The sequence below is a fragment of the Labeo rohita genome, chromosome 12 (assembly GCF_022985175.1).
Source record: "Labeo rohita strain BAU-BD-2019 chromosome 12, IGBB_LRoh.1.0, whole genome shotgun sequence".
In the NCBI taxonomy this organism is placed as follows: Eukaryota; Metazoa; Chordata; class Actinopteri; order Cypriniformes; family Cyprinidae; genus Labeo; species Labeo rohita.
In genome coordinates, this window is record NC_066880.1 from 19,962,666 (window position 1) to 20,106,844 (window position 144,179).

The 144,179-nt window shown below is 36.8% G+C and overlaps 6 protein-coding genes across 13 annotated transcripts in view; 2 read left to right on the plus strand and 4 right to left on the minus strand.

Moving 5' to 3' along the window:
- Positions 1-3,550: 3,550 nt before the first annotated feature.
- Positions 3,551-45,122, minus strand: svild (supervillin d). The gene is given in 29 exon segments (XM_051124210.1): positions 3,551-4,371; positions 4,639-4,794; positions 9,348-9,460; positions 10,069-10,212; positions 10,347-10,502; positions 12,511-12,644; positions 12,732-12,939; positions 13,042-13,299; positions 15,046-15,343; positions 15,443-15,472; positions 15,474-15,582; positions 16,270-16,445; positions 16,555-16,700; positions 16,837-16,984; positions 18,106-18,242; positions 18,363-18,518; positions 18,769-18,941; positions 19,180-19,363; positions 19,459-19,539; positions 19,640-19,723; positions 19,916-20,063; positions 25,806-25,941; positions 27,578-28,020; positions 28,666-28,810; positions 30,793-30,905; positions 34,224-34,285; positions 41,364-41,395; positions 44,426-44,913; positions 45,055-45,122. Coding segments are annotated over 28 exon segments (4,410 nt in total). The 5' UTR covers positions 44,779-44,913; positions 45,055-45,122; the 3' UTR covers positions 3,551-4,284.
- Positions 45,123-61,532: 16,410 nt separating this feature from the next.
- On the minus strand, positions 61,533-70,213 carry nmt1b (N-myristoyltransferase 1b). 2 transcript variants are annotated; one of them, XM_051124985.1, is made up of 12 exons: positions 70,075-70,213; positions 69,891-69,996; positions 69,653-69,797; positions 69,464-69,582; positions 67,195-67,286; positions 66,983-67,099; positions 65,944-66,114; positions 65,724-65,832; positions 63,439-63,609; positions 63,189-63,356; positions 61,830-61,967; positions 61,541-61,718 (listed from the first exon to the last, which is right to left on the minus strand). In XM_051124985.1, the coding sequence occupies exons 1-12, from the start codon at positions 70,140-70,142 to the stop codon at positions 61,698-61,700; spliced, it is 1,425 nt and encodes a 474-aa protein (XP_050980942.1). In that variant the 5' UTR covers positions 70,143-70,213; the 3' UTR covers positions 61,541-61,697. The 2 variants fall into 2 exon arrangements, with proteins under 2 accessions (XP_050980943.1, XP_050980942.1); XM_051124986.1 differs by having other exon boundaries at positions 61,533-61,718; positions 69,464-69,813.
- Positions 70,214-75,858: 5,645 nt separating this feature from the next.
- On the minus strand, positions 75,859-108,463 carry plcd3b (phospholipase C, delta 3b). 4 transcript variants are annotated; one of them, XM_051124736.1, is made up of 16 exons: positions 108,351-108,463; positions 107,398-107,573; positions 106,265-106,432; positions 96,068-96,296; positions 95,569-95,698; positions 95,113-95,338; positions 94,563-94,764; positions 94,251-94,392; positions 92,952-93,104; positions 89,868-89,990; positions 86,860-87,010; positions 84,843-84,959; positions 84,565-84,743; positions 82,967-83,102; positions 80,807-80,956; positions 75,859-80,725 (listed from the first exon to the last, which is right to left on the minus strand). In XM_051124736.1, the coding sequence occupies exons 2-16, from the start codon at positions 107,462-107,464 to the stop codon at positions 80,598-80,600; spliced, it is 2,301 nt and encodes a 766-aa protein (XP_050980693.1). In that variant the 5' UTR covers positions 107,465-107,573; positions 108,351-108,463; the 3' UTR covers positions 75,859-80,597. The 4 variants fall into 4 exon arrangements, with proteins under 4 accessions (XP_050980693.1, XP_050980695.1, XP_050980694.1 ...); XM_051124738.1 differs by having other exon boundaries at positions 107,398-107,486; positions 108,351-108,460; XM_051124737.1 differs by lacking the exon at positions 108,351-108,463 and adding an exon at positions 107,989-108,252 and having other exon boundaries at positions 107,398-107,486.
- A 511-nt stretch (positions 108,464-108,974) lies between these two features.
- Positions 108,975-117,035, plus strand: acbd4 (acyl-CoA binding domain containing 4). 3 transcript variants are annotated; one of them, XM_051124831.1, is made up of 11 exons: positions 108,976-109,184; positions 109,396-109,542; positions 109,768-109,888; positions 110,031-110,115; positions 110,278-110,398; positions 110,479-110,607; positions 110,921-111,009; positions 111,118-111,334; positions 115,876-116,090; positions 116,482-116,535; positions 116,671-117,035. In XM_051124831.1, exons 2-11 carry the CDS (start codon positions 109,455-109,457, stop codon positions 116,794-116,796), a joined length of 1,245 nt encoding a protein of 414 aa, XP_050980788.1. In that variant the 5' UTR covers positions 108,976-109,184; positions 109,396-109,454; the 3' UTR covers positions 116,797-117,035. The 3 variants fall into 3 exon arrangements, with proteins under 3 accessions (XP_050980789.1, XP_050980788.1, XP_050980790.1); XM_051124832.1 differs by lacking the exon at positions 109,396-109,542 and having other exon boundaries at positions 108,975-109,184; XM_051124833.1 differs by lacking the exon at positions 109,396-109,542 and having other exon boundaries at positions 109,824-109,888.
- A 2,020-nt stretch (positions 117,036-119,055) lies between these two features.
- On the plus strand, positions 119,056-120,922 carry hexim1 (HEXIM P-TEFb complex subunit 1). 2 transcript variants are annotated; one of them, XM_051123846.1, is made up of 2 exons: positions 119,056-119,216; positions 119,377-120,922. In XM_051123846.1, exon 2 carries the CDS (start codon positions 119,443-119,445, stop codon positions 120,406-120,408), a length of 966 nt encoding a protein of 321 aa, XP_050979803.1. In that variant the 5' UTR covers positions 119,056-119,216; positions 119,377-119,442; the 3' UTR covers positions 120,409-120,922. The 2 variants fall into 2 exon arrangements, with proteins under 2 accessions (XP_050979803.1, XP_050979802.1); XM_051123845.1 differs by having other exon boundaries at positions 119,060-119,216; positions 119,427-120,922.
- A 7,936-nt stretch (positions 120,923-128,858) lies between these two features.
- Positions 128,859-144,179, minus strand: part of arhgap23b (Rho GTPase activating protein 23b) — a 96,925-nt gene continuing 81,604 nt past the window's right edge. The window contains 6 exon segments of the mRNA XM_051123844.1: positions 128,859-130,232; positions 130,234-130,289; positions 130,292-131,026; positions 133,505-133,536; positions 139,321-139,414; positions 139,666-139,707. Coding sequence (XP_050979801.1) covers positions 130,154-130,232; positions 130,234-130,289; positions 130,292-131,026; positions 133,505-133,536; positions 139,321-139,414; positions 139,666-139,707 — 1,038 coding nt within the window. The 3' untranslated portion in view covers positions 128,859-130,153.

The window sequence follows — 144,179 nt, forward strand, 5'->3', positions numbered from 1 at the left end:
GTGAACTAAGGACTACAATGATGTCAACCCAAAATGGCCACCTTTGACCTCTGAAACAGCCAATAGTGAGCCTGCTAATGTGAAGTCACAGCAGCACAATGCCAGTCATTTGATGTAACTACAATAAAATCATTTAATTAAGACACTATCTAATATTTCAATGTTTTTTTGTGCAAAATGATCACAAATTATTATTGATGTTTTGAAATCATTTTCTATTGGTGTGTCTCTTCATTCACAGTTGGAGCAATGATATGAACATGAGTTCCATCAACAGCTCCAATAACTCCAAGAAAGCCCACAATCCTCATAAAAATGGCTTGTTTTTGCAGCATGGTTTGACAGTCAGTTGGAAAGTTAATGAACTGCCATATAGTAGTGGCCAAGAGAAATTTTGTAAGATTGACTGATTTTGACTGATTTTGTAAGCATATTTGCTTGAGGTCAATTGTTTTATTTCTGATAATAATGCAATGAAACATGCCAAATTGTGCAGTCATAATTTTTGGCCATGCTGTCATACAAATAAATTATTAACAGATGCAAAAACAAGAGAGGACCAACAAAATATTAATAACTGATTATGTTGTAGTCAATGTTGCCAAATTAGTGATGTGTTTAGTGACTCCCTCACCCCTTTTGAGAATTTATTCAAAAGCCTAGCAACAAAATCAATTTGTTGGTCAAACCTTATTTAGATTATAACACTCTCCCACTGATATATTTATATTTATATATATCAGTGAACTCGCCATTATGACCTCAACATTTAGTGATTGTTTTAACTACTTTCAACTGAAGCAGTTAGCAACACTGATCAGTGTTTTGTTTTGTTTTTTCTTTCATATTTTGATGTTTAAGTGAAATGTGAGGTCATTAAAACCCTCAACACATCACTTTTGGCCATTGTTGTGTTTGGTGGAGTTAGTGTCACAGTATTTAAGACCCAGCTTACTCTGTAATCACCGGTGACATCATTGCTGCATTTTTCCAATTTTACAGCGAAAAAATGTGATTACTACTTTTATTTCTGCAATTAGAGCATTGATTTGTAAAATGGAAAAAAGTTATTAAGTTTATTACTTGGTCAGTTACAAAAAAAAAAAAAAACGCTTAATAATCAAATTGGTATTGTTTTATCAACTCCATATCATCATACGTTTATTGGAAAGTGTGCGTCTCCTCCTCTTTGCTGCCATCTTGTCACTCCTAACTAGGTTAGAAGACCTCTCCAGCTAGGAGCTGAGTCTTAACATTTAGGAACCTTTATGAATCACTCTTAATCTTCAGTCTAGGAATAAGAGTAAAATTACATCATTCTTAGTATTTTGTCACACTTAAGACTAAAAATGTACTCTGTCATCTAAGTTACCTGTCAACTGTGTTACCCAGTAAAGGTAACATGGTGGACAGTAGCAAACATAGATGGCATTTTAAGGACATATTCCTACAGATCACCTTTATAGCACTTTATACAATATAGATTGTTTCAAAGCAGCTAAGTAAGGTCATGTTTGGGTTTTTGGGAAACAGGAAAACTTTTTTCTTCACTTTGTCTAATTTTAAAATGTACCCCTAATTATAGAATGAGCCCTAAGTAATCTTGCCTTGTTGAGAGACAGACTGGGGTTTGACCATCTGTGTGGTCAATTAACCCATGTGTGTTAATGTGTGAAAGGCCGAGAAGCCAATCGAAGTACTATGAAGTGTAAAAGCAGTGCTTTTTTACTTCATATGATACATGGTGCTGGCAATGCTGCTCTCTCATTCGCCACTTTTTACTGCTATAGCTACATGATTTAATGTTAATAAAATGTTACATTTGCACTGTTTTATAACATCTTAAAGGAATAGTTCATTCGTATTTTGTCATTTGGATTTTTACTGTCTAACCCCCGGTTTCACCGACAAGGCTTAAGCCTAGTCCTAGACTAAAATGGCTGAGCTGTTTCAACTGAAAAAAACTTGCACTGACTGATCTTAAAATATGCCTTTGTTTTGTCTCAAGATGCACACCAATAATGTTTTTCTAAGCATGTTTATAAAAATGACTTAAATGTCCTAATTAAACTATGGCCTAATCCTGCCTTAGTCTAATCCTATCTGTGAAACCGGGCCATATTCTTTCAGACCAACATAAGCAGATGTTTAGCAGAATGTTCAGCTTTGCCATCATATATTACATTTAAAAATAAAAAATAAATAATTTTTTAAAATATGTGGCTGTGCTTTGTCATGCACCAGGAGGAATCCAGGGCCCACTGCACCAGTGTAAGGTCTGAAGTGGCTCATCCCACTAACTAACAGTAAGAAGGGTTCTGCTGGCTTGCATTAAGAGGTCTGTGAGACCCACCGAAGATATTCCTCCCCTGACCCACCACCAAAACAGTCATGCTGGAGGATGTTGCAAGCAGCATAACGTTCCCTCCATCTGGCATCTCCAGACGCTTTCACATGTGCACAGGGTGAACTGCTCTTATCTGTAAAGAGAACGGGATGACAATAGTAGACCTGCCAATTCTGGTGTTCTCTGGAAAATGCCAATGAAGCTGCAGAACACAGGTCCCACTACAGGACATCGGGTCCTCATGCTACCCACAGTCTTACATGTTTCTGACAGTTTGGTCAGAAAAATGCACACCAGACTGCTGAAGGTAATTTTGTAGGACTCTGGCCCTGTCCTGCTCTCTTTGTGTAACAGCCCATCTCCCAGTATCTTCTCCATGCTTTTGAGACTGTACTTGGAGACACACCAGAACTCCTTGCGACGGCATGTATGAATGTGCCATCCTGGAGTAGCTGGACTACCTGTGCAACCTGATTGGGTTACAGGTACAGCCTCATGCTACAAATAGTGAAGAAGGACCATAACAAAACACAAAACTAGAGAAAAACCAGTCAGGAAGTATAAGGAAAGAACAATTGTCTGTGGCCACCACTTGAAAAACCATTCCCTTTTTTGGGAGCTGTCTTGCTGTTGCCTCTCTGCTGTCTGCTGCTGTCAATTTTTAAATGCACCAAAGCAGTTAAAACACATTCACAATCACTTAGGCTTTCTAGCTGAACAGATTGATATCCATGATGTTTAACTGACTGTGATGATTAATTGTTCCCTTTTTTTTAAACAGTGTATGGGCAACTGAAATGTCACAAAAGAAAGTCACATCATCACTCATCAGCTTGTAGGTACTTCCCACATTTTGTCAAAGTTCCAGTGGTAATCAGTTATTCACACCACTTCACTTGTTCCCCTCTCTCATTTCCTCCAACTCAGCAAAGCTGTGTGTTTGTGTAAAAAATAACACCCATATAACCTTAAGACACAATGACACATTTAAAGGGATTTTGTCAGTACAGATATTTAGGTTGTTTTAGAAATGTATATAAAATAAATAAATACTAAAAAGTGTATCAAATAAGAGTACTCATTTTGTATGATATCCTCAAGGTGGATAAAATGTTGGAGATACATACTGAAGTTAACTGGTAAGTAGTGCATTTTATCATCTGAGAATAGACAAAGGACCGTGACATCTAGTGATATGATGCTGAATAGCATTTATTATCAAGCAAAAGCTGCTACAGTATGTTTTGGTGGCACAATTCTGTTACAGCACAAACAATACATTCATACCTTAGAAAATCCACATACACACATACATATCAATTTGTTATTTGTAATGTTGACTGTATCACCACATTAAAAAGATCACATAATCACATAATACTGTATATCAGTCATACTCATTCCTGTGGCAGCAGTGCACTTAATATTTGCACACAATATGGCTTAAACAGCTATTCACTTTCCAATGTGAATTTTGCACAGAGCTCAATGACTGAGCGAAAGGCCTCTATTTGTTTTTGACTGATTACATGAATAGTCACCATTAGTGTTTAATGCATTTTAAGGTCACAGTATGTTAATAGCAACAAGGTTAAACAGGATAAAATAAAATGATAAAATATGATACATTTCTAAAATTCAAGCCTGTGCATAGCGAAGCAGATTTAAGTCCACATGCTTCACGCTATTCCCAAAACTGACATTTTTTGCATTAAATGCATACATATGTCAATACTTAAATTGTGTAAAAAAGTCTTATGACCAAAAGCTACTGATGTATGAAACTGCTACAGCTGTTGGTGGGTTCCTCTTTTTAAGACACGTAACTGTACATATTAGTAATGTACTTAAAAAAGCACAAAGAAAATTCACATAATTTCTTAGTAATTACTTAAAGTGAATATACAACAGATTGCAGACACAAAACCTTTTTTAATTTAAAAGAAACCTTTGCTCTTTTTCAGATTCAGCTGTTTCCAGTTTGGGAGGGCATTAAATTCATCCCGTGTCATCTCCAAAACACTCTGCAAAACAAATACAATCTGTCAACGTCATCTTTTTTAAATATCAACACAGATCTGTCCTAACATCATCAGTTTACAGAAAATTAGAGGTAAATTTGGCTGCAGACTATAACACTGGAAAACTGGTAAAACAAAGTAAGCCTTTGCTGATCTTTATTTACATATTTATTGACCATTTTAGACTGAACTATTGATGCTTAGGGTAGGTTTTATAATAATTTTGTTTAGAAAGGAGCATGTGTGTAAATCTTTAGGTGGGGTTGTTACCTGGAAGTCTTTATCTGACAGGTAACTCTCGAGGTGCAGAGGGTCCACTCCCTCTGGCAAAGGTTTGGAGGTGAGCTCCTCAATGGTGTACTGCTGTCTGCTGAGTTTGGACAGAGCATCTTTAACCAGGATCACTTTATTACGGGCTCCTTCAACCTGTGGAGACATTTAAACATAGAGGTTTACCATCCATAGGCTTCAATATTAAAAATTTGGGTTGTATTGAAATCGACCACCATATGAGAGAGTCCTTGTGGAAAAATGTGATGATTCGATCTGTAGTTTTAACAAAAGCCCTTGAGTTTTATTTGTCAGCCAAAGTCAGCTGGACGATGCAAAAATCATGTGTTGCATCTGTCGCTGACAAATAAATGGGGATATCTGGGTACAGGTAGCATGGAGAAGTAGTGCACATTGTTCAATTTCATAAATGATCAAAACTGTAACAATATGAAGCTGGTTGAATGTGCAAACCTATCCTCCAATAACCGCTTTTGAATAATGTCAGGACACGAGGTTCACTTTTACTAAATCTGGTATGCTGTAGAGCCTTGCAAGTAAAGTTACTGATTAAATCGAGCTAACATCAGCATTTCAGCATTTTTCTCCATATAATGGACTGCTACGGTGCCCCAGTTTTGAACTTACAAAATACAGTTTAAATGCAGGTTCAAATGATCCCAAAGGCGGTTGTAAACGACCCCAGCCGAGGAAGAAGGGTCTTATCTAGTGAAATGTTTTCATTAAAAAAAATACGATTTAAATACTTCTTAATCTCAAACGCTCCTCTTGCATGCTCTCCCTGAACTCTGTGTATTCTGCCTCAAGACAGTTGAGGGTATGTCGAAAATCTACAACCGTATTTTCTCCCTCAACTTCAAAAATCATTTCAAAATCATCCTACATCGCTGCAGAAGTACCGACCCAGTCTTTGCAAAGTGAACATGCAAAGAAGATCAAACAGCCTGAACAAAAAAGGTAAAACAGCGATATAAGACGATTCTGAAGTTGAGAGAGAACATGAGATGGGAGTTTTTCGACATAACCTAACTGTCATGAACCGGAAAAAAACAGTCCAGGCAGAGTAAGGCAACACAAGCGATTGACATTAAAAAGTATATAAATTGTATTATTTTTATGAAAATAACCAATCGTTACACTAGATAAGACCCTTCTTTCTCAGCTGGGATCGTTTACAATTGCATTTGGGATCGTTTGAAGCCGCATTTAAACAAAATTTTGGTAGTTCAATATCGGGGCACCATATCAGTCCATTATATGGAGAAAAATGCTGAAATATTTTCCTCAAAAAAAAAAAAAAAAAGTAAATTCTTTACGACTGAAGAAAGAAAGACATCTTGGATGACAGAAGAATGATCTGCATCAAGAATGATCTCATCTGAAGATGTTCAACGCAGCTTGCAGTGCATTTATGGAATATAATTACAGTACTTTACGGATTAAGCTTTAGTGTTTGTGCATTCACACTAAATGTATTTAAACTGTTTTTCATACAAATACCTACAAAATATGTAGTTTTATTTTACCATGGTAATGAGGTGCCATATATGTGAGGTTTTAACTGTGGTTAAATGTATGCTATTATGGAAGACTAAGGGTTAATATAAAAATAAGAGGTTGTTACAATTTTTACAGATATGTTTTTTTATAATGAACTTAAATCCGCAACCTAACTTAAGCTACTGTCAGATGTGAATTTCTAAGAGACAAAAAGATGTCATATTAAAATTGCACCCTGCACTGCAAACTGTGCTGAAGATAATCTACATGTCTTTAAAGTCAGGCAAACCTGTTTCATGTTATGAAACAATATCATTTATTAGAACATGCAGAAACTAGGAAATAACTCTATATATCTATATAAATCTATATATGTTTTATTTTGTTAAGGAAAATGACTGGAAAAGTGTAAAGAATTCAAAAGCATGTTTTCAAAAGTGTTTGTCATGTTCTGACAAAACAAAAAACAAAAACAAACAAACAAACAAACAAACAAAAAAAAAACACAACTAACAGTCTGGTATCTACAACTTTCACTTAGGAGCAAAGTCTGACTTTAATCTTAAAAGAAATAAAGATTTCAAATTTATTGTGATAATTACCGATATCGACTGATATGAAATCATTGTTTGGCCACATCGGCCAGCCTCAATTATGCGAATGTTGAAGTTGTTATTGTCATGGAAAGTGTGTTGGAATGTTTAACAGTTAATGTTAAACAGTTTGCAAAGTAGACAGAAAGATGGAATAATAAACTATACTTTATAAAAAGCTATAGAAAACAAAGAACTGTAGAACAATTCAAAACTTTAAAAACCAAGGTATTTTTTTATGATTCATGCTTTTTATTTACTTCAATGGGCAAACAATATATTCAATTTACAGATACAAACCATGGTATTTTGAACTCATGGAACCCCTGAAACTGGCTTGGCCATATGTGGTTGCTTGCAGCTATATTTTTTATTATTATTATTATTATTATTAGTATTAGTAGTATTATTAATAATAATAATAATAATAATAATAATAATAATAATAATAATATCTAGTGCCCTCGCATGATGGGCCATTAGTGTGATCGTGAGGCAGGAAAGAAAGAATGAGAGGAGAAAAAATAATGGGGGTTTTGATTATTTGTACTTTATTTACAACACAGTATAAACAAAATATACATAATTGAGCATACTGATGTAAACAGAGATGTGGACAGATTGTGTGTCAAGTGAACAAGTGAAACATGTTTAACCAGTGAAAAAAACATACCTGGTATTTCCCAAGAGTTTGCTGCTTCTTTCCATGGATTAAAAAAAAATAGCCCCATCATCAGCAGTCATGAAGCTTATTTTACCATATTTGTGTACAATATCAGTGTAGTTGAACATCTGATGTTGGTACAGTACAGAGAAAAACATTTGAGAGACTCAAGTGAAAGTCAGCAGGACTGGATTCATCTGTGGTGCAGGTATCTCTCACACACACACACACACACACACACACATACACACACAAACAAAAAAACATCTGTGAGCAAGTTGGTATCTAATATATATACATATATATATATATATATATATATATATACACACATGTTTTCGAATACACTGTTAATGCAAAACAATAATGCAACCAAGGCCAAATTATGAGAAACAGAAACGATTAATTTATTGTTTCAGGTTATGCAGTCTGTTAGATTCCCTCACATCGTCAAATCCCCATATGCAGTCTGTATCAGAAACAGGAATGATTAGCTCATCTCTCAAGTCTTCATGTTTGAGTCATTCATTCCCAGCCCCATAGGCAATAACGTTATACAGTCCTAGAAACAGAACGGAGTCTTCGGATTGAGTTCGTTCTTTTGTCATGTGCCCACTTCCCAGCTCAGTATCTTACATCCAATACAAACATTATATATTATTAACTGTATGCTATTATTATATGTAGGTATTTTTGCTTTATCAAAGTGATTTTCCTCGTCATATGGATAAAGTTTAAAGCCTCTTTCTTACCACATATATTTACAGAAATTCACAAATGTATAAATTGTGAGAAATCAAAAGCAACAATTTGAGACCAAAACTGCATCACTGTAAATGTGTTTGTAAGGAAGAATGGGAATTATTAACTCATTTCTGTATCCAATACTGCTGTCATGTCACATGACAAAAGAACGAACAACCTGAAGACTCAAGAGGTAAACTTATTATTTCTCCTTCCTGTACAGACTATATAGTCTATAGGGCTGTCATGGGATGAACGAACGACTCAAACCCAAACCTGAAGACTCGAGAGGTGAACTAATAATTTCTGTTTCCTGTAAAGAATCAACAGGATGTTGCACATGTGCGTTCAACACGAAATGAATGAATACTTTGCTGAGACGACTTCTTGTTCCCGAGTCATATTAAGGATAAGTTAAAATTGAATGAATCGTTCATGACAAACACATCACTAGTCACAATAATACGTTAACTGATGCAAATAAGAAACACTACTTACTCATCCGAATGATCTCATCCACTGGCTCAAGCCGTGCGTCGCATCATATTCACAGCAGCATCTTCTTCCAAAAACCAAAAGTATCTGAGAGAAACTTGATGAATCTTGCTGCTTTGTTTGTGGTGGTGATGTGGGCATTTACATGTTTGCGAATCTCATGTGGATGATTACCATATGATTAGTACGTTTTGTGTGGGCTTGATCACATTACAGATAGTGAGCTCAGATTTGAAAGACTGTACCTCGTGTTGGTTTCGTAAAGATTATTTTATCAGAGAATATTTGTTTTCAAAAAGACTTTAAAAGTAGACATTTTAAAAAAAGACATTAAAAAGTACTCACTTGTGGTTTTTTTTAAATTTTTTTTTTAAGTATTCACTGAGTTTTGGTTCATTTTTGTGACGAGTTTCAGAAAGAAGTTTGCAGAGACAGAGAGGACAGAAAGAACACCCTATTGTTTTCTTTATTTAACAAAGTACAAGGTTTTGTTGTTATTGTGAGTGTGCACAAATAAAAGTAGACACCCGACAGTTTCGAATGATGTATAACACTTCACTGTATTTTCACAGTCTTTCACACTGATAAAAAAGAAAGAAAGCAACCGTCGACCCCTGGGAGTTAATTTTAACACATTATTTTGCTGTACTCTTTACACAAAGTATTCTGAAACTATGGTTAAGGTACTGTACCTGCACTTTAATAGTTGGATCCTTCTCCCAATAAGGGAAGATGTTGGTAAAGGTGAGTGGTTCTGCACCAGCCAAGATCAGGTAGGCCTGAGGAGGCCGTCTGGAGTTCTTCTCTGTAAAACAAGCATAAAGTCATTATTACACAAAAAACTAATTAAATATGTACAAAAAGGTTTACATGTGACTTTATTTTCATGGAACATATAAGGATACGTCAGCAACAGTTACCATTCACTTTCACTGCATTTTTTTTCCAATTAATGAAAGTGAATAAAGACTGAGGCTGAGGGCTGAATAAGTCAAATGAACCCAAACAACGAAGGTGGGTAAACAAGACAATTTTCTTTTTCAGGTGAACTATCCTATTAAGCTGACAATGTATATGGTCATCACACCCACCTATTGTGACTCATTGTCACCTTGTACATGTGCACAGATTATGTAACAGTTGTGATGTAAAGACTATACTTACACCTGTATATACTTATAAAGCACATATTAATGCCTGAATGACCATATTCTAGATCCCTTAACCGTACCCAAATACCTAAACATAACTACTGTAACTACTGCCTTACTATCAATAAGCAGCAATCTAGGAGTTTATTAAGGGAAAACAATATAGTGAATGTGTTACTATTTTAAAGTGTCACCAAACCATCCTAGAGAGCAGCACCCCATTTCCTGACCTATGCCCTGAATGAAGATCCTTTCTCCTAACCTTGGCAGTACTGTAGTGTTGTCTCCATGGCACACTTCCTCTCATTGTCCCAGCGGATCTTAGCCGAGCCAGTACATTCTGTATCTTCTGGCTGCTGTCCTTGCCACAGGTACACTTCCATCCTGTTATCCACCAAGAACAGGGCTACAGAGAATAACAAAATAGAGAAAGAATATAAACTATTGTCACTGTACAATGTGCAACACATGATACAATATCATTGTTAATTCACATTATAAGAATCCATGATTACAGTCACATGCAATGACATTAGATACCAGGTTGAGGGGCTGAATACAAGTTCTCCTGCAGGAACGGCATGGCCATGACAGTTTCTATTGCTTGGGCGGGCCCAAATTGTTCCTCTGCCTGAAAAATCCCACCACTGGCACTCAGACGGAAAAGACGTGGTGTGAAATTATACTTCCCTGGATCTGCGAACACACAGAGACAATTAATTTAAGGCAATATAATAAGGCAATATTGCATGTACAGGCATGGCCAAAAATATCAGCACCCTTGCAATTCTGTTAGAAAATGCAACCCTTCTCTCAGAAAATGGTTGCAGTTGCAAATGTTTTGGTACTCATATGTTTGTTGTTTTTTGTTTGCATTGGAACAACACACAAAAAAAACAACAAAACAAAAAAAAAAAAACAGAGAAGTAAAGTCAAATCAGATACAATTGCACACAGAACCCAAAAAATGCACTGGACAAAATTACTGGCACCCTTAACTTAATATTTGGTAGCACCCCCTTTGGAAAAAATAACTGAAACCAATTGCTTCCTGTAACCATCAATGAGTTTCTTAAACCTCTCTACCGGAACTTTGGACCACTCTTCTTTTGCAAACTGCACCAGGTCAGATTTGAAGGATGCCTTCTCCCAACTGCTGTTTTAAGATCTCTCCACAGGTATTCTATGGGATGCAGATCTGGACTCATTGCTGGCCATTTCAGAACTCTTCAGCGCTTTGTTTGTAACCATTTCTGAGTCATTTTCAAAGTGTGTTTCGGATTATTGTCCTGCTGGAAGACCCATGACCTCTGGTGGAGATGCAGCTTTCTAATACTGGCCACAACGTTGTGGCCCAAAATTCTTTGGTAATCATCAGCTTTCATGATACCATTCACACAGTCAAGGCATCCAGTGCCAGAAGCAGCAAAGCAACCCCAAAACATCTTTGAACCTCCACCATGTTTGACCGACTGTTCTTTTCTTTGAAGGCCTCATTTCTTTTTCTGTAAACAGTGCCATGATGTCCTTTGCCAAAACGCTCTGCTTTTGTCTCATTTGTCCACAGTACATCCTCCCAGAATTATTGTGGTTTTGTCACATAAGTTTTGGCAAACTCCAGTCTTGCTTATGCCTTCGTGTCAGCAGTGGTGTCCTCCTGGGTCTCCTACCATAGCGTCCCTTTTCATTCAGATGGCGACAGATAGTGCGAGCTGACACTGTTGTACCTTGTGTCTTTGTTTGGAAGTTATCTGGGGTTCTTTATCCACCATTCAAAAATTTTGTTGTAAATTTTCATTAATTTTGCTCTTCCATCCACATCCAGGGAGGTTAGCTACAGTGCCATGGGCTGTAAACCTCTTGATGATATTGTGCACAGTGGACACAGGAACATTAATATCTCTGGAGATGGACTTGTAGCCTTGAGATTGTCCATGTTTTTCCACAATTTTTTCTCTCAAATCCACAGACAACTCTTTTTACTTCTTTCTTTTCTCCATGCTCCATACTAAAACATTTGCGATTGGAACAATTTTCTAAGAGAAGTGTTGCATTTTCTGACAGAATTGCAAGGGTGCCGATATTTTTGGCCATGACTGTACCTTTTGCAGAAATATACTATAATGTTTTGTGGGAAGCTCAGTGAAAAAATTCATCCAAGATGACAAAGTCTATTAGAAATATAAACGTAGTTGAATGTAATTAAAGTGGACTAATTTATGAAGTATTATGTGTACTACTTTATTTTAGACTATTGTAATAAACATATTTTTCAGATATGTTTTTGTAGTTGGTTGGTTTGGTTCTTTTTGCTTACATATTTTTAATCAAGACTTTTTAAAAATATCTAAAGGGAAAATATTTCCGGAATCAATGCCTCTGAAAAATGGGAGTGAGGATTGTGGCAATGTATTGAAATTAATAGTTATTCAAGCCTACCAATTAATATAAATTGTCTACTGTGCAATTACTGTAAAAATGCCATTTGTAAGATGCACAATGTTGCTGCCTACATGGAGTGTTCATAATTAGTCACTTCATTTCAGATGCTGCCTTCATTTGTCTGCAATAGACAGCTCACTAGATTTGGAACAGAGCCATGGCATCAAAAGGAAATATTATACATGTGCATGTTATAATAACATAATTTAACAACATCAAGAACAAAGAGATTGTTTAGACATAAACATTTCCTTTTTTTTACCTTGCAGCATGCAGTCGTAGGCCTTCTTGTCCTGCTTGCCAAGAGCATCCCAGAATTCCTTGGGCTCGGTTCCTTCTTCTATCTCATGCACTTTTAAACTGCTGTTACTGTTCAAACCCAGCTCACAAGGACAACTGTAATATGCATATACATACAAATCACCATATGGCTATCACATTCTTGTACAGAAAATGTGAGTCTATATGGACAAATCTGCTCACGTTTGAGTGAGGCGCTCTACAGTCCTCTTCCCCACTTTCCGGGCACCTGGATGCGACTTACAGCCATGCCACAGGTACAGCTGTCCCTTCTGTACCCCCAGCAACAGCAAACTAGCACGAGAGCGCAGACTGGCACAACAACACTCTACTTCAACCAGTGAGCCTTCCATCTCCATCTCTCCACGCACACAGAATAAACGCCAGTCTCCTGACAGGAAAAAACACATTGAAATCACATATACACATGCAATTATTGTAAATCATAAAAGAGGTCTATTAAATATCAGTCATTGTTATCTCTGAGTATTACCTATGTTTTCTGAGCTATCGTCCCTAGAGCCCCGGTGGATGACTAGCCCTCCCTGGAAGAGCTGGAGGAAACAGGGCGGTTCTTTCCCCTGTGTGACCAGCACTTGCGCCCCCCTGTGGTTACCCAGCTCTACTGTCATGAGGGCAGATGTGCCACGCCCACTGACACTAGAGTGACATCCCTGCCAAAAGAAGCATGCTGTGCGTTCCCTGCCTGGGCCAGCTGTACTCATTTCACCAGGCTTTTGTCTCTTACCCACTGCGAACACAAAGATTAAAATATTTAGCACCTTATTCAGCTTCTACTGAATTTTACATTTTTCACAGTTGATATATTTACTTGAGTCTGAACTGAATTTTCTTCTTGCTGATCTGTTTTCATCATAAATAATCAAAATGATATGCATAGGGAAAATAAAATAAAAATTACTGCAAAAAACAAAGCTGTATTGAAATTAAAACAAAAAATAAACAAAAGAAAAACACATCAAACTCTTAATGTATTTTTTTAAGTGTTGCAATTAAATATAGCTTGTTTTTTTTTTGCAGGCAGACACTACCCTTCCAAAATTTGAGGTCTGCAGGATTGTCAATGTTACTGAAAGAAATCTCTTATGTTCACCAAGGCTCCATTTACTTGATCAAAAATACAGTAAAACAGCAATACTGTGAAAAAATACAATTTAAAATAAATAATTTCTATTTTAATATATTTTAGAGAGTAACTCATTCCTGTGAAGGCAAAGCTAAATTTTCGACAGCCATTATTTCAGTGTGACAGGTCACATTGTGAAAACAGCTGTGCTGCTTAATATTTTCATGGAAACAATTTCAACATTTTTTAATAAACAGAAAGATCGAAAGTACAACATTTATTTGAATTAGTCAGATTACTAATGTCTTTAAGGTCACTTTTATCCCTGCTGAGTAAAAATATACATTTCTCAGTAAGAATAAAAAAAAGAAAGAAAAGGATAGATAGATAGATAGATAGATAGATAGATAGAAAGATAGATAGATATTCTAGTTATTTCATACAATAATAATAATAATAATAGCATGATGTTGTCGGAACAAAACAGCAACAGCAATGGAGGAAAAACAAATACATCCTGCCCCATTTTCAGTGAGGGCAAGTGTTTGGAAAAATATTATATTAGTTATTGATCTATTGTTAATATGGGAAGTAGGGATGTGCCCAAATAGTAAATCCATATTCGGAAAAGGCAAGGAAAACGAACAACGCATTCTACAGAGCCACTAGACAGACATGGCTAGCCGCTTGTTACATCAGAGTACATAATATATATATATATATATATATATATATATATATATATATATATGTAGGTAGGTCTACTGCCACTCTGTGTGAACCTGAATCTCGAAAGTGAAAGTACAACGCAAAACGCTTTCAAAAATGATTTCAATGCCCCGCATTTTAATAACGGCTCCCTGATGCCCGTAATTTATATACAGTATAATTACCCAATGATATAACTGCAAGAGAAAGCATTGAAATATATTTTTTCCTCCCATCTCCCATCGTACTTAGGGGTATCGTAGTACATTTAATTTCCTTTCTGCAGAAAGGAACATGTTCATGAACATGGTATGATTTGGACATCCCTAATGGGAAGTGTAAAATATTTTTGATTTATTAGGAAGTTAATAGTTAATAGAAAATACTGATTTCCGGAGTCAGGGTACTGACAATACTGGTGTGTTTTTGTATTAAAATACTGGTGCGTTTGATGTCCAGTGTGCACCAAAAAAAAAAAAAAAAAAAAAAAAGTAAATCATGATTGAAAATCAGAAAAAAAAAAAGATTTTTAATTGAATTGTGACCCCAAGAATCGATCTGAATCAAATCGTGAGGTACCGAAAAATTCCCACCCATAATAGATAGATAAATAGATAGATAGAGGAATATGTCACTTGAAACAATGTGTAACAAAGTGTAAAAGTAACATTACAGCTAAATTAGGTCTCATGCCTCACTCACCAACATTAGTGACAGAGTATTTCCAGCGGATGACATAGGTGTCCCCCTCGTGCAGTTGACTCACACTTTCTGGTGGTATCTCAAAGTCATCAAACTCACGGATGTGCCATGCGTCCACAGCTAAGGTGGCCAGTTTAGCCTGTCGCCCATCCTCAGAAAGGACCAATCCATGACCTCTCTGCACATCCACTCCCTCCAGCACCATCTTCACAGGGCCTGGCGCTCCCGCTAGCATCTCTGTGACATCACAGAGCTTCAGCTCTGAGTCAGTGGTGGGAAGGTTCTGATAGACTGGACTCTGGAAGAATAAGAGAAAATGCAGGTTGTCAGTATCTTTTAAGAGGAGAGAAGAAATGTCTTTTTTTTTTTTTTTTTTGAGTGTCTCACTGTCTGTTACCTTCACCTCCTCCATCACTGGTTCATCCTTGGGGGGGTTTTCTCTCTGCCCAGTCTAAAAACTTTTCTCTGAACAAAGCAGTTTCATTGTGTTCTGACAGCCGGCCAAACAGTGCCCAGCTAGGCCTGCCTTCTCCTTGTCTATTCACAAACACAGACACAAGTGACAAAGAAAAGGAGTAGGATTCCCATGAGATTTAATTCTAGTAAGGGTTCTTAAATGTCTGCATTTTTGGTTTAAATGTAATCAGAGAGAAACACTGAACATAATGAAACAATACAAAGACAAACAGATAACACATCTTTGTTGCATGGTCCTCTCTGGTTGCACACAAAAATGCAGATACAAAGCGACCAGTGTAGCCGTTTACCTTCGTCTTTTCCAACTTGAAATGAGAACTATTAATTACAGACTTTACATTCACACTCAGTATGTATTTGAAGAAATAAAAAAAATTTGGAAAAAAAAAAAAGGAATTAAAGGGAAGTACAACTGGAACTGTCTGTCCAGCAGTAAAAACATTTCCAAAACAAAAAAACAGCAACAACAAAACACTTTAATTCACCACTAATATGCTATAATAAGTTTAACCACTTGAGGGCAGTATCGTGGTTGCATATATCAGTCTGTTTTTGAAGAGGTTACATGTGTTTGGGTTTTGATGGCTGTTCAGCAGAGTAGTCTTTTCTAAGAGCTTAAAAACTGCTCTCTCAAAGCTCAAGACATCACCTACAAAAATATAATCTGCTAAAATAGGTCCTACAAGATTTATCACCAACAGAGAACATGAGTTACGAGCATGAATGATCAGTGGAGTGGTCACTCACTTAGGGGTGTCTTTATTAGCTGAGGGAGGGTCAAGTGGGTTGACCCTGCAAGTGCTGTAGTCATACGCTCCACTCCAGATCTGTTTTCCCAGCTGCACTGCCACCTTCCTGTCACTCAAAGAAACATCCTTTCCTGTCCAGACATACACCTCGCTACCGAAGTCAAACACCAGCGCCTGCCACATATACTCTGAGTTAAATTCAGTATATTGGGATCAAGTACAGTTTATGAAGACACAAAAACATGCACAGAACATTCACAACAAAAGGTTATAAATGTCTTACCTCCTTAGAGTTAAGCAGAGAGACACTGGGAATGGACGCGCAGGCCTCCTCATAAGGAACCAGCTTATCGTCCACCAGTCTGTAGACGCAGTTTGACTCCACTACAGCACTCTCATACAGTTCATCTTCCTCCGGCTCCCCTGCACCTGGTAAAACATACACGCACACACAAAAACACATGTAGAAAAATAGACAAATATATTGATTAGTGAGTGAAATATTGCCATGTAAACATCAGTGCTCCTTTTGCAGCACCTGGCAGGTTATGTGCCTGCCCTGTACCTCTGTAATCAGTCTTTCCTCCCAGCAGACTCCAGAACTCTTTGGCTGAACGGTTGTCCGTGTTGATTCCCTCCTCCAGAATAGTGACCTGGGGAGCTTTGCAGCCCAGATCTCTTTTCGTCTGGACATACTGAGCCATTTCTGAGCCCTGACAAACACATATAAACGTAGAATTTAAGCACAATTCGTAATTCAGCTTATTTTCGACAACATTTTTACTGATGTTTTTTATATACAGTGTTGTTAGTGTTAATTGAAAACAAGTAAAAATAATGTTCGGTGTTCTAAATAAAATAAAATCAACTATAAATATTAGATGAAAAACTAATAAAATTAAAACAAAAACAAACAAACAAACCAAAAAAATAAAAAATAAATAAAAAATAAAAATAAAAATAAATAACTAAAACAACTGCTTTCTACCTGGGGTTAAATCCCTGCCAGCGCTACTTTTGCAGTTTTAAGCCCACACTGTGGTGCCAAACCTCTACAATACAAAATGATGCATTGTGACTGCAAATACGCAAATAAGAATGTTAACTGGGGTTCAGGAATTTACAGTCTGAATAGTTATCTTAAGAATACCCATGATTAATTGATAAACCCAGGTAAAGTGTGAGCAGTGTGAAACAAAAAAGAAGATAGACCAGGATTTTGTTCACCCGTGGTTTAGAATTACACAGAATTAACTATGTCAAGTGTAAAAAACTGAAGTACTAAAACTACTGAAACTAAGAGTGAAACAAAAATAAAGCTAAATAAAATGTAAAAAAAAAAAAAAAAAAAAGAGAGAGAAAACACAAAATTATTGAAACTTAAACTAAAATAAAAAAAAAGAAAATGGAAATATTAAAATATTACAATTAAAATAAAAAGTAGTAACAACTAGCAGTACTGCCTGTGGCTCCCTTTAATCACCACCAGAGGGCACGGTCACCTGAGTTCTAATCATTTTGGACTCCATTTCCTATAACCCTTGGGAAGCCTTGTTTTGCAGTGGCTAACATTTCTGAGCTATCTTCCCTGTGTATGATCTTGGACTGTTTCACCTTGGTTGATTCCCTGCCATCTCACTCTGCCTGTTCGGATTATTCTATATCTTCCCTTGTTTACTGCCTGCTCTGACCATTTGTCTGTTCACTAATTATGCATTTGTCTTGCCTTCGATACCCCTGACGCTGTTGATTGAACATTGCCTGCTGTACTCTGGGTATGTATTATTAAAGCTGCACATGAAACCCAACTCAACTGACTCCTCGTTACAAGTACCTTGGCTTTTTCGATCACATTGGCAAATTCTCCACTCCAGAAAAAGCAGTGTTTGGGAGTGATGAGCAGATAGCAGTCACCACTGTTCAGAGAGCGTGCTGTGGGTTCAACCAGACGTACCTGAACATGCCTGCGCCCTGCGTGAATGTAAAAAAATAAAAAAATAAAACTAGAACATGCACATTATTTACATAAAATCTTGGTTGAACTGATATTTAGATTTTTTTTATATTTAGCATGAACCTTGACCACTTTACCTTTAATGTGAATAAGCATGAGCTTGTGGAAAGGCACAGCGCTGTTGTTGGTTACCACCTCTGTAGACTTCACGCTCCGCAGATTGACTTTCTTAAAGTTTTCTTTGCTGGCCAGACCTGCCAGAGCAGCGTCTGCCAAATTTGAGTGCTTGGCCACTAAAGACACAGAAGAGACATTTAAAATGAAATAACAGTGTGCATACTTGCTGCATCCATTTTAACTGCTACTTCAATATAACGAGAGAAGACAGGAATGTGCAGCAAATTAAGCAGCGCTAAGAGAGCATATGTTTTCAAAATTTACACGTTCACGTTCTGCAACACAGGACTTTATGCTTAAATATCAAATGCAAAAGTGGTGAAAACATTCCATGAATTCACCACAAAATGTAAATAACAAACTTACTCCGCTCCATTTGTATCCTTTTGGTCTCCACGGAGGCCACGTTGAGTCTCTGCTCAGTGTACGCCTGTTTGAGGTCGTCTCGTGCCGCCAGGGCACGGAGAGGGTTTCTTGAGCTCTTGGTTCTTCTGCAAGGTCGCACTGAACGCTTGTGTTCCTCAACTGCGGATGTTAGTCTGCAATTAATCAACAAAATACAGTCATGAGAGCAAGAACTAATACATTAATGAGAGCAAGAACTCGCATATATCTTTGTTTGTTTGTTTTTTAACTGTTAACAATTTTATAAACTTTATAAATGAACTTAATGACAAAAAGTCAGAATGACAAAATTTTAATATTTAGGTGAACCATCTTAATACCCACCCAACCATTTAATACCCCTCTAATACAGTAATAAAAACAGTATCTCACTTGGGTGTGTCTGACTGGATGATGCTGAAGTCTTCTTCCTCAATCAGCAGGACACTGGAGCTCAGAGCAGTGGGTGATAAGCAACTGTAGAACCGCCCAAACGTCTCCTCATCGTCCAGTGTCATCACCTCCTTCTCTTTCTCCTCCATCACCTCAATGGTGGAGTTCTTTGTGCCCGCAACTCCTGCACATTAAATGAGAAAGAGAAACAGATCCCTGCATACAAGTGTGTTATGCATTAAGGTGCAAGTTATTAATAGAGTAATTTAATTAATAAACCTTTATTGTGAAGTCTGTCCAAGAAGGACTCCAGTTTGTCCAGTCTTTTATCTCCTTCAGCATCAGGACGTGTGGAGATTTCTGTCAGGGCATTCAGACATGAGAGAAGGACACTTTGTAGAGACCTAATGATACATGAGAGTATTCAAACTGGGTCACAGAAGATGTCATAAACTTATACCTTCTAATGGTTTGACTGGTGTACTGTTGCTGGCCTTCTTGCTGAGGATGATGGGAACATCCTCTCTGTTAGGAGACACTAAGCCTGATGGGAAACAAATGTGTCAACATATAAACATTCTTATCACTGCTTGAACCACAGGAGGCAAACTACAACCTGATTTGCTATTTGCATGGATTATCAAATGTTTTCACTTGGTTGGTGCATTGAAAATGTTAGTTTTTGGCACAAGGCTTAATCTTCGGCTAGAATCCAGGCTAGTAGTTTTTTCCCCACCTTTCTTAGCCATTCGTCCAGCCACAGAGAACTGGGTAGAGTCATTAGAAGCTCCTTTGCCTTTAGCTTTCCATTGTTCCTCCTTCTCCTGCAAGATCTTCATCCGCTCAGCCAAAGACATCTTTGGTTCTATGTCTGCAGAAGACTTCTAAAGACAAGAAGACGTAAACAACATGCATCTGAAATCTCAATTGTGACACAGAGAACTCAGAACACAAGCTCAGACTGTGATTTATAAGTTTATGTCTTGCAAGAGACACCTTCTTATTGAGTTCATCTAAGAAACACACTGGAGATGTTTTGGAATAGAAAAATATCCAAATATGAACCACATGCTCATAGCAGGTGTAAGGGAGGCCGTTAGCACCAAAAAATTGTTCAATATCCTACAGCAAAAACTTCAACAATGAATGACCAGCACTCTCTTCAATTTAAATCTAGATGAAAGACCCATCTTTTTAACCTGGCTTACACATAACACACTAACACATTTCCAATATTTAAATCCGTTAAAGGATTTTTAGGCTGCATCAATTAGGTCAACCGAAACCAGGAACACTTGTCCAGATGATGGATCAACACCTAGAGATGACCACTACAGCCCTGAATGTCAGCAGAGACCATGTCAACTAGATGAGCCCCAAAGACAGATCCACTCCAAAGACCTTGTCACCTAGACGGCCATTGGGACAAGACCACGGGAAACAGATGAGTCCTTTGCACAGTCTGACTTTGTTGCAGCCTAGAATTAAACTGCTGGTTTCATCTTGCCAGAGGAGAACAGAACACTATTTCAAGACACTATTTCCCTATTTAATACTGTAAAGCTGCTTTGACACAATCTGCATTGTAAATGACTTGACTTGACTCTTCCACCCTCAGTACAATGACTGAGGTGCCCTTGAAGGCACTGGAGAAAATGGCTCCTCAAAGGATGTCAATGAAATTAATTTCCATGCATGTACAATTTAAAAATCTTTTCTGGCAGTAATAATAATTTGTATGGTGTGTTTTACTATGCTGGCTACATGGCCTGTGGTCCACTGGCAAATGGAGAAACCTTTCTCTGCCTTGCTTATGCGGTCCCAGTCAGTTGACTGTAAATTTTATGGTGCTGACATGCTATAACAAATATCTCAGAGGAATTTGTAAGGGCTTGAAATTGCTGGAGCCATTAAACAGAAAAATAGCCCAAATGGTTTATTCAATTTAACTGACATGATCTGGAGAGAATTTTAATTAGAGGGACCAGTGCCTGCATGTGGATAAATTACATGAGACCACAGAGATTTTAAATGTAGGGTTGAAGCAACTGAAGTGCAATATAAAGCTTCTCATCAACTCAAATATATTTAACTGCTTTCAAATGTCTTATTTACTTAATAAGATGAGAGAGGGTTTAGTTAGTTTGGAATTATTAGCTTTCCACTGAAAATAAATTTCCTCAGCTGCAAAGTCTGAAGTAATCAAAAATTTTGTGTCTTTTTCTGTTGACCCTAAAACCAGATATTTAATTTCTTAAGCACTTTTTGGATTTTTACTATCTTATCAACAAAACAGAAGTGAAATAGAGGAAATGAGGAAGAACATGAAAGATGTTGCAAGCCGGAATCAAACTTGATACACAAAGAACTGAGGCTCAATGTGTCAAAGGATTTAAAGTATGAAACAACAACTACAAACTACAACAATTTACTCTAAATCAGATCCTCCAGAAAAACAGTGCTACAAAGTGTCAGAATGAAATTATCCATCTGTCATCACCCAACAGCCACTCTCAGATCACGAATTAGACACTTCATAAATGAGCCCCATGTGGAGTGTAATAATAACAACAGGTAAACTAATACTGGAGTCTGTCACTCAGACTGTGACTGAGAAGGGGCCCTCAAGACTGAATGGGATGGAGACTGATTTACTAAACTGAAGGCTTGAAGGCCCATACTGCCTCGCCACATCTGGAACATATGGTCATCACAGGTGTCACTTTCTATGCCTGAGTGGGGAAAAAAGCCCTTGTAAATTCCAGAATTTAATGTTCAAAGCCCAGTGGATAAATAATATCTGATGTGTCCCCAGTCCTTTAACAGGAATTTGAACATGCACACATGTACACACTTGAGCACATACATATGTGCCAAAGCTGTAAAGCTTTTAAGCAAATCATTTAAGGGGAATTCCTGGTGTTGTGGGGCAGGAGGAGTTGGAATATTTGTCCCAAAGCCTCACAGGAAGACAACATTTTTCCACAAAACTCAGGAACCGGTGCTATGTTATATCTAAAGAGAGATACTGACCGTCTCTGAGAGCTGCCAGTTTAGACTGGATCAATAGTTATTTTAACAAACAAACAAACAAATAAACATTTAACTAAACGGAAGAGCAGACACACTGAATAGTTTGTCAGTACACTACAATCTTAAATTCTTTAAGAAGACTTTTCTTGTTTTCCAGTAAAAATATCTAAAAGTCATTGAAACAAGCTCAGTTTTATTTGATATAAAAAATAAACACTTGTTTTCAGGGTGCATCTTAAACAGCCCACAAGGGTATTTTGCCAGTGCCACAAGACATAATTTTCTACAGTGTAAATAGCAGGCATACATATAACTGAGACAAAGACTCAACACAATATCCATAATGCATAAAAAAATACCAAAAAACACTAGCACAGAACTTAATGTATAGCATTACTCACCTAGGAGTGGAGCACTACAAACTATGCTGAGGCAGATAGTGAAAACAGAGGAGATAGAGCAGGTGCCTGAGGTGAAAAAAGGAATGACACAGAAGGTAAAGACAGAGGTCAAAAGGTCTTTCTGAATACACTTGGGTGAATCTCACAAAAAATGTCAGGGTCCTAATTCAAATAGAATAATAATATTGTATAAAATAATATTATATAATATATGTAATATATTTTTGCATACATTATTTTTAATATCCAACATGTTTAGACAAGTATACAAGCATACTGATGGCCTAAAAACTAACAGACAGGAAAAAAACAAAAACTAAATTTTTTAATTGGGCAATCTCAATTGCCATTTCTTGACAGTTTTAGTGAGATTCCTCTGGTTAGAAGGTAAATCAAGGTAAAGGAGAAGAAATTAGAAAACACAACTAGGGCTCCAGCATGTCCAATCCAAAGACATCTCAAACAACTTAACGCTCAAATAAAAAAAAAAAACCTAAAGCCAAGAGCTCACCAGGCAAACTGTTCATCATGTGAGTCAATGACAGTCCAGAGCTCCAGAGGAGCGATTAGATGGTGTGACTGGATGTCAGACTCATGACTGAAGAGGTGCAAAGCTAGGAGCACCTCCAGGGGGGCTGAACAGAGAAAGAGAGATTGAAGAGTGTGAAAGAGAGAGACTAGGCTGAGCTTTCCCATAAAACGGAATTCCCATAAAATGTTTTCATTTGGCTCTGTTTTAGCTGAGCTCACACTTTTCAAACTGTTTCTAGTGAGCACTCAATAAGTGTGAGACAGAGAAAATAAAAGAGAGATGAAAAGAAAAATAGAGAAACTGACTCATATTTTTTTAAGAGGATTAGAAACTCAGCATCAAATCCTTTGGGTTCAGGGAGATTTTCTCCGTAATTTGATTTATCTGTAAAGAGGCAACACATTAATCCTCATCTGATGAGGAATCTCTAATTAAACATCCACCAAAGTGAGCAAATGATTTAGTTTTATTGACCATGCTGAGCAATGCTCAGTGGGAGACCAAAGATTTTGACACCAAGTTCTGTTTCATATAAAAGGAATTATTGGTAAAATTTGTACAGCAGAAAAATTGAAGCTGAACCAAATAAGGATGTCTGCCTGGTTCAAGTCTGTCATAGGCTACATGGCATCATGGTCGGTGGCTTAGTTTGACCTGCCTAAAAAAAAAGGAACAAGCTGTAAGTGGGTGCATGTTTCTGCAATGTGCACCCTTGACACTAAAGCTGCACTAATTTCATGTTTTTTTTCCCGCAGGGCAAAAAGAATGACAACATCTGCTCATTTTTATTTTTTCCTTTTGGCACAGATCTCATTATATGCCTTTTCACAATCACAGATGTTACCTTCTGCATTCAGGCTTGCTTCTAGTCACATTACATGATTTTATAACTGTATGTCTCATAGTGTCTTCTCATGTCTTTCCAAATCTGTTTGTTATCGGATCTCACATCTACACTCTGTGGTCAAATCACATTAGAGAGACTGTTTTTACAGGCTTTTCATTTAGCTATGACTGTCACATTTATAGAGCCACCAAATGACACTAGCCAGCAAATACCACAACAGAAACTTGAACATCATCTCTAAAACCCTGACAGAGCAATACAGACTTTGAGGAGACTTGTAGACTCCTTAACGATTCATTTTTACAATAATCACACACTGACTGCTTATTACCCAGCTATTTGCCAATTAAGTAAATAAACAGACATGACATATTGATTGAGTTGAAATGATGTGATAATGTGAGAAGAAAGAGAGCAATGGATGTAAAAAGAAATCTGAACCAGCACAATGCAAGGTCAACACATTTTGGCAATCAAACATATCTGACAGAGGATAAGTGATTTTCATCTATTTTCTAAGGCTGAGCAAAATGAATGAGTCAAGTTAGACTTAACCTCCCTGACAAAACTTACTGATCAGCTCTTCAGCCAGTCAGACAGCGAGTTCCCTAGAGTCAGCTTGAGGTTCAGACCAAAAGAAGATTATTCACTAAAATTTGGCACAAGCTATGTCTCCCCCCCCCCGGGATTAATGGAAGCAATGTGAGACTGAAAAAAATTGAATTTAAGATGTTCTTCTAGTTAAGTCATTCTTACATAGGACCAGTGGTGTCATTAAGGATTCTGGGCCCACTGCCCAGTTTTTTTTACATTTTCAGTAAAAATAAAAACTTGTTCTAAACAATAAAGTAGACTCAAGGGTGTTACCCTGAAAAATGTGTTTTTTCAAACAAGCCATTGCTCATCCCAACTTTTCATTCTTTCATTAATTACTCTCATGTTGTTCCAAACCTATATGTGATGTTATTTTCAATATAATATAACAACAGTTCCAAAAAAACATCATAGAAATAGTCTCCATGAATTCATGTGATAGTATTGTGCAAATATAAGTTGATGTATACATCTAGGCCTGCATTCACATTATCTAGTGCTTCATACTTCAGTCCAGTAGATGGCAGAAATGCAGTTTTTTCACTGGCATTTCAAAAAGACAGAAGAAGCAGGTGAACATTTCTGGCACCTTCTGACCCACAATAAATAAATTAATAAATACATATCAGCAGTCTTTTTTGCTGACAGTCTTATGTTATGTCATGATACTGCCATTATATTGAATTTACCCCACCAGATAATTATTAATTCACTTTTTTTTGAGTTGTTAAGAAAAGGTAATTTTTGTGTCAACCACACTTTTAAAAGCAAGAAAGGAAACACACAAATCAGTATTTTTGTGTGGGTATGAATGTTTGATCTGGAAATGCATGTAACTGGATATGCTGGTTATATTTCAGGAACTGGTAAAGCTGAGTGGAAATTCTTTTCCTGTGCTCACACCCCCTTCTCAGTAGGACAGCCCAGCAGCGGAACTTGCTGATTCAGCACTGGAAACTAACTCTTCCTCCCCCACCCTTCCCAGTGGATTTACCATCCCACTAACAGCTCCTCACATCAGGAGAGCTTCTTCTGTAGTCTATTGTTTTATGCTGTCCCCACCCTACAGCCAACCAACACAGACACTGCATGAGCCCCACACTGCACACAACAACAAAAGAGTTGAGTACTGTGAAAAGTTTCAATAGGTTAATTCAGCCCAGTTTTTCTCAGTTACCGACAGTGGAAGTGGAAGCTCTTTCAGAGTGTGTGTGGGTACCTTCTTCCTCCAGGCATTCTCACTTTCCTGCAGCTGGACATAACGGTCAGCCAAGGACGTCTGGACCACATTGGTGAGTTTATTCTTCTTCAGCTTGCCCCTGCAGTCATCTTCACCACTCTTAAACTCTGCCAGCCTGCCAAACAAAAAGGCTAAGCATTACAGACACATTACAAACATAGAGAGTGAACTTTCCACTTAAAAAGCTTCTGTGTTTAGACTGTACCACCAGTATAGAAAACTATAATGGACTAATGGACTTCTGTGGGTTAATTCAAAGGTGAGTAATTTTAAGAACATGGAAGCAGTGTCAAAGCTGTGGTTTAGAAGTTAATGCATACAGTGCCTTGGTGCACATGCAAGAGATGTAGGTTCAAACCAAAGTCCCTTTTAAAGAAAGTCTGTTCACTCAGCAGCCATATTTGCAATGCTTCTGGGCAGCAATTTCTGGCATCCAAGACTGAGTTCTACCTAAATGAACGGGGGAATCCTGAAATCCCAAAAATTCTTGCAGAATTCACAATTAAATTGCATACTTAAAATCGGCAACAAAATCTAAAATTGTCTGCCCCATAAACGTTGTTCCTTATGCTCAAATACAGTTAAAATGGCTTATTTTTCAGGCTAGACCAGCCAATGCAAATGTGCAGTCATAAGCGGGAGTCTCAAGTTTCAATAGGAACCTTCTATCCACCTTATTTTTCAATGCGGAAGTAAGCTGTTTTTTGGTAATGTGTTAGACATCCGGTTCATAATCCACCATAGTGAAATAACGAGAAGAATATCAAGGTGCAGTAAACAGTAAAACAGTTTGCACTACAAACCAGTGTGTTCATAATTAAGATAATACATTAAAATAATATGGTAAGGCACACCGGTTTGCAATGTCAAGCAGCAAAACGAGCTTTCTGTGCAGCTAAAAATAGCTGGAAGTGGGACTGGAAGCCAGAGACAAAAAAAAAAAAAAATTACAAATGGCTGCACCCACTCTTATGGGAAAAACAAGGTGGATCGTTTCTATAGGAGCTTTAATGGCAGTTGCAGTGACACAATGACTTTTACCAATCAGTGACTGGCTCTTTCACTTAGAAGGCAGGGCATATTCTGACATATAGCGCATTGCAGTTTCTCCCATTCATAAGTAAAAGGAGTGAACCATCTTTGTATATTTATAGTATTGTTCAAACACAGCATAGATAGACTGATCTGATATCTTTTTAAATGATATTTTTTAACTGATATTCATACTTTCTACTTAAAATATCTTCAGATCAACATTCACAGTGAGCGTATCATTTTAAACAAATCAAGCAAACATGAAAATGAAGAAAAATGCATTCAATTATTTAAAATAAATTTGTAAACACAAAACAGTGCATAAATCATTCTTATCAATACGTTTATAATACTTTTTTTTTTCTTGTAGTCTTCCACATAGTCTAATGATCAATTGCTGTCAAAAGCAGAAGTAAACCAATTATAAGACTTTTAAACAAAGAACTGGCATCAGCCATGACATTTACATTTATACATTTGGCAGACACTTTCATCCAAAGCAACTTACAATGATTCTCAGGGAATGAATGAACTGATAAAATGCAAACCGATGACCTTGGAATCATTAGCTCAAACAGCTCTACTGTTTGGACTAAAGAAACGCTTTTAAGCATAAAAACTCCTTTTCGCACTCTCCCACACACTCACCCCCCAAAAATAGCTACCCCAGCTGTCAATCAAAATCATAAACATGATAAAGACAACTCCCACCATACCTCTCTTTGAGGGAGGAGCTCATGCTTCCATCCAGGCTGCTGTCTAGCTCCTCCTCTTCTACGGATTGGGAGAAGGAGGGGGTTGTGTCCACAGAATCTGGGGAAGGAGTGCGAGGAGTCTCACTCGAGCTGCTTTCCTCTCTCTGCAGCCTCCTCTTCTCTCTATCCTCATCATCATCCTCATCCTCATCCTCAACCTCTTCATCTTTGCCCTTCTTTCCATCAACAACAGTCAGCGTCTTGCAGGTTTTGATGGCAGGAGTAGAGATCTGCTCCAGCTCACTGGGTTCTGTGTCCAGACTAGTTGAGTGGCTCTTCTTCAGGATGCCTTTGATGCTGCGCTGATCTGAGTCCTGTCTCTGCAGAACTAGCCTGGTGGTGTTCGGTTCCTCTGTGCCCACAGAACACTGCCTCTCTCTCACTTTCTGCTCATTCTGTGTCTCCTACAATACACAATACCAAAAATACACTGAGGATAAGCTGGGGAAGTAGTTTGAGATCTTGAGTGGATGGAGTTTTACACCATCTTATATGAACTCCTTAAGTGCAAATTTTGGTTTTAGACAGACATTTGTCTTGTCTCTAGATGTTTTGTTTCCTAAAGACCCAATATAAAGACTATATATTCAATATAAAGACTCATGACTTACAAGAATGAGCATTAAAATAGAAATGTGTTTCAAATTAAACAGCATTACTGCTTCAAAACAGACAATCTCCCAGTAGAAGATGGAGGTAAAGAGATGTGACTGGTCACTGTGTGAGTGAAGGAAGGAAAAATATGGTTGGTGGTCTATATAACAGCAGCACTATCACGCACAACCCTCAGTGTGGAAGGAACACTGAGACACAGTAACCCTGAAAGAGAGGGGTAAGGAGAGTAGAGACCCATGAGGGGTGTGAGAGGATGTCTGGAGCCACTGCACATGAGGAGATTACAAAAAGATGCTAAATAATGAGAAGCTGTCATAGAAGCGCATAACTGTCAGAAACAAAACAAAACAAAACAAACAAACAAACAAAAAAAACATTAACGGTAAACTAACCTAACCCCATTTCAATTTAGGTTGTGCAGCATGAATGCTTACCATTTTTTCTATCACATTCTCATCATCCTTGTTTCTCGCATCCTCCTCTTCTGCAGTGAAAGACTGAAAGCAGGATATCTTCTCATCCTCTATGAGATTCGTTCTTTCTTCAAAACTTATCTCACCTTCATCTGATGAGGAATGGCTGCATAGAGGAGATACAGTTTTGATAGGAATCACATTTTACAGTGAAATCTATTTTTGGATATATCATTTTACGATTTTTTTTTTTCATTTAAAAATCTAAGTATGTGTGATTAACATATGCTTTGTGTTTAATAAACAAGTAAAAACAGCCTCTCTGATATGTAATGTTGTATGAGGAATCAGCCCGCTTTCCATAAAGTTATTCATTGTGAATATTTACACATATTAAGGTGAGTCATAGCGATGAACGCCGCCAAACACTAAAGAAAAAAAAAAAAAGAAAAAAAAAGCTTTCGGTCCAAACTCCACAGATTCAACACTCAACTCACACACATACAGAACATATAATCTACAATGTTACCTCATACTAGCTAACAAAATACACAAATCATATTGACAACATGCATTTTTAACCCTTATATATTTAAATAACTGACTGACTATGCATCAATAGCCGTGGCATTAATTGTTTATAGCTAAAATTCATGTTTGTAAAAAGACATTCAGAACAATGCCTGGCTAGTGTAATTTGAGTTTGAGACCCCTGTTTTACACCCTCACTTTAAAGCAGTCTGTGTGAATCCAAAACCTTTGACCCAGGACTGTCAGACTATACCCAGAAGATAAAGGCGAACTGTTAAGATCTGAAAACCACAGCTTGCAGCAAACTGTGTGCCAATGAACCAGAAACATCTACCACATACACACACACAAAGCCTATGCAACCCAAAAAATGCATAGGACCTGGATATTGTAGATTTACACTACATCAGACACCATATACCAGACCCCTGCTGTGAGAATGGAGCAAGATGAGATTGGATCCAGAAGCCTTGAGTCTGAAGTTCCTACAACAAGCCAAATTTATAGCAGACCTCTGTCTTTTGTAAAGTAACACTCTATCAAATCCTTAAAACCAACCTTCAGAACAGCAGCTTTGCTCAAATTCTCCCTCCCAGAAGCCCTTGGTTTGTAACTCCAAGAGACATTCATACAATCCAGACAGGGCTCAAGGAGGTCAGTAATATGGAGTGCTTGGTCATGACGCAGATTTCCATTGATAGGTAGCAGAGGTCCGTGCTTTAGTGTAATAAGAAGCAGACCTCCTATCTTTAATATATCAGCCTCACTACGTTCTAGAAACACGCAAGTTTGCCACACACACAAACATGCATAATAATAACCTCAGACACATGTCACAGTTGAGCTACTGGTTTACCTTCTGGAAAGCTTATCATTAAAGTATGAAGACAGATATTCACTCAAAATAAACACACACACACACACACACACACACACACACACACACACATTTGTTTTTGTGAATTGTGGGGACTTTCCATAGACTTCTATAGATTTTATACTGACCAAACGATATTGTCTATCCCTTTAGCCCAACCCTATCCCTAAACCTACTCCTTACAGAAAACATGTTTGCATTGTTACACTGTCAGATAAACATCATTTACTATTTTTAACAATTTTTTAACATTGTGGGAACCGGCCTGCGGTCCCCACAATGTCAAAAATTTCAGGTTTTACTATCCTTGTGGGGACATTTGGTACCCACAATGTAGCAAAAACAAGTACACACACACACAAACACACACACAGACAGAGTCAGCAGGGTTCATAGAGATGCTTATCTGACAAACAGGCATTTTGCATTCATCTGCTATGACTCACTGCCATCCTGGCAGGATTCACATCAAAACTAAACCAACACAGAGGATAATAAACTCTGACAAGAAAAGCTTGTGTTAATCACCTCAGAAGGGACTACATGCAAAAGTCAAAGGGGAACAAAAACACCACTCACTGACTTTCATTGTATGGAAAAAAAAAAGAAACCTTCATGTTCCACAGAAGAACCTTCGTCATACAGGTTTGGAACAATGTGAGGGTGGGTAAATTACAATTTTAATTTTAAATTTTGGCTGAACTAACCCATCAACCCTAAACAAACTAACTGACTGTTACCTGGTGAAAACTGTCCTCTTCCCACTTATATGCTCTCTTCGTGGCTTTGCATTGTGAGTACTGTCTTCTGCTTGGTTCTTTGGATTTGCTGAAACATCAGTCTTCTCCAACCCCTTGTGGCCAAAGGGGAAAAAAACATGAATACAGAGATTTTAAAGATTAAAGTGAGGAATCATGGGTACTTTCCATATCAAACTAATCCTCCAAGGATGGCCCATTCAAAATCTCACAATTAGCCATTCAGGACCAGGCAGTTTTGGCAAGCTTTTTTTTTTTTTTTGTTGTTGTTTTTTTTTTTTTTTAAACAAAGCTTGGGCAGAGCCAGAGGAGCTGCAGGGGTGTAGGCATGCACACACACACACGCACACACACGCACACACACACGCACACACACACGCACACACACACGCACACACACACGCACACACACACGCACACACACACGCACGCACACACGCACGCACACACGCACGCACACACGCACGCACACACGCACACACACACAAAGCCTGGGAAAAGCTGTTGTCTTCAGATTGAATGAGGCCAGTGGGATAAAAGGGACTTATGGGAGGCCAGAGAGGTCAAAGTGGTTTTGACTGCTCTCGATTCACTAGCTCTAACTGAGGTGATACTCATTTAGTAAGTATTAAAGGAATGTTTTGGGTTAAAAAACTTGTCTTGCTCAATGAAGTTAAAGGGATAGTTCACCCAAAAATGAAAATTCTGTCATTAATTACTCACCCTCATGCCATTTGTGTTCTGAAGATGAACAAAGGTCTTACAGATTTGGAACAACATGAAGGTGAGTAATTAATGACAGCATTTTCAGTTTGGGTGAACTATCCCTTTAAGCTCAATCAAGTAGCATTTACAGTAACACATCTAAAATGAAAGCGTATATAGTAGGGTTTGCATTGAGATAAATCCCACACAAGTTCCTTACAGCAGCATGTCTCTGGAAGCACTGGCAGTAGCAAGTCTCTGTACATGCTCTGCTGCAGCAGCAGAAGCAGCAATAAACAGCAACAGCAGCAGCCTAGCAGATTTATTCTGCCAAGGTTGAATACTTTAACATTGTCATGTCCGAGTGTGTCCGTCAGAACAAAAAAAATCACTTATTAATCTTACATGTGTTAAATTATTAACCTTACATGTGTGAAGTTAATCATTAAATATGCTGAATTACAGAAATTCCCGATTAGCGATGGGCAATATAGGCTTAATTTATCACGATAATTTCTGGCATTTATTGCGATAACGATATCAATGACGATGATTCAGGGAAATCCTGTTTCTTTAGAGAAAAGTATTATCTTTCCTATTTTTACCCAAAATAGGATGTTGTGGGCATTACAGAGTACACACGTAATGTAATGACTGTTTAATTCACTGGAATGTGAGTTAAATTATTTGTACTTTCTTTACTGGAAGCTCCTAACATTAAGACGAGTTCCTTGTATGTGAAACACACTTGGCAATAAAGCTCTTTCTCATTCGGAATCCAGTTATCGCTTTAGCTGAATAAAACGCAGATAGAGGAATTTTAACTGAGGAAACCTGAAGACAATAAACACACGATTGCTACGATATATGGTTTGTCTGGGTTCTTTAAGCAATCTTGGGTATTTTTATATTACACAATAAGTATAAAGTATATTTATAATGCAATGCTAATCGACTTTATAATACTATAAAATAGTATGATTTCTGCCTCATTCCGTGATATGAAGCCACGTCTGATCGCAAAAGGTTATTTCAAACACTTGACTATGTATATGTATATGTACACTACCGTTCAAAAGTTTGGGGTCAGTAAGACTTGTAATAGTCTTTAAAGAAGTCTCTTATGCTCATCAAGGCTGCATTTATTTGATTAAAAATATAGAAAAAAAACAGTAATATTGCAAACGTTTTTACAATATAAAATAATGTTTTTTTATTTTAACATACTTTAAAATAGAATTTATTCCTGTGATGAAAAGCTGAATTTTTATCAGCTGTTACTCCAGTCTTAAGTGTCACATGATCCTTCAGAAATCATTCTAATATGCGGATTTATTATTAGAATGATCAATGTTGGATAATATCAACAGTTGTGCTGCCAAATATTTTTTGGAACCTGTGATTTTTTTTTTTTTTCAGGATTCTTTCATGAATAACAAGTTTAAAAAGTACAGTGTTTATTCAAAATATAAATATTTTATAACAATGTAAATTATTTATTATTAACTTTTAATTATTAACTTAATACATCCTTGGTGAATAAAAGTATTAATTTCTTAAAAAAAAAGAAAAAAAAAAGAAAGAAACAATAAAAATGTACTGACCCCAAACTTTTGAACGGTAGTGTATATATATATAAATAATATAAATAAATAAATGATATCTTTGTTGGACAACAGGTTTGTAAACAGGCTCAAACACACACAAACACAAACTGAATCGCACACTTGCTACTAGTACAGTTAATGTTATTCAAGGCTCAGACAGATTTTTGTCACACTGCACAGGTTTGACCAAGCCAGGTTCAGACTGGAGCTCCTCATTTAGCGATATACAAGTTTTACGTCCGCCGTTAGCATGTCACTCCGTACTGTCACACAGAAATATGTCAACAACTAGACTTTATCATTATTATCGTGGAAAGACCGGTATATCGCAAACGATAAGATATCGCCCATCTCTATTCACAATTAAAAATAATTATGATACAAATAAGACTAACTGTATTGTATAGTCTAACTCAATTGAATCAACTCAATTGAATATAATTTTCTCACTTGTCAACTTGGACCCTAAGTTACTACAATTTATTTTTTTATTGTTTAAACAATGGAACAGGTCAGTTTCATTTTTATTTTTATTTATTTCTTTATTTTTTTGTCTATGGTTACTAACAACATGCAATAAATACTGTCAACAGAGTTTGAACCCAGAGCATTCCTTTAACTTCAGTTTTCCTTTTTCCACACATGCAAGCAGGAAAATGTGCTATTTTCATTCAACTGTCCTTGAGGACACCTGGACGTCTTCAAGCCCAGCTTTCAGGCATTCTTAGAACAATACAGCTGACAGGCATTACAGAAAGCTCCATTCAGGAGGACATATGTTTAATTGAGTGTTCAGTCATAAATTTTACTTTGTACACCAATCCAGTAGGCTAATTCACCAATGTGAATTTTAAAACTTATAATTAAAAAAAAAAAGAAAACATTTTTGAATGAGAAGTGCTGGAATTCCACTTAATGCAGCTAATGCTAAAATTATACAATCAACCTATAAATCCTCTAAAATATTTATTTTGTTATAGTTTTATACCTGTAACAGCAAAATCAACATTTGTTTGAGAGACACAGACAGAATGACAGATGATGCATGGTGATAGGCAGATCACATGTCCATCACAGTGCTTACAGATAAAGAGCACTTACTTTTAAAAGCGACGTCTTGGCAGGCATACCGGTTTTGGCGTCATCATCTGCTTTCCCGTCTTCTGTCAACACACACACACAAACAGAGGAATGTTTGAGCGTGCACATGTACGCACACCAATCAACGTGCCTGAAGTAAACTTTACTCATACTGCACACAATATCAGAGTGAAGTCATGCTCTCAGGAGAACTGTTTCACAGTTTGTTTTGGTTTTAATATTTACTAGAAAAATAACCCTTCACACACACTCACACACACACACACACACACACTAAAGCTCTTTTATAAACACTTATCATCAAGTACTTCTCTTAACATTAACCCATTTTGCAGACCCCAAATAAATGACCTTATGAAAACCACCTGTTCAATGAGAGCGTGATAAGACCAGATGGTAAAAGGGAACCTCTGAAAATGAGTTTGGATGATACAGTCCTTGATGAGCACCAGGGCTTTGCGACATTCAAAATGGAGTTGAGAATGTTTTTTCAATTCCATTTCAATTAAAACAGACAAGAAAACAGGGTGAAGAAATGTAATTTAAAATGAATTTGCATTGCTGTATCTACTTAGACTGAGTAAGTTTGTACTACAAACTTTTCTAAAACACGTTTATTATTAGTATGCTTTATTATATAATTATATAATTTTGACAATAATGACTGTATGCTGAGTTATTTTCAGGGGACAGTAAATATACACTGCTATACAAGCTGCACATTGACTACTCTAAAATATATCCAAGTTTCATTTCTATAGTATTGTTCCTTAAGAAGATATACTAAAAACGTTGCTGAAATGTGAGGGGCATACTCACTTTTGTGAGATACATACACTACTGTTCAAAAGTTTAGGGTCGGCAAGATTTCGTGTTTTTGAACAAAGCCTTTTATGCTCACTATATCTTCATTTATTTGATATAAAATACAGTTAAAATATTGATAGTTTTCTAATATATTGTAATATATTCCTGTGATAACAAAACTAAATTTTCAGCAGCCAATACTCCAGTCTTCAGTGTCCCACAATATTTTAGAAATTATTCTAATATTATTTGATGCACTAGAAACATTTCTTATAAAAATCAAATGGGAAAACAGTTGTGCTGCTTAATATTTTCTGGAAAGCATGACGCAATTTTTTTCAGGATTCTCCTTAGTCCTTTTCTTTTGATGGGTGTACTGTAAATGCGTGTAACTCATTAGCATTCCTAATCCTCTAGCTCAGGGATAGGCAACGTCGGTCCTGGAGTGCCCATGTCCTGAAGAGTTTAGATCCAACCTTGAACAAAAACCTCACCTGCCTGTAGCCCTTGTAATCCTGAAGACCTTGATTAGCTTGTTCAGGTGTGTCCGATTAGGATTGAAGCTAAACTCTACAGGTCAGCGGCACTCCAGGACCGGCGTTGCCTACCCCTGCTCTAGCTGATAATTTCCATCAGTGCAAGAAAAAAAAAAAACAATATTTAGCCACTTGCTAGCAATCGTCATTTTAAACATATGGAAAAGATTAAAAGGAGGACAAAACTTCCATGGCCTTATGAAATACAAAAATGTCCAGTGATGGCACACTTCAGAATCTCAGTGGATGTAGCAGGAGTCTTTCATCTACTGTATCATGAGTACTAAGTATGCAAAAATTAGTGATGCACTGAAATGAAAATTCTGGGCCGAAACCAAAACCAAAACTTTTGGATGCACTTGGCCGAAAACTGAAAACGAAAATCCTTTATAAGAACTATTTACTATTTTAGTAAATAATATAAAAGTAATCTCGTAAGATTTAATTTAACTCAAAATTTTTATAATACTACATTTTAAAAACTAAAGACAATAAAATAACCACACTTTTACTGAAAGAAAAAAAAAAACAATAAAATTGGACAGAAAATATAATAATATTTCATATCAATATATTATTTTTATTTAGTTCTGTGCAACAGAATCAGATATAACTTTTCAAACGAATTATCCAAAAAATGTATAGTCCTGTACTAGCAGGGCTTGAAAACGGAAAAATAATTGAATCGGTTAACTCTGAGCAGAATCGATATTTTAACGTTTCTGTTCCTGCATTCCTCTGTATTATTATCATTCCAAAACCCGGTTTGAATAAAAATAATAAAAAAATACTGGTTTATAACATTATTATTTAAACTTTTTCTTTGCCAAGAGGAAGTAGTAGTAGAAGAAGAAGAAGAAGAAGAAGAAGAAGAAGAAGAAGAAGAAGAAAGCAAGAATAACGTTTTCTTTACTTAGAAAAAGAAAAAAAGAAAAAAACAGGAAGAGATCTGGTATCTTAACCGGCTGTGCTTAGTCATAGCCAATACAGCATCATCTTTTGTCGCATTTTATTATTACATTCACAAATAGGCTAAAATGCCGGTAAACCAAAATGTTTACAAACGGTTTAAACACAGCTATTAGTTTCCTTCTCTCCACAACAAATCATCTTAAGGCCAACTAACTAAATTATTAACCATACAGCTATCACTGCGTGGGTTGATTTTATAGTAAAATACCAGCTGACTTCATAAAAATGTCAAACTTCTCCAGAGTCATCACTGATGGGACAAATCCTAAAAGTTTACACATTCAAACAGCCTAAATGACCTCATCGCAAAGCACTTTAAAGCGGGTCCAATCCAATCAACCCATATAGCAGTGGTACTCGAATTACATGGCTTGGGGGCCACTTTCAGATCTGGCAAGAGTAATCATACTTCATATGGCTAAAAATGTGGTTGTTCTTACACGAATGTGCAGTCACCAACAACCACTGCTACATCACCTCCTTCATTAAAGCAGTCATAAGTCATAAGTGCAAACATTACCCAATTTACTTGAATATGTTACTGATCTTAATGTGAATGATTCATGTGTAAACATTACACTTTGAATATGCCACAAAAGTCCCTAATTTATTGTGATACTATGCCCAATAACCAATAAATGTCCAAAGTTGCTCATCTATACAATGTTGTGTTAAAAAATGTAAACATGCTAAAAATAAAATAAATTGTTTTAAACACTACAGGTAAATTTATGCATCAAAATTGTATAAAGTACAGAAAACTGATTTTCATTTAGAGACAGCAAAAGATAATATAAAGTATTAGTACATTATTTGTATTAATGAAGAATAACTTACTTTAGAATTAAATACTTTTATTCAGCAAGGAGCATCACAGTTTCCACAAAATATTAATATATATTATATTACATTACAAACTATTACATTAAAATCTCAGGTCTGAATATGAAAAATAAGAAATGTTTCTAGAGCATAAAATCAGAATGTCAAAATCTTTTTTGAAGACTGAAGTAACAACTGCAGAAAATTTATTTGCCACATAAATAAATTAATTTAAAAATATATTAAAATAAAAGTCATTACTAAATTCTAAAACATTATTTTTAAATTGTAATATTTAACTAGATTATGTTTTTTAGACTACTTTAAAAATGATCAACACCTAAATTTAGAATGGGGGTTATCTAATAACATATATAAAAAAAAAAAAAAACACTAATACTCGTTGATAACCAATGTGGTACTGGTATACTGTGCATCTCTAAATTTTGATTTATTTGGCAACCTCATCTATATTGTAAACAAGTGACGAGAAAAAAGTAGAAGAACAAGGCGTCTAAACTGCCAGTGAATGACATTCCGTGAAATCAAATGTGAAGCAACATACCAAAACTCATCCAGTACAGACAAGTGTTAAACAAGGAAATGCAACTCACTAAAAAAAATCCAGACTGTGGTGTACAAGCCCCTTAGGGAGCTGGATCTACTTTGAGTATCACGCACTTCAAACTGAAGAAGCTCTCAGACCAGGATGACTGTACACAAATGTGCACATCTGTGTGTGAGGCTGTTTGTATTTTTCACTAGATTCTCTCCAGCTGTATGAGTACATTACTGCATTCCACCTCTCCAGGAAGTCTAATGCATATTGATGGTGACTCCCTGATGCCCACAACTGGCATACAATATACCAGAAACCAAGCAAGAGAGAGAGAGAGAGAGAAAAGAGAGAAAAGCCTTGTTTTCCAGGGTATAAAGTGCATTTTCGGTGATTTAGTCACAAGTTGTCAGCTGAGATGCATTTACTGTTTCCACCCATCTTCATTTGAACACTTTAAAGGAGAACTCCACTATCAGAACAACAATTTACAAATAATGTACTCACCCCCTTGTCATCCAAGAAGTTCATGTTTTTCTGTCTTCAGTCATAAAGAAATTATGGTTTTTGAGGAAAGCATTTTAGGATTTTTCTCCATATAATGGACTTCATTGGTGCCCGATAGTGAACTTTCAAAATGTAGTTTAAATGCAGCTTCAAAGGGCTCTAAACGATCCCAGCCGAGGAAGAAGGGTCTTATCTAGCGATCAATATTTTTTTGTTTTTGAAAAATAAAAATTTGTATACTTTAAGCACAAAAGCTTGTGTAGCACAGGCTCTGGGATGCGCGTCCACGATGCTACGAATTAGTGATGGGTCTTTCTTGAACGATTCGTTCATTTTGAACAAATCTTTAATGTGACTCGGGAAGAACAAGTCGTCTCAGGGAGTGATTCGTTCAGTCGTGCATGCGCAACATCCTATTAGGTTCTGTACTGGAATTAGTTCACCTGTTTCGAGTCTGCGGGTTTTTCGAATCGTTTGTTCATCTTATGGGCTGTCACGCAATGAACGAACGATTCGAACCCAAAAACTTGTCAGACAAGAGGTGAGGTGAGCTAATCATAGACTAAAGACCCAGGTAAACAATTAATTAATCTTTTTTGTTTCTTATAGCAATATAGTTTTGTCTTGTTTGTAGTGTGATCAACGTTTGTGTAAGCAGTAGATGTGTTAGGGAAGTAATACGTAACATTTTAATTATATTTTGCTAAAATGAACGAAATGAACGAAATGACTTAAAAAAAGATTTGTTAATTTTGCTGAACGAGACTCAAAGGTCTGAGTCGGTAAAATGATCCGACCTTCCCATCACTACTACGAATCACGTAGAGAATGGCAAAAACTCCATCTTATTTTCTCCTACAACTTCAGAATCGTCCGACATCGTTGCACCTTTTTGTCTGTAAACAGCGTTTGACTTACTTGCGTTCACTTTGTAAACACTAGTCCCGTGTGATCTTTCGACGTGATTCAATAGTACATAGTGTTGTGAACGCGCATCCCAGAGCCTGTGCTACACAAGCTTTTGTGCTTAAAAAGTATATAAATTTTTATTTTCCGAAAAAAATGGCAGATCATTTAGCTAGATAACACCCTTCTTCCTTGGCTGGGATCGTTTAGAGCCCTTTGAAGCTACATTTAAACTACATTTTGGAAGTTCAAAATCGGGGCACCACTGAAGTCCATTATATGTAGAAAAATCCTGAAAAGCTTTCCTCAAAAACCATAATTTCTTCACAACTGATGACAAGGGGGTGTGTAAATTATTGTTGTTCTGGCAGTGGAGTGCTCCTTTAAATTTTGTCACACTTGTCAGACTTGTAACCAAAAGGTTACAGGTTCGAGTCTCAGGTCTGGCAGGGATTGTAGGTGGGGGGAGCAAATGTCCAGTGCTCCCTTCCACCCTCAATACCACAACTGAGATGAGACCCTTGAGCAAGACACCAAACTGCTCCCCGGGTGCCACAGTATTGGCTGCCCACTGCTTCGGGTGTGTGTTCACAGTAAGCTAATCTATCCACCTACTTCCTACACCCCATGATGCATTTCTTTGCATCATCAGTCTTTCAGCAATGTGTTACAGTAAATATTACTGTATAGTAATATGCAAGTCTGTACTAAGAAATTAAATTTTAGTCATTTACAGAAACACACTGACAGATAAATGTTGTATTTTTCAGCTTTAGAAATACTCCAGCAAACACTGCTGCTAACGAGGAGTCAATTACTTTATGTTTTAAAGCACATTGTGAAAAGCAAGGAAAAATATAAGTGACGATTTGGACATAAAAACATATTGGCAGACCACTGCTATTCTTTTCTTACTAATACACCAAAATACAAAAGAAAATAATAAGGAGCCTGAGCCAGGCCAGAACCTGTTAAGCCGGGCTCACACTACAGGATTTTTAGCCAGATTTTGCCCTCCCGAGAATCGAAGCAAAAATCTTATCGAGCACCTCGATTGGTCCCGATGATCGCAAGGATTATCTGGTAATGTGAGACGTTCACAGATCGAATCTTGCACCTCCTGATCAGCTCTCACACAAATCGGGGCAGCCCCGCTCATATCAAACATGTTTGATATTCAGGATTTTAAATCGGGATAATCACGGCTATGATTACGTCAGTACTTTCACAACAGCCAATGTGCGACCGCAAAACAGCTGCTGTATGGTCCATTGGATAGTGGAGATGGAGGAAACTGCTTCTTATTTTTTTGTAGTAACACTGTCTGTCTAATATGTTGAAAACATACCACAACCAAATGGAGCAAGGAAAGCTCTGGAGTGAAATAGTCTCAGTTTTCCTCATAGTGCATAAAGCTGCTAGCATGCTAACTAACAGTTGTAAACATTAGTTGCTGAAATGACGATCTGTTGCGTAAGATCACGTGAGGCGCTCCCTCCGGCATGATAATCTTAATAATATCTCATAGTGTGTGATGCGCCACAGTTTTCAAATCTTGTAGTGTGTGCATGTTTAAGATTTCAGGGAAGATAATCTGCAAAGATTCTCCTTATGTGTGTGCTGCAACCAGATTTCATAATCGGTTAGGATTTTAAAAATCCTGTAGTGTGAGTCCGGCTTTAGCAAATTATAAAGAGATTTTGTCAGATAGTCTTGCGATTCTTATTCCACACTAAAATACTAGACGTTAGTTTCCTGATTGATAAAAATAGAGCATGACGATAAATGTATAGCTCATTTAGTCAAAAAGACTGATACAAATTGTTTGTAGTGCAACTGTATCATTTTGAGTTGAAGTTTCCTAAACCAGAAGTGCCATTTAAATTTCAGTAGACTACTTTGGAAAAGGTGGATTCATGTACTACTGCTATGTAATGAGGCCAAAAACTGTGCTCAATGGCACAATGGAGGCAAGAGAAAGGAATTCTGTGTTTCATAAAGGGACTCTTTGAAACCAATGAAAGGAAGACTTACCCTGTGGATTCTGGGCTGCTTCTTCCAGTGGACTGTGTTTGTGTGTGTATGTGTGAGAGAGAAAGAGAGAGAGAGAGAGAGAGAGAGGCAATGATTAATAAGTTCATGGATTAATATGTGGCAAACACACAAAACATGACACAGCTTCACCTGAAACCCTTCTCTGCTTTTCCGTCCTCATGGCACTTCCAATGTCCTTTTTTGGCGAATCAAGATTTGTTTGTGCAAATATTTGTACACATATGTCATGTAAATCTGTGTATATAGTATGCATGCTTAGTGAATGAGACCCAATGTTTGTAAATATCCTAAATTGTCATGGCATGTTAAGTCATATTATGCTTCGTATGAACAAGACTCATAGCAATAATGATATTTTTGTCATCATTTTCTTATGCTCATGTCCTTTCAAAAACATATTGCTGTTATTGCCGTAAAACACAAAACAACCTGAAAGAATCTTCAAATACTGAAGATCTTTTCATAAGTTCATAATGACCACATGGCGCTTATGGCACAGGTTTGAAGGCACAGAATTTTGCTACATTATGAGCATTTATGAGTAAAATTAATATCTGATTTTTGTGCTGAGAGATTTCAGATTGACCACCTTTATGGTGCTTTTCTGTTCCTTTTTGGAACTTGACAGCTCATGATCACCATAAAGTGTTGCTGTCGTCTTGTGTTCCATGAGAAGGAAAAAAAAATAAAACTGTACAGTTTTGAAACAACATTATGGTGACAAAATGAATGTTCATTTTTGGGTGAACTAAACTTTCTAACAACATATTAGTGGCAATGGAAAACAACAAAAAAGAAAACACAGGAGAGAACATAGCAAATATTAGATAAAAGAGTAGGTGAGGGGTTGAAATGCAGCCTGACCCAACTCATTCATTCATAAAGAACAACCTTGTTATCACAGCAGCCTTTCAGAGTTTTTAAAGGACACAACCCTGTGTCATGCCACTTTTATCCCCTTATATATACAGTACACTGGCTTCAGCACCCCTCTATTAGAGTCTATTTTGATGAGATCTTTCATTTTTTCCATCCCTGGTGGCAATCAAAACATCATCTCATTTAGTATTTAGCATATTGTAGTGTAGTGATTCAGCGCAGTTTGAGCTTTGGAGTAATATCAAATATTAAAACATTCCATGTATTTTTAACTTTCCTTTACACCTTAAGAGATTGCGTCAGATTATCAGCCCAACGTGGCTGCATTTGTTGTATAAACACAGAAGAGATGAGCAAGTAAGCCCTACAAATTGCAGTTTTTATTACGTGTTTTCTGTTAACTTATAGATCTTTTGTAGTTCCACCCCTTTTCAGTGATGCATTCATCTTCTGTCTTCCGTTTGTATTTTCATAGAATGAAGGTCAAGTCGAACGAATGTATGAATTAACTGCTCATTTGAAAATCTTCCTAGTCTACTGACATGAGTTATGACATCCACGTCAAATATTACAAAGGACATGATTATATATTATTAATATTTTCCACAATTTAGATAAATAGCAAAATCATCAAAATGATGAAATAATGAAATAGCATAATGGAAGTATGGAAATTATATAGTAAAAAACCTTATGCATTATGCAAGTTACCTTTGAGGTGGATGCTTATTAAACTGCATTTAATAAGTTTACATGTATGCTGGTGCTAGAATATTTACTACCCGCTCTAAGCCATCCATTTAAAGACAATTTTGAAACTAAATTCAGAAATAGCATCAATTTAGATTAAAAAGCTAAATCAAGAACAAAAATGTATAAAATTTTTGACTTAGTACGTAATGTTGTCTGGTTGGAAGATTTTTTTAGTACTGCAAATTACAGGTTTTTGATGTAAATGATTTAGGGAAGCTAAAAGGAAGAAAACACCTCTTTGGCAAAAGCAAAGATCACTCACTCTTTAACTCTAGTCTTCTGTTTCACTCTTTCCTTGTTTTTTTTTGTCAGATGCAAGCAGCTGTAAAAATTTAGTTAATTACTAGCTGCCATTGTGTCAGTAGACACAAAGCTGAATATCATGTTGTTAGATCAAGCTCACTGCCAACACATCTGATGCACATACTTTCACTGACCCTCAAACACCTGAGTAAATAGCTAAAGAGTACTGTCAACTCATAAATCACATCCACTTTGGCCCCTATCAATGATATTCAATGTCCAGTTTTACTTTCACTTTAAGACATACCCCATGTAGTTAATACCCAGATAAGATACTGACCTTTACAACGGAGACAATGAAACACTAAACAGTGACGTGCCAGGGCTGGACTGGCTGGTTTGACATGTAATGACCGAGTCTGAGAATGAACAACGTTAACATGCAACTCTATTTACGCTAGCAATTTTAATCTTTGGGAAGGTACTGTAATGATACAATGTGATACTTTGTTAGACTAGAACATCACAGAACTCTAATCAGATAAATCATAAAAAGTGAACAGGACTTTGACCAGTATTCATTTCTTCAGAAATATTTTTTTAAATCGTGCAAATAAATCCATCAGTACTTTTTCAGGTGGTGAACCATGAGACCAAGAAAAATTGTGGTCCAAAACCCCCAATATGGACCAACTAGCACCAACTAGTTTAGATTTGGTATCTTCAGTCTATCAACAACAGATCACCTGGAATTATTCAGACCACCACAGTTTGAGGCCAACTGGTACAGAGAATTAGCACCGAACAAGGAAGAGAAAGTTATACTCTGTTATTCATAGAAGAACATTCTAAACTGGCAAACTGATTCTGCATAGCTCTTCTCTCTCATCCAGAACCCCCGCACATTTGCTTATAACATCCATGTTTGTAATTGGCAAAAAATGAGAAACATTCCATGTTGATTGTGTTTTGTTAAGTTAAAACCATAACAAAAACCTTAAAATGTAAAAACAGCAGTATGTATCCTGGCATGGACCTCTGCACCGCTCAATCTCCCTGACTATGATTAGTCTCAGCTTACTGAGCATTAAAACATGAGAACTGTGTTACTCTCTAAACAGTCCATGTTGAGCATTGTAGGATAATACACTGACACTCAAACTCACCTGTGATGTTGGTGTGAACATGTTACTTGACTGTTCTCATCGCTGTGGCTAACGATGTTAGAGGATGGTGTGGCATCTGTTTTTGCCTCAGAATTGCTCCTGTCTCCTTGTCTGTTCAGAGCACTGCTATCTTTATTGTACTGACTTAGTACAGAGGAAGACTCTGTCTTCTTCGGCTCAGAGGTGTCTGTGGTTTCCCGTTGTTTTTCCCTCCGTGTATACAAGGATGAACTTTCCTCCAAGTTTGCATACCGTTCAGCCAGCTCCCGCCTTCTCTCTGCCTTGTAGCGAGCAATACGTTCAGCTTTGGAGTCCAGAGATGAGCCTTGCAAAGAGTCCAGAGCATCCATCATATCTGACTCCAGTTACACGTACTTTGGCTGAGATATAAGGTACAACACGGAAGTCTACTGCTCCAATGACTGATGGTGACAGTGGGCAGTCCTGCTCACTTCCTAGTGGGCAAAGAGTCTGCCGATACCATTCCACTGTTGAAAGAGACAAACAAAATGAGTTGCCTGTTCTTGAATAAAAAAAGGCTTTTGTTTAAGCACTGAACAAAGCAAGAAACAAAATAAAACGATTTTTTTTCTGGGACTGAATACAAAACACTGGCACAGTAAACACACCTACACTATAATCCTCCCTATGGCAGTTTTTTGTCAGCCAGGATTTGTCGAATGAAAGACTGTAAAGGAGAGAAGTGATCCTGCTGAAAGAAAACATGCAGAACTCCTGCCCACATTGCTGTGATTCTCATATTACTCTGAACAGCCCCAGAGAAAGATAAGGAGAAAGAGAGAGAGAGAGCGAGAGATTAACACCAAAGTGCACCCCACACACACAAGTGCTGTTTTTCAACACCTTTAGTAGCATTGCGGCGCATAGGCCGCTTTCTAAGAGGTCATTCACACAGAACAAATGTCTGTGTTCAAAAACAGCTAGACATAAGCCTTGTTCAGACTGTCAGTCCAAATCTTCTTTTTGTGCATATCTAAATGGAATCTGATCATATTAAGCAAGTGAACGGCAAAAAAATAAATAAATAAAAGACATGAATTACGATTTTTACAAATCTACTTCAAACTACAGTGCATTAATGGTGGATTGAAATCTTACATTGCATTTTTGAAAATCCATTTCAGTCTGACTGCAGTCTGATCAAACAAACACATCAGACATTGTTTGTAGAAAACATGCTGAATATCTTTGCAGAAACAAGGTTGTGTTATTGCAAGTCAAGCAGAAAATGACATACTGCTGGTCTACACACCTTTTTGAGTTTTGAGGCTGGCAGAGACGACAGCAATTGAATAAAACAGCACATTCTAGCTTTTCTGCCGCTGGTTCATATGATGAAATAATGCAGCGTTAAGGCAACATGTTCTCAAGTCGTAAGACAACATCTGTATTGAAAACTGAAATGCTGTTATTGTGGCATACTAACACAATGATGTTGCCATAAAAACCAATACAGATATTCCATAAGGTAAAAGAGCTCCACTGGACACACAAGTTGGATCTGAATGGTTGCGATACACAGTGTGGATACATGTGGTCCAAGCTAATCATTTGATATTGAAAATATTTTAACTTTTTAGACTTATTAATCAACATTTCTGAGAATTTAATGAATTTCTGTCTGTGTCAGCATAGTTTTTTTTTTTCACTAAGCTTGTTGCAGAAGATATCTTAGAAAGCAGCATAATCATAATAGCTACATTTTGAAACAGACCTCCATCTCAGGACTGCACCTATGCTGCATTAAAAATACTCAAAGTAGGCCACTGACCAGGTATTGAGTCATGGGCTGTGAAATCCATTCCCACTGAAGACCAAAATGACCAAATGTAGGCATCACACGAAAACACAAAAGTCTTTCACCACAGATTTGTTTTTTATCTTAAATGCATTCAAATACCAGCTCTACATGCCTATACATGTCAGCATGAAGCAATTACAATCATATCAGTGTATGTGTGTGTGTGTCTGTAAACACCACTGTAGGTGATGGAGGCTGCTGCTGTGAAAGACAAAGAATTATGTGCTGATGTTTGTGTTAGTGTGTGTTTGGAGGCACAAAGGGAAGTTATCATGGCCCTCCTGGATTCCTGCTGCAGGGTGCAGGGGTTAATGGGCCACATCTGGGACCTCACATTTAATAGCTTCCACACAGAGTAAGGGCGAAAGGGAGAAAGCCATACAGAAACAAAATGGAAGAATTTGGGTAACTATAATTGGAAGGAAAAGAAACAGTTTGTACACAAGAGAGAATGCAAACAATACTGATGAATGAAGGGATCATGGGACAAAGGGAAAGGCGGATGGGAGGAGGGTGTTGAACGATGGGGTTAGAGAAACAAGGTAATAGCAGAATGACATCACCATGAGAGGAGCTGTAGTTTCCCATGACTAGGGTGAGCGTCACAAATATGCCCCCATGTGCCCATAGCTTGACGGGTAGCTGAGTTGTAGAGACGAGAACTGTAGAGCAGTTAATCATTTTCTTTTTTAACGACAAAAATTATATGGAACACCTATTGTGATTGTTAAGAGTTTTAAGAATATATTTATTTTAATATCCAAAGTATGTTTTCATGCCATCAAAGCCTGCTGTTGATGCAATGGTCAAACAATATAACAAATCATACGTGTAATATTAATTTTCCTGGTATTTTTCCAGGGCCAGGTCCAAAAACAAAAAAAAGATACATTTAGTCCTGGTTTGCTTAACATTCACCCTGTCATTTTTAACATCAGACCTAAATATACAAACAAGACATACATTTTGTAAGCTAACTGAATACCCAATATGTGCTGGGCTAAATGTACCTGTTGTATGTGTGTACATATAGTGCCATTTTCACAGCTGATAACTCACAAAAGTTTCTAAAATAAAGTAGTAAAGTAAAGTAGTCAAAACAGTGGCAGGAATTCCTGTCCTGCAAACAGGGACATCTGTTGCAAGTTGGCTGCAGCTCCAAATCCTGTACTAAACTGTAATGGGCAATATACTGTAGCTCCTATGACAAGAAGAATCAGGTATGCTTTAGCATTCGTAATGACATTGCATCCAGTTTTTGGTTTGTTTAGATATCTTTGGCATTTCAGATATCTTTGATTAGAGTTCATTGGATGCAGACTGAGACCCACCTTCTCAATGCCATGTAGGACACAACACCAGGAAAGTCCACTAGTTCACTTGCTTTGGTCTAGACCAAATACAATGTTGATTTTTCTTTCTTTTTTTTTTTTTTTCTGTTTGGTGCAGTTCACTTTCAAACTGCCCTTTTTACAAGTGAACCAGAAACTGTAAACAAAACCCCATGTGTGCTTAAGGTCATTCATTCATTCATTGGTTCCTCCATTCAACTGTACCAGAGCTCATTTGGAACCAGACCGAGACCACTTCTTCAGCTGGGTCTCGAAGCGGTTGTCTGGTTCGCACCCGAGTGTGATTGCTGTATTCACACCTGCCCAAAAGATCCGCACCAAAGGGGGAAATGAACTTGAGTTTGATTCAGTCGAACCAAACAAGACATGTGTGAATAAACCCTTAGTCCACTTGTTTGGTGCGCACCAATGTTCAGATGGCAGTATTACAATTATTAAAATTAACCACACTAACAGAGTAAATGCACTGGTCAGAGTTAATTTTAATTTTACCAGACCTGCCAAGTGTGAACACAGCCTTACGGCGAACCACCACAGGAGCCTTTAGCATCAACCAGTGTGTATTTATCTGGACATATGTCAAGGTCTGGTTACAAAGCATGAAGTAGGGATAAATCATATCCTTTCAGTTTAAACTATTGCAGAAGGTAAAAATTTAAATTCGAAAATGTGAGTGTCCGAAGACCTCAAGCAGTAAAATATATAATAAAGTCATTTAAAAAAAGTCATAAAATCATCATGTTGATGAACATGAGCAAAAACGCCAAAAACAACTGAAACCATAATTCACAATTCTCCTTCCAACAGAGTAAACCCCATGAGAGGCAAAACAGCTTACACTGGCTCTATGATTAGAAGCGTACGTAATTCTACAAGTCATCTAGGGGTCCACTGTGTGCTTCTTGCCATTACCTATAAAGGAGTGCTAAAACCAAGCACTCACTTGCTTAGAAAACTATGTTTTTTTACACATTCATGGGAAGAACATTTTCAGATATGAGGAATTTGCAAACACATCAGCAGAGCAGAAAATTAAAGTTACAATGAGAACCTACAACTGACATAGGAGTTAAATTTACTATGTAAACATAATGAAACCTAAAACATCAGAAATCAGAACTTCATTGTTCCTATTCAGGTACATTTATTAAAACTAGGCTGCAAATTTCTCTCACTCCAGACCTTTGGTAATCATGCACACAGTAATCAATGTGTGAGATGCTGGATAAAGAATGTACAAATTACTAAATTTTCAAAGACTGAAAACACTTCTTCTGAAAACACAAATTATGGGTTCTTCAAAGACTTAGTGTTGAAAACCAATATTTATTGAATGTCCAAAGGCTTACTGATATATCACAAATAGTCATGTCACATCTGTTGATGTCTTGCCAAATCTCAAATAATATAGCCCTAAAAACTGTCCAGATGTTTGTGATCTTTGATGTCTGAAGTCACAATGGAAGCGAGAGGAAGTGTTGCCTGAAAAGCAGCTACCCTTGTAATATCCTGAAATCACACAGGGCCATTGGACCTATGTTTAACATAATATTTGGAAATATGTAACATTTACATCACTGCATAAGAGTTGATCCTTGCTCATAATTTTCAGGAGGATAAAGTGGCAGGGAGGAGCACTGGACAACTTTTCAAAACCAGATTTCCCCTGACACCAAATCCACAGGCAATATTTTCTCTTCATTTCACAACAGAGAACAACTTCCTCAGATATACTGGACCACCAGCATTGAGAAAAACTCGCCCTGTACTGCAGGGTGAACCGAAAATTACATTACCCACATGTCATTCCAAACCTGTATGATGTTCTTTCTTTTGTAGAACACAAAACATGACAATCTAAAAAATGTTCTCCTCCATACAACAAAAGAGGATGGGACACGCAGTTTACAGGCTCCAGAAAGGACAACAAACACCATGAAAGTACTCTTCAAGTTCACTGAAGTCATATATTTGTGTTAAGAACAGCCTGAATTTTAAGCTGTTATTTACTGACAATCTTGTAATAACAATTTAATTGTCACTTACAGTGTAGTTGCTTATACACTCTTAAAAATAATGATTCCAAAAGGGTATTTTTGCAGTGATGCCATTGAAGAAACATTTTTGGTTCCCCAAAGATCTTTTCAGTGAACAGTTCCTAAAATAACCATTTTTAAGAACATTTAAGAACAAATCTAAAGAACCTTTTTTGACTATAAAGAACCTTTTCTGCATTTGAATGCTTACATGGATGTTCAAGGTTTTTCATAGAACCACTGATGCCCAAAAATAACCTTTATTTTTAAGAGTGTACAGTATGCTTATATATTCTATATGATGTCTAGGGCTGCCCCCTAATAGTCAAATTTTTTTTAGACACTTAGTCACATAAAAAATAAATTCCATAGGAAGTGGCGAAGTCTCGCAGTCTGTGATGGACAGATAGTTAACGGCTGGTCTACTGTATGTTATAATATAGTACATCGGGCAGGATATCCAAACGCTCACCTATCATTCATCGACCTCAAATATGGCTTTTTATTTGAAAGATGTAGGTAGTAGCAACTTTATGGCCGCTCAGTGTAATGTTAACCTAAACAAATGTGTGCTACTGACATGTCTTTGCGGAGTGTGGATAGCTGAATAGTAGCACACTCACAGCAGAGGTGCCGGTGCGGTCCCTTGCTCTTAAAATACTCCGTCTTTTTTGGCCATAGAGATAAAAGTAATACATCTTTCAAATCTGAAAAGACTCTTTATTTGTGTGCACTCAAAATAAAGAAATGTTGCACTTGTAAAATAAAGCAAGCACAATATGCTTTCTGTCATCTCAGTCTCTGTGAACTTGAGTGCTAAACTTCAAAACTCTGTGTATACTTGCCTTACAGACATGAAAACCATATATATATATATATATATATAGAGAGAGAGAGAGAGAGAGAGAGAGAGAGAGAGAGAGTGAAGTGTCTACTTTTGAATTAACCAATTCAAACAGAAAACAAACATTCTCAAATTATGTAATTTGTATGAAACGTGCATACAGGTGCGTCACTACTGCAGAGATGAGTCAGTGCTGCAGATTTCATCTCTTAAATGCCAAAACAAATAAAGCACTAGTTTACCAATAAATCATTAAAACATTTATGAGGTCTTTTTTCTGTTTTTTCAAAACACATTCTTAATTATTATACTGTATCTGCCGGTGCGCTGTGGCAAGCTTTTTTTAAGTGCTTGCGCGCTTATTAGGCTATGTAGGCAATTAAAGGCTCATGGTTTATTAATAAACGTGCGACTAATAGTCGACTTCTGCTTAAAATGAATGACTACTAATTGACCCGAAAAATCTTTAGCCAAGGGATGATGTCTATGTTTTTCATGTCTTTTATTTTGTAATTTGTCTCAGTCATGGTTCCTGCTGTTTAGTCATGTAATTCCCTGTTCCTCATGTGTTCATGTTACATTGCTTCTTTGCTTTATTTGTCTTGTTTTTCTTTGGTTTCTAGAGTGTTTTTGACTATTCAGCACATTCATTCTTGATTACAACCTTGCATGAGTTTGGTGCAAACTGATTTTAAATGTAATCCTGTACCATTTAAGATTAGCCTATAAGGCTCTAACACATTCCTGTCAGGATCTATGATCCTGATATCAGTATCTGTCAGGGCTAATCAGACCTGAGACTAAATCCACCGACTGACCTGCTTTGTTGGAGGTGCCTTTGGATGTGTTTATTTGCTTAGAACACTGAGCACCACAGTGAGCACTACCTGGCATCCTGATTGTGGGTGCAATTCACTGTGCTGATGTTTTCTGCACAAGCAGAATCTTTTTTCTCGCAAACGTGACTGTGTTAATAGCATGCCACTTATTCTGCTCTCATTGATTGTCACTGAGTCTCTATTAACAAAAAAATTAATATAGTTAGCAAACCAGCAATACAAAAAGAAAGCTTTTGATAAGCTCTGATATGTCAATAAGGACTGGGCAGTAATGTTGACACTGAGCAGTGATATGTCTACCATAAACCTCCAGCAAATCTCAATGCAAATAAGTGACGGGTTTCAGTACGCCATATATTGATGCTTCTGTATACAGAAAAATAATATAGACTTAAAAACACTACATGGGGATGGGTAACAAGGTTGATTTCAATTGACAAGGTTGACAATTGATTTATGCTTTTTTAAAAAATACTTTTAGGACTAAGAAAATTAATGTGTTAATTTCTGCGGTGTTTAACAAAAAACATTAAATTAAAATTGACATTAAAAAAAAATAATAATGTACAGACTTTTTTTTTTACTTCCCACGGATACATTTCTGTTTCCTTCATTTTTTTTTTTATTGTTTCTACATGGGATGATTCACTGTGTACACATAATTACGATTAAAGAAAACTAGGCAATTAATTATACAGGGCTAATTCAGATTAGTTGACCAACTGTTCAGGCAACCCACCAAGTAGTGCATGTTTCTACTATACACAATTAACAATTACTTTGGGAGAAAAATCTAGTAGTGATTTTTCTGATAAAATGAATTTTGATTTTTCTGATAAATAAATGCTGGTTTGCTGAGCTTGATTGTAAGCGATAATGAGTATAAAGTGTGTAAATGAACACAGTGTCATGCTCCACTATGTATAAAAATAATATCATACACACACACACACACACACACACACACACACACACATACATATATACATATATATATATATATATATATATATATATATATATATATATACATTTTGGCTGAACTGCAATATATGGTACACATCTCAACATTTTTGATATTACTTTTAATATTTGCATCTTTTTCTTTTTAAAAACATAAAACGTTTTCATATGCTGCTTAATGTTCACCAATGAAATGAACGTTCATATTAAAGGCTAAACAAATAAAGTAAATTTAACCATGTAAGGCTATGTTATATCTTATGTTCAATTAAAGGTTAAAATCACATTACATTCTAATATTGTACAATTACAATCTCAAAACAAAATTAATAATTTTTAAAGCAGAAATTAAATTCATTAAACTAAACAAAAATAAATAAAAACAGAAGCAGAGACTAATTGTATTACACTATTTTGATTACTCCATTACACTTTACAGTGCTATTATAAAAATACACTTTCTTGCAGGTTTCTAGTTCCACATATGACACATTTTTTGTCCAACTACAATAGCAAAATTTATATTTTACCCAGAATTAGGCCTATTGCGCTCTTTCTGTTTGGCATGCATGCACTCAGTGTTGCTCATTTACTGAAGGCTGTGAAGTTTAGCAAAGACTCTCATGTAGAACACTTATCCATGCCTGACAGGAAAATGGACATTTTCCATGACTTTCTAACACTTACAGATGGAGGATATACCTGTGAAATGTAAACGCTTAAAACGCATTAAACAGTGCAAATAGCCTATCTGTCAGCACATTTATCCATCATAGCATCTGACAAAGTAAGCTCCTTTAAACTATATGTGTAAAATAACTCAATATCTTACGAGTTATTTTAAAGTCCTTAATGTAAAGCATGTCTCATGTTTAGGAAAAATTAGATTAGGCACTTTCCCCAAAACAGCTTACTCTGTCCTCTGTTATTTTTCAGACGCACTCTCATTAAACTGTAGGCCTATATCAATAGGTATGGCCTCATTCCATATTGTTTGTAAAAAATATATTGATATTTAGTACAAAATCATTATATATATATATATATATATATATATATATATATATATATATATATATATATGCCCAGGCTTACGCTCCACTCCAAAACACTCAGTGCATATTTATTTAGCTCATTTAAATCCTTTGAAATTTGATTATTGCACTAAGCCATATCATGATTATATTAATCAGTCAGCTTTATAATAAACTTCTACAAGGCCCAACGTGTAACATTCACCAGGAAAGGAAGAGGACCCAATAAAGGACTTGACAGCAGACAGGAAATACCATATACCATAAACAGTCCACACATCGCATTGCACAGAAATCCAACAGGCACACTGAAACATGGCTTTTAAAGAATGAGAGTGTGGCTGTGTGGTGAGCATAGGTCACCATGGGTCAGGTGACAGGCCGCCTAGAGGTGAGGCACAGCGTGCACCGTCAGCCTGTATTTCCAATAACATTATCCGACAACTGCATGTGCTAAGTTAAGCTGTGACTTAGACATTAAACAGTTTACAATAAAAGCAGCACCAACACTGCTCTATTAGGAAGTGTGTATTTAATTAGTCATATGTAACCTGCACATACTATCTGTTAATAATGCACCATCATGTCAATTGAAATAAAAGTCTCTTACAAAACATGAATTTAATGAATGCTTAATGAATAAAAACTCTTCACGTGTGTGTGTGTGTGTATAAAACACTGGCATATGTTAGTTAGTTAGTTGCTTTGAATAACACCATAACACCATCTGCTACAGCTTGCTTCCACAGACAGAATGACAGACAGTCCTCCCTTTCTCCCTTTCCTCCATTGTTTTCCCACAAAGCTAGATTTACTCACAGGGAATGAAAAAAAAAAAATTCACTGAGCACAAACAGGCCTAACCTGACAGATTTGCTTCAAGTCACACATAATGACACCAATCCAGTCTGTAAAAGTCATGAATATGGAGGGGGAAAAAATCTTAAACTGAGGTTTAACAAGACCCCTCAAACGAAGTATGAACCACATGAACATGCACCCTTAGAGGCTACACATACTACAAAGACAGACACTGGCTGACCATCCTGTCCATGTAGGGTACTGTCCTGTTTGCTACAATCCCTGACAAGCCAGGCATTGGAGGAAAAAAAAAAAAAAAAACAACTCATTGTTTTTTACCTCATTACTGCCTATGAGATCCCGCTCATTTCTCTAAGCGATCGCAAACATAACCCTGTCAGATTATTTTCTAGTGGATAAGCACACAGCGACACCGTAATGAATTGTGACAGGCTACAAGAGCAGGGAGAAAGATAACAGGCCTTGTCTTAATACAGTGATCAGCCAATACTACACAGAGCTGTAGGGTACAGGCATTCCATATCATTTATTTTACTGATGAGTTTCCCAGCTGACTCAGTAAAGCCTGAAAACTGAAGACTCTTAAGAAATAGTCCACGGAGAAAAAGAAACAGGAGCGGTGAAGAAAGAAATGTAATGCTTTTTTTTCTCAACCATGGGGTGTCCCAAGACCATCTGGAAGACGGTCAGAGTGAGATGTAAAACTGATATATTCCTGATGAAATGGGAATTCGGAAATTAAGCATAGCAGCTGTGATACTAAGTAATGCAACTATGTAATATGGAAACCGTGCACAAGCAAACAAGCTCAGGCATTTAGTGGGTTGTCTTTCCACATACTATATTTTCAACACAGCTGGGAACTTCTGCAAACACGCTCTTTAGCTTAAATATGCCCAAACACATGTGAGAATACACTGAACACACTCAAGGAAAAAAAACTGCTGAACTCTATCACCCACAAATAACTGAAACCTGTGTTGCACCATAATTTTCACTGGTTAAAAAAGAAAGAAAGAAAGAAAGAAAGAAAGAAAAATGAGATAGAGAAGTGTATTTGTGTTGCAAAAAACGCAATAAAAACATTACAGTATATCCTGTATTTCCTAACTGCAGTCTTATCAGCATGACCAGCATGTTCACTTAGCTGTGAATCTCTTAGAGTATTGTGACACTCAACAAGACTTACAATTGCCTTTGACATTAGGAGGGAGAGGATGGTCAATTATTCATCTAACAACTAGTTACTTAAGATTAGGCTTTGATAGGATTGTACAATACTGGCAGTGCATTGTGCTTTAGCAATAAATCATCAATAAATCATCTCTGACAATTTTCATCTCAAAAGCCCTCTATACTGCACAGCTGTTGTCTGACTTTAAAAACAATCACTGTTATTATGCATTGATCTACAGATCTCTAATGATGTTTGATGTTATTGTACAACAATAGGTTACAGGTATTTAGCCTATTTATTTAAATTTTGAAAATATAGTAATGTTTTGGGATCTCATTTTAGACCTTTTATGAAAATAAAAGTCACAAAGTCACATCAAGAATAAAGATTTACTGTAATAAAATTATAGGAGTAACGCTAAGATTTTTTTTGTATATTGATTCTGATTTTTAAGTGCCCTACCAAAAGTTTTTACTGGCCCTGTTACAAAACTCACTGAATGAATGAATTGAAATCTCTGTTTTCACTGGTTTGACACATATAACCTTGTATCATTAATAATAATAATAAGATAATTATGACACCAAAATTTTAGGTATCAGTAAAATTTCTAATTTTCACAAAACTCTAATTTACCACTGCAAAAAAAAAAAAAAAAAAAAAAAACACTACTAGATTAACAAATGATTAACTAGATTAAGTTCAAACATTATTAAAGACAAGAAACAGTCAGTAATAAAATAAAAACGAATAGACAAATCACATGCAGTAGTACAAAAAATACTTTAGAACAAAGATACAAAAGAAATAAGCAGTACTTTTTTGTCTATAATGTCTAATAGTACAGGTAAGAAATACTACAGAAATTGAACAACCAACTGTAAAATGATACTGGAGTCTTTACCGTATAAATTAAATATAGAATCATCTTTAAAGCTACAAAAATTAAAGTTATTCAGTCTTTAGTTTGTTGTTTGATTAACATTAAGGAAACAGAGAGCAGCAAGTATATCATAGGCTGTTCTCACATTATGACCTAATGCATGGATCTAATACACCAACACATCTGATTTTTTTCCGGTTTATGTTCATTTAAGACATAACCAACTGTGTTTATAACGATACTCACAAAGGCAAATATTTTGACATAGTTTGATGTATTTTATACAATTTAGTATTTGTGCATTATCAGTGATCATCAGAATGAGCACGAGTACCAAGTTGAGATCATTTTCTTGACATCTCGTGCTTAAATCCTTTAACATTTATATCTGCAAGATGTAAACATGCGCAAATGGTAGACCTTCGAAAACCTCAACAATTCTGTCAACAGTCTCGAGGGTCTTTATACACAGCGTTGTTATACCTCAACCAAACCTCATTAGGGATATGCAAAACTGCATACTTTCAAAGCTGACCTAGTTGTTAGGCTGTCTGAATCATTTTAAAATACGTAGTTTTGCACATTTCTATTCATTCCACTGACACCCCATTATTATCATTTAACGGTGCTAATAAACTATTAGCAGCGTGGCTCAGCACAATGCAGCTCAAGATCTATATATAAGAGCTCCTGATACTACACAGCGTCAAACCCCCACTTGAGCCTGTGTAAATATTTACTGTAGGGAAGTTTCTAACACTCATTACTGTCAGTGGCCAGGAAATGGAGAGGTGGGACATAGAGCAGACAGACAGAGATAGAAAGAAATATCAGGTTGCTGTTGAACAATGTTCTCTACTGCAAAAGGAAAAGTTTACCTCTGACCTTTCTACTTAGTAAGGTGTGATTAATAAGAAGGGATATCTTCAGGACTGCAACAAACAGCCTTGTATTGAAGAATGCTGTATTTACAATGGTAATGTTGTGTATTCTGCAGTATTTGCATGCCCTGACATGTATAAATACTCTACAAATATAAGTAGAGAATATCTAAAACAGTTGGTGAGATGCAATGCTATAAAGTAAATAAGCAATCTCCCCGTCATTTACTCTCATACTTAGCTTATCATACTCATTTGCTACATTAGTAAGGCACTATAGTTTCTGTGATGCAGAAAACACAGACAGAATTGCGGAACCCAGTCATAAAAACGGCATTTACTGTATAGCGCAGAATTTTATGGAATTTGTCATATTTTTGATGAATAAAAAACAGGTCAGTTCACTTCAAATTGCGATATAGACTAGTGTGAACACTAAACTGCATAAAACACAATTTAAACATGAATCCATGTTCTGCATGTTGTGTTTCAGTATGTACTGTATTCTGTATAAATGGGAAGTACAAATGGGAAGTGTGTCCAAACTTTTGACTGGTACTGTGCTGTAATATATACATAAAGGATATTGGCTGATATATCAATTTCAGCCTTTTTTACTCCTGAATACTGGTATCGTCCTCAAAAACCCATTTTGGATGGACTCTACTTTAAACGTTAAGCATACAGAGTTAAATGTTAAACAACACCAACCTTCGCATTAGGTGAGTCACACAGATTTTCATTTGTATGGTCTAACTGTTATATTAACAAGTCAAGGAGAGTATTTTTCATGTTTATCCATTTAGCTCAGTTTGTTTTAGTTTTCTGCCTGGATTTGATTTTCCTGAGCACTGCCAGCTCAAGTCTCTCGAGGTTCGATCAAACCTGGTTCAAGCAAAAGCAAAGAGCACCCTCACCTGAAGCTGTAGGACACTGGCAAAACAGATCTATCCAGTGCTTGTTTGTGTTTATGCTCTGAGGCAGCGTCAAAGGTTTCTATTTACAATGTGTTCTGTAGCATTGAGCAATGTAGCCAATCGCAGACGTATTTGATTTCATAAACGCAATGACCAATGAAAGGTATTTAAGTAAGAATATATGAAAATATGTTATTACCACTTAATACATAGCCTTAACCATAGTATGTTGTCAATCACTGCTTGGCCTTTTCTGGGTATTTGAGATTTGGGCTTCTTTCACGTCTCTCATATCAAACATGGAATACTGTAATTGATGTTCTTGGTGATTAATAATTAAAAAACTATTGAATTTATAATTATTCTTTTCAAGTAATTGGCAGGGATAGTCTTTTAGTGCCCTTCTTTCTGACACCACTTTATAAATGTGATAACACTTTATCACATTTTTGTGATAAAGTGTTCACTTTTTGCTTGTTAACATTAGTTAATGCACTGTAAATTAACATTAACTAACAATGGACAAACTGTATTTTCATCAACTAACATTAACTAAGATTAATAAATATTGTAATAAATGTATTAATCATTGTTTGTTTGTTAGTTAATACATTAACTAATGAACCTAATTGTAATGTGTTACCATAAATGTAATAGCCCAAAATCTATTAATATCAGTCAGCCCGTATTGAGACATGCTAGCAGATGACCTCTCCCCTAAAGACAACTATTTAGCTATTTAACCGACACCACAACAGATTTCACCAGCTTGCAACAAAGAGGCTTCTGTCAACCTCTGCTTTCACATAGATCAGAATAATCAAGCCCTGAGAGAAGAATCATGAGCTTTCAGGTGCTCTGCTGTAACATGTTCGCTTCGCTATTCTCCTCAGGCATTTAAGGCCATGATTTTCTTTACAGGAACAGGTCTTTACCATGCATGCAAGTACATATTTGTGTTTTCATGTAATTAGTTGCTTAGTCTCTGTCTTACTGAGCTACATGCCCTAAGCTTCAGCTTTGTCAACTAGTCAGCTTTGTGTCCGCTGTAATAAGTTTTGCACTGACGTCTGCATAAAGCTCAGTCTAGTCTGGACATGGAGCTATGTGGGACCTGATTGGTTCCGGCTGGCCTGAACTCTGGGAAACATGTTTGAGTGACAAAATAGAATGACAGTCGGACTCAGGTTTTTATCTAGTTCATTCAGATGTTTTTAGTTAATTCAAGCATTCTTCTGTACTGTATCACATGAAAAATGTAAGCCAGAGCTCTCCTGAGCATTTCTGTTTTTCACTGATGGACTCAAATCTCCCGTTAGAGATCAATTAAAGGGGTTCTTTCTTGATCTTTTTTTTTTTTTTTCTTTGAGATTTAAGAGGTCTTTGTTCAACTTAAACATTCTGCAAGTTTCATATCTTAAAACATCATCCACATTATTACAAAACTCTAGAAAATTATCTTGTTTGGATATTGTGCTACCTGTGATGTCACACAGGCAAATACATTTGCATATGACTGATCTTAAAGCAAGACATTAACAAATAGTTTTACATCTTTGCATCATATGCCTCACCCATTGGAGTTCAGTCACTTAACACCTGAAACCTGTCTATATGTGTGTGTGCAAAACTTTTACCATTATAAGTGAACCTTGAGGAAATTATTAAGAAAACATGTCATGACCCCTTTAAGTATATCTAGCCATCTCATTGCAATCCAGTTGAGTCTTGTCACGTTTTAACATAATAACTCTGTCCATCCTATGACGTTATGCAAAGACAAATGGCAGAAAATATTTGCCTATTTGGTTTTGTGAAAAAGACCAAGCCTGCTTCAGGCTCTGGATTCAACAAAAAAGAAAGTCAGACATATATAAAAAGACTCACTCATTTTAGTCATAACAAAACATTTACAGGAAACATTTCAAAAGAGACCTTTGGTTTTCAGTTGAATTAAGCAACACACTCCGCCCATTAGCTCTCTCACACACACAACAGCTGTGGCACTGATGCACATTTAAACAATATTAAACTAACAATATTGTTCAATTAAAAGCCTATTCTGAATAACACAGTTGCGATGACATAAGAAGATATGCAACTTTCAGTAAACACATCAATGAGAAATGTAACAAATTTTGGATGAGATACTCACCATTATATGAACACAGCGAGTCACACAACGGCATAGACAGGCCCGAAGTATTTTACAAATAAAAAATTACACGTGAATTAACAGCCAAATACATAACCATCTGATATCGCACACCAATCTTTAGGTCTTTAGGTCTTTCGAGTCAGCGATACAGAGCACTGCCGGAATTAAAACACCACATGTCCTTGTGTTGAAACACTAAAATATAACTTCACACTGCTCCTGGGGTATTACCATAAAAACTCGCACTAGCACACAGTAGAAAGACTCCGAAAGGTAGCAGAACACGAGCGCGTCTGCTTATCGTGTTTGAAAGTTGAAATCCCACCCCTGTCCACGCCAGTAGTGGTTAGCATTTTGATTCATCCCAATGACTCGAATCTTTTGAATCGGTTAGCTCACTTGAAAGATTTGTTTGTTCAAAAACACCGATTCGGTAATACACAAACAAAAAAGAAACACACTCAATCATGCTAGTTCCCCTGTACGCAGTGGAGAAGTTTAAAAATTCTAAACTGTTTGAATATAAGATTTAATAAGCTGCCCAAATTGAAATGTTACAAGACAATGTAATAGCGCTACGTTTCTGGTAAAATGACAGAATGAATTCCAAGAGAGCAAAATGTTGATTTTAAATTACTTGGAGACTCTATGAACAAAACAGTCTGTATTGATGTTTAATTCTGTTTTTAAATGATTGTGTCGATAGCTTTTTGTCTTGATTTGTATGTTTTCTCGTAGGGTGTCAACTCGATTGCGCCACCTGGTGTTGCCTTATATATACTGCACAAAATACTACTGCATGTTCAGGTCTGTTCATGTGGGTAGATATTCTGTTTGGCCTGTGAACTTATGTCAGAAATAGTTCTCAGCACAAACAAACAAACAAACAAACAAAAACAATAAATAAATCTGTCTATTTTTCATTCCCATTAATTGTTACAACACACAGCCAGCACAACAATACAAGAAAGATATGGACCATATTGATTTTCTATCCATTGCTCTTCACAGTTAAACCAGTTGTGGACAATAAACTGTCAAGAACATATTTCCATGTCATGTTAATATGAAAAAGGTAGATTTTGTGTTAAGTAAAATTTTATTTTTTGTTTTATTATTATAATAATATTAATAACAATGTATGTTTTATTTTAGATTTTAAAATAAAACAGTCATTTTACATTTTAATATTTAATATATTTATTTCAAAAAGATTCTTGACATTAATGTACTTTTTATCTCATGCAGAGATAATATAATAATTAGTTTGAATGAGCAGTACTAAGTAAAACTATAGTACTGTATATCTGGTTTGTGTCTTGCTTCCTCAAGCTGCCAGAATCAACTCATTAGACCTATCAAAAATATCTGTGCAACATAAAAACATAATGGACAACTGTATCAATATTAAAGAAAGAAACACATGCATGCAAATTTCATATTGTGAAATAAGGATTTATTTAATAATTATATGTAAGAAAAGTGTGCTATATAAGTCTCACGTGTTTATGTATTTTCATTGCCCATTTGTACGCAAAATGCCTTTACTTCAGCACAACACCCAACTGAAATATGGAAAACACAATATTAGTTTTATTACACGTCTTTTCAAAAGAAAAAAAAAGATAATAATAATAAAATGAAATAAAAAATTAAACCACAGACTGATTGATCACCTTGTCTGAGGCCATCTCAGGGCATCTCCAGTTGTAGAGGTAATACTGTTTGTGTACATCTCCCATTCTGAACTTAAGGGGCTCCAAAAAAGCTTTATTATCCATTACATCCAGAGCAGAGAAAACATCGAACTTTCTCTGAACAGAAAAGCAGAGAGTACAATGAATGATGAGACAAGCACAAACATTAAATTTAAGGGAATCATCATGAATCTGCAGGACAGGGAAGTTTAGAGATGACTGATGGGCAGTAGGGTAGAGTGGGAGAAAACGCCCCCCCAATTAAGGACTGTGTAATTTTTTTCTGTGAAACAAAAGTTAAAAGTGTTCAGGAAATGTATCATAACTTTCGTGACAATTACATCAATTATAAACCAAGTATGAAAAATTTCCAGAAATCATTTGTTAATTTTTTTTTTAACAAATATTAAATTTGTAATTTAAATAGTAGATTCAGTCTGACAAAGCAATTTGCTTTATACTTTTACAGCAAAATCAGATTACAGGCAGTTTTAGCTTAAAATGAAAAAGGATATAATCAATAATTATGAATTCCAAAATTATAACAGCCTATTTGAAAAATTTTGTTAGCTGATGCTAACTGGCTAGTTAACTAGCTACTTGATGCTAACTTGAGATCATTTTTAAATACGCGGACGTAAGCCAATGGTTGAGACTTCTAATTAAGATACAGTAATACATTAAAATAATATGCTAAGACACACCAGTTTGGAATATCAAGCAGCGAAACAAGCTGTTTCATACAGCTAAATATAGCTGGATGCGGATTAGACCGGAAGCCAGACCCATACAATTTACAAATGGCGCGCCCTCTCTTACAGGAAGAAAAAGGTGGATAAAGTACAAATATTTTTATTCAGCCAACTAGTTAGAATTAATTTAATAGAAAAACAAAGAATTTGAGTAACTACAGTAATTAAACCACGCCCCCTGGGGGCGTTTTACCCCACGTGGCTTGGGGAAATAACACATGCTCCCTATCTACAGGCCTTACTATTCTTATATCATATATAACTGTGATGTTCTACAAAACAACAAGCTTTAAAACACTTTTTTTCTTACTGCTAAAAATTAGATCAATTACTGTGAAATCTGTTTTCTCTCAGGTACATCACTAGTGTAAGTTTCATTGTGAATACTACATCACTCTTGTCAGGGTTAGCCCATAGATACAATAAAAATCATCTGTACTTTATCTAGTGGTTATCTTGGAAAAAGAAAACAATAGGGGGCATTTTACCACAAGGGGGCATTTTCCCCCACTCTACCCTAAATGTCTTCATAGGAGGCACAATGAATGTAGTCAGCAGTATTATGTTGATATATCCTTTGACCTACTGCTTTACAGATGATAAGGATATCCTCCATTAGCTGCAGCAGTGGAGTGGCCTTGCTGATGCAATAGAGAACACAGGCTGCCTTCAGGCCTTTATGCACAGGGTGATTCAGGGCCGTAGAGGGAAGTGTGTAGAAACTCACCATGTCAGTTATGGTATCGGCCATGCTCTGCATAAAAAGTGGCATTAACGCAGGACATGACAGCTAGATGTCTGAATAAAATAGTTTAAAGACATTCCATCATACTGACCTCCACAACATATGTGTCAATCACACCATCTTGAGGCAGAAGCCAGTGCTCAACATCCTCCAGGGTCAGAGAAGGAATGAGATGAAAAGCCTTTAGATGTTCTCTCAGAAGAGTTTGAATCACTGGCACATCCTGTACAGTCATGGGGCGAAGGCCTGTCGTTTTTGTTGTCTGTTGTTATAACGAGGAGAGAGATTATTAGTGTAGTTAAAGGATGCGCAAAGTCCTTACAACTTTCTTGGCATCTCAAAACTGACCCCAAACAGACCATACTGTGTTGGCAAAAAATCTTTTACACACACTGCAACACACACACACACACAAACTTAGAATTTTATGACATTGTTTTCTTGATTTAAAAAATGTATGATGAAATAAATTACATTTAAATGGAAGCTTCGTACAAACTGATCACTGAAGAAACATACAGCAGTTATATGAAACAGCAGCCCTAATACATGAAGCAAGTTAACTTTTGCAACATAAATATACAAATACAAGCAGGTTATCATAAATATTGTTAGGGAAAGATGTCCATTAGAATATAGTTCATTAGAACTATAGTCCTTTAGAATCATCATGAATCTACAGGTCAGGGTAGTTTGGAGGTGGCTGATGGGCAGTAAATGTCTTCATATAAGCCACAATCAATGTAGCTGCAGCTGTATTATGTTGATATATCCTTTGACGTACTGCTTTACAGATGGTAAGGATAGAATATATAAGGATGTATATCGATATGAATGAAAGATATTTAACACAATTATTTTTTAACACGTTTGTAAAATCTGATAATATTAAGGTTTCATTCTGCTAAAGTGGGGAAAATATATATTTATTATATTGTCTATTATTATTATACAATATAATATTATATTGCTTGTGAAACTTGCTGTCATGTCACTGAGCTTATGTCTTTATTGCATGAAGCACTTTTAGCTAAGGTCAATGGCTTTGCTTGCAGCTGAGCTAGACCCTCGCTATTAACGTGACAGGATTTTATACATTCCACATAGCATCAGCTACTGACACAATGTCTTAGCTCTGCTACACTCTGCTTCAGGCCAAAGATTCTGAGGGAATGGCATTCAGCGATGCTTTATAGAGTAGAGGATCCTGCCTCTATTTTGCATGGTCAAACACCATTGGCCAGTGAATTCTCACAGCAAGGGCTTTAGAGAAAGAAACCAAGGGAGCCAAGGTTATGTTAGGCAGTTAGGCATGTGCAGACATTATCCTGCCCCACTTTTATAATTATATAATAAAAATATAAATAACTGAGAATTGATGAGATTTGATAACCCCTTATATAGACTTGCATATATAGTCCTATATAGGTGTCCTGCAGAGTTTAGCTCCAACCTGCCTCAACACACCTGCCTGGAAGTTTCAAGTATACTTATTAAGACCTTGATTAGCTGCTTGTTTGATTAAGGTTGGAGTTAAACTCTGTAGGACACCAGCCCTCCAGGACCGAGTGTGGTGAACCCTTCCCTACGATCTCTTTCTCACAGCTTTGCTGTGGCTCCACTGTGCTGAAACTGTGCAGGTAAACTCGGGACATGGTTGTCATATCAAACTTCAAATTTGGTCTGAATACAATAAAGCATTGAGGAGATATAGCGTATTGTCCACTTTGGTGAGCTCTTCATCAAATTTGTGCGTTATTTGGGTCTATCAAAAAGCTTGTGACTACTTTTTGTTAGGACCATCACTTTTTTTTACATAATGTCAAATAACATAATGTTTAACAAACGGTTTGATTGCCAGCAGTGGTTCTAGAGGCAAAGTTGTACAAAATGGGCAGATCGAACATATGATATGAATATTGTGCGTATGTGTGAAACATCATGTGATATACAAGGCGTAAAACACAATAGCACCACCTAGTGGACAATTTCTTTCTCACAGACCTCTAGTCAAACAGGCCCATCAAGTTTCGTTCTGATCGTCCTGTAGTGGCCCCTATTGGCTGACTACAGTGAGTCTTTGCCAGCCTCTTCCCAGTTTGAGACCTAGCATCTGCCCAAGGCTCTATGACTTACAGTTTGGTCTGCACAATCAGTTTTATGGCAGAATAATAATAATAATAATAATAATAATCCTTCCAATTACAATAAAGTTTCAGTGCTTTGTGCTTCATTTTCAAAATACTGCAGTAACTTAACAGCTTCAAATCATATGGGTCTTGGACCATTAAACCAAGACAGTAAAAGCAAACAGAGCATAAGGATTAAAAAAGAATGTGTCATGTTACATGATGGCCCTCAGGCAGGCAGTCTGACCTCAGGAAGCCGATTTAGCTTGACGGCACGCTGCAGGGTCATGTTACGAGTGAGAGAGGAGAAATTCAGCTCAATCAGCTTGCGTGGGTTCAGTGACCTGTGCCAATACCTTTTAACAACCATGAAGAGAAACAGTATTTAGTTTAAAATTGTACCACAAACAAATCAGCAGTGATGGTCTGAGAGAGTAAGAGAGATATCCTTATAATTTTAATCATACCTACAACTGGCAATAGGTTTTGGTAAGACCACATTCGTGCTGTAGATTGCTTGAGATATACCCTGCTGATGGACCCGTCTGGTAAGCTCCTTGATTAGGACTGGTGCCACTCTTTTTGAGCGAAGTTTTTTGTGTACACAAAGGAAGTTCACCTCCACCATCTTCAGCTCTCTGTAGAGTATTTTTGTAATTGGTAACACTTTACAATACGTGTGCACAAATGTGCATTAATTAATTAATGCACAATCACAAGTTAATGTATAACTCATGAAGAACTAAACCATTTATTAATGATTACTACATCAGCAACTAATGAACATTCTATGATTCATAGATTAAGTAATCAATAAATTGTTCTTAGTTAAATGTGTCATAATGTATTAATTGACTAATAACTTATTTTATTAACTAATAATGTAAATTCATATATTACCACAGTGGTCAAAGCTATGTACTGCAACTTCCAGTTGTCTGCTTTAAATACTCATTAGCTAATGATTTGCAAATGTATCATTATGTTGTGACTTTACTTGTTGAGACACTTGACTAACTAATTCTAAATCCATAGCCACAATGACATATTACTTAACAATTAGTTAATAGTCCTGTGCCTCAACAAGTAAAGTCATAACATAATGATATCTTTGCAAATCATTAGCTAATGATAAATTAAAGCAGACAACTGGAAGATGAAATGTGTGGCTTCAACCCATTGTGGTAATTAACACATGAATTTACACTATTAGTTCATAAAATAAGTTATTAGGGAATTAATACATTATGACACATTTAACTAATAATTTATGTATTACTTAATCTATGAATCATATAGAATGTTCATTTGTTGCTGATGAAGTAATTATTAATGAATGGTTTAGTTCTTCATGCGTTATATATTAACTCATGATTATCTCAGCATTAGTTAAGCATTAATTAATAGATATTTGTGCACCCATATTGTAAAGTGTTACCTTGTCATTTACATCAACCAAAATTGTTTAATAAATCATTTAGCCGTCCGAGAAAATTTTGCACTTACGTGTCAAATACTTTAATAGTAACAGGAATGGCACTTATGAAACCCACTAGTTTTTGACTGGACTTAACTCGAACTCCACAATGCCACTGTGACTGCCATCCAGGGGGACACAGAGCCCTGCATTCCATAAAACATGAAGTCCATAAAACATGAAGACAAATAATAAGATTATAGTTACTGATGCAGCTATTATGTCAAAAAATAAAATGCACCAGAGCAAGAACTGTGGAGAGTAGTGCAGACGAAGCGTGTTGTCATCCTCCTCTGTGTAGTTTTCATTCAGCAAGTCACACAGTTCTCTCAGCTGTAATTGCATAGATAATAAAATGACATAGATAATTACATAGATAAGATTTTTGGTTGGCAGTGGTTGGCAAGTCATTAGTCTATCCAACAGTTTTACTGCGCTCTACAGAACATTCATTAAAAGAAAAAAAGAAAAAAAAAATCCACTTGTTCCTACTACAAAATTAGTTTTTGATTTAACAATAATACAATAAGATTTTGAATTATTTTTGCAATGTTTAGTGTAGCGTTCTTGATGTTTATGTAAATGCTGCATGACTTGTGTGTTTAATGAGTGTGGACTGAACATTCAAGTAGCAATCCAAGCTGATGCGAGGAAACGGGGGAAACAACACAAGAACTGACCAGCTGCTTTTATGGTTGACAGGTAACTTTACTTTCTAAAAATCACAAAAATAATATATCAAACTATGGCTTTTTCTGGCTACAGCCCTACTTTTAAATTGATGCCTGCCATTGTATCATATTTGTTTTTTTGTCTGTAGAGATCAAACTATATGAATATTTCATATCGAGATTATAGTGACCAAAATGATCACGGCTATCAATATTACAAAAAATTGTATATGTTGAAAACCAACAAACAACAAATAACATTAGCAGCACTTTGCATTTTATTTTATTTAATTTTTTTGTTTGCATAAACATTCAAGCAATAACATTATAAATGATGGTTACATTTCATTTGGTCTTGCCTAAACTCACTTGTAACTTTCTAGTAATCCTAAATACATTGATTAATAACTTGTTTAGGAGTGTTTGATTAGGATTGGAGGTACTAAACTCTGCAGGGAAAGTGGCCTCCAGGGTAATTTAGAACATAACAGACCTCATCATCAATCACATAAGATAGTTATGGTGGAGGAGTCCAATTTTCAAGTACTCCTCACTGTAAAACCAAATGGCCTCCAGCTCCCCCTCTCTTGATGTCCAGCTCCACCTCTGTGTGAACTAATGGGTGGAGTTATGTTTAGGATAGGGTAAGGGGTAAGGGGTAGGGTTAGGGTGTGGTTAGGTGTCTATCTCCACCCATTACCTCCAGCGAGGGGGAGCTAGAGCTCCAGCTCCTCCCATTTGGCTCTGCAGCGAGCACCCTCTCTCCATTTTTGCCTTTTATATGCTAATTTATGTTCATAGTGCCCTTTTTTTTTTACTTTAGTACTGTATTTCAGCGTTATCTTGGGAGATTCGTAATTTACTTTTTTTTTTTTTTGTACTGTGTTCAGCATTATCTTGGGAGATAATGCACTGTTATAAAAGTCTTGTCCTTTGTGGATGTTCTGTTTCCTGGTTCTTCTTTTTCTTCTTCTTTTATTTTTTTATTTTTATTTATTTTATTTTTTTAACCTTCATCTTACCATAAAACAACTTTTTCTGCATTCTTATAGCATTCCTCATTTTTACAGTGTGTCTTCTACAAAACTAGTTCACATACTCTAGGCTATATGTTTAAGCTTTAGTTCAGTAAATATGGGTTTCATTGCTTCAATCATGGTGTCCATTGTAGTGGACAAGAAAAAAAAACTATCGACAGATATCCGGAATTCATATTTTGACTAGTCAAGCCTAAATTTTGACATGTAGAGCCACAGCTTGGCTCAGTATGTGTGACTGAGAGAGAGAGAGAGAGAGAGAGAGAGAGAGAGAGAGAGGGAGGCCAAAACTTTCATGTTTTTTAAAACACTTGTATATTTATACACATGTATATTTTTAAAAAGTGCCCTTGTGAATAATGTCAAATTGAAAGTTTTACTTTACAATACATTTTTAATCATTACATTTTAATAATTGTCTGCCGTGATTTAAAGAAGTACACTTGTTTTAATGTACTGACAGTACACTACAACCATATTTCAAAAGACAATGAAAGTAATTATGAAATTACATATAAAAATGTGCTAAATTCCAAAAAAGAACTTTTAATTTCTACTCATTGTATTTACTATACTTAAACTGTAATACATTTTCATTAATTGCAAATAATTATGCAAAAATTAGTACTTAAAAGGAGTATTTGAACTTTTACTATAGTAATATTTAATCAAACCATCTATACTTTATCAAAAGCAGTATATGTGTACCTTGTCCATCACTGTATTTCAAGGATATTTTTGTTGACTCTTGTACAGTAAATAATTTTGTGACTGCACTGGTTCACAAAGACCTCTCGCTTACCTGCTCTTGGTTGTCCAGATTGAGTGTGTCCCAAATGAATTCTTGTGGCAGCGAGTATGGCTCCTCTCGAACACTAGGCCTTTGTGACTCAACTGGTCCATGTGATGTCACTTTCTCATCTAAAAAAGAATGAAAGCCATTTGTAGACACGCACATGGTTTATGTTGTTTACCTGTGCATTATTCATACCTATCTTAGGGACTGGCTGAGTATCCCAAAAGCGGTATGTGTGTCTCTGAGCCTCTTGTAGGTTCTTTGGAGGCCCATGACCAAAAGAAAACAGGTGTAGGGCCTTCTGAATCTCCTGTTGCTTTTCCTCAGAAAGAGAGTCTAGCTGGGAGCAAATTGAACTTATATTAAACAGGTAAATATACTCACACTTCTCATTAAAAAAAAAAAAAGATCACACACATAAATGATCAGTTACCATTTCAAAAGGGTCTCGTGGCCCCTCTTTAGCCCATGTTTGGCTCTTGTGCTTCTTTGTCTTTTTCTTTCCTTCAGCTCCCCTGTCACTCTCTAAGCTCTTTTCTCTGTATAATTTTACAATAAAATGTAAAATTAAAAAAGACATACAAAGAGACAAAAATTAGAATAAATAGAGCACTTACAGATTTTTCTGCTCAGCCATGAAAGCGTTTTCAGGTGTTAGAGCAGCAACAATGTGGTCATTTAGCATGGAAGTGTTTTCAGGTATTACAGCAGGAACAACCTAGTCATTCAGCTCTGTAGTTGTGGGTGTTTGTGGTGTAGGAGCTTATCTTAATGTGCAGTGAGGGCAAGAGGGAGACACCCAGCCACCATCATGAGCATCCACCAATCCGTTGAATTCCACACCCTCATACAGTGATCACTTATCTTAGTGCAGCACTTCAGGCTGGCCTTCAAAGCCATTAATAGAAGAGTTTAAACCATCAAACATCATAACCATCATCACGTTTTGAAAGTAGTTTTAGTAGTTTTATTTGGGGCAATTGGTTTCCCCTAATCAGTACTTTACATTTCTTTTTTTTTTTTCATCATAACAACATGCCAAGCCCCTATTAAAAATGAGCATGATTCTGCAATCCCTGGAGGATGCAGTGCATTTTTTTGTATTAGTTTATGCCATTTTCTAGAACTATTTAATGCTGTATTTGTATTGTTGATATTCAGGAATGATTTACTCTTTAAATTATTTAAATATAATTTACATAACCTATTTTCCTAACTAACCCCTAAACATAACTATTGGTAACCCCTTTGATTTTTTTAAAAATCAATATATCAATATATCAATATATGAGCCACTAAATTCTATATTTTAGTTTTAAATTAAGTTGTCTTGGAAAGAAAACACTGTAGTTGAACAAAATAGAGTTTGAAACTAGAAAACAGTTCAAGAGTAGATTCAGAGTTGACAAAACCAAACTCGGTTTAGAACAAGTTCAACAGGTTCACAGAACTCACTTCGTATTCTCTGTTAACTCGAGGTTGGATCCAGAGTTTATGGGCCTGTTCAAGTCAGTGGATTTATTAAATACAAAATAGAAAACATTCAATTCAGGTTAATACAGCTACATATAGCTAAAAATGTAAATACACAAAAGTACCAAAAAAAAAAAAAAAAAAAAAAACCAATGTAAGATTGTAGGATTTTGTCATGTGAAAGTTAGTGTCCTATCTGTAGTGCAATAATGTCCAAACATTGTCCATATCCACCCCTAGTGGTAAGGGAGAAAACTGCACACAAAATTCTTATTAGGCTCATGTCTCATGTCTCAGAATTTGATTTGAGGCTCATATATGGCTTTTAAGATGCACTTTCCTGCTCCAGCTTTGATCAAACTTACCCACTTGTGATTTTCTAATGATCCTGAAGACATTGATAAGCATGCTCAGGTGTGTTTGATTAAGGTTAGAATTAAACTCTGCAGGAAAGTGGATCTCGTGAGCCAGATTTGAGGATCCCTGGCCTATATGAAACAACAGGTTCTGAAAAGGTCTCTTTTGGTTTGAGCCATCTCAGATCAATTGAATGGCTAAAAAATGGCCAGTCAATGTTGTTTGTATTCTCCTAGTTGCATTACAGTGTGGGCTGCTCACAAAGAGCCTGCGGTGAGCCCAAAGCTGTGGGCCTCGCATGGGCAAGCCTGCACTGGGCCTGTTTAGGTTTGGTGTGGGCTAGCCCACTTTGCCCACAAGAAGCCAGCATGGGCCCCGCAAGGACATGTTTGAAGGGTTTATAAGCGGAGGTGGAGGTGATACAGGAAGTCTGTTGCACTGTTGCATTCTTGCCCGTTTTTACAAGAGCAACCTATTGCGGAAGGTGCAAGGATAATTCACAGAGCTTTTAGAATTAATCATGTTTTGTGACACAGATAGGATCCATTAGCACAGCGCGACAGCGTACATTTTGAAATATGTTGTTTTTCATGAAAGGGGGGCCTTTACATAATTAATTTGTTGGAACCTCATATTAAAAGTTTGACTCGTCTGAGTCGGGCTTTAACAACAGCAGAAACTCTGTGCATCGCATTGAGATTCTTTGCGAGTGGCACTTACCTTTACAATATTGGGGATGCGGAGAACTTGGCCAAAAGTGCTGTCTGTGTGCTATTTTCAAAGTTTACCTGGTGCTCAAGCAGTTTTTAGGGGGTTTTGTGGTCTTTCCAAGCCACTTAAGACCCTAAGTTGTAAAACTGAGCTTTTTCACCATTGCAGGTACATTCTACTTGTTAATGAAGATCATGTGAATATGAACATGCCAGTGAATGTGAATTGATTGTCCCCCAGGCTCCCTAATGTGACTGGTCCCACAGACTGCACACACATTCATATCAAGGCCCCACCAAGCCCCAATGAAGGGGATTTTGTGAACCGAAAGGGGGTTCACAGTATAAATGTGCAGGTGAGTTACTATTACAATTCCTAATATATTAGATTGTAGATTGGTAATATATACAGTACATTGTATTCCATATATATGTATATATAAATATACTATAAAGACTATAATGTCTTAGATGGTGTGTGACTCTGAAAGAATGAAAAAAAGGTCATCTTTTGTCTGCAAAGAGAGATGTTGTTAAGGTCAATGGTAGTGCTCTGTGTGAAATGATGTTTTAATACTTACTCTGAATTTCCTTTTCAGCAACTCTATTTCTAGTGCAATTTTCTTCTTCATTAGCTATTGAAGCTCTGTTTGTCCCCTCAGATTTTTTTAATTCCAACTATTCAACCTTATGCTGCAGGCTACATTTATAGAGAGAATGGATGTCACCCTGTGTTATTAGCAGAGAAAAAAAAATATATTATATTATAAATCTCTTAACACAGGCCACAAACAAAAAAGTGCAAAAAAAAAAGAAAAAAAAAAAAAAAGTCCACCTCTGTATCACTTCATTGTGCAGACTCCCTCGTCGCAGGCAGGCCTCTCTGCAGATGTGGACTCCTGCAACTCATATTGTTGTCAAAAATAGAAAGTACATTACTTGAGAGAAATGTATAGTGTGTATTATATAGTTTGTTTTAATGTATAGATATGCACTTTACAGGTACTTCCTCCAAAGGATACTGATCCGTGAGGGTCTGTTCACAGTCCTGTGCAATGAAAATACGTGGTATGACAAAGTGCTAAAGTCTTCACTATATATACAGTACTGTGCAAAAGTCTTAGGCCACTAGTATTTTCACCAGCTAAAAAATGGTTTAAAGTAAGTTATTTCTATCTTTTGCTGTAGTGTGTCAGTAAAAAATATCGGTTTACATTTCCAAAAATTCTGTTTGCCATTAATTGTAATAATCTAGTGAGATTTTTGTTTGCACAAGGAGTCTGACAACAGCCAGTGCTCCACACAGAGATCTGATCTCACCATCATCCAGTCTGTCTCTGGAATGACATGAAGAAACAGAAAAACTGAGACAGACTAAATCCAGAAGAACTGTGGCAACATCTCCAAGATGTTTCAAGTAACCTACCTGCAAAGCTACCTGAAAAGCTATGCACAAGTGCACATAGGGCAAAAGCTGCTTTAAACGCAAAGGATGGTCACATCAAATGCATATTTATTTTAGTTAATAGAAGTTCTTTGATAAAGAAAATCTATTTATGACATTGTTTTTGACAGCATCCTCATTTTATGTGCCTAACTGCCTAAAAATTTTAACAGTACTGTAGTTTTGTAGGTATAGGTCTCTTAAAGCATCTTGGAGATGTTGCCACAGTTCTTCTGGATTTAGTCTGTCTCCGTTTTTTCTGTTTCTTAAGACAGACTGGATTGAGTGATGGAGAGATCTGATCTCTGTTTGCACAAGGAGTCTGACAACAGCCTGTGCTCCATACAAAAATCTCACTGGATTATTATAATTAATATATATATATATATATATATATGTGTGTGTGTTTTATTACAATGAGGTACACAGGAGAAGAAACATAGCAACATTTTTACATTTACTCAAAGTAGGTTTAGCTGCCATCCTTTCATGTCAATGCAATTCAGCACTACTCAAGATTTACCAGTTGAAATGAGTGTATTTACATTTTAATTACACCAAAGGTGGAAACCAATTATTTTACAGTATGCAAAGAGAATTAAAAGAATCTTTACCAGTAATGAAGGTGCTGCTGCTACTGGTCCCTGGTTGTGGGTCTAAGGAAGAGCTGCCCCCAGGGATGCCCTGAACAATGGGTCTTAAAAAAAAGACTAAGAACGGCAATATTACTATTAATTTTCTTGTATTTTTACTTGTTCCCAAGTTGTAGTGAGTCCTGTGATGGCTCTAATAGAAAAGATTAAAGTAATTATGAACATTTAAAAATGCACATATACTGTAATAAGTGATTAATAACATCTAACACCATCACTATTTACAAATTTAATTTGTCTCCAACTTTTTGCCAGCCCTCTCTCCTGGCTTTTGCAGCCTTTGAGGTGTTCCCTGGCAATTTTATTACATTTTGGAACTTGCCATAGCCCTCCATCAAGAGTTCTTGTTCTGTCTCCAAAAAAAGTGGGTGTGCTCTTTGGCCATTGTGAGCAACCAATAAAAGCGTTGCTGATCAGTTTTTCTACTATCGATAGCTCCTTTTAAATCAGCGCATAACCACTCAATGATCTCAGATAACTCAATCCATCCATGCTAATCATCATAAACAGGTGTGTTCGAAGAACCTAATTAGGCAGATAATGATTAGCTGGGTCATATCATCTCAGACGTGTCTTTTGATCTTGGATGTAATAAGCGACGTACAAAGAATGGACCCCAGGTGGTTATATAATCCTAACTGTAAAAGCAATGTTGGCCAATCAGAAGCCTGAAAAAAGCACGCACTCCGACGTCACAAGCCAGAATCTCCAGTTTCACCGGCTACATAACAACACTGTAACTGGAGTTTCTGAAAATCTTCACCCCGTTTTCAAATAGATTTGATTTCAGTGACCTGATAAATAAACTTAAAACAAAATACACTTCCTGCTTCCTAGAGCTAGACGCAGGACAGGAGGATGAAAGCCCAGCCTGCTGGATCTGATAAGATAAAAAATACTGACATTCAGCAAAAATGTCTTTCCTTGACCCCCACCATGGACAGCCGATAGCACAGGCAGTTTAGTGGCCCAGAGAGACAGGTCTGTAGCTCTTCAACTTCTTCGGTGTCAAAACTCTCGCCAGAGATGGGCAAAAATACATATTTTGAAAATACGGAAAATACATGTGAAATTGGCCATCCAGTTAAGTATACTATTAAGGCCTGTTTACACCAAGAACAATAATTTTAAAGATAGCTATATTAGTGTATTCTAAGTATACAGTGCAGTTGTGTCATCTGTAACTTTAAATACTCAAGCTCTTTAAAGCAGAAATAATTCCAATTGGCTGTTAATATTTTTATTATTCATCATTTTTTTGTGCTGTTACAGTTGTGGTGTGATATCTGCTATTCACTTAGATTTAGGATGTACTCACACTAGGGGATCTGATCCATGCTTGAGCGCAATTGACCCCCAGAGTCATTTCACAAGTGTGACTGCTCTGTATCATGTCCAGTGCGGTTCATTTAAGCATGCCCTGGCCTGCTTGAAGAGGTGGCTCAGGTGCGGTATGCATGTAGTGTAATCGCTAATTGCACCGGAGCATGGAACAGTTATTTTACTATTTTTGTATGTGCTATTGTTATCATTATGACAGCAAAAATCTTTATTACTACTTGGATGTCACACTTTTCAATAAATTTAATTTGAGTACATTTAGAGCTTATTACTCATTTATCCATGTTTCTTTATAGGTCTGACGTGTCAATAACTCCTGCCCACTAAAAGCTCCACAGATATATTTGCATACCATGACAATATATATATGATATAGAAAAAGTTCAATCGATTTACAAGTACAACTGACCACGACATCCTCACCTTATCTTATGCTGTCTTTTCTTTTATATATATATATATATACCCACGTTTCTGAGTTGTGCATGCCATAAACTTTAAACATGGTGGAGGGGAGAAACAGTGGCTGCTGAGATAGGTATGCTTTTTTCCCCGAAAAAAACAAGATCACCTTGTTTTAATGTTAAAGTCATGCACATAGTGCAATAACCATTTCAAGCATGTTGTATGTTTTATACACAGCAAAACAGCATGTATTTGACTAAAAATCCATAATCATCAACAAGCTAAATACTGTGCATCCACAACACCAGTGTCATTCATTCACAGCGCTTCACTTTTTTTTTTTTTTTAAATATTTTATGTTTCAGCCGTATTCCAAAATGGATTAAATTAGTTATTTTCTTCAAAAATCTGTGAACAATACCCCATAATGACAACATAAAAGGTTTTTTCGAAATCTTGGCAAATTTATCAAAAATGAGTCGCTTTAGTGGCATGAGGCTGCTATCAGCACACTTTACTTTTGGGTGGTACTCTGCAGGTGAATGAGAAGAGCTGGTTCCTTCAAACATGATGCTTAGCATTGAGGTTCATCAGGCCAGACAATCTTGTTTCTCAGAATATGAGGGTCCTTTAGGTGTTTTTTTTTTTTTGCAAATTCCAAGTGTGTTTTCATGCATTTTCACTGAGCAGAGGATCAAGTTTGGCCACACCGCCATAAAGACCAGATCAGTGGAGTGTTGCAGTGATGTTTGTCCTTCTGTAGGTTTCTAGAGTAACCATCAGGTTCCTGGGCACCACTCTAGACAAGGCTCTTCTCTTTCAATTGCTCAGTTTGGCTGGGCAACTAGCTCTTGGAAGAATCCTGGTGGTTCCAAACTCTTTCCATTTACAGATGATGGAGGCCACATTGGGACCTTCAATGCTGCAGAAATTTTTCTGTACCCTTCTCCATATCTGTGCCTTGATATAATCCTGTCTTGGAGGTCTACAAACAATTCTTTGGACTTCATGACTTGGTTTGTGCTCTGACATGCACTCTTAACTGTGGGACCTTATATAGACAAGTGTGTGCCTTTCCAAATCATGTCCAATCAACTGAATTTACCACAGGTGGACTTCAGGCAAGTTGTAGAAACATCTCAAGGATGATCAGTGGAAACTGGAGGCACCTGAGCTCAACAACAACAACAACAACAACAACAACAACAACAACAACAAACTGGCTTTTAGCTTGTTTCACAAGGTATAGAAAATCAAACCCTGTACACTGGGATGCAGCAAGTGTGTAGTGTATTTTTTGCTTGAAGCAGGCTGTCACATTGCTCAATGCCAGTGTTGGGGGTAACGCATTACAAGTAACTAGTAATGTAGTTAATTTTTCAAATAAGTAATGCCAATTACTTTTTCCCCATTTATTGACTGACAGGTCTCCTGTCCCCTTGTTGAGGGAAATCAGGAATAAGATGTTACTAAAGTTCTAGAATAAATATGAACATGAATTAATCTAAAAAAAAAATAAATAAATAAAAAAAAAGTCAGTATTCATCAAAATGAATAAAAACAATGAAATGCAACTGAGAATATGACACAAACCTGCAATAATTAAATGTTAAAACACAAATATCCTTTATCTCAGTTTATTAACCAGTTTCTTTGCTGCTGACCTTCTATGATCCAATTCAACCATACTAATAAGCAAAAATTACTCTGGATAGAAGTGTGTTGAACTTTCTTCTTCTGCGTTCTACTGCACAGATGTAAATTGACTTTTCCTTCAGCCTAAGGCTTATTCATTTCGCTTTTAGTGTGAAAGGGCTTTTACATTTGCCAAAATAGAACTTTATATACACACATACATATATATATATATATATATATATATAGACAAACAAACAGGTTATAACACATCACTGTTTTTCATTTAACAGCTGCCAAGATTAAAGGTAGGGTAGGCAGTTTCTGCGCTACTAGTGTCATCCAGTGGCACTACAAAAATAAGACATGCTTTCAAAAAAGGCCCTTTTATTGTTACACTTCCCCTAACTCAAACAACAGAAACACAACTCTTATGGGGTCTATAAAAGTGAAGGCATGCCTCAGCAGCTAGAAGTAGGCTATTTTCAATAAATGTCCAACATATTAAGAATACTTTTACCTTAAGTTTAGCTTACCTCTTGAGAAAAAAAGTTTGCTGTATTGATTGAAACATTTTCAAATTCCTTAATCTTTGTTTACAAAAATAAAAAATAAAAAATTGTGAAGTTTAAAGGTGATTTTCAGTTGTTTGATTCACTAATGCATAAACAACAGTAACTCACTTTGCAAAAAAGAATGTTTGTATATGAGCCCTTACATGTTACACTGATCACAGGTCATGATGGTCAATGCAGTTTTGGATTTTTATTTGATGTTTCTCTAGGTTAGTTTATGTAATGCATCTTATATTGCATCAAAGGTCTTTCTTTACCTAACAGTAGTATTGTGATTGTTGGACAGACAGACATGAGTTGTTCAGAATCAGAACACACCTTCTTGATCACATATGATGATGACACAGGGCATGTTGAGAAGAATCGTGATGTCACAATTCTTAAGATTTTAATATAGGCGTTTCTGAAGAGTAGAAAATAATTCATATTTTTAACTGGGGAGTTAGTTTAAGTTCTGAAACCTATATTTTTATTGTAGAGTAATCTCTTGTATGTCTAAATATTAAAAATATTTTGATTCTCCATTTCATTACTGTTTTAACAGGCTTTTTAAAAATACATAAAATGGCTACAGAGCACTTGTTCAGTTCATTAAGATTTCTATCAGTTAACATGTATATCAAAATGAACAGATCATCGCATTTTCAAGCATTTCCAATTAGTCTAAAACTACTGAAGCTAAAACTGCACTTCGAGACAAAAATACCTAAAATCCTAAAAATAACTATTCTATAAATATATTATAAAAATTGAACTAGAGAAACTGACTAACAGTAACACAAGTTAAATGCTGTAAACACTTCAACATAAAAGTTTAAAAGGTTTTAAAGGTTAACTTAGCAACGACATCTAAGGCTGATGATACACACAACTTTTTTGAGCAATGCTGCTTGGGCACTTTCCCACTGAGAATGGGTAACAAATTTCTATCTGGATTGGTCGTGGGCTCGGTCTCACATCTGGTTGCCCATTGATGGCAACACTGCCCTGTGTATCATCAGCCTAAGAAACAAATAAAACCACTTTTTCTTTCTTCATTTGTCTGTGTGTTGACATCTAAGCGGAGTAGTTTTAGAGAGTATTTCTTCCATAAGCATTACACTGGCCCAACTAAGTAATTTGTCAACCTATACGCTCGAGGTCGACCGATGTATCGGTTTTGCTGATTAATCGGCACCGATAGTTAATTTGGCGGAACTAAAGGTTATCGGCAAAAATCCATGCCGGTATTTTTTTTTACAGGTTGGGTCCGTTACTGGAGCGGCTGAGAAGGTCATCATTATACAGGAAAGTCCCTATAGTCTTTGTTATACAGCACGAGAGCGGCCTATAGTGGCAGAAATCACTGATCGCATGTGCCATTTGTTTAGACACGTGACACTGCTTGTTCCTTGTTAGAGTGTGTTAATTTCAGCATACACTGATATATTTGTAAAAACATTTGTTGCTTTTGTTAACTTTAATGAACAATGGACTAACTGTAATGAACAATATATAATTAATATTAATATTTTTATTCATTTACAAAGTATGATTCAGTAGGTTCAGTTTTTTTTTTTTTTTAAATAGTAGAGCACTATTTATTTTCCGTTCATTATCCATTTTAAAAACTATCAGTCGATTATTCGGTATCAGCCAGTGTGGTCAAACCTAGTTATCGGTATCGGTAAAATCCAATATCGGTCGACCTCTACTATACGCTTATGTATATGCGCTTGCTATGCTTAATCTGTGAGTCAATTCCACTCTTTGCTGCATAGTAAAACATTTTGGTAACACTTTAGAACAGGGGACACTTATACACTATTAACTACGACTTTTCCCTTAATAAATTCCTAATTTGCTGCTTATTAATACTTGTTAAGTAGTTGTTAAGTTTAGGTATTGGGTAGGATTAAGGATGTAGAATAAGGTCATGTAGAATAAGGCATTAATATGTGCTTAATTAGTACTAATAAATGGCTTATATTCTAGTAATATGCATGCTAATAAGCAACTAGTTAAGAAACCGTAAAATAAAGTGTTACCAACATTTCATTAGGAAATGTAACAATATTTACATAACATGGGCTGGTGCATATCAAATGTATTGCTTTACCATTTTAGGACATTACATAACAGCATTACCATTGTACCTTTGTAATATGCTTACATCTGCACATATAATAATAATAATAATAATAATAATAATTTTCTTGAACATATAGTCTTTTCCAGTTTTCCAGTAACATAACGATATAAATTGATATAAATTAATACTAAATTGCCACAATTATACTTAAAATACTAGAATTAACTTCATTCAAGATGCATTACATGCCTTACATGGTATTTCTTTGTGTAATTTTTTTTCTTCGTAAAAAAATTGAGAAAATGTACTTATTTCAACTGAAAAACAAGACACACATATTCTTTTTCACAGTGTGAAATGGCTTCTGCATCATTTTTAAGTAAATTATACCTTGTCTCACACTTTGGGCTTCAATTTGATATAAAAAATATAATTTCCTAGATAAGAACTCCATGCTTTAACTCATTGCTTTATTCTCAGGCATTACGAGCGCCCACTTGTCCAGCAGGGCTGCTGTAGCCAGGTGTGATTTTAACATGGATGAAGAGACTGGAGGGAGACATGCTAGAGCCGTCTGCCTTCAGCAGATGAACATGTCTGTAACCTGCAGAACAGATGTTGCAAAATGAGCATGTGCAGTCACAATAGAGGAGTTTGTGTTCAGTAAAGAATCAGTAAATCATACCTGTCCGCATGCTTGTGAAAGGAAGAGTAAACTGGCCCAGAAAATCATTCTTAGTGGTGTAGTCATGGTCTTCAACCTTGAAGCGTACTAATACCAGCTCTGGCACATGAAGTTGGAACTTAAAAGTGCAGTCCCATCTGGGATTAAAGCCTGACAAGAATGAGAAATATATATTTAAATATAATAATAACAAATAAAAGTTAGCTGCAAGCAACGATTAAGGGGCCACGCACAACAGAGGAAACATGAAGGGCTATAGAAGCGGTCTTTAATTACTTATTAAAGACCAGGGGTCTCCAACCCTGCTCCTGGAGAGCTACCTTTTTGCAGGCTTCACTTCCAACCCTGCTTCAAAACACCTGTTTGTAATTATCAAGTACCCCTGAACACCTTGATTAGTGGGTTTAGATGTGTTTGATGAGGGTTGGAGCTGAACTCTGCATCAGTTGAAGACCCCTGTTAAAGACATTTCTTGATACAGCATTGTACTACAAAACACAAATTGGTCAATGCCCAAAATGCCTGACAAAGGAAAACTGGGTAGCCAAAGCTGTTTGGCTGGTCTTAGTTGGGTTAGGCTGGAAGTAGCTGGTTTTAGCTGGTCTTCCAGCCTGGCTAGGCTGGTCAGGCTGGTTTTAGCTGGTTGTTCCAGCTGGTCTCCCAGCCTGACCAGCTAAGAGCAGGCTGGCCAGCCAAAGAAGCGGCCAAAATCCCTCTAAAACCAGCCTGCTGACCAGCCATGACCAACTAAGACTAACCTGGATGACCAGTTAAAACCAGCCAACCAGCAGGGTGTATATTTAAATAAATAGTCAGATCTCGAACAATTCACCCACTCAATCTTGTTCCTAAATGACACGATTCAGCTACATGTCTATTAAAGCCTTGAATCATGCTGTAATATTCAAATCTGTGTTTGCGTTGCCACTGACCAGAGAGAGCAGTTAATGTATATAATATGAAACATTTTTGCAAAGTCTTTTGCGTCATTATAGAGCGCAGGTACTCTCAGGTCATGGTTGTTATAACGCACACCAAGTTTAGTTTGAATATGCTAAAGCATTGCAGAGATATTGGCCCACAATCATTTTGGTGTGTAATTCATTCACGCTTTATTTAAGAACAGTTTGACTTGATCCCCATAACTTGTTACCAGCATGGTCTGAAGATGATCTGAGCGAATTTTAAAATACGACAAAAATAACATAAGAGAAAAATAAGACAAACCGTCTAGAAAATGTTTTTTGTTGTTGTTTTTTTCTTCAAAAAATTAAAAATGGTGGAAAATTTTTCATGATGGAAAATTACATCATATGGTACAACTGAATCATCCTGAGCCACGGAATCAGAGAAAATAAGACCCTTACAGTTCAAAAGTTATATGTAAACATTAGGGATGTGCATCTCGTTGCATAGCCAACAATACGATGCATTATAGATATAGATACATATGAAGCAGCTACCCATGCGATGTGATACGATTCACCCCTATTATGATACAGTGGGTTCCGATCTTGATTCAATTCAACATAATGCGATTCAATGCAATACATGCAGTTAAAAATGGAAAAAAATTTGGGATGTGGCTGAATATCGTGTTTAGAAAGGAAATTACATGTACTACCCCTAAAGGTAATAAATACGAGATGGGAGGAAAAACGTTAATCGGAACGCGTTAATTGCAAATATGTTACAAACGATGCATTGCAGTACAAATACCAACTTCTATCCGATGCACATTTATGCATCACATCGTTAAGTTTTATGCCAATGCACATCGGTGAATCTAGTAAACATGAGTGCAAATTTGAACTGTTGGTGGCACTAGAGGGTTAAGTTACAGACATTTGCTTTGGTTCAGACTGTCCTTTATTTGCATGTGCGCCAAATCTCATATCTTTCCCACAAGTGATTTCATTTCGTTGTTGAAATGAAATTCAAATTTGATTTCGATTGTTTGGGCTGCCATATATTTCTTAACAGAGGAAGAAGAAGAAGAAGAAGAAAAAGAAGAAACTAAGAAGGAAGACGAAGGAAGAAGAAGAAGAAGAAGAAGAAGAAGAAGGAGGAGGAGGAAGAAGGAGGAAGAAGAAGAAGACTAACAGATAAAACTGGTGCCTAAGCATCTTTGGTGCTTGGCCCCTAAAATTTCTGAAGTACCATTATTGTCGATGCGGTGCGTCTTCTTTGTGTTGTTATCTATGGGAGCCCCATAAGTCTGCACCCATACAAGAGGGTCTACAATTGAGCTGAGCTTCTCTTTGTCAGGTTTAGGCAGCTGCTGGGCTGAAATCACCTGGAACAAGACAAAACAATATAAGCATTTACAGCAATAAATATAGTAAAAATATGGCAATGAAGGCTGCCAGTTTCATTGTTATTTACTTAAATATCAGATTGTTCCACCAAGAAAGACTGAAGCACTTGAAAAATAATCAGTGACTCCATGTAGTTGATTCAAGTGAGTGATGATCTACTGCTTTTGTATTGAATTCACCCTTTCACCTAGAGTACACAGCATAAATGAGTACACCCTTCTGAAACTTCAAAATCAGCAGTTACTCTTTACTTAGAAGACATTAGGGCTCTTTGGAGATATGTTTAAGCAAGTCTTCTTAATCAGTTACCAAAGAAGCATGTCACAATTATTCAGGAAAAAAAAAAAGATTTTATCAAAGTGATAAAATGCTATGTTGCAAAAATGAGTACACCCTCATGAAAGTATGTTGAACCAAAACTTTTAAAGAGAAGTGATTACTTGGCAATTAAAAGTGTTATATATCCCACTGAATCATTCTCAGACTTAATGCTGACAACAATAGAACCACTTGGGAGAAAACTGTCAGGAGACTTATTTCTTATCACAAAAGAGAACACTGGTACAAGAGGAATACAAATACAAATCACTGTTTTAAGTATGAAAATATAGCAAAAGTAATACAGAAATTAAATAAACTATGTACTTGTGACAAGGCCCCTGAAAGACGCAAACCTTCACTTTAAGCTTTCACTTAGTGATGAGTGATTTTTTTTGCTAAAAAAAAAAAGAGCAGTAGAAAATCAAGGAAGTGTCTCAGAGCTGCCAAAAGCTATGAAAAGAGTGACTGTTTATCTCACAGAATAAGATGCAGACTACAGAAGTGACATGCATGGTTGTTGTCCACACTAGAACTAGCCAAAGCACAATTCATTTGTTTTCGAAATATAGACATCTGTCATTCTTCCACATGACAATGACAATATGCATTCTTCCAAGGTAAAAAATTAACACTCCTGAGCATCTGTGGGGGATTCTGTAAAGGTGAGTTGAGAAACACTCCCCATTAAAGACCAAGGCATTAAGGAGGTCATCCTCCAAGAGTTAAGCAGGAGAGATGTGACAATTTGTCATGAACTTGTACACACAATGCCAAGAAGTGTCAGAGCCGTAATCATTTCTGCAAACCTTTGTTTATACTAAATTGGCTAATTTACTTATTTTACAGATATAAATGACATTTCTCTGTTTTAGTGTTTAATGCATTTCAATTTTACCATCTTTCCATGAATGGTATTAGTGATCATTAAAAAAAATACATCTTTTGTATGTATTCAGAGGGGATATACTCATTTATGCTGTTAATTGCCAGACATATTTGGAAGCCAAAAGTGTAACACTCTGACATCATGAAGCGTCAAATCAGGAAATAGACAGTCAAATTTTTCTCAGTGGTTGTAAGGTTTTGTTTTGGTGAAGACCGCTCTGTTTATTACTATACCTTGATAGTAAGAAGTGTTGGATTGTGGCCAGGGCCTCCCCCAGTGTTTTCCGGGTTAAACTCTGAATCAGACTGGCACATAAAGCTTGGTTTTAGAAAGTAACCACAGCAACCGTTTGGTAAAAAACGGCCTCTGTTTAGATCCATCTCTTCACATTGGGTTTGGAAGTTCAATGCCACTGTAAAATATTTTTTCTGTCAGTTGTTGATAAATGTGGACTACGCAGTCATTTAAAAAATTCTCATAGTCTGCATGTTTTCTTTGCTTAAATGTTTACCCATCTGACAACCAGCATTCCACATGTCTTGAGGGTTGTAGTTGGAGGATTGCACACGCTGACCAGATGGGTAGATCCTGCTCAGTTGCATGCTGTTGTGACGTACAAACAACTTCCCTATAAAAAAAAAAAGGGAGCCATTTTGGACCATTTCAAACAGACAAACAAATAAATGAAAATAAATAAAAGGACAAAATATTTATCATTGATTTACACTTAAAATTAAAGTTAAAAGTTAAAATTACGTCTACTTAAAGTCTACTTAAAACTATTCTTTAATTGTGTGTAGTTAAAGATACATAAAATAATACATAAAATTACAAAATATTCAGCTATTTTATTCCAAAAATGTTTAAAATGATATCTGTTAATAAACATAAACAATGTAAATAATAAATAATATTGATAAACACAATACATCAGTTGAAATGTGGAGGAAATTACACTGTAAGATAGAAATGTTCATAACTGTTACCTGTGGACAAAAAATTGTTAACAGACAAATTATCAGCAAAAAATCAGTAAGAATATAAAATGATTTAAAAGACTTACTCTTATGTAAACAGCAGCACTGATTGCACGATTAATGTACCACTAAAGACGTTGTTCTACTAATTTATGCTGTCTAAACCATGGAAAATATGTGGAAGCTGCTAAATCGTATAGACTTAGTAAGCAGGAGAGGATGTTGTATTTTGACAAATTATTTAATACAGGGCTCAACGCTAAGCAGCGATGGTGTTTACCTGCGCTACGCTTATTAACACAGCTTTATAATGCACTGTACAGATGCTAGATGAAAAGAAAACACCATGTAAACTTTTCTGAAAACAGACCAATCCCCTCAGAGATACATTCATATAAACTCCTACCCCAAATTCATTATTTAGGAGTTTTTTTTCCAATATTCTGTGCTTCTTGAACAGTGAGATTGATCTGCCTGCTACAGTATTTTCTCCACTTTATGTCTGTCTTCAGCGTTTCTGGCCCCTGTTAACGGCCTTTTACACTATTAGGGCTGGGTGATAAATCAATAATGATAATTTTTGTGTAATATGAATTACCTTGATACACGATAACAAGAGTTCGATAAATGTTAGATATAATGTTTATGCGGCAAAGGCGGAACAAAAGAGCGCTAGTCAATGTGCGCCGTTCTGACTTTTTATCCGCTCGGATCAAAGTTCAAATGGCGGCAAGGCTCAAACTTACTACAGCATATGCGTTTACTCTCTGTGAGGTAATATCTCCACACAAATAACATTTTGGAACATGAATGCAATGCAGTGAATGTACGCATTGCACAGGCCATTGGACAGTCCACATTGTCGAGCCCTGTAATAGGTGGTAAATATCTGTACGATCTGCTGCCTTTATCGTGGACTGATAACCCAACAGTTCTTTCTTCCATAGTCCGACATAGTGAATTACTTCCGTTTCTTCATTTTTTTGTCAAGCCTATTCGTTTGTTAAGTCTGACGTCAAGCGTCACCTTTTTTGTGACTTCCAGGTCCAAACGCTCTATCAGATGACATGAGAAAACAACAAACGGTACTAATTATACACCCACAATGTGATATAATACTACCAAAAAAATTATAATCCTATCCTTTAAATTCATACCGAAATCCCAGATAGCCATACAATGAAAATATAAATATAAATAAATAAATGTAAAAATAATTTGTGTTTGGGATGCTGTGAGCATGGAGACTGTAGTGTACACCGTAAATTTGAAAATGTTTAGCTTAAATGTTTAATATGAATAAACAGTGCTCATAAATGGCTGCTGAGATAGTATTCTCAAGTGAAAGGAGCTGGGGTTTGGACCCGGAAACAGCGTTTGCTGGTGCGTTCAATGGACGCATTACGTTATCACTTAACAAGCCTATACACAAGAGTTTCATTCGGTTTAATGGCATTGCTTACATTCAGTGCTGCCGCAATGGCCAACTTCCTGATCGATGACGTAACATGAAAACACTCTATAGGGGAGAATTTAGTTTGTATTTAGTACCTGATTCTTTGATTAGTTTCGACGCATCACTCTCAGAGAACGAAGATATTTCATTGGGAGGTTTTCTGGCACATGGATCAAACTGTTTGAAAGCAACACTGTGGGTGTACACCACCAGGTCAGACAGCTCTGGACTCAACTTGCAGTCCCTCTAAGAAAAAAAGCAAAATGTGATTAAATTAGTAATCTAAAAGTACAAAAGTGGGCATGATGATGATCATGAAGATGATATGAAATGAGTAGCGATAGCAACTGAAGTAATGTAAACTGACGTGAAGGCCAAGTATAGTCATACTCGGAACATGTCTTTTGCTTTTAACCCATCCAAGTTAGTGCACACAAATTCAGAGCAGAGAGTAGTGAACAAACACACACCATGGGGAAACACCCGCAGCAGCGGGCAGCCATTTTTGCTGTAGCACCCAGGGAATTGGACGTTAGATGCCTTGCTCAAGAGCACCTCAGTTCTGGGTATTGGGTGTGGAAGCGAGTGCTGTATACAAACATGCATAGCAGTGGTTCTAAATAATGTTCATGGAGCACCCCCAACTATGCACATTTTGCATTTCAGGTCTTTTGAGTCTCTACTAATGAGCTGATAACCTGAATCAGTGCATTTGATTAAGGAGACATGCAAAATGTGCAGTGTTGAGGGGGGCTCCAAGAAATTGGCTGAGAACCACTGATGTACAGTTCAAAAGTTTGGGGTCAGTAAGAAAATGGACTACAATAAAGATTATATTGTCATACACACAATGTATCTTGCAATTAAATGCTTGAATGTGATTAAATTTGTTTTAACTTTCTATTCATCAAAGAATTCTGGACAAATGTATCATTGTTTCCACAAAAATATTGAGCACACTAAATATATAACATGAAATAGTAAATTAATTACTACATTAATAAATAAATTAAAATAAATGTATATATGATACAACAGAAATTAGAAAAAGAACAGTGCACAACACAGGATTAATGTTAAAATTATTATACAGTATCTCACAAAAGTGAGTACACCCCTCACATTTCAGCAATGTTTTAGTATATCTTGTTAAGGAACAATACTATAGAAATGAAACTTGGATATATTTTAGAGTAGTCAATGTGCAGCTTGTATAGTAGTGTATATTTACTGTCCCCTGAAAATAACTCAACATACAGCCATTATTGTCAAAATAGCTGGCAACAAAAGTGAGTACACCCTAAGTGATAACAGCACTATGTCATTTAACCATGCAAAGGCACATGTCTTATTCAACATGTTCATATTTTGTCTGCTGGACAGGACCATACAAAGTTGTGTATCTTGTATTAGAGCAGTTAAAATTTGGTGCTTTGAGTACAATTCTCTCATACTGACCACTGGATGTTCAACAAGGCACCTCATGGCAAAGAACTCTCTGAAGATTTGAGAATTAGAATTGTGGCCAGGGTCATACAGAGGATTTCCAAGGCGGGTTCCATTCGGAATAGGCCTCGCAAGGGTCAATCAACGAAATTGAGTGCTTGTTCTGTGCGTCAGGTGCAGAACCTGGCTTTAAAAAACAGATGCATGTGTGCTGCCAGAATTGCTTTAGAGGTTGCAGAAGTAGAAGGTTAGCTTGCCAGTGCTCAGACCATACGCTGCACACTGCAACAAGTCGGTTTGCATTGGCGTCATCTGAGAAGGAAGCCTCTTCTGAAGCTGGCTTACAAGAAAGGCCGCAAACAGTTTGCTGAAGACAACCTGTCCAAGAGCATGAATTACTGGAACCATGTTCTATGGTCTGATGAGACTTGTCTGAAGATAAACTTGTTTGGCTCAGATGGTGTCCAGCATGTGTGGTGATGCCCTGATGAGGAGTACCAAGAAAACTGTGTCTCTCCTACAGTCAAGCATGGTGGTGGCAGCACCATGGTCTGGGGCTGCATGAGTGCTGCTAGTAGTGGGAAGCTGCGGTTCATTGAGGGAAACATGGATTCCATTATGTACTGTACATTTCTGAAGCAGAGCATGATGCCTTCCCCTCAGAACCTGGGTTGAACAGCAGTTTTCCAACATAATAATGACCCCAAACACACCACCAAGATGACAATTGCCTTGCTGAGGAAGGTGCAGGTGCAGGTGATCTGACCTGAACCCTACTGAGCACCTATGAGGCATCCTCAATCAGAAGGTGGAAAAGCACCATGTGTCTAACATCCAGCAGCTCCATGATGCCATTATAGAGGATTTGAAGAGGATCCCAGCAACAACCTGTGCAGCTCTGGTGAATTCCATGCACAGAATGATTAAGGCAGTGCTAGATAACAATGGTTTGACACAAAATATTGACAATTTGGACACAGTTTTAACAAGTTCACTTAGGGTGTACTCATTTTTGTTGCCAGCTGTTTTAACAATAATGGGTGTATGTTGAGTTATTTTTAGGGGACAGTAAATATACACTGACTACACATTGACTACTCTAAAATATATTGAAGTTTAATTTCTATAGTATTGTCCCTATATACTATAAGATATACTAAAATGATTGCTGAAATGTGAGGGGTGTACTCATTTTTGTGAGATACTGTATTATATTATATTATATTATATATTATTTGTCACAGGCTCACCATGATCCCCCAGCACCATTATGCAACATTCCCAATCACCAGACTACTAATCATTAACTTCACTCTTTTCTCTGGAGTGTTCTCCAGTGGTCTCAGAATGCTTTTCAGCATCTCTATAAAGATCTTCTCAATTTCCTTCATCTCTAAGAGATAAAATACTCCCTGTTAATCCTCCTGATACCTATCAGTCTCCAATTACCTGAGGTATGTGATGCTCAGGTCATGATCCATCTATCTATCTATCTATCTATCTATCTATCTATCCATTCTGGTGATCATATCTTAATTAGCTGACTAACTTGTGTTTAATAAGGTTTAGAGTTGAATTTTGCAACTTTGATCTCCAGGAACAGCAGGGCACCCTGGAAAATAAAAAGCATAATGCACAGACAAAGACACACACTGACCTTCCGTGCTTTAGGTTTGCTTTCTGCTTTAGATTCATCATCTGAGGAGCTTGAGTCAGAGCTGGAGCTTTCCTGCTCAACTTTGATCTTCTTTGCTTTTATTAATATCTTTCCTATTAGGTCCTGCCAGAAAAAAACAAAACAAAAAACAAAACACCACAAATATTTCAATTTTAGCATTATACTATCATTCCAATTGGTCAATGTTGAGCATGCAAACACTGAAATTATATAATAACACAAATATCACTTGCAAATGACCCTGATTAGTATTTATTATCTGGACCCTTTAAAGTCATTTTAATTCATACCAGCACACAGTAGTGGTAACAGTAACTCAGCTAGCTGACATTATTATTACATCTTGACATTATGCACATTAAAAGTTCAATCCAACTATGAGATAGACAAAAGGCAATAGATTGTACACAAAGGCACTTTGTAGATATTTTTATATCTGTGTCAGGACTTGGGTTTGATGGCTCTCCTCTTCTCACTGCCATTTTCTTGTTCTCTCTTTCTCTTGCTCGCTATTCCTCTTTTATTCTGCAAAGTGTCAATTAGCTGAGCACGGCCACTCACCTGTTCTAAGCTGTTTTCTATTGTTTTTAATTTTTAGTCCTATATCTGCTAGTTCTCTGCATTATCTTGATGCAAGAGTGTTTGTTGTCTCATGTTTGTTTAGGTCATTTTTAAGTTGGTTTTCTTCCCCCCACGTTAGTTTTCCTATAGTAAATCTACAAAGTCACACTCTGTGCAACATATTCAATTAATTTACTATGATTATGTAGAGAGCAATAAGCAAGGTGAGGTTCTCAGGGCAACCAGGCTGCGCTTCTATTTTGCCACACTAAACTTAAGAGATTCACGTTGAAAATAATGCACAATAAACATGTTTGTCAACACGATATCAAAGCTTGAAGCTTTTATTAAGCAAATCAAAGTTAATTATACATCCACTATTTTAAAACAGACCTTGGGTTTGATTCATGTTAATGCAAAAATGGCAGGGGCACAAATACTTTGCATCTAATAGGCCTATGTCTTACTGAAAATAGACAATTAAACAGTTTATATTCTAAAATCTATTTTTTGTTTATGTTCTTAGTAAATAAAATAACACTGGGATGTAAATGGTCTACATAAAAGTCACTGAGCTGCTAAAACGGCTGTGTCCTGTTGATCACCTTTATCTGATTGTCTGGGTCTGGATCATCAAACACAGCATTGGAATCTTCATCTGACTTTATTCGTGACTTTATTTAATCTCCAGATTTCTTTGCAGTTCGTGTATATTGTAAAAAAAAAAAAAATGCTGAATATCCTTTTATGCCATACAGTTGGCAAGTATTATAGCTTACCATAGCCTTTCCGTCAAAATGCAGATTCATCAAGCAACTTGTTAAGCAAATGAGACTGAAAGAGACATTATTAATTTGATTTGATTTACTTCTTAGTTGAAAATATATATTTCTTATTAATCTTTATAAAACATTTAGTTAAGTCTATGCCCCCTTTTAAACAGGATGAAAGGCAAACCCTTAATAACAGATTTAGGATCAAAACAATCACCTCTTAAAATCATATTGCGGTCTACTGATTTTTGATACAACTTTTTTGTTCAATTTTACCCTCAGAAATATATACTTTTACATCAAGAAAACTGATACTCACGGTCACATTCTAAAGTAAACTTCAAATGTTCAGTCCTAAAATTCAGATAATTCAATAAATCCTAAGATAATTCAAAAACTTTTTTTTCAGATGTGAGCCTTTGTTGGGTTTGTGGGATGTCCACCCTTTTTAAACCTTTTTTTTTGTGTGTGTGTGTGTGTGTTTTTTAGTTCCTTTATAACCCCGTGGTTGGAGGGGGAAGAGTTTCTCTGTGGGAATTGGTGCCAACTTCACACCTGAACCAGCCATAAGAGATCTTTCTAACATTTTTGTAAACAATTACTGTGTCCAGTGCCTTTATTTGTCAGGACAGGGAGAAAATAAACACTCTATTTTGATATTTTGTGACACTTAATAAGTGCTGTTTTCTCATCCTTTCATCCCGTACATGAGAATGGATTAGGTTGCCTGCTATTCTTCCCTCCCTGAGAGTTTGCCGATCAGTGTCTAGCTGCTGCTGCTGCAATAGCTACGCAGAGTAGATCTGGGGCCCCTGAATGAAATCTACTTTCTCTTTATGTGACACTGCAGAAATTCCCAGCCAAAGAGCTTATTCGTGACCATTCGAATTCGCGATTGTGTCACGTTTTACAAGAAAATAATATTGTCTGTTTTGCTTATATATATACACCTTTCACTTTTTAAGACTAAGACAAAAGCAAGATTCATTGGTCGCCTATTATTTATTAAAAGCACAACAATAAAACAGGCTATAATGATGTTTATTAACACAAACAAATAAGGTGATGCATGGCACACAGCACATGCATTAGCCTATTTTACAAAATCATGTTTATGCCTTTTTATGCTCTTAAATTATGGGCCATGGAAAACAGATGTTTAGTTCTTAATGAGTCACACATTATTTGAAAGAGCTATTTCTAATCTATAAATTGCAACAAACTTGTAATTAACACTTTTACTTATTTTTATGTAAATATGTTGTTGAAGTTGTTGTTGAACTTTATTATTATTATTAATATTATTTGCACATAGGTTATTTGCTTTTTTGTTCATAATGACAGAATTTGTATGCTGTGATAGGCAAATGTTTAAAGGCATGAAGTTTTGGTGGGTGATTGGCGTGCTAGACAAATAACAGTTTGATCATGCATTTCTAGTGTTGATCAGGTAGGCCTTTGTTTACCTTTGTTCTTTGTTGTTTACCCATGATTTCAAATAAGAATCCCTCAATGGCTTTTTAGTGCAAACCATAAGCCGAAACTCGAAATAACTAATTGAGTTGAAACTGACTGGTCATGCCCAAGCCAATACCCAAAGTGAACATTTTAAAGAGAACCTGTATGGAAGAACTGTAGAGAATTGTTCCACGGCCACTCCAAGAACATTAAGCACTATCCTAATGAATACAATTCAAAACTTTTTTTAGGGAAAGTCAGACTGCATTACCTCTGGTGATGGTAGGCACTGAAGTGCCTTGTCATTGAGAGGTTTGGTGAGCAGTTTCTCCCCCAGAATTGAGCGCAGCTGCTGGGCCATGATAGTCTGCTGCTCCACACAGCAGTGGTTCTCCAGAGACAGAATAAGAGGATATGGAGAAGTCTAGAAAATAAGCATATGTTCAACTATGCATATGTATTTATTTGTTTAATTTATGTATTCATTTTTGTTTTTTGGAGAAGATAGAAAAAGGAAAAAAGACTAAACTATATGTGAGCAATAGAGGGTTTGCACCTATGTCACGTTCTGGTCAGTTACCCGGATACATGGCTATTGTGGCAATACTCTGATGTAAACATCAGCATGGATTGTATAATTAATATAATACTGAAGACACTGTTCTACTAATTTATGATTTCTAAACCACAGAAAAAATGTGTGGAAGCTGCTAATTTATATAGAGAAGGACTTAATAAGCAGAAAAGGGCATTATATTTTGACAAACTAAGTAATACAGGGCTCAACGCTAAGCAGGAATAGTGTTTCCTTGTACTTTTTGTGTACTTCTGTACACAAAGCTGTGCTACGCTTATCTAAACTGCTTTATAATGCATTATACAGATGCTAAATGAAAAGAAACACCATGTAAACTTTCCTGAAAACACACAGTTCTCCTCAGAGATACATTCATATAACTCTTACCCCCAATTCATTATTTAGGAGTTTCTTCCAATATTTTGTGCATTGTGAACAGTGAGACTGATCTGCAAGGTACAGTATTTTCTCATCTTTATGTCTGTCTTCAGCGTTTCTGGCCTCTGTTAATGGCAGTTTACAAACTAAATATAATAATAACGTAATATTTCCACACAAATGAAATTTTGGAACAACTTCCTGATTGATGACGTAACGTGAAAACACTCTATAATACACTATAATGTTTTCCTTTCTTTTGTAATTCTCATTAAGCATATATGTGAATGCGCTACTCCTTTATCAATAATCTAAATTATTTAAACCATTTGATTTAAATGATTATGCACACATTTGATTCCTAAATGGGTACCCAATGCTATCTACTAATCTACTGATTTGTCTAATCTAAAAGGATCTGGTGAATTAGAACAATACAAACAAGCCAAAAACAAACAAACAAACAAATACATACTTTCTTGTTTTCTCGTAAAAAAAAAAAAAATAGCTTCTCAAGTATCTAAGGAAATGTAGATATTATTTACTATAATACAACACAAAAAATAAAAGCATCACCCAGTGAGCTGAAGGTGAAGAGCAACTTCCTGTGCTCACCCTGAATGCATATTCAGCGATGACCTTCAAAACCTCGCTAAATGGGACTTTGGATGTGAGGGTGTGTCCATGGTAAATAATTGGCTCCTTTTCCCCATCCCAGCAGTCCAGTTCCACACATCGACAGCCTTGACTCAAAGCTCTGCACCACAAACAAACATAAAACTTTTACATTATTTCCTCAATATTAGAGAGTTTTTGTCTGTCTTTGCGCAAAATATTTCACTAAATAGGTCATCTTGTCTAGTATGCATGCAAATGTGTATGCATTATCTGCTAAAAGTGCTGTCTTTTTATAGGTGGGTATTGTACCTGATATAAGGGTCAACACTGCTCTCACCGATGAGCTGGTCTTTAGTGAGGTAGGTGTTGTGTGAGGAGGAGATAAAGTAGTGACTGAGTGGGCGGCTCATGTCCTGGTAGACTCTTCCATGCTCTGGATTATACACATCATTCTCCTTAGAGAGCATGTACATGGTGAAACCATTGGGCGTCATAAACTGGTTCTTCTGGGCTAATTGGTACAGAACATAGTTGCATCTTTAGGCTCAGAATCACAAGCCTGATAAAAAGTGCAAATTGCAATAAAACAAAGTGTTTTCAAACCCGTCCTGAAGCATCCCCAGCTCTGCAGAGTTTGTATGTCTTCCTTCATCTAACACACCTGAATCAACTCACCAGCTTGGGTGTGTCCTATAACACATACAAAATGTGTAGTGCAGGGGGTGCTCCAAGACAGGTTTGAAAGACCATTAAAAGGTCATTCACAATTGTTCTGCGTTTTTATCACTGAATATTTAGAGAATATTTAGATCCTACCAAGAATTGTTTGTTTAAATCATAGTAAGCAAAGTGTGAATACCCCATTCATTGAGCTCATAGGTAAGGATGAGGCTCTGAGCATGTACAAGCGTGTGGTCTTCGCCCTGGTCTTTCAGGAATTCACGCAAATCCACAGTGGACAGGACATAACCGTTAGCGGAGTACTGCTGAAACACCGCATCAAGCTCAGGGCGACGTAGTAACTCACGGCAAAACAGCTCAATCTCCTCATGTTCAAGCCTTCCATCTGCTGATTTATCACACTTCTGATATGCAAAGATATATATAAAAAACAAATTAATTTCTTCTCATTTCTGCATATAAAGTAAAAACATGTATACTGTTATTCTTGTATTCTTAAAATCCATTTTGTCTTTAGTGTTGATTATTGTAAGGTGGTTATTCAACATCACCGGCTGATTTGTTCTGTGATTAAAGAGTTTTCTTTCAAAACATCCCAAAGCAGGTCAAGAGCTGCCAAAGAATAAAGGCTGACCTTGAAGAGGCTGGCAGCATTTTCTTCACTCAGCTCTATGTTGATCATCTTGAAAAGGGTCTGGACCTCCTCATATGTCATCTTGCCATCATGGTTCATGTCAGCTTGTTTCAGGTAGCCATAGATCCAGGTGAGAGCAGTCAAGGGTATAAACAGATTAAATAACAGCCCTAGTTTAAATGTGTTGTGACATCCAAATAGACATTAGTTAGGGTTGCAGCTATATTTCGTTCAACATAACATGGGGCATATATACAGTCTATTCAATAGATTGTACTGTCTTACGGACTATGTACACAACATTTTTATATTTATGTTTAAAAACAAGACATGCAGTGGAGTAATACAGAAAATAACACAGGGTTGGAGGTCATTTTTGTACAACTTAAAAGCTCATGCAAACACTCCCTTCATCATGTGTAATTGTTTACTGAGGGTAAATGTTTACCAAGCTGGGACTGCACAGTACAACTATATCTAATTTTCTGCTGAAGGATATTTGTCAAGTTTCTCTTTCTGGGTCATGTTGTTTACTCTGCCCTGTAGGGTTTGAATGCCATGGACCCAGTGCTGGGCCTCCTCTTTTGTGTCACACTGGAGATCCAAGCTCTTCCTTCCTCCCTTGAACACAATGGTAAGACACTGCTCTTCTGGAAGCGAGGTGGCCAAGTTTCTCAACGTCTCAGACTTACAACCCTCCTGCACGCACTCCACTTCCATCACAGAGACTAAGAGGAAAAGGATATTTTTAATTTGACAAAACTAGCTTAGTTTAATCAAACATTTAAATTGATGTAGGGTGTGTCTCAATCAGCTCCCTAGCTCGTGAATCTGCATATCGTGTACACAAATCCAGGCACTTGTAAGTTCCCTAGCTCACTGCACATTAGGACAGTAATTACTCCGTAATGACTACGTACAATGTCAACTGACAACATAGTAGAACGTCGTTGTTGGAATTAATAACAGGCAGGACCAATCTCATTTTGATATTATTTTTTATTCTCTTTAAACACATTGTTCTTTTACATGTTCCTACAACATTTCAGCCAAACATTAAATATTATATGTTAATTAGATGTGTTTATTACCTGTCTAGCGATGTGTGTTTATGTTGAAATATACTAAAAAAAGAGTTTGTCTTTTCAAATTTTCTATTGTGTATTATTATATTTAATGAGTTGGCTCATGTGGTTTGTTTCGCGCTTCAGAAATGTGATGTTATTTCCAGTAAGGGAGTATTGTGAGTACCGATGCTACCTAGAATTTGCAATGCATTGTGGGATTTTTCAGGGAGCGAACGCTCCAGTGCACTGGAAGGAATTTGTGATTGAGACAGCCCTTAAAATGGCCGACTCCCTGATCAGTGCCATGACTACTGAACAAGGAAGCTGATTGAGACGCACCCATATTTAATATTGACAGTAGCACTAAAAAAAATGAAGCAAACAATGATTGAGCCAAAACACAGCCATCTTTGGTTTTCCAGTCTCTGTGTATAATTCAGCAAACCAAATAAGCCAAAACAGCCCCTAAAATTAGAAAATGCTCATGCCAGTGTGCAGGAGGTAGACAGCATTGGCCTAGAACATACAGTATAGATTATTTACTCTGAGACAGTCTCCATATTTGTGTCCTGTCAGCTATTTACTTTTTATGCAAAATAAGTGGCTGTGACACTAAAGCTAAATGTCTGCTATACTAACAGTAATTTTATACTGATTTATAGAGCAAACATTACATGGCCTGTGTTAACAGAGATTTGTTTTACGGTGGAAATCACCTGATGTTTTCATTTCTTTATTTATCACTCTACTCCAGGTAGAAAGTGATTGGTAAATAATCTTTGTTTATTTCTGCACTGAGGTGCCAAAACAAAGAACTGATTATAAACAATTTTCTAGTAAACAGCACACAACGAAGACTTTAAAATATGAGCTGCTATTTTTGGATGAAAGGAAACTGCAGCAGCAACAACAAAAATGGAATTTTAGCTTATTAGCAAACATTTATTGAAGTTTCTCTTTCATCAGAAGTTTCTCTTTCATAGCTGAAAGGGCATTTTAGGGGTGAATATATTTCTTTACTTATTCATCTTTTATTTTGTTTTATTTTATTTCACAGCAATACTATGCTAAAATATATGTTAAAATATAGATATACAGTACTATTTGTAATTTATATTTTACTAAAAAAGAACATAGAACCTTTATTACGGCAGACGACTCACATGATATGTGCATGATTTGCTGGAGTGAGGAGCATGCCAGGTAATATCTCCGCTACATCCAACCAAATGTCTTATACAGGGGTGCATTGATTGTGTGTCTGGGCTGTTAAGATTACATTGGACACAGATTGCCAAATAAGTAGAAAAAAAAAGATTTAGCATTTTTAACATGTGATATGTATTCTGTAAAAACACTTGTGTACATTTGTGTGTGTGTGTGTGTGTGTGTGTGTGTGTGTGTGTGTGTGTGTGTGTTGTTTAAATAGATTTTTTTAAAAACAATAAATCACTTAATTTGGTCCATTAATTTTGTTTCAAATCAATTCATGCATCACACTCTGAACTGGAATGTATCCATCTAACAACAAATTGTAACTTAATTGTCATGTAATACATTTAAACATTTGGTGCATCCAGGTCCCACGCAATTTCTTTTTTTTTTTTTTTTCATAGAAGTGAATATAGAAGTCTTGAAAAAATAAAAAAATAAATAAAAATATTTGCTGGATAGGTATGGATGCTGGTATAAGCTGGTCCTTAGTTGGTTATGAGCTGGTTTAACTTGGTCCTGAGCTGGTTATAAGCTGGTCCTGAGCAGGAGTTAGTTACTCAAGACCAAATTATAACCAGCTCAGGACCAGCTCAAACCAGATACCATGCTTCAAAACATACCTAATATGCTATTTTTTTTTTTTTTTTTAATCTTTCTCCCATTCTTTTTGGCTTTGTACTTGTTTGCTGCTTGCATCTTAATTTGGTGTTAAGTTTCTCAACTTTCCAGTGGATAGTTGTGTTTATAGCTGTCCCATGTAAGTTTGATTGTTCTTTATGCTGAACCACCCTTGGTCCCACAGTCTTTTAATGATTTTACAATTAGTGTTTGATTGTTAAAAATAAAGTTTGTATTTCAGTATACACATCTCAGGTCAAGTTTCTGTGTGCCATTTTTAGTCATAAATTCAGTATTAAGATTCCCCTGTTGTCAGGGTGGCGTAGTCATTTGCAATGTCCTTTTCCGACTATGTTCCGCCCCGACAATGCCCCTTTCACACTGTAAAACGTGTAAAGCAGTTCCTTGAAGTTAAGAACTCTGAAATAATGAAATGGCCAGCCCAGAGTCCTGATCTAAACCCAACTGAAAATCTCCGGAAAAACCTTGGCTACAAAATTACGGCCTCTACATTTACAAAACTATAGAAGAGAGTAGAAGAAGAGTGGACCAAGATCATTGGAGCCATTATATGCTGCAGAAACTCTGCAGGAAATTCACTGGGAAATATAATACTACTTGTATTAGTTGGTATTTATATACTAATAATAACATGAAACTAATATGAAGTCCAAATACATCATATTCATCACAGATGTATACAGATATAGATAGTACACTGATTCTTATGACATAAAATGAATGCTGAAGGAACGTTCAGTTTTTTAATACCCTGTCCCCCACACATAACACTCACTCACATACATATAATATCTTTAATGATATACACTGTTCACAGTACCCTTGCACAGTAACTTGGTTGAATAACCTTATCATTTCACTACATCTTTGTGGATAACTCTGTATGTGACAAATTACCTTTGTATCCTTCTATCTTTACTGAGTAACCCACTATTTTGTAGAGGAGGGTCAAAATAACAGTTTTCGCCTGAGATTTGGCGCCAAATTACAGGAGGAGAAAAATTACTTCAGAATGATGGTAGCATCATTATGTTATTTTTACACAGAAATTGGTAGGTCTAAAATCTAAATCTAAATCTAAAATCTGTTGACTTTAGTAATCTTTGAGGCATTACATGCCAATGGTGTGTGTTTCTCAAAAAAAAAAAAAAAAAAAAAAAAAAAAAAGCTCTTTACAAGTTTTTTTTTTTTTTCTCCAAAGTTTTCATCCCTGTAACTCAAGAAGTATTAAAGATATCTCAATGATAGTTACACTAGCTGGACGTACACCCGGTTGTAACACTAGGCTGGACGTAAAATGCACATGCATAGAATTAATACCTGTTGAACCATCTAAGCATAGTGCTATGTCTGAGACCAAATCTTACGCCTAATCAAAGGTAGGTGTAAAGTGAAAAGTCACGATTTGCTCGGACATTATTAGTTTTTAGGATTCATATCTGTTAATTATTACTGCAGACGTGAACTGTAATGTGTAAGGTCTTTTAAGGCAGGATAAGCAATATTAATTGCAAAGCTTGGTGTAGGCTATACCACACTGCCGAGAGTAATTGACCTAACGCAAAATATGTTTCTAATAAATGTTTGGAAATATTTCATGTCTTTAAGTCCATTTATTATTTGTAGTGCACCTGGCATCCAATAAGTTTTGTGCTATGTTACTTTTAATCAGAAATAATGTATCAGCTTCCAAATTCTGTCAATTTTATCACAAAATATTAACTATAAATGTTCACCGTTGCACCTCAGTTCAAGTGGTACATGAACTGATTATCTGTCTCGTCTTTGCTACTAGGTCTATCAAAAATAAACATGAAATATAGCTACAAGCAGTGATGATGGGCCAAAGCCATCAGTGCAACCGCCAACCTGGTGGCACCGGGAAAATGATGCACAGCAGGCAAATGCATTCACAGCAATCCTCTGGCAGTCTGGTTCTAAGAGTTACAGCAATGAAAGGGTTACACTATAACATCATGAGTGTGAAACACACACACACACAGTATGATTTAGAAGCTTGTTTACCCATGGGGACCTCAATGAGTCAGTGTGTATTCATTTTGTATTCAGGTTTCAGTCCCCACCAGAATAGAAAAACAAGGCCACACACACACATACACACACACACACACACACACACACACACACACACACAAAAGAGAACAATATATTAAACTTTTGTAACACTTTACAATAAGGTTTTAACTGTAAAAATTAAATAACTATGCTAGTTACCATGAACAATATTTATATAGCGTTTATATAAATATATAAACGCTACATAAATAGCGTTGCGTTTTTTGAATCATAGTTAATATTGTTCAAATTTTACTACTACATTATTAAAATTTATAATGTACATTAGTTAATGTACCACGAACTAACATGAACATTTTTATTAACACTAATAAATACTGTAAGAAATATACTGTTCATTCTTAGTTGATGTTAGTTAATGCATTACCTAATGTTTAAAAAAATGATTGTAATGTATTACCAAAAATTTTAATGATCTATACATTTTTTTTTAATTATCTTAATGATCTATAAGCATTTGTGAAATAATTCTATAAATTACCAGCACAGTACATATTAATTTATTCTACTTTGACTTTAATCCTAATAATCACATCTATGTGATAGGCATCATACAATGAACAAACTGCATTAGTTTCATCAAAATCAGACAATGTATGCAACAGTTATTAGACAATTCCTGTTTCTCATTTCTCACCATAATTTTGTGACCTTGCCACAACCAATCTGTTTGAGATATCAAAAATCCCTTTGCAATGTAGGATCCCCAATGTCTTGATGTCTTGAGTTTGATGGCAAATGGATGGAAAAACTAGGAGGAGTATTGCAAATTCCACAGCTTACGTTTTTCACAAAACCCTGAATAGCTTCTTCTCTCTCTCTCTCTCTCTCTCTATATATATATACTTTTTTTTTTTAATTTGTAAATTACAACACTTATGAATGCAATGGCCAATTATTACCTGAATCTGTGTGCACCTCTTAGCAGTGTTCAGCAGCTGTGTCTCTAAAAGCAAATCTTTAAGTTTAACTGCTTAAGAACAGTAACGTTACCACCTTGCTACTGAGAAATGTCATGTTGCTTTTCAGTTGCAAAACGGTTTTACTTATAAAATCATGGGGCAGTGCTGCTGTGCACGTCTCCACATGTGTGCGTGAGTGTGTGTCTGTACTGTATGTGTGTTCATTGTGATTGCAGTTACAAGATCAAAAGCTACCTTTGCTATATTTATCAAAGGTGCCAATACTAGTGGAGGGCGTATTTCATAATGAGATTTCCCCCCCCCACTTTCCACTGTTTTACTTCAATGAAAGGTTAGAATTATTATCCAATATTAGTGGATATATATCTGAGACCATATAAATTGACAATCGTTAAAGGTGCCATAGAATGGAAAACTGTATTTACCTTGGCATAGGTGAATAACAGTTCTGTACATGAAATGACATACCATGAGCCTCAAACACATTGTTTCCTTCTTATGTAAATCTAGTGCATGCAAAGGACCACTCAAAAAGAGGCCAATCGCAACATAACACAGACTGTGGTGTTCAGAGCCGTATAGAGAGAGAGTTGCGACAACTCCATTGACTGCAATGGACCAGTTTTTTACAGCAATGGCGGATCGTGGAGGCGCGCAATAGTTCCCGGAAGTAAGAGCTAATACTATCAGCGCCATAGAGATGCAGCAGAAGAGACCGCTGTGACCGACTTTTACAAGGTAAGACATTTATAGAACAAAACTGTATATTATCAGAGCAGTTAATTAAATTACCTTATGCATTAAAACAGATTATTATTAGATTATTCCTCACTAAATTAGTAGATTTAGGGGGGTATTATTCGTTTTCTTAAAGCAGTTTAATTCATCGTTGTGAAATTGAGGCTTTTAAACGTGATTTTTGCTGGTGGAAAGTTAAATATTAGAATTAAATTTATTGCAAAGGATGCTGATGGACCTAAGTGAGAATGAAATAGAGGAAGGCAATTTTCATTTGAGAATCATACCAGGCTAAATTACCAGAAATATATTAAATACCACTCCTGTATACAGTTGAAGTCAAAAGCTTACATACACCTTGCAGATACTGCAAAATGTTAATTAAAATAATTTATATTACCAAAATAAATACGTTTAAACATTGTTTATTTAGTACTGACCTGAATGAGATATTTCACATAAAAGATGTTGTTTACATATAGTCCATAAGAGAAAATAATAGTTACATTTATAAAAATGACCCAGTTCAAAAGTTTACATACACTTCATTCTTAATACTGTGTTAATATTGGTAAATTAATTCAAATTTTGCAGATTCTGGAAGCTGTATGTAAACTTTTGACTTCAACTTTAATAAATCTAATCACAGTAAACATGTTCTTTATTACTGTGTTTTATATTTACTGTACTTTTGTACTTCTTATCGACTGTAGAAACACTGTGTGTGGAGGAGCAGCAATGCCACAGGACTGATATGTGATAGAGCATCACTTTACCATTTCTCCCATGTTTTTCTCCTTCTCTATTTTGCTCTCAGAACAAGAACCACCTGAAGACTCCCTGTAATGAGAACACCTCTGAAGACATGACACCAAGCCTTGAGAGGACTTCAGATGACGCCAACTCTGAATAAACACATAAAACTACCAAATTTTCTTTGTATTATAATCAACATGATCAAATCATGTGATCATGACTTTAATGTATTAATTGTTTCTGCTGAATACATTATGTTAACTAACTGCATGATTTGTATAAGCTAATTTTAGAACATTTCTGCCATATGAACATTACTTTGACAGTTACACCTGTTAACAGAACTCTTATTTGTAATGTAGAAACATTAATTTTCCCGTAAAGCCGCTTTGAAACACTGTATAATAAAAAGTGCTATACAAATAAATGTGAATAAAATAAAACTTAATGCATCTTTTTTCTCCTCTCCATGTCAGTAGGAAAACCATAAATTCATTCTGCTTTCTGTGAGTGACTCTGGATCATTCCCATTTAGCACAGGAAACTACAAGGACAACATGCTTTTCCGTTTATTATAAATGAATAAATCAGTTGCTGTAAATAAGTGTATAACAAAAGTCAACATACGTAAAATATATGATTAAATGTGTAAAAACAATGTTTTAAGTTGAATATACTATGAAAATATTTATATATTAATAATTATGGGGTGAACAAGAATCAAAAACATTAAACAAGATGAATTTTCCTTAATTTAATTTTATAATTCACTTATTTGGTATTAAGACAACATACCAACAAGACAATACCATTTCAAAACAGCAAATGCAGTCTTTAACCAAAGTTACTTTAGCCTAAAATATGTTAACAAGGCAAGTAGCGATAGTTGACCACATTAATCCTCAAATATTAGCATAGTATTTTATATTTTAAATACAACACTGATATAACTGCGTATGCATTTTATAAATGATGTAAATACATTCTTTTATTGTCTACTAATTAACCAAAATCGCAGTTCTGCCTCTCCAACTCCATGTATTCCAATTGCCCGCTATGAACTTCCTGGAACTATTTGAAGTCTACACGAATCACGTGACGATCGAGCGTTTGGAACTTCCGTTGTCGCAACTCTCTCTCTATACGGCTCTGGTGGTGTTATAGTCGGGATCATTAATAGTTACGCCCCCAACATTTGCATATACCAGAAACAAGCGAGGACATTCGCGAAAATGGCAGATCATGGAAATAAATGTTATGTTTCAGGCTGTGCAGGGATGAGTTGGTGTCTGTATTCAGAAAAGCATGGAAAACAAATAACACGTTCTAATTAGGGTTGTCAAAAGGTACCGAGTTCGGTACTTTCGGTACTGAAATTTTAAAAACGTCCATTTCCCGCTCACATTTGAGCGCTGTTGAGCAGATTTTTAAACATCGCTGATTGGCCATAGTGTTCACGCGCTCAACAGATATGACTGTGATTGGCTACAATGATAAGCCATTCACGCTCCTCACCGAGCGCTCACATATAAGCACAACCAGAGCGTTTTAAGGCCATGTGTGTCAGCGGATCCATAATATATCTGCATATAGACTGATCCGCTGACAGACGCGGCTTTAAAACGCTCTGGTTGTGCTTATATGTGAGCGCTCGGTGAGGAGCGTGAATCGCTTATCATTGTAGCCAATCACAGTCATGTCTGTTGAGCGCGTGAACACTATGGCCAATCAGCAATGTTTAAAAATCTGCTCAACAGCGCTCAAATGTGAGCGGGAAATGGACGTTTTTAAAATTTCAGTACCGAAAGTACCGAACTCGGTACCTTTTGACAACCCTAGTTCTAATAAAGTAACAGGAGCCACTAAAGTGATACGGTTAGCAGCTTGCTAGCGGTAGCCTGTTACATTACAGTACATACAGTAAGATTTCACTTACCACATAAACAGAGTAAGGAGAGATGACTGAGAACGATGGCAAATGATTTACAGATCCTGAGCAGCATAGACAAGCATCTAATCTTGTAAAATGTGTGGTAAGTACTGCCGCTGTAGTATACACAGAGCATGTGCAATCGCAAATTTCAAAAGTAAAAGAAAAATGCTTTCGTGCATTCATGCAAAAACAGTTTCAACGCCCCCGCATATTATAGCGGCTCCCTGATTAAATATATATTTTCCTCCCTGTGTTTCCTTACTGCTGTGTGAGCTACTGAAATAAGCCACACTGTAAAACAGCCAATCAGAGCAGAGCTCATCATTATTATTCATGACCCTTCCAAATAGGGTAATAACAGACCATTTCATTCTAAGGACAAATCCTAGGGATGTAAATGGACATGTAAAACTGTTTCTGAATTTCTGCCCTTATCTAAGCCACGAACCTTATATGTAGATACCAGAGAACAATTTAAAATATTGTATCAATGCATTTTATGGCACCTTTAATTATTTATTATAAATGGTTAAAATAATAATAAAATAATTCTTCTGCATTAGTGAATGTATTGTTGAGAGTAAAAGAGAGTAAATGTCTCTTATGAATTAAAATGGTTGATTGTCAGTTCATCTGAGTCTAAGAGGTGGATTTCAACAGACAAACATCAGACTTTAGATTTAATGAATGATTAAACTAGCTAAACTCAAAATAATTAAATCCAAAAATGAAAATTCTGTCATGATTTATTCACCCTCAATTTGTTCTAAACCTGGAAATAAAAATACTATGGAAGTCAATGGCTACCAGCAACTGTTTGGTTACCAACATTCTTCAAAATAGTGGGTGTTCACGCACACGTCTCAGCCACATCACAAAACATGATCTTTCTAACTAAGAGCAATTATAGAGCATAATTCTAATTTAAGCCATGTGCACAGTTGCCAGGGCAATGATAATAAATTCATATGAACTATATGGAGCAAACCATAAAGTGAAGGGCTGCTCTCTTCCCACCCAGTCACGGACTGTAATTAGAGTGTACAGTGAAGCTTAGAGAAACCCCCCAATCTGAACTGCAAATAGACCAGCCCTGTAATGACCGTCAGTGCTGCGGCTAGTAGAGCCTGTTTAGACAGCCATAAATAGGAGGTGTATTTACCGGGAGGGGCTCTTACAGTTCCAGAGCACAGAACACAGAACTTCACTTATCATCTACACACCTACAGCTTCATAAAAACCTTATTTTTAACATTTTCACACACAGCACACTACACAGAAATTCTTCTAATAAATAAACACACTATATGCTGAGTATGACAACTCACAGGACTGCTGACATTTGGCTTTGTTGGTGGCCTTGTTGGATTCACACCAGATAGTGACTCCGTCATTCATCAGCTTTAGCATACGCTTCCTCTTCCAGCGTGGAGAACGCACCTTCGTCATAGAAGAGCCTCGCAGCATCGTTTTCACGTCGTCATCATCCTGGACCCCTGCAAAGTTTAATAAAAAGACTCATGACTGTGGCACTCAAAAAATCATATTAGGTTCCTTTGCAACAAAACTACAAGGTTCTAAGAAAACAGTGAAATCCAGCATTTGCACTTGAGCTGGCTTTTATTTTATTAATGTGAGTGAAAGTAAAAGGAGTTTTACCACATTTTTACCAATGTTTTGTATTTAATGACTCAAAAAACAGCAAAGAGTCAAAAGTAAAAAAATAAAATAAAAATACAAAAAAGAAAGAAAGAAAGAAACTTAACTGCATACCTTTGGTAAAAAAAAAAAAACAAAAAAAAAACTGTATAACAGCACAGCAATATGTTTACAATCTGGTGAAAACACCAGTGCATCTTCAGCAAAACAGCTTATTTATTACGTTTGAAGTTTACTCAAAAGTCACAAGCCAAATAGTCAACCACTGTATGCCAAAAATGACAGCAACCTATTTTGAACAGATTTTAATTGTCTGAATTATTATGAGCAATCTAGTAAGTCCCAATACAACTAGCTCTCACTTTAGTCCTGGGAGTAATCAATAACCTCTTGAAATGGATCCCAAAGAGGTATTTTATTTAATTCCTTTGCTACAGGCTGTTCTTTATGAAGATTCACTGATGTACCATACAGGGGAAGAGTTATTTAATTTATTAGGGCTATTTATTGTTTCTGCTTAGCTCTGATATTAGACCGGGACAACAATTCAAGACACTGTGGCATATATATATCTACAATATACTTTAGTCTTTAGGTATAAAAGGTCAAAGAACAACTTAAATGTCATAAAAAGAGCAATTTTCATTGACCATGCCAATGAAATTATCAGCGAAATGAGAACTGCCTATTGTGTGGTGAAGCTCACACAAATACAAAACTGAAATAAATATAACTGTGTGTGCAACAACAACAACAACAATAACAATAATAATAATAATAATAATAATAATAAATGTCTTACCCATTTTTATCAGGGGATCGTCTGGTTTAAGTTGGGAGGTCCCGGGTCCATTCTTCTTTCTCAACATGACGCAGCAAGTCCTCTTGCGTCTTAAACCGGGGAGTTTATGTGAATAAATATACGGATCGGTGTCTGTATAGTGTGCTGTACTGATCCAGCTCTAACTGTATATACATCTGGAAACAGAAAAGGCACTGCCCCTGTTTAATGACCTCATGAATGTTAAAGTGCTGCTACCGTTATATGACATCACATTACATTGGCTTCGGCTTTTATTTAAGTCTAACCTACAAAAATGCTAACCTAACGTTACATAAATATAACGATATAAACTGATGCCGCTTTAAAGCATATAAAGCACAGATTTAGGTTAGATTTAAATAAAGATTCTATTGTCCTATCTAGTATGCTCTAGAATTGAATTATTTTAACGACGTATATTTATAAGAGCAGCTCGCTTAAATGGGATTAGACACAGACAGGAAAAATAAAGAAAAATAAAGCGACTAAATCTTCAATTCAAAACGCAAATATACCAACAATTTATACCAAACGAATTGATCAAGGCTGGGCTACATAATAAATTCTTACCATACACAGTGCTGTGAAGACGAGCCTGTGCTGAGATTAGGATTAACAAAATGTCTCCCTCTAGCGATCTCAATTTAAAACTAAACAACAACAAAAAAAAACAAAAAAACAAAACAAAAAAACATCTAAATCAAACGAAGCTGATCAAATTAATTATTTCAAGCATACAAAACAAGTTTAACATTTGTATTAATGTTTTGCCACCCATTAAGATAATGATTGATGTATACATTTGAAGCTTTTATTTAAATCCAAACAGTTCTACAGAAAATATATATTGCCTCGTGCAGTGTGCAGGCTAAACGCACTAGTAATTGTACGCCATTCAGTCTTGCCAGATTGGAAATGTCCAAGTATCGTACCTGAAGTTAAAAATGATCGTATTTGGAAGAAAATTAAAGTACACGAGTTAAACGTACAGAATACAGCTATTTATCTAGACCAATAACTTTTTGACACGACCTGCAAATTACCACAACAGATAAATAACTAGCCTATTTTAGTGGGAAGGTCAAAACTCCACCCCTGAGTCGCTGTCATCAGAAGCCGGCGTGTTGCCAGATGCTGAAGGGGTCCTTTTGCTGTACAGGTTTGATTTGATGCCGCTGTTGTGACCGCAACATAGTGCTCGTTGGCTTAAAAGCAGGGCACGCTAGACATAGGATCCACAACTAGATTAATTAGTATAGAAGCCCTATGATTACAATGACCATCATTTGAAGTTTAATAAAATTCTGAAATTATCGTACATTATGGGATTTTTTTTATCTGATCGTACATCGTAGAGGTCTAAAATATCGCACAAAACCGATAATTTTCGTACGTCTGGCAACACTGACGCCATTGAAAGATGGTTAAAGACAAACACTTAAAAATATTAGCGATATAAAACCGCAGTTTTGTAGGCTAAATGTTTATTTGATTTTCGCAACTCCTTTTTCTTTCTTATTTCTCGTTTGGGACAGAAACCAATCGTCGCCGTAATACTCCATCACGTGAATGAACCAGGAAGTGAACTCCTGGCCGAAATTCCAAGAGGTGAAAGATCCCCTTTTTAGAAGACAGCAGCACACTGTTCTAAAACTCACTGATTGTAGAAGGCGCACCGCTTTGATAAAATGTGATCGGCCATTATATTGTCTTATTACAGTTATACGGTAGTGTTCGGGTGTAATGGCAGCAGGAGTACAAGGCAGGTGAGTTGTACCTTGCTTAACGTTATTCTGCTTGACCCACTGGCCAGTAACCCTGGGAGAACATAAAATCTTAGTCTCCTGGAAAACTAATAATTATAATGATTAAAGGGTGGGGAGGCGGCAAGTGTCGTACAAGTAATCTGAGAGCACAATTTCTTCCAAAACTTGATTTCTGAATGACACATTTGTCACCAGTGAATATAATTCACAGGTTGTCCACTTAATGAACATTCGGCTGCAGGAGTGTGGGAAAAATAAACACCGTATGATATGCCAGCTCTTACAATGTCAGAGATCGAGGACTGTCAAAGACGCTTTCAGGCAGCTGTCGACGTCATTCAAAGTCTACCCAAAAATGGTAGCTTTGCTCAGCATTGACAAAAATTACATTATTGATTAATGACATCATCACTGTTATGTACATAATATCTTCCTGTTGTAGCAAGTATACAATTTACACAGCTTGTAATTTCTTAAAAGCAAAGCTGTAAATTATAAATACAAGTCTATCTCATCACACTGACTTGAATAATTTGCACCAGCTCATGGCACCTGGGGTAAATTTTAAAATGCACTTGCACAGGTTCCTACAGACCCTCTTATGAAGTGATGCTGCGGTTTTATGGTCTATACAAACAGGCAGTCTGTGGCCCATGTACAGCGTCACGCCCCGGATTCTGGGACCCTGTAGGCCGTTACAAATGGTAAAGCTTTTAACCAGTTATGAACATCATATTCAAGTGCTATAATGCACCTAATTAAAGTACATTTAACAGTTTTCAGAGCCCTCAGAACATTTAAAGGACTGTTTTATGTTCATGGCATATTTTTCTGGTCTTGTGTCAGGGATGCTTGGAATCAGCTTGGAGACATGAGTCGGGAAAATGCCATGGCTGCTTATGTGGATGAAATGAAGAAAGTTGCACAAGAGGTGGAAGAGCTTGAATAATACCTAATAAATTGTTAAAACAACTTTAGGGAAAAGAAAGTATTGGAAAATGTTCTATAAATCAAGTCTGTGTTCAGAGCAGCCAAGCAGGTTTTTTTTTTTTTTTTTCATATAAGTTAATTTGTTGTCATTTATTATTTACAGGTCATAGACACCATGCAAATCAATGAGAAGACTGCATCCTTTTTCCACTATTTTGAACCTCTCTATCTTGTCATTCATGATATGCCCAGACCTCCAGAGGCACTTTTATCTCTCAAATCAGGTGTGCATTTATTTATTTATTTTGGTAAAATACTAAGAGTTCTGTGTGATAAAACTATGATTTTGGTGTGCATTTTAAAGATGTAAATGCCAAAAAAACAGCTGATGTTTGGGCTGATTATGAAGTGGAGAGGGCAACTCAAGAACCGTCTCTTCATCAAGAGGACACAGGGATGGTTGCTGAAAGTGAACTTCAAGCTGAGAGCACAGGTAGTGGAATGATTATCTATAAATGAGGGATCCAGAATATTTGCACCCCACCAAAACACATTTTTACAATGGAAAATTTTGGCTTTAAGCTTGTACAAACAAATACTTGCAATTTACACTTCCTTTTTCTCTTTAAATTATATTGCAACCTACTATGGCTGAAATGCACCAGTTATGATCACTGTTCAGACATTGTTCAACACTGTTCTAACCACAGTTGCTGTTTAAACATTTGACTGCTGTATAAGTACTAAATAATGCTTAGATTGTGCACGCTATATTCCTTCACTTTCATCGCCATATATGTGTGTAGAGACACCTGTGTCTGAGGTTCAGGGGCCGACTAGTGACTCAGAGAGTGAAATCTTCTGTGACTCATTGGAACAGCTGGACACTGTTAAGGTCTAAAATTTGACTAAATCTAATTAAAAATTTGATGACATTCTATATTCCGCATTTTGTACACTTTATTTTGTGTGTGTGTGTGTGTGTGTATATATATATTTACAGCTTGCTGAAATGCCAGATGGTAATATCACTTCCCACAGTGGCCATGCACACACTGAGTCCTCTGGAATCCAAGAGCATCAGTACAGCCCTCTCTCTCAGGTGACTCAGATCGGTGCTGGACATGGTGGTGAGGGAGCAGAAGATAGGCATGGTCCTCCCATAAGGAGGAGAACCACAGGGAGAGAGGGGATGCAGCAGGGATGGATGGGCCCCTCAGGTAAATTTAAACTGGATTTTTAATTTTTAATTTAATTAATTTTAAACCACAACCCCTCTTTGGCTTCTTGTGTCACTATCACAAGTGAAATCATGTAACAATATGTTGGTACATTTGTTAAAATTATTTAAAATTTCCAAATGCATGGATTGACCATTTCGGGAATGACATCCACATATAAATGCATTCATTTTCTAAACTGCAATAGATGGGACAAAAATGTGGTGTGTTAAACTAGATGTGCATTAGGGCTAGAGGACCCTCACTAATTTCAGAAGCATAGAGACAGAGACAGAGCGGCACGCGTCATAAACTAAAAACCACGCCCACCGGAGGGGAAACAATCCAACACTCTCTATTGACTTTGTATTGCGGGAAGCTGTCTCCTTGTCATTTCTGACCTATAACAAAAAACAGAACAATGTCTAAAAGTTGCTATGTGACAAGGTGTAAAGTAAACAAACTAAAAAACCCAGAACTACGTTTTTAGAAGTTGTCAACCCCAAAAACAAGCGTTTAAAGACACAAAAGTAGAGCACAATGTGTCATATTACTCTGAGAACTACGCCCACTGAAGGGAAACGCAATTGGCGATAGGAAGCATTCATTATTTTTAACCATGATAAAGGATTATTTCACCACCCTTTTACCTTCCATTTGTTGGAGAAATGATCCAACTGAATGGCCCAACATGAAATACCCTGACATCTACAACTATTTGTGTCCTTAAACGCTTGTTTTTGGGTCACCAGCTTATAAAAACGCATTTCTGTTTTTTATAAGCTTGTACACTGTACACATTACACCTGTACGCTTTTAGACATTGTTCTGTTTTTTGTTATAAGCCAGAAATGACAAGGAGATCGCTTCCCACAATACAAAGCCAGTGAAGAGTGTTGGTTTTCTTTTTTTTTAATCAGTGACAGAAAAATCTGAAGGCTGTCCGTCACTTTGACAGATTACTCTGAGGGTGATCTATTTTAACTTGTAACTGTAATTCCCACCGCTGTCCAGATGGTGGCAAGAGTGCTCCAGTGTGGTAGCAGAGCACAGGATCCAGAACAAAAACAAATCTGTCACGAATCTTTTGCTATGTGTTTGATTACACACAGTACCAGTGCTCCCAAGTCCACGGTTTTCCCGTGGAATTGGGCTACTTTAATACTGTTGCTGCGAGTTGTTTTTTTATGTCTGCGGGTTGAAGCGACCCAAATAACATGATATTTATCCCTTGCAATGCTAATTTTACCCGGGGAACCCCTCCAAAAAACGTGTATTTTACCCCACTGAACGTGATTTTTAGTGGGGGATCCCCCTCAGGAGACCCCCCTTGGGCTACTTTTGGGCAAGTTTTGAGCAGCAGTTGGATGGGTTTTGTTGTGAAAACCTCACGTCGATGACCAACAGAAGCTATGACACCTGGATGCACTGTTGGGTAGACACAGGCCAGCAGTGGTGACGTGATGCTGTGGGCAATGTTTTCTTGGTACGCTTTAGGACCCATTATCCCAATAGCACAATTCCTGACAGCCATCAGGTATCTGAACATTGTTGCAGACCAAGTGGCAACATGGCAACTGTGTTCCTTGCAAGTGCTGACCATTACCAATAATGTGCTATACCACACTGCCAGAATCCTCAAGTAGTGGTTCGAGAAGCATGATGGTAAATTTCTGTTAATGCCTTGGCCTCTAAATTCACCTGACATGAACCTAATCGGTTGTGCTACATCACCACCATCCTGCAATATTTAGGAACTGAAGGACCTGCTGCTACATTATGGTACCAGATACCCCAGGAAACCTGTCGCCATTTTGTTGAATCAATGCCAAACAGTGGCCGCTGTTTTGTGGGGTAAAGGAGGTCCTGCAGGTTATTTTTACATAGGTGGTGATAATGTAATGGCTCATGGGTTTGTATGTGTCTATGTATGTGTATAAACAGATATACACTGATCAGGCACTGACAGGTGAAGTGAATAACACTGATTATCTCTTCATGATGGCAACTATTAGTGGGTGGGATATATTAGGCAGCAAGTGAACATTTTGTCCTTGAAAGTTAATGTGCTAGAAGCCAGAAAAATGGGCAAGAGTAAGGATTTGAGCGAGTTTGACAAGGGCCAAATTGTGATGGTTAGACAACTGGGTCAGATAATCTCCACAACTGCAGTTCTTGTAGGGTGTTCCCGGTCTGCAGTGGTCAGTATCTATCAAAAGCGGTCTAAGGAAGGAACAGTGGTGAACTGGCGACAGGGTCATGGGCGGCCAAGGCTCATTGATGCCCATCGGGAGTGAAGGCTGGCCTGTGTGGTCTGATCCAACAGGCAAACTACTGTAGCCTAAATTGCTCTGAAAGTTAATGGTGGTTCTGATGGAAAGGTGTCTGAATACGAAGTGCATCGCAGTTTGTTGTGTATGGGGCTGCATAGCTGCAGACCAGTCAGGGTGCCCATGCTGACCCTGTCTACAACCGAAAGTGCCATCAGTGGGCACGTGAGCATCAGAACTGGACCACGGATCAATGGAAGAAGGTGGCCTGGTCTGATGAATCACATTTTCTAATACATCATGTGAATGGCCGGGTGCATGTGTGTCACCTGGGCAAGAAGAAAAATGGTTCAGGAATGGTTTGAGGAGCACAACAACGAGTTTGAGGTGTTGACTTGGCCTCCAAATTCCCCAGATTTCAATCCAATCAAGCATCTGTGGGATGTGCTGAACAAACAAGTCCAGTCCATGGAGGCCTCACCTCGCAGCTTACAGGACTTAAAGGATCTGCTGCTAACAACTTGGTACCAGATACCACAGCACACCTTCAGGGGTCTACTGGAGTCCATGCCTCGACAGGTCAGGGCTGTTTTGGCAGCAAAAGGGGGACCAACACAATATTAGGAAGGTGGTCATAATGTTATGCCTGATCGTTGTAGATATAGATATAGTTTTTATTTGTGCAGTCATTGCAAATTATTCAACAGTGAATTTGTTAACAGCATGTATTTTAAAGCAGTTATGATAATTTAAATATTACATAATCAATTAAACAGTATTTACATATAACACTAGTAAAATCCCATATAATTTGTGCTGCCTTAAGTCAGAATGTTGTTCAATCAGGAAATAAAAGCTTTATTTCCATGCATTTATATTGTCACTCTATGAAAGTTGATGCATGGTTAACTTTGCATTTTAATATAATGGTGCAAAAGAAGCTTGTATTGTAATACTTATTGTACATTTGAATCAGTTTCTTTTAATAATTCCAAATATATATTCATGTTTAATAAAATACATAAAAAATGGATTTTGTTTTAGATCAATTACCTGTCTGCAATGGGCAATGTGTTTAGAATTCTATGAGCAATCCATTAATTTATATAGATCAGTGCTTGAAACATGCAGCATTATTCAGTGTGTTTATGTAATTTCCACTGAAACAGGAAGTTTGGAAGGGACATATCAAGTGCCCTTTTTAAAAATAGCCAATAAGGTTTTGTGCCACAGCACAAAAAAGCAGCATTTGACAGCTTGTGACAGCCACAGTTTATTAAAAAAAAGAGTCTAATAGATTCCTTCTTTATATTTAATGTAGAATTGCTACTACTAGAAAAAAGTGGTAATTTTCAGTAATAGTGTCTGAAAGTGTGTGAAATATGCTGATGCATATAGCACCGGTGTTATCTCTTCTTCACATCTTTGCTGTTTGTAATGCCGAGGATATCTAATGTTTGATGTTTCATCTCCTCCATTGCATTTTAAAATACAGCATTCTGTGTATAATTCAAATGGGCCAGACACGTCTTGTGGTCTGCATATGATCGGCCCTGCAATCTTGTGTCTCTGGAGCAAAGCACACTGTGTACATGCTTTGAAGATTCACATGACATGTGAAGCCAGACTTCATTCACTTCAAAGCTTGTTTAAACTGTTTGAATCTCTCTCTACCCCCTATATAGTGCACTATGTCCCATTCATCATACATAACAATAAATGTGTGAAGAAGTGACCAATTTCAGCACCTTTAGTGTCTTCTATGTCTGTGATGAGAAGCTAATGTGCCAATCAGAATTGTTGATCCATATTTTCAGAATATATCTTCCAAATGCTTATTTTATCATTGTTTTGGAAAACATTAGTTTATAGATAACTCTGAGACTGTATAAACTATATACGTTTTTTTAGGCTCACCAAGACTGCATTTATTTAAGTAAAATACAGTAAAAACTGTAATGGTGTAATAATATTATTACAATTTAAAATAAATGTTTTATAATGTATTTTAAAATGTAATTTAAATATTTAAAGCTGAATTTTTAGCATTTACAGCAGTCTTTAGTGTTACTTGGTCCTTCAGAAATCATTTTAACATGCTGATTTGGTACTAAAGAAATGAAATTGCCTTCAGGTCTGAAGCAGAATTCACTTAAAATATCTTTATCACATTATTAGTGCAAACAGACCAAGGTGATCTCAAAAGTGTGGATGAGATATCCCCAACAATGAAACCAAAAAACATTATGTATGCACATGTTTTTGTTTCAGGTTATATGTCTCCCCGCAATGTTAGATGGGTGGAGCGGCCTGCCTCTGGGGCTGGTTCAGGGCAAGGGGGCAGAGATGATTCTGAGGGTGGGCCTGACAGGCTACAGAACAGCGAGGTGCAGCAGCAGATCATTCTAGCCTTACGACAACTCAGAGAGGACATGCAGAGCGTCATGGAACGACTAGAGGTGGTTGAAGGGCTTGCAACTGCAAATGTAAGGAAGCTGAATAAAATAAAAGCCAAAAAGTGTGTGTTATTTGTCAAAGCTGAGCAGTATAAAGAATAGCGACAGAATGCTAAACAGAATTTAAACATGAAAAAACGACAGAAAAAGTAGAAAGGCTTTAAGAATTGTAGAAATAGCACAAGTATAGACATTTTCATCATCAGAAATATCCATAGATGTTATCATGGCATGTCATAAATGTTATGCAAGTTTAGATGTCATTATACAGTTTTTTTTTTATTTGTTCTGTTAAATATTTTCTTCATTAATTTTTTTTATTATTATTATTATTATTTCTACCACTAGTGACATTGATAAGTAAATAACAATTGATGTGTCTTTATTTTCATTTTATTTGTATCCATATATTTATTTTAAGGCTCAAAGTTCACAGCGGAGATCCCATTTACAGTTGACAGTTGCAGAAACTGAGGTAAAACTTGTGGCAGACTTATGAATCTCAAGACTCATTTGCTGCTTGTCATCGCTTCTCAATCATATATTGTGAATTTTGATCAAATATGCATGGAAAAGAGAATTCTTTAATATTTTAATTTCTATTTTACAGGAGAAATGGTGGCCATTTGACATCTCTGGACGTACATTGCTGCTGTTGTTAGTGTGGCCTTTTGTGACTCAGGCATTGATGTTTCTGCTGAGACGGAGGAAGAGAAAGATTAATGTGTGCTTATGAATTTACTTAAATTAAAGTAAAAGTCACAGTGATAACTAATTAATTGTGACCTAGCGTTCGGTGCTTCCAGTGTAGCACTTTGTTAGCATGAGGTGAAGAGAGGAAATGTTCTAATGTCATATCTCTGAAATCTGATGATTTAATCTTTTATGAACAAGATGAATGCAGTTCTCAGAGACATCCTGGAGTTAATTATTTAATTTAATGTTCATGATGCATTCTACGTAATTCTGGGTAAATGTAGCTGTGAGCAGATACTTTGTCAATAATGTATAATATACATTCTATTGTATTTTGAAAAGAAGCTGTGTTTATTAGCATCTCTGTGCCGATGGCTGAAATTGATGTTGTAAGTGCCATCTGTACCACAACAAAGGATTACAGTCCTGCTGATCTTACTTGCAGGATGCCAAGCACTTTGTAGCACTGACTAAAAAAATGTATGCAATCAAAAAAAGCCTTAAATAACTACAGGGGCTTTCACCTGGGTAACATGCACAGAAGCTATCACTCTGATATGAGAGGGGGAAAAAAAAACAACAGCATATTCTAACTATAATGTTTCATAATGACAGAATACACATAAATAAACAGAACAGTTGCATTTTATATATAATGGTCATGCACTTGTTACTTTTATTAAACATAAAATTTTAAAGCAGTTGTTCACAGACATAACTTATGTTTGCTGGGTTGTTTACTTTGTGTAGCTGCAATGACTTTGAATGGGTATAATTAAACTAAATCCATCTTTTCAGGAACAGCTATCGTTTCATATTCCATGCATTCATATATGTATCACGCACAGCCCCATGACACAGTGGAATTAAACTAACCGTCGGGACTCGTGATAGTTGTCGTCCACAAAAACACAAAAGTTATATCACCAATTCTTTCTGGCCCTACAAAGACTGTTTAGTGTTGTTAAAACAAATGCCTCAAGTATGTCATTAAATGACCATTTCTTAGCATTTCTGATAAAGATGGCAAGTTGAGTGCTATGTTATGTTAAGAATTATGCTTTTACGCTTTGTCGACAAAATGGTAATCTTCAAGAACACGAATTCTAAAAACTTAATGTAAAAAACGATACAGGCCATTTGTTTTGTTTCGCATTGCTTCTTTTAACAGATGCGAGGCAGCTTGCTAACTTCCTTAGCACGACTTAATTTCTGGGTGAGCCAAGCAATGGGTTTTTAGTTTTTCAAACCTAAGCATTTCCATTTATAAATGAGAAGTGACAATGCATTGCTGTTTTCTAAAACGACTTGTTTGAAAATAGCGTGAAGGCGTAAATCTAATCACCTCTAATACAAGAATGCTTTGCCAGCTAGCTAGTCACTAAATCCATCTGTTATAAAATAGCTAGCAGACTACAGAGAATTGTGATTATTTAAATGTCTATATGTGAAACGCATGTAAAATGCTTTACATGGCTAGTCTTGGCTGTAAACAATTTGCTTGTGCTTGTATATTCATGTTATTTAGACTCCATTATCCAGCTAGCTGGCTAGCTATCAATCAGGTTGCTAAACAGTCGCTTCTTCGTTTTATCGTTAGAGCTCAATGCAAGAAACAACCCAAGAATATTTATACTTTATGTTGCGACATTTCACTTTTTTGAACAAGGGAAAATACTTCTGTCGTTATAAACTGCAAGTTCGTCATCATCGTGGATACAAACATTGCAATTCACTTTCAATTGAGAACATACTGCTTGCAATAAGAACTACTTTTTGCTTGAGGAGTGATCAATCCTCACAAGGGCTCAGGGGGTGTGTTTGTAATTGTTAGGGTACAGATTTGCAAACTAACCAAATGCAGTATTGTTTACTACAACGTATGCTTTATAAATGCTATTCGGAATAAACATAATATGCAGAGTTAATTCTTTGTAAATAGGTGAAAGTTTAATGCATGGTAGAATGGGGCGGATGTTTCTACCCGCTTTGGACATGCTTGGTAGCGTCCACTAGAGCGACCGGGACAGCTTTCTTTTTGATTGACAATGAAAGCTACCAATCAGAATGCTTCGATTGGACAGTGAGCGCACAAAAAACTTTTTATCCAGTAAAAATTGCGAGTGGGCGTAGCCCGCTCAGGACCGAAAACAATTGTTGGATTGTGGGTAATGGAGGTTTTACGGCAGAGATGTTGTTGCGTACAAATGCCTAGCGGGACTTCAAGTCCCACAAAGCAGGAGAAAACTGAAGGACTGGCCGCATGCGCCTTTACGTGGGGGAGGTAATAAATTCACAAGCCCCACTCTTCTCCGTATCAGAAGCGAATTGGAGTTTGCATTGGAGGGAAATGTTCTCGTACCCGTCAAGAAACCAAGTCAATAGTGGAGGGAACGGAAAGAGTTCACATTAACAATCTTAGTTAGCATAATAACTCAAACACGAGATTGGAGTTGAACGGTGAGATAACTCAAATTTAACTTATGCGAGTTTTTTTATGCTGTTTCTTATGTTAAAATGTTCGTTCACTTTTAAAAAAAGCATTTCCCTTTTGTCTCAGTGTTTGGTGAATTGTTTTAAATGACAGCGTTTATGAACCTGATTTCTATTCATACCTCAGTTTAGGAGCTGTCCCTCATCTCACAGATCACAAACTTGTATCTCCTTCAGGTGGGAGTGTACAGTTATGGAGCTTATTAAAGAAGCAGCTGCACCGGAGGATGACAGCAGAGGGCGGCAGAGGGATGGTCTGACAAGTGTCGTCTCATCGAAACAAGTGCAAAGAAACCAGCTGGAGATCTGTCCGGGTTTGGTGTCTGGAGATACACATCCTATGTGCCGCGGCCGGGATAGAAGTGATCCGGAGCCCAAGGCTGGCGACGCAGCAAGTGACGACGGGTTTCCTGCGGACAAATCAAATAATAAAAGAGACTCTGGTTGCACGAGAGTAAATATCGAGGGGCTGTCAGATGGCCGCCAGGGAAAAAAGAAACACCGGCGGCGACCCTCCAAGAAGAAGCGCCGCTGGAAGCCTTACTTCAAATTAACCTGGGAGGAGAAGAAAGAGCTAGATGAACGCGAGACCGCCCGTGCGTCGCGGGTGCGCGCCGAAATGTTCGCCAAAGGTCTGCCCGTTGCCCCATACAACACCACCCAATTCCTGATGGAGGAGCACGACCGTGAAGAACCTGACCTCAACACGGAGCTGGGCGGCAGAAAATCCGGGGCGATCCGCTCCGATGACACGGCCAGCGAAGACGAGAATTTCGAGGGCGAAGATGAGGACGAGGAGGAGCGCGGGGGCGAAGGCAGCGACGGTATGGGCAGACCCGGGCACGCAGGCGGAGAGTTTTTGCAGAGAGACTTTTCTGAGACCTATGAGAGGTACCATGTCGAGACTCTCCAAAATATGTCTAAACAGGAACTGGTCAGGGAATACCTAGAGCTGGAGAAGTGTATGTCACGGTTAGAGGAGGAGAACAACTGGCTCCGCCACGTCCGGAGAAATCCCGAGTCCCCGGCTGATGGCACCGGCGCTCAACGCGTTCGGGAACTGGAGATTGAGGTGGAGAGACTGAGAGCCGAGAATAACGAGTTATTACTTAAAACCCCCAAAAGTAAAGGGCCAGGACTCAACCAGTCTCAGTCGTGATGAATCAGTGTGTTATGTTTCTGTTGTACATGTCAAATCGTTGCGCTGTCTTATTGTAAACAGTATCTCTGTGGTAGTTAATACCCTCTCAGCCTTTGCCATCTGAAGGTAATGTTTTACAGAAAATTTTATTAAAATCTTTCGTGCGGTCCCACATATTTGGTCAGTTCACAGTAATATACGTTAGTGATTTGTACAATTAAATTTACAAAACCAATAACCTACAACGTTATGTAAAAGATAGGGGAGAGGGGAGACTTGTTAAGTTTGCCCGAGTCTTTGCCATAACATCACAAATTATATTTCGGCCAATTTCATTTTATAAGTTACCATAATCATTGAATATTTAAACTTGCATTTCATTTAGAAACCGCAAACATGCAGCGCTTCAGATTCATATTTGATGGCGCACATGCTTCAGTGTGTTAATGCATGACATTATGTTGTAAACAGTGGTAAACAGTTAATGGTGTTTTGCCTAAATATATCGTTGATTAAATTATTTCATATTTTAGTTCTAATTTCATTTATCTTTTTATGTTGCCTGTTATATTCTTTGTCAGTCTTTACATTATAGAAATCCAAAACTTGATTTTATGAGGAATCATTTTGGCGTTTTCAGTTTTCAAGCAACCAGTTGTCAAAAAACAAAACATAAAACAAAACAAACAAAAATAGAACGTTTCGAATGTACTTGCAAACATTTTGCGTAGATTTAAAATGGCTACTCTATTTAAAAATTGAAATGATTAATAATAATAAATCAATAAAAAATAAATAAAGTGTGATGTGTAGGCCTGGAAAAGTATATCTGGTAAATTATTATTATTATTTTTATTATTTTTGTTAGAGTTTTGTTTTGATGTAGAAAAAGTAGATTTTCTAGGAATATACAAATGCAAATTTCAGTGAGATTCAGAAGGACAGAATATTTAGTATATTTTGTAAGCAAGTATGAACATTCAGCCCCTTGAGGACTTTGATGCCTGTGTTAGTATCAATTTTCTAGTACACTTTCTCAGATTTAAGATATATCACTGGCTTTCTGACTGACAAAAAAAAAAAAAAACGGGACACTGATTCTTGAGACATGGGACAAAACATATCCAGCAATTTTAACTGCTATTAGGTTTAAAAAATGAAAATATTTTCAACTGTGAATTATTATGAGAAATTAATAATTGAATGCATTTAACATAATGATTAATGAAATTAAATTGAAAGGGATAATTCTATAAAATCTTATGACATTGTCTTCTCACTACATGAAAACAGTGTGTCCACAGAGAAGGGTTCAGTTGTTCATAAGCAATAAAATAGATACTTTTTTTTTTTTTTTTTTTTGTTTTGTTTTTTTTATGATGAAAAAGAGCTTAATATCTCATATCAAAGCAAGGTTGTTTTTTTAAGGACACATGCATGTTTCATAAGGTTTCAAATTTGTGTCCCCACTTTTTGTCCACATTCATTAAAATGTAAAAAAGAAATCAGGGAGTATCAGGGGCAGCTGTCACTCTGACGGACCCCCTTGCCACATTCCACCTCTGCAGAGTACATCAGTGTTAAGACAGGCTCTGGTAAGTTTTATAGTTTTATAATATTTTAAATCCTAATGTTAATATTTCCTGTGCCACAACCATGATATGTGAACGCCATCTTCCAGTTTCTCAGGAAATTATTTGAAATGTTTAGATCATTTTATTCTCCTGAAGCAGGTTATATTGGCATCTAGCATCAACTGAGAAAACAAAATGGCTACTGCATTAACTCCATTTGTTTTGTGAAAGAAATGCCAAATTTGTGAACGTCATATGTCACCACCATAAGATTTTCTGACAGTGGTGATGGGCCAATGACGGGGTTGACATTCAACAGGAAGTCATATTTTTGTGGTATTCAAATCATTTGAATTACATTAAATATAAAATAGTGTATCTGATAGTTAAAATGACAAATTCAGGTTTTTGTCACCACAATCTGATGTGTCAACTGTCAGGTCTGTCGCATACGTCAGATGAATATTTTGATAATATCTTATTCTGATATTTTATATTTGTTAAGAAATTGTTGGTCACATGAAAATGTAATCTGTCTGCTAACATGAGAATGTGTTTTGAAATGTTAAAAACATCTTAATTGCCTGATTGCAAAATAAGTGAAGGCAAGGTAAAAAGCACATTTTAATTAAAAAAAAAAAAAAAAGTTGGGAGGTTGAATCAAACATATACATGTAAGATACAAAAATGCTCATTTGTCTGAGTACAGGGATTTTCAATATTCAACCTGTTTTGTTCCAGTTCGAAAGAATCAGTAAGTAATCAGTAACAGCTGCAACATCATGGAAAGTCTTTGGTCAGAGGATGTGATGTGCTATTTTATCAAAGGCATTTCATGAAGATTTTACATAATCTTCCTGTGTTCATTTTGCATTTGAATCATGCATTTATAAATATAACACTTTTTAAAACTTCTCTCATACGTGTGAAACACTCCGTCTGAGCAATTATAACCTCGCTATAGAGATATTCTAACCTACAGAGGTTAACATCGCATATGTGCTGATAAACCCTTTTTTTTTAATATATTGTGTAGGTCTTGCAGTTTTTCTGCACACATGCACTCCACACTGAAACAAAACATTCTTTATATAACAGCACAAAGGCAAACCAGTACGGAGACTGCACTAAAAAAAGAAACAATTCAAAACAAATAATAATATATATTTTATCATATTTAGCATTTGAACACAGAGGTTAACTTAACAAGGCTTTATATTTGTTACAAAAGTTGGTCCACACAATCACCAATATACTGTATGTACATGCAAATGGACAGTAAAAATGAACATGACATTCAGTATACATTAATTTCGGATTAGATCACAAGGGGATATGAAATTTGCAAAATCGCTTCCTGGTTACAAAAGATGAACTTTGCACAGGTGTATCATAGCCATCATGAAGCAAAATATATCAAAGAGGCAGTTAAGGAAAGAGCACAGTGAGTTGGTATACAAGCACAACTTTGCAGCACTGAGCAGTCAGGTATTTCTTAATATAGTGCTACAGTGATTACAAAGTTTTGTAGGCCAACCAGAGGCCTGTTGCACAAAGATGGTTTTGGTTTTAACCATCTAATTTCACATGTAATTTGAGCAAACTTTTCAGGCTCAAGAAGGTGAGTTGGTTTTGAGCGAGTTTCTTCACCATGGTAACTTACGCTATATGGCTACCCTGCACCAGAGCAGGATTTTATTCTGGGGCACGTTCAAGCTCAAACCGGTGTGCAACGTTTTGCTACGGTTTCCAGGATGAACAACATGTTTCCTGGAAACGGTGTGTAACGGGGTTTGACTTATGTTTTCTCTTGTTTGGTGGGTGTGTCAAAAATGTCAGCCCAAACAGCAGCAGTATGTATGTAAACCACGCAGTATTAAAGAGACAGCTCGCACAATGGGTCCAAGTAAAGTAGTTTACAAATTTGTCCGCTGCAGCTCAATTAGGATGTTCTCTTTTAATCTGGACGGCCAGGGCAGTGACTGTAACAATGAGCGTATATTGCAGTATTAAACATGTATTTATACCGATTTCATCAGGCTTTGAAAATTCTTCAAGAAGAACACAAAGAATGGCCTCAGCTTTCATAGTTGCAACTCTTGCGTCATCAGATCAGAACAGGGTGTTGAACGCACTGTTTCCATTTAAAAAACGTTTTGCAAAGTTTTGTCGGGGCTGAACGCAGCCCTGGTTTAGAAATTGCAAACCAAACTTACGGTTTCCTTTTGAGCTCTGTGTGAAATTATATAAATATTAGGTCTGGCAAACGATTAATCGCGATTAATTCCATACAAAATAAACGTTTATGTTTGCCTAATATATGTGTGTGTACTGTGTGTAATTATTACGTATATATAAATACACACAAATTAATGTATATATTTAAGATAAATATGTTGTTTCTGTACAAAATATTTTATTTATATATAATATAAATTCTATAAAAATTATAATAAATACATATACTTCTAAATATTTCTGAAATGGATACTTAAATGTGCTTGTATTTATATATACACATAATTACACGCAGTACACACACATATATTAGGCAAACTCAAACTTTTATTTGGTATGCGATTAATCGTTTGCCAGCCCTAATAAATATATAAATATACTATACTATATAAATATTTCAATTCAGATGATTCCTTTGCATAGTCATATATTTTCTTTCTGATGCCTTGTCAAACCTTTGCTACTTCAGAAGTGTTTATTCCTGCCTTGTAAATGCATTTAAATTCATTATATTTTTAATAACGACATCTCTTAATCTTCAGCAGAAAAGTGAATTGCACGGACTCTCGCGAGAAGTGAATCAAACTGACGCTCTACATGTTCGGTGTGATTGGCTGTTTGCTGCATGTGTCACACTTTCAGGTGCACATGCCCCAGTGTTAATCACAAACTCTGATTCAAACTCTGAGTTGATAGAGAATTTTTATATTGAGTTTTGTGAGCCTGGTGAACCTAATCTAAAACAGGTTGGATTTGTTTGGTTTTGTCAACTCTAAACCTACTCTGAAACTCTGAGTTTGTTCAGCTATCTTCATGCAACAGGCCACTGGAAGTTAGCATCCTAGCACCCTAGTTCCACTGACAAAAAATCAATAGGATCTAGAATTCAACAACCAAAGGTCTTCAACCATGTTCCTGGAGACCCACTGGCCTGGAAAGTTTATTTCCAATCTGCTGTGATTTTCATGTGGTTTTGAAGATAATCTTGATAAACTGGTTCAGGTGTGTTTGATTATGATTAGAACTAAATTGTTCAGAAGCAAGGTTGAAGACCTCTGCTATAAACAAACAACCATTAAGTTTCCGACAATCCTGTCAGTCTTGATTAAGAAAAAAAAAAAAAAAACCCTTTGTGTTAGAATAGTTTGCAAAAACATAATTATAAACAAAATGAGGCTGCAAAAGCAGTAAATAAGTTTATCTGTTTGGTGTGATAATGTTTCATTTCCTTGACTATCTCTGTCCTTTTGAAAAACAAAAAACAAAACAAAAAAAAAAAAAACAGCATATACTGGTTAGCTATGTTTTGAAGCATGGCTGCTGGTTTGAGCTGGTTTAAGCTGGTCCTTAGCTGGTCATATGCTGATTTAAGATGGTCCTTAGCAGGTCATGTGCTGGTCCAAAGCTGGTCCTAAGCAACTAGCTCCTGCTCAGGACCAGCTCATGACCAGCTAAGGACCATCTTAAACCAGCTCAAACCAGCAGCAATGCTTCAAAACATACAGGTGCATCTCAAAAATTAGAATATCATAAAAAAAATATTTTTTTATTATTATTGTAACTTACTTCAAAAAATGAAACTTTCATATATTCTAGATTCATTACATGTAAAGTAAAACATTTCAAATGTGTTTTGGTTTTAATTTTGATGATTAGAGCATACAGCTCATGAAAGTCAAAAATACAGTATCTCAAAATATTTTCATTAAATGTTTCATTAAATGTTCATCCCTACAGTATAAATTCCGGGTATCGCTTGTTCTTTGAAACCACACTAATGGGGAAGACTGCTGACTTGGCAATGGTCCAGAAGACAATCATTGACACCCTCCACAAAAAGAGTAAGTCACAGAAGGTCATTGCTGAATGGGGTGGCTGTTTACAGAGTGCTGTATCAAAGCATATTAAATGCAAAATTAACTGAAAGAAAGAAACTGGCTAGGCAAAGGTGCACAAGCAACAGGGATGTCTGCAAGCTTGAGAATACTGTCAAGTAAAGCTAATTCAAACACTTGGGAGAGCTTCACAAGGAGTAGAATGAAGCTGGAATTAGCACATCAAGAGTCACCACGCTCAGACGTCTTCAGGGCTACCAAGCCATTTCTGAAACAGAAACAACATCAGAAGCATCCTACCTGGGCTAAGGAGAAAAAGAACTGGATTGTTGCTCAGTGGTCCGAAGTCCTCTTTTCCTCTTTGCAAAAGTAAATTTTGCATTTCATGTTGAAATCATTGTTCCAAGAGTATGAAGGAAGACTGGAGAGGCACAGAATCCAAGCTGCTTGAAGTCCAGTGTGAAGTTTCTGAAGTCAGTAATGATTTGGGGTGCTGTAACGTCTGCTGGTGTTGGTCCATTGTGTTTTATCAAGTGCAAAGTCAATGCAGCCATCTACCAGGAGATTTTAGAGCACTTTATGCTTACATCTGCTGACAAGCTTTATGGAGATGCTCATTTCCTTTTCCAGCAGAACTTTAGCACCTGCCCACAGTATTATAAAAAAAAAAAAAAAAAAAAACACTTCCAAGTGGTTTGCTGGCCGTGATAGTACTGTGCTTTATTGGCCAGCCAACATGCCTGACCTGAACCCCACTGAGAATCTGTGGGATATTTTCAAGAGAAACATGAGAAACCTCATGTGCCTCAGCAGTGCCACAGGCTGATCACTTCCATGCCATACTTCGCTGATGTTGTAATCTGTGCTAGGAGCAAGTCATTTGCTGTAATATGTGCTGCCAACCAAGTATTGAGTGCATAAATGAACATACTTAAAAAAAAAAAAAAAATTCTAATGTTTTGAGATACTGGATTTTTGACTTTCATAAGCTGTAAGCTCTAATCATGAAAATGAAAACAAACAAAAAAAAACTTAGAAATATTTACTTTACATGTAATGAATGTAGAATACATAAAAGTTTCAGTTTTTAAAATAAGTTACAATAAAAAAATGAACTTTTTCATGATATTCTCATTTTTTTTTAGATGCACCTGTACCTAACCAGCATATACTGTTTTTTTGGGTAGTCCAATTTTGCCACTTATTAACACCGTTTTGAGTAAAAGCTTAACAAAAAGAAGAAAAAGAAAAAATGGGGAATTACTGATATATGCTGTAGAATAAAATGTTAAAAAAATATTTTTGCTTGTTTTAATCACCTTATTTCAGGTATTTAACCAAAAACTAGGGATGCACCGATACTAAATGTCTCAGCCAATTATTCAAAATAAAAAATACGAATACCAGTTTAGTTTTCTTAAGGAAAAAAATCATTCCAAACAAATGCTGTAAACCTGGGAGAGACTGCAAGATGCTGAATTGGGTTTGTCTGATAAAGAAGACATACAAAATTTGCAGGATGCAGGGGTGCATCCTGGAGGCTGTTTCATAAAACAAGTAAGCCAGGCTTTTTTCAGTTAGTCTGACTTATTGTCACTTGATTTGGTTTCATAAAGTACATTTACCATAGCTCAAGCTCAGTCACTCTGGCAACTTATGCTGGGGAACTAACCTGGTCAGGGGCATTCTAACTGTCAGGGTAAGTTGAATTCCTCTAATGCTGACCAATAGGAATGCATTGATATTACCACTGACTCTCACATACAATTATTTGACTATATTATCAGTCCCAAAATAATATATACAGAAAATGCAACTTAATTTCAAATAAATACATTTACAGCTGACTGTATTTAATGTATTGTGCCCAAGATTTAATAACATTAATGACATTTTTTATGATATATGAAGACATTTTAACATTGTCACCACATGCGCGTTCAGTTGATTAGCAGTTTCAAGCCATGCAGCCTTTGTCTTTGGTTTTCTAACAACTATCTTTTATGGTTATTCGTAGAATATAGAAAGTTAAATTCACTAAATTAAACTTCACTAAATTAAAAATGAAAATAAATAATAGAAAACAGACTACATTTTAACTAGTAAGAGGAATACACATTAACTCATTTGAACTAGTAATTATGGCCATATTAGCTATTGTACGTACATTTGATTTACAGCTACTGCTATAATAAAAACACGCTTTCATGTAGGTTTACAATTCTTAAAATTAAGTTGGACATTAAATGTCACTTTTAAAGTCCAACAACAAATATTTAGCAAAATTTATATTTTACTCAAAATTATTGCCCTAATATTCTATTGAGCTCCATCTGTTTAGTGCGCAGTGGTGACTCCCTCACTAGCATAAGCCTCGCCCACTCCTGACAACAAAATGGATATATTTGCATGACTTTACAAATGAAGAATACACATGTGACATGTCAGTTATGCAGGAACAATACAACGTCTTAAATACATTAAACAGCAAAAATATTTTCGCTGTTGGTGTTGGTGGATCAATCTGATACATGATTGACATTGAGGGCTGGTTAAGAATAAGCATGCACATTAAATCATCTGGACTCATTGAACCTGGATCAAATTTGTGAGATTGTGTGAACTTAAATTGTAGTTTATGAAACCACCTTAGCTCTGACTGATTTAAGTTAATTCAAGTCAGGTTTTGGACTTTAATCCCTGCTTTTCTTAGCATCTTTTATGAAACAGCCCCCAGGACACGTTTGAAACCCCTGCTGTAAACTATACAGGGAGCCCTCACTTGGTAACACAATATTATAAATTGAAATTAACAAAACTATTATATTCAATGCTATTTATTTTCAGATAATAATCACACTTAAAATGTTTACAACAGTTACACATAATGTAGTTTTCATAAAAACTTGTTCTCATGACAGATTTATTAAAACATACATATATAATTAACAGTAATTAAACACTGTGAACACTAGATAACGTTACTGAGGTAGGGCCTAAATGCTGCGTTAGGTGACACTGTTCACAAGCCATCACTTAAACTGAACAGCAGTGTGTCACTTCACATTTAAGAGTGTCAAAATGGCTCTTATTGTTTGAATTTTGTGAGAGGAAATGTTTCTTCTTTGTTTCTTTTCAGAAGTAATAAAATACAAACCTCTTTGTAATTACTGGATGGGAGGAGCATTACAAACAAGGTAAACCAGAATCTCACGTTAACGTCTCTGCATTATTATTGTTTTGACAGCCCTAAATTCGACATAAGAAACAGTTTCCGAAAGGTGTTGTATGACACATTTGTCTGCTAGCTTTTGATTGACAGGATATAATTGGCCCTGATCATTGGCTGTTTCTGAACAATTGCTGATAACCAATAGTGCAGATAATTGCTTATATCGGCTGATATGACTATTAGCCAATACATCGGTACATCCCTACCAAAAATCCGTACAAATAAGTGATTTAATCTAGTGTATGTTAAATGCTTTTATTGAAGGCACCAAGCCTCATAATGTTAACATTTTTTTTAAACAACTGTGTATGACTGTAGAATTCCTAGTGAAAAACGACATTACCCATGATACTACAAAGAATATATAAATCATAGCTCATACAGAAATCATGTTAAACCCAAGCAGCTTTGTTTGTCAGTGCAGTAAATCTGTAACCAGCCTCACTTTTGAGTTTTTGCCAGGCTGATTGCTTTGCTCTTTCTTAGCAAAATCTTTAAGATAATATTAATGTAAAATAATTTAAATTAAACTACATTTTTTTTTTACATTTGACATGTAGCCTTGTAATACGCGGGTTATTATATAGTGAGATGTTGGGAGCACCGTATGGCATTTTCACACTCAAACATTCAAAATACTTCTCTGCACCTGTTTGTAGGTGCCACATTGTGCTTAATAAAGCTTTTGACTCTTGTTGATATAATAAGAATTTTGCTCTGTCATATGGTTGTGGCACTCGCTTTAGCTACCATAGTAGCGCTCCTCTTGTACAGGAGGGGGTGAGAAAGCAAAAGCGATAAAGCTTATTAAAGAGCAGGGCTAAAGCTGGCAAGGGGTTGTTTATGTGTTTCATGTTTTAGTGCTATAGTGTATTATTGCTTAGTTATCCCGGCATATTAACCAGAACAGTGTGGCGCCTCCAGTCTCTTCTCTTACGGCGTGTCTCTGGCAATCCTGCACGTCCACAGGCCATTGGCTGATCGGTTGACCTGCTCTTGACACATGCAGCCCTGCTGAAGACATCTGTGCTGCTCCTACTGGGTGACACAGCCAGACGCAGCTTCTCTTGACTTCTAACAAGTGATGCTTTGACTGTTGAGAAGCCCAGAGGGTGCATGTAAGAGGCAGGTATCACCCCTGAGCCCTGCTCCTCTCCAGTCCGGCTCGGCTCTACATACAGCGAGTGAGGTCGCACTCTTTCTCCTCTCAGTTTCCTCCAGGTCAGACTATGAGTGATATTTGAGGGCTGTGGTGGAAGAGAGCAGGGGGAGGAAGAAGAGTTGGTCGACTGCGATGAGGCTTTGAGCCCTGACACACACTGGCGGTGTGAATACAGGAAGCTCAGAGGGTGCTGAGACCGAATCCTACCTGTTTGTTTTCTCTTACAAACCTCCACTCCTATCTCATCCCGTTCTTTCTGAAGAATAGTGTTCTCCTCCTTTGCCACCATCTGTTGTTCTTGGTTCTCTTCTGGTTGTTTTGGTTTTCCCTCCATCATGTTGACTTCTTTAGTCTTTTCTGATTTTTGGGGTGGGCATGTGTTTTGTCTTGCTTCGCTGTCCCCTGGAACCTCTCTGTTGTCACTGACTTCCTCATAGTTGCTGGCTTTGATTGGCTCATGCTCAGAGTCTTCATCAGTGCTGCTGTCTGCAGAGCAGGTGCTCTGGTGTTTCTTTCTCTTCCGGGTCACGGCTGATATGATAGTCAGGGGGAGGAAGTCTTTGGCACTAAGGTCTTTCTTGGATGTTGATGTTCTCTGTGATAAAAAAAAGGTGCATTTTATTTTCATGGCTTTTTTCTGCAAAATCTGAAGTCTTCCACCGAGGACTCAGAGCTTTTTTCAGTAACACTGAAAATTTGTTTTTCAAAATTGTTTAAACAAACCTGGAAACAAAATTTTCTAAAATGAAAAACAAAGCAAAGTCATGTTGTTAAATAAATGAGAAATATTTTAGATTCTGCACTTGTCCATTGTCACTTGTAATGTAACTAATCAAGTACGTAAATATGTGACATCATATGACTTATTGTATCATTCTGAACTCATGCAGCTCAAGTGCTGCTGCCATTACGACAAAATGGTGTCATTGTGTCAAAGACATTAAATACTACAACATTCTGAAATTCATGTTTATTTGTCAATCATGTTAATTTAAAAACATTTTGAAAATCCCAAATTAATATGGTGAAATCTATAATGGAAAACATTTACTATAAAAGTTTTTTTAGACTTAGACTTGTATGTGGAATATTCCATACAATAACTACTAAAATTAAAATGTTAAATGAAAAACATTTCACAACATTTAAGGAAAAACACCTATACCTGCTATTGTTAACTACAAAACAATAAATAATAATAGTACAAAAAAAATACATACACTCCTTTACAAAATTTTAAAGAGGTGCTATTATGCTTTTTCACTTTTTGAACTTTAGTCAGTGTGTGGTGTGTATCTTTGGGCATAAAAAAGATCTACAAAATTACAAATCTCAGGTACAAGTTACAAGTCCACTCCAAAAAAAGATATTTCGTATTAAAAAAATCTCTTTTCAAGAACTACAACGAACGGCTCCTTTGGATTACAATGTTTGTTTTCCACATGTAATGATGTCACAACGCGGCCCATTAGAACATCATTATAATAAATCCCGCCCACGGAAATTCGAATTCGAATTGTTGGAGGGAGGGTAGGGACGAGGTGGGGGATTAGCCTAACTTTAGTGATGCAGCGCGGAGAACCGCTTCAACGAGCCGCAGCGCGGCGGGTATAAACACAAGCATTGACTAGAGTGGCCGCTTTAGAGCTGTAATGCGCTGCAGACGTGTGCAGTACAGGGGGTCGAAACACATGCCGAAGCTGCGATCTACTCCGTTTGCGCCTCTGAGCCGTAACGCGCCGCAGATGTGTGGTAAGAGATTTGTTCATCATACAGTGCAGATAGCTTCACTTATAATGCGAGTGTTTTTTAAAATGCATAAACTTGCACTAGAATAGGTTAGGCTAATCACGAATGCAATCGGAGTTATATTCAAATTTATCCTGGCACTCCCAAGCTATTAACCCCCCTCATTTAGTTTTTTGGAAGGCGGGCCTTCATTAAACCCGGAACTAATCAAGCCTTATGTGCCAGGCTGGGAGAGATGTATTGTAATAATGTAAATTATGTTAAAAACAATGCGTTTTTCAAACCACCAAGCATGAAAGCATGTTCTAGTACACCCCCAAAACAAAATCAAGACTTTGTAAAAGAGCATAATAGGACCCCTTTAAGACCAGGGGAAACAGTACAAGTATTCACATTTCGTGTTGGTGGATCTTAACCAGGTTGTAAGTACTGCTTCAAAATGGCAAAAGAAGAAATAGGAAAAAAAGGTACAATCTGTCCAAAAATATGGCTTTCATGTCATTGTTCTTCAGTTAGTCACACTGTCATGACCTCCTGATGGCAAAGGCAAAAAGGCTTTCTGTCTTTGAACGTGGCAGGATTGTTGAGCTGCACATGCAACGCCTTGCACAATGCGCCATCGTGGCCGAAATTAAACGCCGTAAGACTGCCATTTTACATTTCTCAAAAGCTCCAGAAAGAGTTACGGGAGAAAAAAGTCAAGTGGTAGACCCCAAAAAAATGTATCTGCACTGACCCGAAGGATCCGACCATAAGATGGCATCTGCGAGAGAAGGGCTTCAAGAACCAAAAGTGTCTTCAAAGGCCACACCTCCTCCCATGCCACAAACTTGCCCTTTTGGAATTTGCAAGGGAGCACCAAACATGGGACATTGGAAGGTGGTAGAAAGTTTTATTCTCTGACGAGAAAAATTTGAAAAAAGCCTGATGGCTTCCAATGTTATTAGCATGACGTGGAGATCCCACTGGAGATGTTTTCTACGTGGCACAGTGGAAGAGGCTCCATCATGATCTGGGGTGCCTTTTCCTTCAGTGGGAAAATGGAGCTGCAGGTTGTGCAGGGGCGTCAAACGGCCGCTGGCTATGTGGACATTTTGCAGTATCTTACAGTAACATCTTGCTCCTGTTTCTTCTTTTGCCATTTTGAAGCAGTACTTACAACCTGTTTATGATCCACCAGCTCGAAATGCGAATACTTGTAATGTTCCACTGGTCTTAAGATTTTGTTCAGGAGGGTATAATAAAAATGCTTTATGAGTAGTAAATTTTCTCAATTACACACAAAAAAAAAAAAAACTAGTTCATTTTAGATGCTGATCTTTACCTTAGACTTAGCTGGGTCACTGTTGGTGGAATCTGTAGAGGTGAGGAAAAGTAACAGATTATTTAAGATTATTGTCAGACAATTTATCAGAGAATTTAAACCTTATAAATGGGAAGTGCAATCTGTGTTGCATGTCTTTAAAAATAAAGTGTATATAAAATGTCCATTTATGAACAAATTTCCCCTATGATTGAATAGGACAAACAGATTGAGCCAAAGTTGCTTTCATGCTACAACTAACAGAGCAATGTAGTACCACAGAATTATATACAACTCACATATATTTAACCTATTCAACCTAACAACCCACCAGTAGCTTACTTGTATTTGTCTTTGCATATTAAACTAGGAGAGAAGAACATTAAAAATTATACACCTCACCTTTAAGAGCTAAAAACACTTCTGAAAGAACACAGAAAATGCTGTTGTTTGTTTTCTAATGGTCATATAACAGGTATGAAATAACAGAATTAAAAATCAGATTATAACATTTTACATTTTGTTGTAAGCTGCAGCACATGGTAAAATATCCGGAGAAAAAAACAATGCAAAAAACTTTAGGTTATTTGTGAAACCCTGTGATTCTCTCATAATATATAAGGTATCTCACTATGGGAATCGCCTTGGTCATGACCAGTCCTGGAAGAACCAATAAGACCGTCTCTGACAGCTGACAGAACAATCATGACAGTGATGCGTCAATGATTTTATACATTCTATACAAATATACAAAACTGTAAGATGAATACACATTTCTAGACAGAAATGCCCTTAATGCCAACACAATGTGTCCATACCTGTGGAAGAATGAGCCCTCAGCCCTTTTGGACAACTAAGACCCATGCCATTATAACTTTTATTATACAGTAGTTAGATGGCAGAGAGAATAGTGACCCATGTCCAGATTTCATTTTAGCATGTTTGACTTCAAAGCATGGCTTGTGATTGTTTCGGAGCAGCCGTTTCTCATTGCGCTGTATGAAATACGATATTATATGCAAACTACATTTCTTGGTTAGATAAAGCAATACTGCGCTAGTAAAGTTTTGATGGATGGATGTGTTTGTTAGTGATGGGTCGTTCATGAAGGATTCATTCATTTTTAACAGCTCTTTAATATGATTCAGGAACAACAAATTGTCTCAGGGAGTGATTTGCTCATTTTGTGTTGACCGCACATGTGCAGCCTCCTATAGGTTTTGTACAGGAACAGAAATGATTAGTTCACCTCCTGAGTTATTGGGTCCGAGTGGTTTGTTAATTACCTGACAGCCCCATAGGCTAATGGCCTGTTCATACCCAGAATGATAACGACAACTTAATAACAATTAATATTTTTGTCCACACCAGGTGACGATAAGTGTTTGTTTATTCTAAGCTTGCATGCTACAGTTTTTTAAAGTAACAAAAGTGAATTTAGGTGAGCGGCTGCAGCTCACACGCTCAACACTTCCATTCCAATCAAAGCCTTAAACAGGCTTATCCCACTCAGTGACACATTTACTGAGAAACCTGTCGAAAGGCACCATAACCCAATGTTTACCGGGAGCTCCTAACATCTTGGCATACTTAAAGTGCTGGCTAATGCTAAACCTAAATGCTAAGATTATTATTCATGTTGGCGCTAATGCTATCTGACTTTGCCATTCTGAGATCACTAAAAATAACTTTAAAGAGGTGTGGGAACCTGCAAGTATGACGCCAGACAATATAATACGCCCTGGCCCTCTCCCTGCATAACGCGGTGATGAGATGCATAGCAGACTGTCATCACCCAATGGCTGGATGTCTAAGTGCTGTCTGCAGAATAACTGGATTTTATAAACAATTGGACAAGTTTTTGGGGCAGACCTGACCTGTTCAGGTGTTCATTTCTTCTGGGGTGGTGCAACTCTTATTTCTAGAAATTATTCTATATATAGTCTTAGGGACAGATTTACTAACATCTTTCGCCAGTGCAAACCGTCTTTTGCGATTGAAATAGTACTGTCAGGATTTACTAAAGATGCGCAGTGAAGAATTAGCAATGAAAAGTTGTGGACACAATAATTTTTGTGCCTGACCTTATTGAATATGCATTTGTTGGAGTTTCCCTTTCAGATACAAAATTTATGGGAGGAGAGTATTAAAATGAATCACGCAACACGGTTAACTAATGTTTACACACGTTAAATTACTGGTATTTATGCCATTATTTAACACCCAAAAAAAAGCATGTCTTAAAGCAGGTGGTAATTTGAGAGAGACTGATAAGGGCAGTCAGATAAGAGAACAATGTCAAATTTACAGTCCCTCCCATAGTCACTGCATTAGAAACACCTTCGCATTAGCGATTAACTAGGTTTTTTTTTTTTTTTGTATGATACAAAGATGATGTAATACAAAGCATAGTGTTATAAATGCACATTCATTTTTTTTTATAATAAAAATATTAAAAAAAAAAAACCTTTGAGGATTTACGATGCTGATGACCATTGAAATGCATCATTACAGTCCTGTGAAAAGGGTCCATGATCTGGCTGCATCTGTGTTCTTGAATGTGCGGCTTGTTAGTAAATAAGAATTTTCCCCTCTCATCTGCGCTTTTATGGAATTGTGCGCTAATGCTAATTTGCCCTGCCCTGATTAGTAAATCTGACCCTTAATGTTAGCACTTAACCAACTGAGGCCAAGGTCAAAAGACCGACAGGTCTTTATTGCTATTTTATATGTTGCTATTTTATATGATTGCAAATTGAGGCAAATAAATGTAAAAATAACATAAATCCCTTCAAAACCACATAAATCTACAGTAAATACATTTATAAAGTGAAAAATATTATGTATGCAAAAGAAATACAATGTTATGTATACATTCCCATGAGTTACAATCTCTTCGATTTGCAGAAATAATGTTGTACTTGTATTAAATTATGGAGAGTGCACAGCAGTGTCTTGGTGTGTCACATACACACATATCTAATTAAAAATGAGTGGGAAATGTTACAAATATGTTATCATGGTTCATGGTTATAATGTTTATTGTTGATTTTTCCATTCAAGCCTTGTTGCCTATATAATGTAATACATACATTAAAGTATTTTAGTATATCAGATTTTAGCAATAGCAGATTTTAAATTGCACCAAAGAGAAAGAACTCAATCCTTAAAATTAATTTTCTGTGTATCCAAATAAATAAATAAATAAAGGATTACATGGCCAATTAAGTTAATTTTAATATGCACTGAGCACTTTTTTTGCACGTTGTAATAATAAAGAAGATTGCTATCTCTGTATGTAATCCTTTTTTTGTTGTTTTTTTTTTTTTGTTTTGATTTTGATAGATAGCAAATGAATTTCAAGGGTTGAGTTGTCGCTTCATATGAAATCATGAGATAAATGAGAACATTTTTGATAACTGAAAAGAGACAGTGGACTTCTCATGGGCCTTTCTTAATGATTGTTCAGGAAATAGGAAGGAGGAAGTCATCGGTGTGATTTTTATTACAAAATAAACTATTTTTGCTAAACAGTAACACCAGTGACACAACTCCAGGGGACCCTTACTTTCATTATTTTATAATATTTATTCAGCATTTTTTTTTACATTTACATAATTAATTCAATAGTTATGCATAAATTATTGTATTATAAATGGTAGAAAAACCTGTTTTTGACCTCAAAATAAAGCTATTTCCCTCTGTACATTGCTGTGGGGATGAGCAGTTTTGTGGTGCTTGGAATTCAAAATAATTAATTAAAAAACAAATATTGCCACACTGATAGCTCAAGAAGGTGTAATTGTTCAAATAACATATTGTTTCATTTTTCATTTTCAATTTACATAATGTAGATCAGATAGAGCTTGAAGAGTCTTGGCTCATCTGAACATTCCGTCAGTGTAAGTCTTTTATAATTTCTAGGCCCTGTTTACACTAGTGCATTTTCGTTTTAAAACACTGTTTTAAAATGAAAACGATCCTCGTCTACACTGGCCTTTTCACTGCATTTAAGAAACAATCACCATCTACACTACACATCCGATTCAGGCTGCATAGTCATCAGGAATGTCTTATTTAAGAGAAGTAACCATAATAAAATGTACTATTTCTTGGGGTGTAAAAATACTGTAATTTCTTTTTTTACTTTCAATTTGACAGTTAATTTTCTAAAATGAGCCTCTAAATTGAGGCGCAACAAATGAGAATGATGTTATTGTTTACACAGTCAACATCTATATGCAGAGCAAATAGGGGCAGCCACGCCATTGTTTTCAAAAGTCTCCGTTTTGGTCCATTTACACTGCAATGTAACCCCAGAGTTTTCAAACTAAAACAGAGTCTGCAGCGTTTTCAAAAGTCTCTGTTTTCGACGGTTGAATACGCCAGAGTAGTGCAAACGACAGGCGTAACTGTTGCAAAAGTTATGTGTTTTAAAACTAAAACACAGTAGTGTAAACGTAGCTTTAATCTTCAGTTTTACGAAAACCATGTCTAATCAGTCTAAAAAAGTTTTTAAAGATTTAAGTTTTCAGTTTAAAGTAGTTTGAAGTTTAAAATAGTGTTAAAGATTAAAGTTTAAATGGTTTGAAGGCAACAGAGTCTATTAGAAGAACAGATAGATATATAGCTATAGGCTGAATTTGGTAGTTGTAGAGTTAAAGCTCTAGGAGGACATACAGTCAACAGATTTTTTCAGAAGAACAACTGTATCCGCGAACATTGATTGAACATGTTCAATCAGGTGAAAATAAACCTCGACCAACGCCGAGAGGGGTAATGCACTAATCAGACCTTTTATTAGCGTTTGTCTGTGCGGTGTGAATTGGCCCTACAGATGTGTGTTCCAGTTTCTCCCATTCATAAGTAATAGGAGTAACTGTCTTTGTATATCTATAGTCTTTCGTTAATTCTCTGCACTATTCATCAGTCAAACATTTCTGCATTGAATGTAGCTACAGTGATAGCTAATGTCTTGGTCGATAGAAGGGGATTTCTTCAAAGTCTGTGCGAGGACGCCGTTACGGAGTTTAGCGCTGTGTACTTTTTTATTTTGAAATATCATAATAAGGTTATCATTATATCATAAGGTTATCACTAAGACCGGTATATCACAACACCCTAATTTACACAATAATCATATTTCTTTTTTTAAAATATCACAATTAACATCAATACCGGTATATCGCAACATCCATAGTTCACCACCTGTCCAGATATGTTCATGGATATATGTTCTATTTATGTACATAATAAAAAATATGAAGGAATCTTAAAAAAAAAAAAACAACAACAGTTAAACAGTTTTAAAGTCTTTTTTCATAAAGTTAGATATTTGATTAAGTTGAAACCCAGTACTTACTTTTAACAATGTAATTATTTTCTCTCTCTCTCTCTCTTTCTCTCTCTCTCTCTCTCTTAAAAAATAAAAAGCCTGTCAACTAATAGACATGGTGTTATTGATGCTTCCAGGACTGGCCATGCCCACTAAATGTCTGAAAAAGAACACAATTCCTGCGCCTACCGCAAACTTTGATCCATTGGCTCAGCTAGCAGAAAGATGCAGAGCGTGTCGAGAGAGAGAGAGAGAGATGACAAATAGAAGGAGATGATTGGAAAAGGACAAAGAGAGACCAGGTGAAGTAGAAGTTTAGAAAAGAGGAAGGGTAAATAGTGAAAACCATCAGTAAAAACCATCTCCCAGTTAGAAAAATAAATAAATAAAATACAGTATGAGAAGGAGGATTTCATGAAGGCTAGGCATAACATCTCAATTTTTTTTAAACAGGTAAATATACACCTGTGCCAACAAGCTCATCCATGTCAGTATCTCTCACCTGAGGAGTCTCCTAGCGGCACTGTCCTACCAATGTTAGACAGGAGATGGTCGATATTTGGAACAGGCTCTATGTCCCTCTGGTCCTCTGGTGTCTGCAGAAAAAACATCAACATATGAATGAATTTTCAGAGTTTTGAAGTGGCCTGTCCAAGTTTTTTATATCATGACTGTACTGTACTGAACTGTATTAAACTTTAATTTTAACCGATTAAAATTATGATGAGACAGAGAAAACAGACTGTTAAGTGTGCAATCTAAAGGGTGTCTATTAAACCCTCATTAAGTACCTATTTATCTCTTATATTAATAAATATTTCAAATGGCTGTAAAAGGCAGTCTGTACCTTTTCATCCTTATCCAGCTCATCACAGAAGAACCACGTATACTGCGAATAAATGAATAAATAAACAAAAAGTAATTAAAGACAAGTTCAGCGCTATGAATGGCATTTGTGGCACAATATTAAGCAAAATAAATAATTCCAGGGTCATAAAATGGATAATGAAAATGTTCTTGATATTTACACATACAATATCTTACTCTACAATAATACTGTAATTTTCAAAACTCAACACTCCTCAATTTAAAATATGAATTAATTTTTTATACCCTTCTGAAACACCCAGATCTGAAATCGGGACAGTCATCATTGTATGTAATCAAGGAGGTGTGCTCTGTCTGTCAATCAATCACAAAAGCAATAGTCCTGTTGCATAAAGATGTTGTGTAAGACCGTCAAACTCAGACGTTATGTCAGCGGAAGTAAAAAAAAAAAACTGCACCTCCAAACACTTTACATAGCCTTCCTGAAGATCCAAGCATTAGAAATGCATGTTTGTTTTTAATGACATGCCTAAAGGACTGAAAAATAAAGTTCTCTTCCAAAGGTTCACTCAACGCTGTGTAGCTTATGATGCAATGGGAATGCCCTCTGGGTGTGCCAGTTGTCTGAAGCCCATATAGAATCACCCCAATCCATTGGCTGATGGCGCGGGCGCTCTCCTCATTCTGTTCTGTCATATCCGCGACCCGGCACTTTTAGGTGTGCAGCAACCATTCAACCTCACTCTTTTTCAGCATGGGGGTCGGGAGACGCACCAAGCTTTCTCCTCCTACCAACTGACCCTTTGTCACCTGCTGCTCATGTGATAGGAGACACAGTTTCTCTCCCACAGCTAGCGGACCCTGTATCAGTCACATGCCAGGCCCTCACACCAGTCCCTGTAGACTCCCTCATCCCGCATAAGGACGCCAAATGCTCTCCTCCGCGATGGATGATGTTGCTCCCTACCAAATTAATTTTTTATACCCTTCTGAAACACCCAGATCTGAAATCGGGACAGTCATCATTGTATGTAATCAAGGAGGTGTGCTCTGTCTGTCAATCAATCACAAAAGCAATAGTCCTGTTGCATAAAGATGTTGTGTAAGACCGTCAAACTGAGACGTTATGTCAGCGGAAGTAAAAAAAAACTGCACCTCCAAACACTTTACATAGCCTTCCTGAAGATCCAAGCATTAGAAATGCATGTTTGTTTTTAATGACATGCCTGAAGGACTGAAAAATAAAGTTCTCTTCCAAAGGTTCACTCAACGCTGTGTAGCTTACGATGCAATGGGAACGCCCTCTGGGTGTGCCAATTGTCTAAAACCCGTATAGAATCACCCCAATCCATTGGCTGATGGCGCGGGCGCTGCCCCGACATTCTTAAGTCGCATCCTTATACTGACGAACGCACCATCTGCTCCTCAGATTTCTCTGCCTTCACGAAGCAGCCATTTTAGCCTTTCTGTTGCGTTTTTTCAGATCGTTTTTCTCTTGGAATTCTTCATTTGCACTTCAACGACTGTGATAGTGGAACTCAGCTATCCTTGCGGTGAAGTGCCATGGATTATCGTCACTGTCAGCCACCGCGTTCTCTCTCGGTTAATTTTGCGCATGATTATTTACGTCCTAGCCCGGAGGCACACGATGCGGTCTCCTTCGGGTTAGAAGACATTTTATTCACCGAAGCGTCCAACTCACGGCCAGGAAGCACAGCTTTCTGCAGCCTACTCAGAGTGGACGTGCTTTCATGCACCACAGAGAAGCTTTCTCTCAGAGTATGTGAGTGGAGCGGAGTGGGAGCGGAGCGTGGAGTGGAGCGGTGTGATTTTGAACAGAGCGAGAAGCGGATTTTTTAAAAGCCGGAGCGTCGTGGTTTTCACTCACTCCAAGAGCGCACCACTACCACTCCACCACGAGTACAATTCGTGCCATTGGCCCGTAATATAACTGCATATTTAGCAAGAACTCACATGTTCAACATAGTCAGCAAGCTTGATATAGATGGATCACAGCTCAGAAAGAATGTGAAGATGACAGCAATAATGACAGCAATATACGTGAGCAGGAGGTTTAGGAGGATAGTTTTTGAGGAATTTGTTCGCTCCTTCTAGATACTGAATATATTCAGATGAAAGCATGATTTAAACAGGTACAACACTTATTTCCACATGCAGCTGCTATCACAATAATGGATTCAATCAAATGAAATCTTACGGTGCTGCTTCATCTGTATCCGATTTCATATGAGCAGAAATCTGTAGGAAATGCAGCGATCCGTAGATAAAATAACTGACAAAAATGAACTCTTATTTTCATCCTTTACAAACAAAATTTACACTGAAAAAAGCAAATGATACTTTTTACTGCTGACAACCACATAATATGCTTGATAGGAATGTGGTAGGAAAACTGTTTGCAAAGTGGTCCAATAAGCCACAAAACATCTCTCCTAGTATTTTATTTTGGTTTATTTTATTTTAATATATGTTATGTGATATTTCAAAACATACTGAAATACTTTAGCCGTAAATTTCCTCAGAGCGATGGCGGAGCGGTGTTCTTGATCAGCTGAGCGAGCTGTGGAGCTGGGAGTGGAAAATGGTAAACCCGGAGAGGAGCTGGAGCGGAGTGATTATTGAATGCTTGGAGCGCGGAGGGGAAATTGTTGCCGCTCCACTCTGCTTACATACTCTGCTTTTTATTGACTGGCCTGATGAGCCCCGCAAGTCTCAGTCATCTAAGCCCCTATCTCTCAGTCTGGGTTGTTTGGGGAGGCAGTCAACTCTGTGGTTGAGAAGCTTCGATCCGCCAAGTCGCAGTCAGCTGCCCTCAGGCAGTTTATGCCTAGGAGGATGCGGGATTCTTCCAACCCCTCCTCATCCTACCTGTCCAGAGAGCGTTCCTTGCCCAGGAAGGAGACCGCAAGTAGGAGCAGCATCCCGGGGTCTAGGGAGCCCACGGTTGGCCATTGCCCCACCGGCGACCTCGCGGGCGGATTGAGCTTAAGCGGTCTGACAAGCCCACTGCTTCAGCTTCATCGAGTCGCTCCTGAATCTCATGTCAGGAAGAGGAGAGCTTCCCCCACCTTATGAGGCTGGGCCAGACAGTTCAAATGTTTCTGCCCGCCTCTAACATGCTCTCCTCATTCTGTTCTGTCATATCCGCGACCCGGCTCTTTTAGGTGTGCAGCAACCATTCAACCTCACTCTTTTTCAGCATGGGGGTCGGGGAGACGCACCAGGCTTTCTCCCCCTACCAACTGCCCCTTTGTCACCTGCTGCTCATGTGATAGGAGACACAGTTTCTCTCCCACAGCTAGCGGACCCTGTATCAGTTACATGCCAGGCCCTCACACCAGTCCCTGTAGACTCCCTCATCCCGCATAAGGACGCCAAATGCTCTCCTCCGCGATGGATGATGTTTCTCCCTCCTGACCATCTCGGCACCCCAGTCCAGGCACTATCGCAATTCTTTTACGAATGGAATTGTCTGCCAGGGATATCGCCTTGGGTTCTCCGCACAGTTCAGTTCGGTTACACTCTTCATTTCAGCCGCAACCCCCCCCCCCCCCCTGCTTCAACGGGGTTCACCTGACAGTAGTGAGCAGCGCCTCACAGGCTTCTGTGTTACAGCAGGAACTATCTTCCCTCCTTCTCAAAGGGGCAATAGAGGAGGTTCCTCCGGGGTATATAGAACGAGGCTGTTTCAGTTGCTATTTTCTCGTTCCAAAGAGGGGCGGCCTTCTAGACCTTCGTGAAAGGCTCACCAGTTCAAGGTTCTTCCCTTTGGCCTAGCTTTGGCTCCAAGTATGTTTACAAAGTGCATGAATGCTGCTCTGGCCCCATTGAGGCTCCAGGGCATCCGTGTACTCAACTACCTGGACGATTGGCTCATTTTGGCCTACTCCAGGGAGTTAGTGAGCCACCACAGGCATGTCCTCCTCCACCACATTCAGTCTCTTGGCCTCAGACTGAACACAAAGAAGAGTGTTCTCACCCCCTCTCAACAGACTGTGTTCTTGGGGGTTCACTTGAATTCCATTCAGATGCAGGCCCACTTGGCTCCTGCTTGGACTTCCAGTCTCCAGTTTGGCCTGCTTCAAGCTAGGCCATCATGTCTCTGTGGGCACTTGTTGCAGGCTCTTAGGCCTCATGGCCGCAACCTCCCCTGTGGTGCCCCTGGGGCCGCTTATATAGGTTGTTCCTTTGGTTGATGAAACTCCTAGGCATCCGTTCTTTGGGACCAGCCTCTCGCCTAATAATGGTGTCACGCAGTTGCTTTCATGCCCTTTCAATATGGTGGGACCCCCTCTTTCTCAACAGGGGAGTCACCAAATGGTTACGACAGACACATCTCTAACGGGCTGGGGTGCGGTCTCTGCATTTATGCGTGGAGTTCGGCATCCGAGACCAGCACGCCCCCTAGGAGTTCCTTCTTGGGACTTATCAGTCGTCCTGAGGGGCTTAACGGAAGCTCCTTTTGAGTCTTTGGAGTCAGCTCTGGAGCGGATTCTGACTCTTAAGGTTATT

What these genes read in the sequence shown, in the direction of transcription:
- acbd4 (XM_051124831.1), top strand. Translation starts at nt 109,455, where the DNA reads ATGCCAGCTCTTACAATGTCAGAGATCGAGGACTGTCAAAGACGCTTT. An exon ending in CCTGTAGGCCGTTACAAATG is followed by an intron (nt 109,889 to 110,030) that starts GTAAAGCTTTTA and finishes GTCTTGTGTCAG; the next exon opens with GGATGCTTGGAATCAGCTTG. An exon ending in ACTTCAAGCTGAGAGCACAG is followed by an intron (nt 110,608 to 110,920) that starts GTAGTGGAATGA and finishes ATATGTGTGTAG; the next exon opens with AGACACCTGTGTCTGAGGTT.
- plcd3b (XM_051124736.1), bottom strand. Translation starts at nt 107,464, where the DNA reads ATGTTGAGAAAGAAGAATGGACCCGGGACCTCCCAACTTAAACCAGAC. An exon ending in CAGAAAGAGAAACTTGACAA is followed by an intron (nt 95,699 to 96,067) that starts ATATCCTTCAGC and finishes GACTGCTCTCAC; the next exon opens with CTGGATCTATGGCTACCTGA. An exon ending in GCACCGCATCGACAATAATG is followed by an intron (nt 80,957 to 82,966) that starts GTACTTCAGAAA and finishes CATTCTTGTCAG; the next exon opens with GCTTTAATCCCAGATGGGAC.
- nmt1b (XM_051124985.1), bottom strand. Translation starts at nt 70,142, where the DNA reads ATGCTAAATGACCACATTGTTGCTGCTCTAACACCTGAAAACGCTTTC. An exon ending in CACGAGACCCTTTTGAAATG is followed by an intron (nt 69,798 to 69,890) that starts GTAACTGATCAT and finishes ATTTGCTCCCAG; the next exon opens with CTAGACTCTCTTTCTGAGGA. An exon ending in TTGACACATATGTTGTGGAG is followed by an intron (nt 63,357 to 63,438) that starts GTCAGTATGATG and finishes CTTTTTATGCAG; the next exon opens with AGCATGGCCGATACCATAAC.
- hexim1 (XM_051123846.1), top strand. Translation starts at nt 119,443, where the DNA reads ATGGAGCTTATTAAAGAAGCAGCTGCACCGGAGGATGACAGCAGAGGG.